The 144,179-nt window shown below is 37.3% G+C and overlaps 9 protein-coding genes, 3 long non-coding RNA genes and 5 pseudogenes across 27 annotated transcripts; 8 read left to right on the top strand and 9 right to left on the bottom strand.

Annotated features, from left to right (window-relative positions):
* Positions 1 to 6,957: 6,957 nt before the first annotated feature.
* LOC147502771 (uncharacterized) lies at positions 6,958 to 9,665 on the bottom strand (annotated as a pseudogene).
* A 3,280-nt stretch (positions 9,666 to 12,945) lies between these two features.
* LOC147502770 (cysteine-rich receptor-like protein kinase 43) lies at positions 12,946 to 25,107 on the top strand. 2 transcript variants are annotated; one of them, XM_086607596.1, is made up of 11 exons: positions 12,946 to 13,307; positions 13,398 to 13,528; positions 13,810 to 13,907; positions 14,793 to 15,130; positions 15,288 to 15,716; positions 15,800 to 15,960; positions 16,971 to 17,044; positions 17,176 to 17,317; positions 17,480 to 17,629; positions 18,002 to 18,092; positions 24,315 to 25,107. In XM_086607596.1, exons 1-10 carry the CDS (start codon positions 13,127 to 13,129, stop codon positions 18,077 to 18,079), a joined length of 1,782 nt encoding a protein of 593 aa, XP_086463722.1. In that variant the 5' UTR covers positions 12,946 to 13,126; the 3' UTR covers positions 18,080 to 18,092; positions 24,315 to 25,107. The 2 variants fall into 2 exon arrangements, with proteins under 2 accessions (XP_086463722.1, XP_086463723.1); XM_086607597.1 differs by lacking the exon at positions 24,315 to 25,107 and having other exon boundaries at positions 18,002 to 18,297.
* Positions 25,108 to 25,537: 430 nt separating this feature from the next.
* On the top strand, positions 25,538 to 30,454 carry ACR3 (ACT domain repeat 3). 11 transcript variants are annotated; one of them, XM_086607608.1, is made up of 8 exons: positions 25,538 to 25,812; positions 27,608 to 27,721; positions 27,867 to 27,912; positions 28,270 to 28,384; positions 28,470 to 28,537; positions 28,713 to 29,345; positions 29,527 to 29,631; positions 29,995 to 30,454. In XM_086607608.1, exons 2-8 carry the CDS (start codon positions 27,651 to 27,653, stop codon positions 30,313 to 30,315), a joined length of 1,359 nt encoding a protein of 452 aa, XP_086463734.1. In that variant the 5' UTR covers positions 25,538 to 25,812; positions 27,608 to 27,650; the 3' UTR covers positions 30,316 to 30,454. The 11 variants fall into 11 exon arrangements, with proteins under 11 accessions (XP_086463734.1, XP_086463731.1, XP_086463728.1 ...); XM_086607605.1 differs by having other exon boundaries at positions 25,538 to 25,840; positions 27,613 to 27,721; XM_086607602.1 differs by having other exon boundaries at positions 25,538 to 25,840.
* Positions 30,455 to 30,966: 512 nt separating this feature from the next.
* Positions 30,967 to 32,767, top strand: LOC147502768 (chitinase 2-like). Its single transcript, XM_086607613.1, has 2 exons — positions 30,967 to 31,256; positions 31,618 to 32,767. The coding sequence occupies exons 1-2, from the start codon at positions 31,199 to 31,201 to the stop codon at positions 32,439 to 32,441; spliced, it is 882 nt and encodes a 293-aa protein (XP_086463739.1). The 5' UTR covers positions 30,967 to 31,198; the 3' UTR covers positions 32,442 to 32,767.
* Positions 32,768 to 32,866: 99 nt separating this feature from the next.
* LOC147502767 (pentatricopeptide repeat-containing protein At3g29230 pseudogene) lies at positions 32,867 to 35,658 on the bottom strand (annotated as a pseudogene). The gene has a single exon (XR_015221789.1). The product of XR_015221789.1 is annotated as a pentatricopeptide repeat-containing protein At3g29230 pseudogene (transcript).
* A 21,535-nt stretch (positions 35,659 to 57,193) lies between these two features.
* On the top strand, positions 57,194 to 58,364 carry LOC147502766 (uncharacterized). Of its 2 annotated transcripts, none has more exons than XR_015221793.1 (3): positions 57,194 to 57,273; positions 57,750 to 57,831; positions 58,225 to 58,364. It is a non-coding gene; the product is annotated as an uncharacterized LOC147502766 (long non-coding RNA). The 2 variants fall into 2 exon arrangements; XR_015221792.1 differs by having other exon boundaries at positions 57,194 to 57,278.
* Positions 58,365 to 62,595: 4,231 nt separating this feature from the next.
* Positions 62,596 to 68,901, top strand: LOC147502765 (uncharacterized). Its single transcript, XM_086604609.1, has 3 exons — positions 62,596 to 62,980; positions 66,719 to 67,074; positions 68,188 to 68,901. Exons 1-3 carry the CDS (start codon positions 62,596 to 62,598, stop codon positions 68,899 to 68,901), a joined length of 1,455 nt encoding a protein of 484 aa, XP_086460735.1.
* An 11,574-nt stretch (positions 68,902 to 80,475) lies between these two features.
* On the bottom strand, positions 80,476 to 80,709 carry LOC147502764 (pentatricopeptide repeat-containing protein At5g48910-like). Its single transcript, XM_086604608.1, has one exon. It carries the CDS (start codon positions 80,707 to 80,709, stop codon positions 80,476 to 80,478), a length of 234 nt encoding a protein of 77 aa, XP_086460734.1.
* Positions 80,710 to 81,089: 380 nt separating this feature from the next.
* On the bottom strand, positions 81,090 to 81,758 carry LOC147502763 (uncharacterized; annotated as a pseudogene).
* Positions 81,759 to 87,488: 5,730 nt separating this feature from the next.
* Positions 87,489 to 89,318, top strand: LOC147502762 (uncharacterized). The gene is made up of 3 exons (XM_086604607.1): positions 87,489 to 87,953; positions 88,386 to 88,853; positions 88,941 to 89,318. Exons 1-3 carry the CDS (start codon positions 87,489 to 87,491, stop codon positions 89,316 to 89,318), a joined length of 1,311 nt encoding a protein of 436 aa, XP_086460733.1.
* Positions 89,319 to 90,617: 1,299 nt separating this feature from the next.
* On the bottom strand, positions 90,618 to 95,086 carry LOC147502760 (thylakoid lumenal protein (Mog1/PsbP/DUF1795-like photosystem II reaction center PsbP family protein)). Of its 2 annotated transcripts, XM_086607611.1 has the most exons (6): positions 94,574 to 95,086; positions 94,398 to 94,475; positions 91,702 to 91,805; positions 91,345 to 91,456; positions 90,910 to 91,137; positions 90,618 to 90,838 (listed from the first exon to the last, which is right to left on the bottom strand). In XM_086607611.1, the coding sequence occupies exons 1-6, from the start codon at positions 94,914 to 94,916 to the stop codon at positions 90,774 to 90,776; spliced, it is 930 nt and encodes a 309-aa protein (XP_086463737.1). In that variant the 5' UTR covers positions 94,917 to 95,086; the 3' UTR covers positions 90,618 to 90,773. The 2 variants fall into 2 exon arrangements, with proteins under 2 accessions (XP_086463737.1, XP_086463738.1); XM_086607612.1 differs by lacking the exon at positions 94,398 to 94,475 and having other exon boundaries at positions 94,574 to 95,082.
* LOC147502761 (uncharacterized) lies at positions 91,814 to 94,060 on the top strand. The gene is made up of 2 exons (XR_015221794.1): positions 91,814 to 92,350; positions 92,846 to 94,060. It is a non-coding gene; the product is annotated as an uncharacterized LOC147502761 (long non-coding RNA).
* Positions 95,087 to 96,031: 945 nt separating the features above from the next.
* On the bottom strand, positions 96,032 to 106,777 carry LOC147502759 (lysine--tRNA ligase-like). Its single transcript, XM_086607598.1, is given in 16 exon segments — positions 96,032 to 96,341; positions 96,472 to 96,522; positions 96,661 to 96,873; positions 96,971 to 97,114; positions 97,378 to 97,534; positions 97,665 to 97,767; positions 97,838 to 98,074; positions 98,077 to 98,119; positions 98,205 to 98,330; positions 98,586 to 98,648; positions 98,780 to 98,874; positions 98,992 to 99,101; positions 105,678 to 106,017; positions 106,139 to 106,201; positions 106,396 to 106,459; positions 106,533 to 106,777. Coding segments are annotated over 13 exon segments (1,479 nt in total). The 5' UTR covers positions 105,791 to 106,017; positions 106,139 to 106,201; positions 106,396 to 106,459; positions 106,533 to 106,777; the 3' UTR covers positions 96,032 to 96,317.
* Positions 106,778 to 107,278: 501 nt separating this feature from the next.
* Positions 107,279 to 112,584, bottom strand: ATKRS-1 (lysyl-tRNA synthetase 1). Its single transcript, XM_086607595.1, has 17 exons — positions 112,326 to 112,584; positions 112,163 to 112,238; positions 112,003 to 112,071; positions 111,745 to 111,922; positions 111,580 to 111,673; positions 111,158 to 111,243; positions 110,675 to 110,790; positions 110,519 to 110,581; positions 109,927 to 110,052; positions 109,568 to 109,850; positions 109,378 to 109,474; positions 108,870 to 109,026; positions 108,436 to 108,579; positions 108,272 to 108,340; positions 108,032 to 108,175; positions 107,893 to 107,944; positions 107,279 to 107,626 (listed from the first exon to the last, which is right to left on the bottom strand). The coding sequence occupies exons 1-17, from the start codon at positions 112,409 to 112,411 to the stop codon at positions 107,619 to 107,621; spliced, it is 1,848 nt and encodes a 615-aa protein (XP_086463721.1). The 5' UTR covers positions 112,412 to 112,584; the 3' UTR covers positions 107,279 to 107,618.
* Positions 112,585 to 126,196: 13,612 nt separating this feature from the next.
* LOC147502757 (uncharacterized) lies at positions 126,197 to 128,255 on the bottom strand (annotated as a pseudogene). The gene is made up of 3 exons (XR_015220920.1): positions 128,187 to 128,255; positions 126,767 to 127,668; positions 126,197 to 126,373 (listed from the first exon to the last, which is right to left on the bottom strand). The product of XR_015220920.1 is annotated as an uncharacterized LOC147502757 (transcript).
* Positions 128,256 to 128,311: 56 nt separating this feature from the next.
* LOC147502756 (uncharacterized) lies at positions 128,312 to 129,321 on the top strand. Its single transcript, XR_015221791.1, has 2 exons — positions 128,312 to 128,806; positions 128,965 to 129,321. It is a non-coding gene; the product is annotated as an uncharacterized LOC147502756 (long non-coding RNA).
* A 2,763-nt stretch (positions 129,322 to 132,084) lies between these two features.
* Positions 132,085 to 132,631, bottom strand: LOC147502755 (large ribosomal subunit protein P3z pseudogene; annotated as a pseudogene).
* Positions 132,632 to 144,179: the final 11,548 nt, after the last annotated feature.

The following is a 144,179-nucleotide window of genomic DNA, read 5'->3' as shown; positions in this document are numbered from 1 at the left end:
GTTATGTAAACAATCCTACTATGTAACCCAACCATCCGCAGATGTATTTGTCGTTGTGTAAACCAATCATAATCATTATATGTTCATAAATTTGTATATAAACTATTGAAGATTATGAATAAAGGGAGAAGTTATGTTAGTAAAATATTGGAGGAAGATTCCCTTTGAAGTGAATCAATTGTTCTAGGATTAGGATCCTAATATTTTTTTTTTAATATCGAACACATTTATTAATTTTGATATCTACAATGGTTACTGCAAAAGATGTACATGATAGGGTTGAAATTATCGAGCCTCGACTCGATTGTTTGACCAGTGATGTGAAAGAAGTGAAGGAGACCATGCGATCCATTCAATTAAGTCTGGAACGTTTGGTTATAGACCAATCAACACCAACTGGTTCTATTGTTGCAAATCAGATTCAGAGAGATGGAAATTTTCAAGGAGGGCCGCTGATACAAGGTCGTTCTCTGTGCATCGATTTCCCAACTTTTGAAGGAGATGATCTAGAAAGTTGGATTTTCCGTGTTGAGCAATACCAAGAATTGAATCATTTAACAAATGATCAAATGGTTCAACTTGCTGTTATCCATCTAACTGGAGATGATATTGCTTAGTATCGCTGGATGCATCGTTCAATTGGACTGATGTCTTGGCCCCAATTCACAAGAGCTCTTTGTTCTCGGTTTGGTTCCCGTGAGTTTGTAGACCCTGGTGGTGCTCTTTCAAAACTTAGACAAACTTGCACCGTATGTGAGTTTCAAACCCGTTTTGAGCGACTTGCCAACCTAGTTAACAACTTGCCTGAGTCATTCCTTATTAGTTGCTTTCTTTCGGGTTTGAGAGATGATATTCGGGTTGGAATTCACGTCCTTCATCCTACTACTTTAACTGAAGCATTCGAGTTGGCAATTCGCCAAGAAGAATCAGTTAAGGTAATACAAGATTCTGTGCAAAGACATTTCAATAAGTTCCCGATTAATAAATCTATCGTTGGATCTACTCCCAACATTACAACCACTCCTCCGTTTCGAAAACTCCCATATGCTGAACAAGAAGAACGTCGTAAGAAAGGCTTATGCTTTAATTGTGATGAATTGTTCAAACCTGGACATCGTTGCAAGCGGCCACAACTCTTGCTTCTTTCAGTTTGGTGAAAGGCGGGAAGAAAAAGAAGAAGAAACGAGGGGAATTGAAGGGTGGGTGATACATCCAACCGCTATCTCTCTTCATGCAATCATAGGCACAAATCAACCACATACCATGCGCCTTACTGGATTCTTAAAAAGGCGTAAGGTAACCATTTTGGTTGATTCAGGTTCAACTCACAACTTTATAAATCCTTCTTTAGTCCTAATATATGGTATCATAATGCTTGGTACGAGAATGGTAACCTTTTCATGTTACCATAGCCAACGATGGAGTTGTTTTAAGTCATGGGAAGTGTACAAACATATCTCTCAATCTCCAAGGCTATGAATTCAATTCTGAATATTATTTTGTACTTCCGTTCTTGGTTGTGACATTGTTTTAGGAGCAGTTTGGTTGCGTTCTCTTGGAGCTATAACTTGGGACTTTGATAAATTTATTATGTCTTTTGTTAGCAAGAAACAAATCATTATACTTTTAGTTGGAAATGGTTCTCCTATTGAACCTACCACTAATTGATTGGGGAGCTTCATCGCTTATTATTACAGGTTCACTCATGGAATTCTTTTCCAACTCATGAAAAATGTTCCACCAGGTTGATGACTTCCTACCCTACCACCAACCATCTTAAAGATTGTTCTTTGAGAATTCAAAGATCTCTTCAATGAACCGAAAAGGATAACTGAAGCCTCCTTAACGTCCAAGATGATCATCCAAGAATACCATTAATTCCGGGGAAGCTCACCAACCAATGTTCATCCTTACCAATATCCCTATTTTCAAAAGACTAAAATTGAGAAAATGGTTAAGGAGATGCTTTAATCTGAGGACTAATTCGGTCCTAGTGTTAGTCCTTACTCTTCTCGATTTTGTTGGTTAGCAAAAAGATGGTTCTGGCGTTCTTATGTGTATAGATTTTGTTGATTCAGGTTCTCTTAACAATATTCCTTCTTAAAGATCGATACCCTATTCCTGGTAATTGATGAACTTCTTGATGAGTTACATGGCTAACGGTTTTCTCAAAGTTGGACCTTCGTTACAAACATCATCAAATTAGTCTCCATGAACCCGGATATTTCTAAGGCGGCTTTTTTGTACTTCCGTGATGGGCATTATGAAATCCTTGTTATGCCATTTGGTGCATCAAATGCACCCAGCTATAACTGGGAATTTGGCCCTAAAATTGATTAAGTCTATTCTTAACTAAAGCCCTCACAGAGTTTAGGGCCGGGGGCTAACCCACCCTAATGCCTTGGAAATGGTTCTCCTAAACATAGGCCCGACCACTAACCAAGCCATAGTTATAATTTCACTATAAAATACACAATTAAAACTATCCAACTCCTTGTTACATATTTTCAATTAAAATAACAAATGTTTATCACTTACCGTATGGGTACTCTAATAACTTGTCTTATATCATAAAACTTATAAACCTAATTGTTTCTATCTCACAACTCACGCATACACCTCACAACTCCCGGTCCTAACCTAGTCGCCTAAGAACAATAATGATCATGAGCATACACTAGCCTTCCGTGAAAAATAGGTTGGCGTCGGTTTAAAACTCATTCCATACTCTTATTTGTCTTTGTGTTCTTCAATGTTAAATGTAATTTTGGTGAGATTTGAGTACAAGAAATAACGGTTTATGTCGAGAAAGCTCATTCCAAAATGTGTCTTGTGCATTTTAACCGTAATTTTGAAATATAAATATGAGTCTCTATGTACTTGTTGGTTTATTAAATTGTGGATATCCATTTTAAATTGTTGGACTTATCAAGAATTATTACTAGATTGGTTGTTATTCAAATTTCAAAGTGGTGGGACTTTGAGTTTGCAAATCTTTGAATTTTTTTTGTAATATAAATGAATTTTAAAACCGATCTACGGTTATATAGGCTCGGCCCTAAACTGTTAAAGAGGGCTTAGGGTAGGTTTAGGGCTTGAAATTTAGACTTATGACCGACCCGGATATTTCTTTAGGGCGGGCTTTCAACCCTAATAACCGAAAGACTTTAAATGTTTCCTTGTTATGCCATTTTGCCAAGTCCCTAGCACCAGCCACCTTCCAGAGTCTAATGAATGACATCTTTCGGCCTTATTTAAGGAGGTTTGTGCTTGTTTTCTTCGACGATATACTTGTTTACAGTCCATCTATTGACGAACATGCTAAACATCTTTCGTGGGTTTTGCAACGTCTCCACCAACATCAACTATATGTTAAAAAAATCCAAGTGCTGCTTTGCAACAACTTCTATTGATTATTTGGGGCATGTTATTTCTCATAATGGAGTGCAAGTTGATCCGGAAAAAATTCGTTCAATTCTTGCTTGGCCCAAACCTGTTTCTTTGAAGACTTTACGTGGATTCCTTGGTCTTACTGGATACTATCGAAAATTTGTGAAAGATTATGGAAAACTTGCATATGCATTAACTAACATGCTTAAGAAAGACTACTTTTTGTTGGACTCCAGACGTGGAAGTTGCTTTTGACAGACTCAAACATGCTATGACCAGTACTCCTGTCCTAGCTTTACCAGATTTTTCTAAAGAATTTATTCTTGAATGTGATGCATCAGGGATTGGTATTGGCGGGTCATCCAATAGCCTTCGTAAGCAAAGCCTTATCCCCAAATAATTTAAACCTCTCTATTTATGATAAGGAAATATTGGCAATTATCTTTGTTGTGAACAAATGGAGGCCATATCTTTTGGGCAGGCATTTTAAGATTCTAACCGATCATCACAGTCTCAAGTTCTTTTTGGAGCAACGTATCTCTTCTTGTGAACAACAAAAATGGGTGACCAAGTTACTGGGGTATGATTATGAAATTCTTTATCGAAAGGGAACGGAAAACATTGCAGCAGATACTCTCTCATGACAAGTGGAGAATTTAGAACTCCTTGCCATTTCCTCACCTATTTTCTCAGCTATTCTAGAAATCTCTAACCACTGCTACAAAGACCCTGATACACTTGCCATTATCAATCGTCTTAATCATTGTTCTACACTAGATCCACATTATTCTCTAGTGGATGGTGTTCTTCGTTATCGTGGACGCATTGTAGTTCCTCGTTCCTCACCATGGTGTGCGAACATTTTAGCCGAACTCCATTCATCAGCTATTGGTGGACATTTTGGTTTCTTACATACTTATAAAAGGGTAGTTCACAGTTTTTATTGGAAAGGTCTCAAGGGTAGCACAAAAAAATATGTGGCTGAATGTGATGTTTGCCAATGAAACAAGTCTGAATTGGTTTCTCCACCCGGGTTTCTACAACTTTTACCACTCCCTGATCAAGTATGGGATGATGTCTCCATGGACTTCATTGATGGGTTACCTACATCTCATAAAAAAATTTCAATCCTGGTGGTTGTTGATCGTTTCTCAAAATATGCTCACTTCAGTTCCATTTCTCACCCTTACTCTACTTCATTGGTGGTTGAAATCTATATACGAGATGTTGCTAAATTACACGGTATGCCAAAAACAATTGTGAGCGATCGTGACCCTGTTTTCACTAGTCAGTTTTGGGAAGCTTTCTTCAAGATGCAAGGTACACAACTTTGCAAAAGTTCTGCCTATCATCCCCAATCCGATGGGCAAATAGAAGTTGTAAACCGATCCTTGGAAGCTTATTTGGATTGTTTTGCTAGGTGAGAAACCTTCCACTTGGAGTAAATGGTTGCCATGGGCAGAATGGTGGTATAATACTTCCTACCATGCTTCGACAAAGATAACTCCTTTTGAGATTGTATATGGCCGCCCCCCACCACGCATTGACGCCTATTTACTTGGCACGACAGCCGTCTATTCAGTTGATTTGGCTCTTCGAGAATGTGACTCTACTTTAAAGCTACTTAAGGAAAACTTACAAGTTGCCCAAACTCGCATGAAATTCTTTGCAGATAAAAAAAGGACTGAAAGAAATTTTGATGTAGGTGATTGGGTTTTCTTGCGTCTACAACCCTATCGACAACTTTCACTGTCTGCAACTCTGCAAGTGCCTACCACAAACTATCTCCACGGTTCTATGGACCTTTTCAAATTATATCTCGTATTGGAACTATGGCTTATAAGTTAGATTTACCATCTGGTTCATGCATTCACCTTGTTTTTCATGTATCATGCCTCAAGAAGAAGTTAGGTTCTCTTACTACAACTTTTTCTCAGCTGCCATCCGTTTCTGATGATCCAACCTTCATTTGGAAGCCACTCAAAGTTCTGGATCGTGGTTTTTTCAAGCACAACAATAGAGCTATTACTAAACTGTTAATTCAGTGGGAAGGCTTCCAGCCCGAGGATGCTACTTGGGAGAGCTTCACTGAGTTCACTACTCGTTTTCCAGAATTCCAGACTTGAGGACAAGTCTGGACTCAAGGGGGAGCATGTATGTTAGGATACTAGGGTTCTGCCATCTGGAACTGCATCTAGATCGCCACATGTTTAATAGTGTTCTACCATCTGTAGTTAGTTATGTAAACAATCCTACTATGTACTGCCATCTGTTGTAAGTCGTTGTGTAAACTGCCATAGCAGTTACATGTGCGTTGTATATAAACTATTGAAGATTATGAATAAAAGGGAGAAGTTATGTTAGTAAAATATTGGAGGAAGATTCCCCTTGAAGTGAATCAATTGTTCTAGGATTAGGATCCTAATACCTTCTTTGTACATTGAGGTTGAGTTCTAGATCCGAAAACATATATGCGACTTCCAAGTTCCAACAGCTACCACTGCCGGATAAATTCTGGCAATTTGGAGCGGTGACTGGTGATTTGGCAATTTGGGGCCTATTGTTTTATTTTTTTGGGCTTTTGGCTGGGTGTTTTTAACATAATGGGGCCTTTAGTTTTGGTTTATTTTGGGGGCTTATGCAAGGCTTAGGTAGACCTAGGGCTGGCCCTGCCGGGATAGGGTTCCCTTCAAAATAAAAAAGGGCTTTTAGACTTTGATCCAGGGCTGAAAATATCGGTCGAAAAATCGATTTTTCACCCATATTTAACGTTTTTTCAGCCTTCCGACTTCGAAATATCGGCTCTCGAAAATTAAATTAATTTTAAATCGATATATATTGGTAAAACCAATATAAAGATATATATATCAACGATATATTTCGATATATATTGTTTGACTTAGTTGGATAGTTTGACTTTTGACTATTTTTGTTGACTGTTGACCGATATCGTTATATATCGGTGATATTTATGATATATCTCGATTTTTCAATTTTTTTGAATATTATCACCAAAATGGGCAAAAACGATATATCGATCCGATTTTTCGATTTTTCTAATATGTATCGGTTTTGGGAGGGTCCGAAATATCTTCAAATCTTGAAACTTTCGGCCTTGCTTTGGTCTTCCTTAGTAATAGGGTTATAGGGGTATTAGGCTTTGGTCCAGACTTTATCGTTTATTAGACACTTTGATCCTCTTAACTGGGAGTCAACTCTGTTGACTATTCTTCTAATACCCAGAGTGCCATTAACTTGCCACACACACGTGAGTATTTTTTTTTGGTAACTCACATACGCGAGTATTTGAAAGAACACATAAATTAGTTTCTAAGTTTTACGAGCTGATCATTTCTCCAAAACCAAGAGATAAGAAGTGTAACTTCAGGGACGGAATCCAGGATTCTAGGCCGGGGTGCAAGATTATATCGCCCCAAAAAAACAAACACAAACAAAAACAATACATAAATTTTTGTTTGTAGAGTGTCTAAACATTAAAGATCACCAAAATTGTGTATGTACTTCGTTTCAATCCACACAAACTTACAAAAGAGAGTAACTTATGTGTTATGCCTCTTCCCTCAAAGATATACTACTTAAGTTCGGCATCTGAAGTTGAACCCACCGCCCTTCCACCATATTATCAAAAGCATCCACAATAGAATCTGTATTGAAACTCCAAGCAATGTCTTTCTCAATACACACAATCATAGAATGTGCAAGAAAATTATTTTCCATCTTATTACACAGTCTAGTCTTGATAATCTTCATAGCTGAAAAAGCACGTTCCGAGGTAGCAGTTGAAACTGGCAAAGTTAATACAAGACAAACCAACCTGTCGATAAGAGGATAAATTAGCACGTTCCGAGGTAGCAGTTGAACCTGGGAAAGTTAATACAAGAGGAACCAACCTGTCGATAAGAGGATAAATAATTGATTTTTCCGTTTTTGCTAACATTTGGCACAACTCAGAAACGGTTGACAACTTTTGGAATTCAGGGTGTACAAGAACATCAAGCTTATAGTTTTGCAATTGAAATCCCAAATGTATCTTCTCTTGCACAGTAAAATCCATAGGATAAAATTTATTTGCAAGCTTGCAAATCTCATCAGCTTTGAATGATTTAAAACCATCCCTAGGATTTAGAGCTGAGCTGAGAATAAGTAACTCGATCACATCCTCTTGAAATCGGTGGTTTAATTCTTGCAACTATGAATCAATCGTACCTATAAAAATTTGAACCCAAAAGTGATGCTCATTACTAGTGCCTTTCTGAGAACGGGAGCGACCTCGACTTCTTGTATAAACACTACTCATATCAATAATATCTATGCCATGATCTCCACAGCTAGAATAACTTAACTTTCTCCAATAAAGGACCCATCCATCTTCCCTCAAATTCTGAATAAGTGTTTTTGTTGTAGACATTAAATGCATTGCATTCAATATATCTTGAGACTTGCGCTGCAAAGCTTGACAAAGATCATCCGTAATCTCCATGATTTTCCTCATAAGATACAAGACAAACACAAACTCAAAAGTCGTCATAGTATCATAAGCTCCATCTGCCTCTGCACAGACATTACTAGTTGCTCCATCCTCAATTATATATGTAAGGACTGTAAGTGTTACACTATATATATATACATATTCATCAAACTAGAAATGGATCCCAAGTGAGAACCCCTTCGAGTATCTCCAGCTCGTTTCAATGTTTTAATATGATGTTTCCTTGTACCAACTTTCGAGTCCAACTCATCATTCTCTATACCAAACTCCAACTCATCAATAATGGCAAGTTTTTCTGCAATTTTTGTAGCCTTAGCATCTCTCAATTGATCACTTCTTTTGCAAGAAGCTCCATCAATATTAACTATGAGAGTCAAGTTAGGAAAAAATTGTCAAACATCTTTAACATCTTTGGCAACTGTAATCAACCAATGCTAACTGGAGCCTGTGAGCAAAGCAATGGACATAGTATGCAAAAGGGCACTCCTTTGAAAACAAGGCTTGCAACCCGGCCCATTCTCCTCTCATGTTACTAGCACCATCGTACCTCTGACTACAAATATTATGCACATTAAGATCATGACGATAAAGAACCTTACATATTTCATCTTTCAATGTTGCTGACCTAGTATCCTTGACATGGACTATGTCAAAAAAACATTATTATATAAAACCATATTTGTCAACAAATTTTAAAACAATTGTCATCTTCTCTCTTTTTTATTCATCTCGAGCTTCATCTACAAGAAGACAAAAATTTTCATCACCAATCTCCTAGCTCACGAATATATTTCTGTTTTTGTGTGCAAGAATGCTAAGAACCTGTTTTTGAATAAGAGGAGAAACATATGTTGCATTCTTAGGAGCATTCCCTAACACGGTTGCATCCACATCCACATTGTAAGAAGCCAATAAATTTACCATTTCAATAACATTCCCTATGTTACTATAACATTTGCTTGCATCATGACCTCTAAGAGCACATCCTTAGAATGTAAAAAATTTAACTATCTGTGTCGTTGTCATCACCCGCAAACGGTTTCTTGCAACTTGCTTAGAAACTTGTTTCTGAATAACATTCTCGATATGTTGTAATTTTTTTGTTAAACTGTGGTAGCAACTAAGAGCAGCCCTGTGATGTGAATTAGGATCTTTTTTTCTATATGAGATAGGAAAGCACACTTCTTTCCTTCGTTGACTTTCCTCCAAATAGAAAACCCATCAACTGTGAAAGCAGTAGGTCTTTGTCGTCCGGATGACTTTGCAAATAAAAAACAGGGAAAGCAAAATGCACAATTCTTTTGTGGAGAGTATTCAAGTCAGTGAGGAAATAACTTGTACCAATCAGCTAGAAAACGTCGACCAAACTTGTTTGAAGGATAAGGTTTGGATTTTGGAGGCTTGGGCTAATAAGGACCCTATTTGATATAAGCACGCCTGATCTCGTCTTGTTTAGATGGCGGGTAACTCAATATTTGTTGTCTTAACCCGGATCTCGTACCAAAGTTGTATCAACATTTTCGACAGTAGCAACTTCTGGAAGATTATGGTATTCTTCCTTTAACTTAACTCCAAGAGAATTTGGAGTATGCTGTTCAATTTCAACTTCTTTTGCATCAATTCTTAGAAGTTTGGAAGGACGATGTTCAACTTCAACCTCATCGGACTCGACTCTTGATGTTTTGGAAGGGCAACGTTCATGACTAGTAGATGCTTCAACACTATGGGGGTGGAGGCATTGTAGGAGTACTTGGTGATTCCACATTCCGAGATTCACTTTTCTTATAGAATGAGAAAAGTGTTGCCACCATGATTAACCACTTCTTATTTCTAGACAAGGAAAAAAAAAAAACAAGATCAATTTATCAAATCAAAAACAAAAAAATTTTTTTTTTCCCTAATTTTATTTATCAAAACCAAATTTAAGTGATTAACACCACAATTTAACAATTCCATATAACAACATTTATGAAAACTTGGCACCAATTCACCAAATTAGAACCCCAAAAATAAACTAATTCAATGAAAAACCTAAAATTGCCAAAAACTTGACACAAAAAGTGGAGAAAAGATTACCTTAGCTTTTTTTTTTTTTTTTTTTTTTTTCTTTTTCTTGTTTTTGGTTAAGGAGTTCACCTCTTTCAATTTGAGAGTGAAAGAAAAATAGAGAGAATAGAGAGACTACATGTTTGTTATTGACTTATTGGGGAGATTAGACTTGGAACTGGTTGTTGGGCTTTTCTATTTGTTTTAGTATCTCTCTAGTGACTTTATAGTGAACCCTAAAGACACAATTGTCCTCTTCTAATCATTTTGGCTTCAAAATAAGGGCTACTTTTGTAAGGGCAAAATGAGAAGTGGAAAGAAGGCTTTGAATTTTATTTTATTTTTTATAATTATTTTTTTGTCGATTATAATCCCACTATAGTTATGAAAATTCTGGGGAGTGCGGTAGTGGAAGTTTGGACAAAATCTTAGGGGTTGCGAGTCCTTATAGTTTGACTTTTTTTTTTTGGAAATAACTTATGTGGTAGTAGAGCTTTTCAAAGCTCAGGGTGAGACCGCCCCCCTCGCACCCCCTAGTTCCATCTATTTGTAACACTAGTTTTAGTTTATGTTATTTGTGGTAGTAAACGTAGTATATATCATAGTACAAAATATCAGGATATAGGTATTTATCGATATTCAATTTCTGGATATGTATCATGGATATATCCTCTTCTTTGGGGATATTTGACATTGTTCTACATGCAAATATCGTGGATATATTCAAAATATCGACAAATATCGTAGATATTGTGGATATTTCTTGATATATCATGATACATTATTTATATTTATTTGAAATATAATGGTAAATATTAAATAAAATTGTTATATACATAAAATATCACCCCAAAAAATATCTTCAAATATCACAAATATCATCCACCGATATTTCCATCTATATTCTGTAATACTATTTATATATTTTTTGAAATTTGGATAGATATCCTTGTGGTATATAATATTTTGTACTATGGTATATATTGCTTTGAGAAGTTGACAAATGTTTTACTGACAATGTTGGATATACTACGTAGTTGGAGAGCTATGTTCTACCTTAGAGCCAAACGTTTGGGAAAGTTTTTTGCAAAACTTGAATTTGTGAAGGTATTGGAAGCATGTATGGTAGAATCAACTTTTTCTAGTAGTCGGGGTTTCCATCGTTTCAATCTTACTCTTAAAGTGAGCGATAAGGATGAGGGTAAATGTAAGATCTTCAAAACAAGCGTGGGGAGGTATTTTTTCATGAGGTCAACCCAGAATCGACACATCAATATTCAGCAAGTTTTTTCAAGGCAACGAGGAGTACTTAGTTTGGGCCCTAGCCATTCTTAGATTGCTAATTTTTTCTTTTCTTTTCCGATTTCTAGATCATACGTCATTGGAAAGTTGGAAAGTTGTATGCATTGTTGGATTTGTTGCGCCTTTTAAATTGGATGTTTAATTGGAAACCGGATTGTGTTTGTATTTGGAAATAAATTGGTGTTTTAATACTATTACTTTTAGAAAAAAGGGTCCGGAACATATAAGTATAGGGTAAAGAGGCGAAGGTTCACGCTTTTAAGAAGAAGCTAGACAAGGATATATAATTTTTTATTTGTTGAAGATGGAGAAAACAAGTAAGAGAGCCAAAAAATTGGGAAAATTTGTAGTGGAAGATCACAATAGGAAAGAGAAGACAAGACTTAAATTTGTGAGCATCGTGAATGTGATACAAGAAGCTGGAAGTATGAACTACAATCTTACTCTCCTTGTGAAAGATAAGGATGATGGACAGTGGAAGATATTCAAAACGCTAGCTACTGAGTTAGTACATACTCGTACACAATTGTGGTTTAACAAGCCGAAATTTGTAAGTGAAAAAATTCAATATGACTCTGAATACATTAAACAAGAAGACGACAACAGCAAGAACCGTCAAAGCAGCGGCAACAACAACTACAAAAGCTATAAACCGCACTGCACTTCAAACACCGATGATTTATGTATAATGTTGGTGTGTGAATGTCTGTCTCAGTGCTTAAGTTCTTGTATAATGTTGGTGTGTGAATGTCTGTGTGAGTGCTTAAGTTCTTGTTGTGATACTACGTTTTAAAACTGTGCTAAATTAGCCAATGGTTGTGCAGCGTGCACTCTCTGTAGTTTGTTACTGATATATGAAAGGTATGTACTCGTGTCATTTTTTGTTGACAAGAGCATGCATATGTTCATTTTATATATTCACTTTTACGAGACAGTTTATTGATTTATTTTGACAATTTTTTTGAAAAGAAAAAAAAGAAGAAGATATGCTCTCTAATTTGTAAGAACTTTTCGGGGTACTTTGTTTTTAATTTCCAAGTTTGCCAGTAATACGAACAGTAGGATTTCCAGCAGTAATTTTTTCTAACAAATATGTATATATACTGCTACGTTCACGAGTCTTGACTGGATCACAGGATTCAGCGTCTGGTGGTGCGGTAGTAGAAGTTCTTTAAAATTTTGAGGTCTACTTCATTTCTTGTCACGCACTAATGTAGTAATGGAGTTTTTCCCAATCTTTGTTCATCTATCATCTATGTCCATCAAGTACATGTACTTGTTGATGAAAAAGTGGGCGAGTAGGTACTGTCCTGCCCAATATAATTGTTTATAATCCACAGAAAACAGAAAAAATCAGTACAAATCCAAATATTTTAAGACTTTTAACTCCAAAAATGCATTTTCAATGCAAAACTCATTAAAACGAACCACATGAAGAAAAAGAATCTCATAGTGAACTCCGTTTTGTATTGAAATTGGGAGTCAAAATAAAAGTCTCGTCTGGCATGTCCCACAAAATGAGAGTTGGGCAAATTAACAATAGATGTAAAATGCACCCCACCCTCTTCCAACAATATTATATTTGCACCCTTTGTTCTTTTCCCTGTCTTTAACTGCAAGTCTCATATGTTCTGTTACATTTCCCGCCTTCCTATTTTTTTTTTTTCTCTATAAGAATATCTCAACATCTAAGCCCAAATATTCCCACGAATATTATCCAATAGATTCTTCCCTGATGAAAAACAATGACTATACTCAACCACTTCAACAACAATTGGATGATCTCAACAGTCACACCTCTTTTCAATCTCCCCATATTCTTTCCCTTTGTTTCTACTCATGTTCTGCTTCACTTCTTTGTGACATTTTTTCTAACAGATGGAGGGCTTTACTGATTATCACTCATCATCTGTTGTACTACTTGCTTATGATGCTACTAAAGATCATAATCGAGATGAACTTCATTTGGCTATTAAAGGAATTCAGATGAGAGGTGATATTCTTCTTGGGGGAGATACTCTTGTTGTTCTTGGTGTTTTGCATACTTTGTCACACCCAAGTAAGTAAAATAAATGTGTTAACTTGATTTTTTTCATGTTCCAATTCTAACAGAAGCATTTTTTTTTTTTTTTTTTTGTATAAATTTCAGTGGGGTACCAAGTAAAGGCATGCCATAACTCATTTTTTGGGATCAATGATTGGGCAATTGAAGAAGAAGTCTCGAAGAAAGTCGATATGTATGAACACATGCTTGTCCCAGTTGCTGAACAAGATAAAAAGGTATACATCCTTTTTTATATAATTTCATATAGTTGTTTGGTTTTTTACTAAGTTGTTGCCTTTGTCTCGGTCTTTAATGTTAAGAAAATTTAGGCCACAGTACTACATCAGAGTTTACCACCTTTTTTTCACAGAAAAATATATGTTTCCTGGCTTGTGCTTTGTATAAGCTTAAGACAAATGTCATCAGTGTCTTGCTTGACTCGTTTTTGTAGCATTCTCTTACCAGTGCAGATGTGATGTTTATTTGCATGTGTAATTATTATCTTTTCCGTGATTAGGTCAGCATCGAAGTCAAAGTTACTGCAGGAAATCCAATTAAGAAAGTTATATTACAAGAGGCCATAACTTGTAACGCAACTTGGGTTATTCTTGATAGGTACATTTTCTTTTTCTTTAGGTTCACTCCCATTGAAGCTTATTCATTTTGTTATGTTTTTTGCATCTACGTAACTATGAATGACTGGCACGTTAGATTGTCTCTTTTGGTGTGATTCTTCAAGCCATTATGCAACCTATGTCAGAGTTTTATTTTGATGTTTGTTTTCTGTTTATTCTTAACCCATGGAAATTTTTTGTATGTATAAACATTTCCGGTTTGTAGAATATATTGTTCAGGCAATTATGGCAGAGTAATCCTAGATGAGGACATTATAGACAATTCCCTGGGTAGGGTGCACACTAGTCCTTATGCACCCAGCCAATTTACAAGGGAATTGATACTTGATGTACTGATTTGATGGACTCAGTACCATCTGGATGCATGACAATTGATAACTGTTGCTTTCATCGCCAATTGGCTTTCAAAATTTAAGATGGTAAGAGAGCAGGCTATTCTGTTTGGCTTAACGATCCACGTTGCCCAGTATAATTAGTCCACGTGTTCGACTGAAGTTAAACGACACGTAAGGGAGCGTGTTGAGATATATAGTTCCACATGGGGCATTCAAAATCTAGCATCTTAGTAAGATCCTGGGGCCGCTCCACCATTACCAATAGGTTTTGAGTCGGATGCTCCAAATTAAGACCTTATCAACATGTATCGGGAATTTGAGACTGGTAATTTTTTTAGCAGTATCCAGAGCTAGAGTTTCTGTTGTCTCTTTCGGTGCTCCATCCAATGAGTCCAGATTAGTACTATTTTATGTGCAGTTATTTCTTTCCCCCCGACATAATGATATCTGGTTCATCTCATGTACATATTTTCTTATTTTGCTTATGTTTCCATTTCTGTGGCTTAACTATCAATTATTACATTTAACAGGCAACTAAGAAAAGATCTAGCGTTTTACGTTAAAGAGCTACCTTGCAAAGTTGCATTGATTCAGGATAGCTTGTCTGTGGAAGTGTTGAGGCTTTCTACCACAACAAACACAGATGTCTCAGAACAGAAGTTCCTTTACTCTCTTCGCAAGCCTGTTCAGCTTCCTTTGAGTGTCGAAGATATTGCAAAAAGTGACCAGTCTATTGTTTCTAGTGGAAGCTATGAAATCTCTGATGTATCTAAGGACAATCTGGCCTCTTCATCTTCAGAAAGTTCACAGCAGTATAGTTTCTCTTCATCTAGTGTTTCTGGGTATTCGTATAAACAAGTCAGGTCAGGTGGGTTGAAATATGCTGTTTACTTGTGTGTGTTTTTTTATGATAGAGATATAACAAGGTTATGCTGGATACTTTATGGTTTATACCTTAATCCATGCATGACTATGGCTGCGTCAGGAGTGTTCTCATTATCATTGGATTGTATATTGCGTTACAGAAAATCTATTCAGAGGGGAAAGTAGATATTCTCCTCAAATCCACGCAAACCAACTGAACTCTTCAGAGGCACCAGTTCTTTGTTCTGGTTGTGGGATGAGGACTGCATTGTATATAAAAGAGTCCATGAGATTCAAATTTGCAGAGATCCAAGCAGCAACATCCGAATTCTCAAAGGAGCAGTTATTAGGAGAAGGTGGATATGGCCATGTATATAAAGGACGTCTTAAAGATGGACAAGTTATTGCGGCAAAGGTACGCAAGGAAGCAAGTGCGCAAGGAGATACCGAGTTTCGCTCTGAAGTATATGTCTTAAGTTTTGCGCGTCATAAGAATATTGTGATGCTATTGGGGTATTGCAAGAATAAGAACAACAGTATTTTGGTATACGAATACATCTGTAACAAGTCTCTCTATTTCCATTTATTTGGTAAGTGGCTTTTTGTAAATTCAAATAGCCAATGTTCCTAATTCCTAGTTTTCTTTGACTTACCTTCTTTCTGGTATTTGTAGATAAATCTGCCACAGTTCTTGAGTGGCATAAACGCCGCGCCATTGCCATCGGAACAGCGAAAGGATTGCGTTTTCTACATGAAGAGTGTCGTGGATGTCCAATAATTCATAGGGATTTGAGGCCAAGCAACATACTACTCACGCATGACTTCGTGCCAATGGTAGCACATACTCCGACAAATAATTTATATATATATATATATATATATATATACCATATATATATATATATATATATTTGTCATTGGCTTTTAGTTACCACTAGATGCATGGTTTCAGTTTTGCAAAAAGTGCTCATGACAAATGTCTGTTAAACCTGGATTTGTCATGATGGCTTGTTATTTTTGGTTTACATTTAGGAGTTTTGGTTCATTATAGAAAAAAATCTTTTTCTTAAAAACACTTTTATGAAAAAGTATTTATTCTAAAAAAACAAAATTTTTTAGCTGGCCTATTTGTTTAAAAAAATATTTTGCTCTATGTTGTTTAACTAATCATTATGTGTCACCTGAGTGCTCATGGAACATTTTAATGTCTATAAACCTACATTGTTTAACTAATTAAGGAGAAATTATTTAGACCCTAATATCCAAGTTTTTGTAGATTTTTTTGGATAAAACAGAAACTAAACACATTTATTTTTACATTAATGTTTTTCATATAAACCATGAGTTTTGGCCATGATATACTAGAGAAGAGTAGAATATACTTAAATGTCTTTTTGTTGGATTTTGTTTCTTTCACCAACAATTTTGGACATTGTTTTATTAATAGCTTATGTGGACTATGACTGAGTTCATTTTTGTAAAGGACTAATCTATTATCACCAACACAATGAAATTCATTTCCAGAATTCGAGGGTACTGGTACTCTTCAGCATTCCATTCAGAAACATAAGTTTCTCTTAGGGATATTGTGCAAAGCCTGTTTCTTTGAAGTAGCATCTAGTTACTAACATAAGTAAGCTAAATGACTGAAACAGCACATAAGAAGTTTTATATTTTTTTAGATTTTACGTTATGCATGGAGTTTAAACAGGTCGAATAAAAGATACAATTTTCTCCTTTTGTCGTACATTGATAGCTTTAAATCCATCCAAATGCGTAATAAAGTTTTGCGTTAGACAATAGTTTTATTATGCTAATTTAATACGAAAAGCATGTAACCACAGATAGGAGACTTTGGCCTTGCCAAATGGAAGACAGGGGATGATGCAGTTCAAACAAGGGTGCTTGGTACATTAGGGTGAGACCTTTTCCATTATATTTATCTGAAAAAAGCTAAACCCTGTTAGTTTTTAGCACTTCTGAGAATTAATTTGTGCTTTTCCTCTTGGTGTCAACTTTAGGGTTTAAAATTCCCCAACTCTTGTACAGGTACCTAGCACCAGAATATGTAGAGAATGGCATTGTCTCTGTTCGAACAGATGTTTTTGCATACGGTGTTGTTCTGTTACAATTGATTACTGGGCGCAAAGTCATCCACGTAAAAGAGCAACAACAATCTCTTCTACAGTGGGTAAGCTGTTGTCTAAACTCTCTATCAGTAATTAGTTGTGAACTTCTGTTATTTTGGTCTAGAGATACGACTAAGCTAATTTTTATATGCTAGTCTGATCTAATTTTTCGTCTTGAGGTTGTTTATTCACATTAAGTCCAAGATTCTTGTTTAACCATATAGGCTGAACCGCTTATTGAGAAGCTTGCTTTACATGAACTCATTGATCCTCGTATTGGAGAAGCTGATGACACTTACGAGTTGTACAATATGGCTAGAACTGCATACATGTGTGTGAGGAGAAATCCTGAATTGCGTCCGTCAATGGGAGAGGTAATGAGACTTGATGCTTAGAGGGTGTTTCTTTTTGTTTCTTTCATTTTATTGTGGCATATACTGTTATCATATTAATGTCTTGGATCCGTATATAGATCCACTATATTGTGGAGGAAACAACAAGAACGAAAACATGAGTCGAGACAAGTATGCATATCAACAGTTTCAAATTGCTTTTAGTATTTAAATACATATATATATTAACTATATTGTGGAGGAAACATCAACAAGAACGAAAACATGAGTCGATACAAGTATGCATATTAACAGTTTTATATTAACAATCTTGATACCGCTAATGATTGTAACTAATGCAGATGACAGTTTTGTTTGTTTCACAATTCAGTAACTTCTTTCCTTTCACTTCAGGTCACACGTCTTCTTGAGGGGGACAGTGGCTATGTTCGTGATTTGGCAGAGCAGTTCATACCTCATTATTCACAATAGCAATATTCATGTGGTATGTATTGGTTTACATATAGAGGTTGGTTGTATTATAATCGATTTTTTGTGGTTCTATGAGCTTGCACATTTTAAATTGTGGAAGTTACCGTTCTATCCAATGATATGGTCGTCTTTCGTCAATATTGTTGATTTGATTGACGACATTCGAACTTGTTTAGCTAATTAACTTGTAATAAAAGAATCAGTTTTGTAGAGAAAAAGGGTTGTTTTCGTTTTTTCTTGTAAGGCGCGACTCGCGCCCTAGTTGGCACAGCGCGACACGCGCTCCCTTGGAGGATTTGTACTTTGCCAAATTTTGGGTCAAGTGAAAGAAAAGTTACTGGACTTTTGTGTACAAATTTTATTAGGCGCGCTCGCTCTCACCTACGCCTAGGCAAGGCGCGACTCACGCTTGGACCCCTTCACAGACACATTGATTTTTTCGGTCCAGTATAAAAACAAAAGTTAGGTTTTCTATTCAACTTAACCTAACCAATACTAGAACAGAGACAGACATTGAAGAGTGCATTCTAAGTGAGTATTTTGAGTATTCATTCTTTGTGAGTGAATTAAGAGCTCTTGTAATCTGTTATTTTGTGCATCTAGTAAAACTTGGATCTCGCCAGTGGACGTAGACACATTGTCGAACCACGTTATATCCGTGTCTTGTGGTTTGTTCTCTTTACATTAGTCTTTTTACTTTATATGCTTGTTAGTTGATAATGAGAAGTGTTGGGATAATACTTGGAGGGTGTTGAAATCTTGTCTTGAAAGAAGAATCAATCCTTGTGTAGAGTTGATTCTTTTCTGTAGTGGATAACATTGTTTCCGCTTTAGTTATTCACAACAATTGGTATCGGAACGGGGTTTAAGACCTTTCGATTTTGAGTCTGTGAACTCAAAATTTTCTGGATACAAGGTGTTTGATAAAATTCCCAAGTGAACGTTTTTTTTGTTATTGTGTGTTACTTAAAAAAATGGCTCCTAAGATGTCAAATGCTAGGTTTGAAGTAGAGAAATTTAATCGAAAGAATAACTTTGAGATTTGGCAAGTCCAAGTAAAGGACATCCTCATCCAACAAGGTTTGCACAAGGCTTTAAAGGGGATTAAATCAAAGGCGGTGAATATAAGTGATGATGATTGGGAAGAGTTCAATCTACATGCTTGTTTATCAATCCAGTTGTGTCTTGCTAATGAGGTCATGTATAATGTGATGGGAGAAAGTACCGCCGCCGGTATTTGGCTCAAACTAGAATCTATGTATATGACCAAGAGCATGACGAACAAGATGTACCTTAAAAAACATCTTTATCGGTACATGATGGTGGATGGTTCAATGATGCAAGAGCACGTTAGCGAGTTCCGTTAACGCCTTTGAATGTTGGCATGAAGATGGATGATGAGGATAAAGCGGCATGTTTAATATTCTTTTTGCTTGAGAGCTATGAGCATCTAATGACTACATTTATGAATAGAAAAGATGTTGATCTTGACGAAATTCAAAATGTGCTTCTTTCTTATGAGTTGATTAAGAAGACACGAGTTAGAATAGCATTGATGCAGGGCAAGGGATAGTGGCAAGATGAAGGTCGTATGAAAATGCCTCTACAATCAATAAGAGGTCTAGGTCCAAGTCAAATAAGCCGCTGAAACATGTGAAGTGCTACAATTGCGATGAAAAAGACATTACGCAAGTAATTGTCTTCACCCGAAGAAAGATAACAAGAAAAATAGCAAGAAGAAAGGTAAGGTTAATGTTGAGGCAAGTTTTGCTTCAGGCTCTAAAGTAGAAGATGTAAGTCTTTGTGTGTCCACATCGCAAGACTATATGGCGGATCGGTGGATCCTTGATTTCGGTGTTCTACCATATGTGCCCAAATAGAAAGTGGTTTGCTTCCTATAAAAGCATCGATGGCGGTTCCGTTTTGATGGGTAATGACCATGCGTGCAAGACGATTGGGATGGAAACTATACGGGTTAAGATGCATGATGGTGTTGTGAGAACTCTAAATGATGTGAGACATATTCCTGAGCTAAAGAAGAAAGCTAAAGAAGAACATTATTTCTCTTGGTACCTTTGATTCCAAATGCCACAAGTTTGTGGGAGAAGGTGGAGTCTTAAAGATTGTTAATGGCTCTTTAATTCTTATAAAGGGTCAAAGACATGGAACCTTATATACTTTGATGGGTAGTACGATGACTAACAATGTAGCAGTTGGTACATATAGTGATGATTCTGAGGCACTAAGATGTGGCATATAAGTTTAGGGCATATGAGTGAATGAGGTTTGTTTGAGTTGTGTAAGCAAGGGTTCTTAAAAGACTTGAAGAAGCCAAGTATGGGGTTCTGTGAACATTGTGTCTATGGGAAGCAGTGCAGAGTCAAGTTTAGTTTAAGCAAACACATGACAACAGGCATCCTTGATTATGTGCATACGGATGTTTGGGGACCCTCCAGAGTGGCTTCAAAAGGAGGTAACCGTTATTATGTCTTATTCATTGATGATCATACTCGCTATGTGTGGGTGTATATGATGAAAACGAAAGATGAAGTGTTTAAGATATTTAAAAAGTGGAAGGCAAGGGTTGAGAATCGCACAGATAGGAAGGTAAAGACTTTAAAGTCTGACAATGGTACTGAGTATACTTATGGGTCTTTCCAAGAGTTTTGTGCGTAACAGGGTATTGCTAGACACTGGACAGTCAGGGGCACACCTCAACAGAATGGGATGGTAGAGAGGATGAATAGAACCTTGCTTGAAAGAGCGAGATGTTTGTTGTCTAATGCTACTCTAGGCAAAGAGTATTGGGCAGATGTAGTGTCCATGGCGTATTATCTATATAATAGGTCACCAATTCCAACTATAGATTGCAAGATGTTTTATGAGGTGTGGTCAGGTAACCCAGCTGATTATAGTATTTTGCGAGTGTTTGGATCGACTGCTTACTACCATGTGAAGGAAAACAAGCTAGATCATAGAGCTAAGAAGGCAATATTCTTGGGCTTCACAAATGGGATAAAGGGATACAGATTGTGGTGTCTAGAAGACCACAAGTTCCTAGTCAGCAGAGATGTTACCTTTGATGAGACTTCCGTGTTATTTTTCAGTAAGCCAGAAAAAGTTGGGCAAAATGGTGAGTCTATAGAAGTTCAAGCTACTGAGCTTGAGTTGTCTGATGCAGCAGATGACTGGTTGATTTATGATGAGGTACCAAATCATGGAACCACACAACAACAGGAAAAAGAGCATGAGCATCCGCAACTTGTAGTGGCTGACCCTAGGCCAAAGAGACAAGTTAAGGAAGTGCACAAGTATGGGCACGATAAGCCAGTGAAACATTATGGTCAGATGGATTTAGTGGTATATGCACTGAATATTGAAGATGATGAGCCAGATAGCTTCAAGAAAGCTGTTAGAAATGCTCATTACAGAGATTGGTTGGTTGCTATGCAGGAAGAGATGAAATATCTTGATAAAAATCACACATGAGACCTTATTTTATTGCCAAAGGGCAAGAGGACTATCGGCAGTAAATGGGTGTTCAGAAAGAAAGAGGTCCTTCCTAAGTCTGACAGCACTGGGTACAAAGCAAGAGTGGTAGCAAAGAGTTTCTCACAGAAAGAAAGAGTCGATTACAATGAGGTATTTTCCCCTGTGGTCAAACATACTTCTATTCGTGTGTTATTGAGTTTGGTTGCTCACTTCGACTTGGAGTTAGAGCAACTTGATGTGAAAATTGTTTTCTTGCATGGAGACTTGGAGGAAGAGATCTATATGAGACAACCTGAAGGTTTTGTTGTTGCTAAGAAAGAAGATCATGTGTGCAAGTTGAATCGGTCATTGTATGGTTTAAAACAATCGCCAAAGCAATGGTACAAGCGCTTTGACACGTTCATGATGCAACATGAGTATACCCGAAGTAAGTATGATAGTTGTGTTTACTTTCGTGGGCTTCGTGGTAATGACTTCATCTATCTCTTGCTTTATGTGGATGACATGCTTATTGCTTCCAAAAATATGGTGGAGATAGACAAGTTGAAATCTCAACTTAGCTTTGAGTTTGAGATGGTTTGAGTTTGAGATGAATGACTTAGGTAGAGCCAAGAAGATATTGGGCATGGAGATTGACAGAGATAGGAAGAAGCGACGACTAGTTGTATCTCAGAAGAAATACTTTCAGAAAGTAATTTCTTGATTTGGTATGGAGAATGCAAAGTCAGTTTCTACTCCTTTGACTGGGCATTTTAGGCTTTCAGCTAAGTTCTCTCCTAGTTCGGTAGAGGAACAAAAGCATATGGCTCATGTTCCTTATGCTAGTGCAGTAGCCAGTTTGATGTATGTTATAGTGTGCACTGCGTGGACATTTCCGCAGAGGCGGTCATTGAGGTGTTAGTAAGCGGTATATGGCAATCCTAAAGTAAAGTAGGATTGGGAGGCAGTGAAATGGGTATTGAGGTACTTGAAGGATACTTTGGATGTGAGATTAGTTTATAGTGGAGGTACTTGTTATATCAGTGGTTATGTGGATTCAGATTATGTAGGTGATCTAGATAGACGTCGATCGACTACTGGTTATGTGTTTATGATGTATGGTGCACCGGTTAGTTGGAGGTCTATGCTTTTGTTCTCTATAGTAGTTGCTCTATCTACTACTGAAGGAGTATATAGGCGGTGTTGAAGTCTTGTCTTGAAAGGCAATTGAAAGAGACATTATGGCTTCGGCAGGTTTCTAGATGATATAGGTATTGAAGCGAAAGGTCGAGTGTTGCCTTGTATTGTGATAGTCAGAGTGCTATTCATTTGGCGAAAAATCAGGTTCATCATGCTCGGACCAAGCATATTGATGTCCGTTATCATTTTGTGCAGAATGTAGTTGATGATGGTGATGTAGCACTTGAGAAAGTGGGCACCCATGACAATCCTGCTGATATGCTGACGAAGGTTGTCACCGGAGTTAAGTTCTAACATTATTTGAATTTGCTCCAAATCCTACATGTTTGATTAAAGCCCTTTCTGGGCATGGCCCTTTGGGGCGGTGGGCGAGTTCGGGATATGATTTGAAGACTAGTACTTCTTGATGGATGTGTTTAAGTGAATGTATCTTGGTTTTATGTGTTAAAACCTCACCGGAGGAGAGAATGGAAAGAAAAAGCTTTGTTAAAAAAATTCGCTCAACTAGTTGGCTTACACTAAAAATTGTTACACACGCCCCTTGGAGGATTTGTACTTAGCCAAATTTTTGGGTCGAAATCGCAAAAAGAAAAGTTATTGGACTTTTTGTGTACAAATTTTTATTAGGTTTGTATCTCATTGCTCCTCACCTACGCCTAAGGCAAAGCCAGCGATTTTTTCCCTCGGACTCCTTCACAGACACATCGATTTTTTCAGTTTAGTATAAAAATAGAAGTTAGGTTTTATATTCAACTTAACCTAACCAATACTAGAATAGAAACAGACATTGAAGAGTGCATTCTAAGTGAGTGTTTTGAGTGTGCATTCTTTGTGAGTGAATTGAGAGCTCTTGTAATCTGTTACTTTGTGCATCTAGTAAAGCTTGATCTCGCCGGTGAATTGAGAGCTCTTGTAATCTGTTACTTTGTGCATCTAGTAAAGCTTGGATCTCGCCGGTGGACATAGGCACATTACCGAATCATATTATATCCGTGTCTTGTGGTTTGTTCTCTTTTATATTAGTCTCTTTACTTTATATGCTTGTTAGTTGATAATGAGAAGTGTTGGGATAGTACTTGGATGGTGTTGAAGGCTTGTCTTGAAAGAAGAATCAATCCTTGTGTAGAGTTGATTCTTTCCTGTAGTGGATAACATTGTTTCCACTTTAGTTATTCACAACAAGTTTCATACTTTAAGATTCGCAAAACTCTGGTTTTGTTCTCTTAGGGTAGAAGTAGAGATATATCTGTCTTATCCATTGTTCCTACATACTAGGTCATGAGGAAGTCAAACGCAATCTGCGCTATATATTGGATGTCTATGCTATGATACTAAAGTGAATGTAAATTATAAATGTTTAAACTATAAGTCTATAACTCTGTAAGAATGCGACAATTACTGTTCTGTAACATTAATAAGCTTCAGAATTATGAACGTGAGCAAAAGTAAAAACTACAAAGTTCTGTATCTTTTTTCAAGTTTGAATTGGGAACTCTAAGTGATCTTGTGTGGTGGATATATATTGATCCCATAAGCCTCCAGACTAAATGCATTGTTATTTCAGGTTGATATTTTCGTGTTTCAAGAATCCAAGTTTACTCTGTTTCTGACGAGACAGATAGATATTCTCCCTATGCCTCTTGGCCTGGTATATCTGACATTCTGACTTATTAAGCCGTACCACTGCAATCTTTCCCTTGCAGCGGTTTATAATTCTGCCCAACTGAGTGTAGCAAACTATAAACATCTCAAGTGCATTGCTTTATCAAATAGACTTGAGAAAGTTGGGTTGCATTTTCGCAATATCTTACCACTCTTCATTTGCAAATAATGAAGATAATAATCAACTAAATAAAGTATATGCTCCAACCAGAAACAGGAGAATATTATGCAAATGGGGATTAATATATGCAAGCGATGGGGCGAGCAGTCGAGCACCAACTCAATGGCCACAAGTAGTGGGAAATCGGACCCATGCTTGGATTAATTAGATATGGTTGTAGTTCGATTGTGCTAGGAATCTAATTGGATTTGTTTTTATGTTTCGCCATAAGTGTATTGTAATCAGTGTAGGATTGAGTCTTGTACAGCCATAGATGTTTTATTATTGTTACTTAAGAATTCAGATACTTCACACTTGATGCCCCATTACAGAACAGGTAAAGCAGAACATACAGCAGACATACAGTGGCTGCTTAGAAGCTGCTCAGCATACTCGGCTGCTCTTGAATAATCAGATTTGGGTTTCATATGAATCATATGAGTATGAGTAGTAATCAAATATAATCAATCTAAATATCTGATCTTTTTTAACACGACAAATGATATTAATCGGGCACCATATAGTGTTTTGTACTTTGTAGTGGTTGAGAAATAGATCGAGTGTATGTGATGTCTTATCCTTGATGTATCTGTTGGAAATGAAGAATACCACAATCCATATAGGTGCTAACGGATTACTTAAAATGTTAATGAAGTCAAAATGCTATTGGATTGCTTAAAATGTTAATGGATTACTTACTTCACTACGACTTATCCCAATATCTCCTTACTTAAGCACCTCATTCTGAGATTTATTATTCATGGCCGTGCAGTGGTTCAAACTTCAAAATATCCAAAACCTTTTTTTTTAACTGTATATGTTATGTTAGAAGGTCGACTAAATTAATTAGTTGCTTTAATCATTGAGCTTGTATTTGGAACGGTGTGATCTGATGAAATAGCGTCACCTTTTCCAGCATAAATACTAAACAGGACCTCATAATAAGGCGTATGATATGCAAAACCAACGTGGTCCACTTCCCTACTTTTGTTTCCATCCTCAAATATTTTGGTAGTGGCAACTGGCAAAATATATATATGACCAATTTTCGGAGGGCACGTGTGGTAAACACATGCAAGTGAGTGTCAACTTGCTGCTGTTCGAGCATGAATGCATGACTGGTATGATGTGGTAACCTGCTAATAGTTGTACGTCTTTCTTCATCTCAAAGCGACAAAGCTTTTGTCTTCTTTGTTTCTTTCTCTGCGCACTTTTCTGGCTTACAAGTCTAGAAGATAAGGTGAGGACTCAAACGGCAGCAAACGAAGGTTGGTTGGTTTTTTTTTTTTATCTTCCTTCTTCATGTGTACGTACGTTTATATTGCTTGCTGGAAAAAGTAAAATAAAACAGTTCCTACAATTTCTTTTCTCTAGAATTCTGGGTTTTTGAGTGATACAATTCTCAACAATAATTTCTCAGAAGTTGAACACGTTTAGTGCTGGTGTTTAGCTGAATATTGAAATATGAGCGTCTTAAAGTGAGTAAAACTGATTAGTTAAATAAAAATATAAATAAAAAGTAACCAGAATAATAATTTAATCAAGTACAGTAATCATAGGGATTAAAAGAAGCTATCAACTTAAATGTTTTGAAACTTTTAAAATTATATATATATATATACTTGGGATTTTTCAATTCTTAATGCAAATGTTAGTATTTTAATTTCTTTTATTCTTTTTACTGGAAAGTGTTCCACCACAGTAATAAATTAAAACACACATCACACCTTTTAAACCTACTATTGCAACTCACTATTTGGATAACCATGGTTTGCATTGTAATGTTCACCAACACGTATTTCTATATAAATCACTGATTATGACTTTTGACACATTTTAAATAGTAGGTTAAATAAACGGGGCGGTCTAGCATTACTGTTTTTTAACTAATAGTTGGCATATTGTCAAAGTATTAGTTGGTATCATCCACTAGCAAAGGACGGGGCATGTACTTCCGTAAAAGGAAGAATCCGATTTCTGACCAGAAGCAATCCAATTTTGTTAGTGATGTGTATTACCAGCACATGAAATTATGGAGAACAAGAACATAAAATCACATCAATAAGCTCACTTTAGAGTTTAGATTGATAATTGGTGCATGTGGTTGCCTCAAAGGAGTATCATTCTAATCTTCTAATCTAATTTCACCTCAAATATTCCTGTCATTATCAAGTTTGCACACAGTATCGAAAAATACTGAATTTTGGGAAAATTATCAGGTTATTGATTTCTGGGATGTCTGATTGTGAATTTGAATAATTGATGACTGTGGCGGAAGTGCACAAGCACAACCATACTTGTCAAAGGTACTTAAAGTGGGCCTGGTTGATTGGATATGTGAGGATAGTGATAGAGTCCACAGAAGGAACCTTCCCTGTCAAAAGGAGACTACTTTAAAACCACTTGGATTTGAAAATTTTAGAAAGAAAAATTTCCTGCTAGCTTTGGAGCTACTACAACACTTGCACACACACACAGAAGGATTCCCCTTTCAATGCTTATAGAGAGAACAAATGACCTACAGAGGAACCAAAAGATTTTTCAGGATCTTTAATGGGTCCATTTAAATGTGGTCGAAAAATGTCTACTGACTGAAAGGTAACTACAACTTGGCTGGAGTGGGCTCAACCTGAGCTGCTCACTCGACTTTGGGTGGGCTTGGATTAGATTACTAAGATATTTGCACTGGAATTTAATGTCTTTAAATGACTCAGTTGGATTATACAACTCAAGGTATTTTTTTTCATTTTTTCTGACAGTGCCAGTAATATTATGGACAGTGCTAGGAACCACGAAAAAGAAAATCAAAGTTTATGCTTTTTGAAATTAGATTTTTCTATATGATGAAGTGTATCTATGTGGAAGATTAAATTCTGAAGATTAGCCCACCTTGGTTTCATACTTTTATTAGGTTTGTGCTTGTTTATTTTTGTAGTCTTAACTTTCTCTTTGCTCTCTTTGTAGTCTTAACTTTTATTTTTGTAGTCTTAACTTTTATTTAGGTCTGTATATATCAACTTGATATTGTGACATAGGCCAGGTGTTTGTGTTGCTGGTGTCGCGAAGTTGGATACTTGGATGGACAGAGTATATTGGCCTTACTTCGACCCAGAGTACGAGAATTTGAGCCTCAGAATAAACCCGCCAAGGTAATCCCAACTTGGTAATAACAATAAAAGAGACTCTAAAGAGAAAATTATGATCGATTTATATGTTTGTGTGTATGACTACTAACATGAGTTAATCCAAGACATGTACTAGTGTTCAATTTCATGTTCTTTGTTCTAAATGCAGGGTCTCTATAGATAATACTACTTCTCATGATTGTACTCTGGTAAAGGTAATATTTCCGTTTTCCTCCAGAGTTAAGGTTATAACATTTACAAAACACAGTCTCAACTCATTAACCCCAGGTTCATCAAATTAACCGTATGTTTGTACTCTCTTCTTGAAGAGGATATCCGATCCTAACCTGGAAAAGGCAGGGTCCTTAAACTAGTTATCTTGAACCAACCAACCGTCCGTCCAATTCAGTCACCTAATCCAACTGAATCCAACTTGAGCTGCACTCACCAAGATTTCTCTAAGTATCATTTAACATACAAATTTAACTTAAAGGCTCAAGCAGGATGTGCATGCCCACTAGTTTATGGTAAATTGTAATGGATCACAGGGTGACATTTGTATTTTGATACAGGTGGATAGTGTAAACAAACCTGGGATACTGTTGGAAGTAGTTCAAGTGTTGACAGACCTTGACCTTGCCATCTTTAAGGCTTATATTTCCTCTGATGGCGGCTGGTTTATGGATGGTACCTATTCTTGCACAACTTTTCTCTTGTTTGTTTACACCACCCTTTAAACCACTCTAGTGATGTTAATTCTTCTTTTCAATAGTTTTTCACGTCACTGATCAACATGGAAACAAGGTTACTGACACTCAAACCATCGAATGTATTGAAAAGGTATCCTTTTCTCGCATTAGTAGTATCTACATCCACAGCCCAGTTCTTCAAGATCAGTTTCACCACATATATCATTGTCCAGAAATTCGATGATAATCTAATATAAATCGAATACTTTACCAATTTCTACAAATATTATATTTGATGAGTTCAATTTGACTGTTATCGGTTGTAGGCTCTAGGACCAAAAGGTAACACTTCAACCATTGGCGGGATGAAGACATGGCCAGGTAGTAGGAGAGTAGGGGTTCACTCAATCGGTGATCACACAGCCATTGAGCTCGTTGGGAGGGACCGGCCTGGGCTACTATCTGAAATTTCAGCCATCCTCACCAATCTCCACCTCAATGTCCTTGTTGCTGAGGTCTGGACTCACAACATGCGTGTTGCATGTGTGCTCTATGTAAACGATGACACCACGTGTCGTGCAGTGGAAGACCCTATTAAGCTGTCTTCTATGGAAGAGCAGCTTAAGAACATTTTAGGTGGACCTGAAGACGATGGTAAAGCGGCACGTACCAATTTCTCTGTCGGGTTGACTCATCATATGGAGCGTCGACTTCATCAGATGATGTTTGCTGATAGGGACTATGATGTAAAATCAGATGTGGTGGACTGTGATGGTGCTTTATTTCAACCTATTGTAACTGTTGACCGTTGTGAAGATAAGGGGTATTTTGTTGTCAATGTTCGATGCAGAGACCGTTCAAAATTGTTGTTTGATATTGTGTGTACCCTAACTGATATGCAGTATGTTGTGTTCCATGCGTCTGTCTCTGTCTCATCGGATGCTCAATATGCCTTACAGGTACAAATCCTGCCCATTATCAGTCTTGTTTAGTTTTCTTTCTTTTTTCCTCGCACTATTAAATGCTTTATATGAATCTAACAAGTTTGTTTTCTACATATACATCAGGTACAGAGAGCATATGTTTTTTATGAATCAAACAGAAGTTTGAGTTGCTGATATAATTCGTTGGAAATTGTAGGAGTATTATATACGCCATATGGATGGGTGCACTCTCGATACCAAAGGAGAAAAGGAAAGGGTTGTCAAGTGTCTCAAAGCTGCTATCAGACGAAGAGTATGTGAGGTTAGTTGGCCCACCATATTATAAGATATTCATATATATTGTTTTGTATTATTTCATTGGAGAAACGTTGGTAGTAGATAGGAGTAAACATACCAAATAATGTTCATAATATATTAAATTGCTAATCAGTGTTTAGTTGGCGACCAAGTGTGAATGTTATTACCTGTACAAAAAAAAAATCGAAGACCACTGGAAAATGTGGAGAAACATGAAACATGGAACTTTGTTCCGCCTTCGGAGATGCACATTTGTTGTGCCATGTGGTCATACCAAGCACCATAATAGCCTAACACAGAATGCAATAGTGTTCATAATTTACTGTTATATAATAGCACCTTAAGCCTGTTGATGGATGAAATGCAGGGCCTAAGTCTGGAATTATGTGCAAGGGATAAAGTAGGTTTGCTATCAGAAGTGACGAGAATTCTCAGAGAGTATGGATTATCTGTTACAAGAGCAGATGTGACAACAGTTGGACAGAAAGCAAAGAATATATTCTATGTGAGAGATGCATCTGGGAATCCAGTAGACACAATTACTATTGAACGGCTTAGCAAAGAAATTGGACACTCTATGATGCTTAATGTGAATAAAGTACCAAGTAACTCTGAAGCACCTGCATCTAAGAAATGGGCTAAAACAAGTTTCTTCTTTGGGAGTTTATTGGAGAAGTTTTTGGCTTGATACATGCATGTTTTGCTTGATCCCCAAAGAGATGTGAAAACCATTAAGATTCTGTAGTGTGAGACACGGAATATTATGTCTGTTGCACAATATAATGTCATCTTCATCATAATGCATGCCGTCTTCCTATTGTCACCAACTTTCTGCGTATCAACAGCAGAGGTCATTTTGTTTTATTTTCTTAGTTTTATTGTTTGAGTTTAATGTTTAAGTTCAAGATTCCCTCCCATTAAATTCGTATACTAGAGCCCGTGTGATTGAGCAAAAATCATTACTCTTAAAGAACATTTGGCTAAAATACCTTTAATGGCCAACCAAAAGTAGTACACAAATTTCTTTATAGCTAGTGCCATAAAGGTGTTTAGCCTTACACTTGTGGTGGAACCATGTATAGGTATATTGGAGTTATTGGAAAGATCTATACCTATTTATTTGTAATCATCGGCAAGTAGACTCAGTGGCTCACATAAAGAAACAACAACAATTATTCCGTAGTAAGGCAAGTAGCCTGTTTAAAAACAAGCGAATAATGGAATCACTTTTAACAGTTGAAAACAAATCGTTAAAAAACAATATGAATCTACTGTTTAGTTGGTTAGTTGATTCTAATTATCAGTTTTGTTTGTTATTCATAAAGAAACAAAATAATCTTCTAGTTTTCTTGTTAACAGCTGCAAAGAACAATTTAATATATCTAACCGAAGGTAGAATCAATTCCAAATCTTGAAATACATAAAATTTATTTTGTAAACATAGTTTTATCCGGGTCTGTTATTTGAGATTAGAAGCCGGCTAGCTAAGAAATGAGAAGGTATATAACAAGTTTAGTGTCCTGTATTAGAATCATTCAAGTTCCAAAACTGAAACAGGAAGAATTATCAATATGAAGCACTTCTTCCTCCTGCATGTAGTTGTACTGGCCCTTTTCGGATCACTTTGTGGTAAGTTTTGATCACTTTTTTTATACTCGGTTTCATTACAGACTCATCCTTTTTAGAAATATCGAGTTGGTCTAGACATATTCTTATATATTCACAGGATAGATGTGAAACCTTAAGATTGTTGGATAATCCAACTCTCAGTGATTCATTTCATTTTTGACGATAATTATTAGGAAAATCTTATAGTTCTACATGTATATTTAAATGAAAAATCCACATAAAAGTGACAAGTAAGTGGCCTATCATGCATACTCTTTTTTCTTAGAATGATTAAGAGAATGAATGAATAAATCAAGATGTGGTTCTTTTATTAGGAGTGTTTAACTATTATTCATGACATTTCTTGTTTCATTATGAGCAGAGGGGAAGGTTATGATGGAGTACATTGGAGCGACAGGGGTTCCAGTGACCTTTGACGCTGTCCCAATTGATGGTGACATTGACTTCAACTTCATTCTCAGCTTTGCCATTGACGCCGACTCAAGTGGCAAGGCGCAAAACGGTATATTCTCTCCCTACTGGATTACATCCCTCACACCAGGCTCAGTTGCAGCTATCAAGGAAGAGCATCCCAACGTAAAGGTTCTTGCTAGTCTTTCTGGATGGAGCCTCGGAGATAAAGTCCTTGCTTGGTATAATCCGAAAGACCCTCAGAAATGGATCTCTAACGCATTTTCATCTCTCCAAAGCATAGTTACCACATACCACCTTGATGGAATTGACATAGACTATGAAAAATTCCCTAAACATGGGAATAATACGTTCGCTTACTGCATTGGTGAACTCCTTACTCTTTTGAAGAACCAAAGCGTCATTACAGTCACTTCAATCGCACCATACCACCTTACAACTCAACCCTATATAGATCTATACAACGCTTACAGTGACGTAATCGACTACGTAAACTACCAATTCTATACAGATAAAGTGAGGACTGCGAAAGGATACTTGGAGGCATTTAAACTGAGGACAACGCAATTTGATTTAGAGAAGGTGTTGCCTAGCTATGAGATTAATGGCAGGGGCATTCAAGGGGATGCATTCTTTGATGCCTTGAACTTATTGGAAGTGTCTGGTTTTCATGTCAATGGAGTGATGATCTTCTCAGCTGATGCTGGTTCTACCAACGGATATTATTATGAAAAGAAATCGCAACAATTTTTGCTCAACTCAACTCGTTTATGATTGTATACCAAATTGGGAATACTATTCTTACTTGAAATATTGCAGCAATTGAGGAATGGATGTGGAGGTTTCTTTTATTTCTTTTTCTTTTGCTGGGTAGGAATGGATATGGAGGTATTTGTTAGTTCAGTAAGAAAAGCAAATAAAGTATTATATTGATTTCTTCAGGTAATAAATACAAAATGTAGTATGAGGGGATGCAGCACATATAAGTATATAACTAGCTGTTGAGTTAAGTGCTTGTACTCCGTTTGAGGTGTTTCATTTTGTTAACCTCACTTTTTTAATGAGAGATATGAAAGAAGAAAAAAATTACTTCAGAGATACGATGGATCCTTCCTTGCAGCTAAATTGTGAAGAGTAGAATAACCTCCAGATGCTATGTACTGTATCAAACTAGTAATACTTAGGGATGACAAGGGCGATTTGTGCCCAAAATTGAAGTTATATTTTATACAGGAAATATTTACGAAACAAAGAGTACTCAGTCACACATAATAAAGCAAAGACATTACATTTATGCGGGTGAGGTAACAGTTTTGTGCACCTAGTTGTTTTCTCTTAAAGTATAAGTACACACCATGTACAAAACTCGCTTCAAAAATGTTCTGTTGTTGTAGCTCAGGCGCTCAGCCTAATTGATACTTGCTGCATCAGCATTCAATCTTCATCCGTAAATGTACAGCTCACGGCACCATGCATCAAGACCGAGATTAACTTTGACCAAAGAATCTCCACGAGTGGCTTTTACACTGCAACCTCCAAGTCTCAGGTTCTATCCCTCTTAATTCCCAGACATGGAAATGCTACAAGGCCTGTGTTTCTTCTACACAGCAAGCAAATACCCACGCCAACGTAGTTGTTTCTTGACTGCCTCTTCGAATTCCCCACCTTTGGATTGATAGCTGATTGAGATAATTAACAGATATCTAAAGCTGCGTAACAGTTTACTTTCTATCCCTGGCTCCATTAGGTTCAGGTTCTATCCCAGCTTATCATCAACTGAGTGGTCCAAGACCTTCATTGCCACAATTAAGTTTCCAAACTACTTCCTTCACATGATCCAATCATGCAGCTCAAAGGATCCACATGCAGATGCATTTTTGAACGAGTAAAAGTTTTCAGACATCTCATGGCCCTCCAATGAAGTATACCATAAGAACCGACAGGTTGAGAATTGTTATAATCTAGATGTTCCAGTACAGAGTACCAACCATCGTAGTATAAGTTACTGTTACTGTTTAAAGTGTGCTAAACGACTCTCACATTTTCAACCACACACATCACCAACTGCTAAGTGGTCACTCAAAGAATCTAAAGTAATATATATCTCTTTCCTCTGTTCATGTGTTTTATCCATGACCAGAAACTCATGAACCGTATCCTCAATTTGGATCGCACTACAACCAGGCACTTTCTCCATACCCTCCTTTCTCATTGCATTTCTTACACTCGTAACAAAATCCCATTGTCCAACTGATGCATTTAAATTTGAAATCATTGATATATAGCCCGGATTCGAAGGCTCTAGACTAAGAATCTTCTGAGTTACAGCCTCTGCCAACTCTTGTTTTTCATATACCTTACAAAAACCAAGCAAAGTAGCCCAAATGATTGCATTAGGCTCCATCCCCATGCTCATTATGAATTTGAATGCTTCCTCCACCATTCCGGCCCGACTAAGAAGATCGACCATGCATCCATAATGTTCAATTTGAGGCTCAACACCAAACTGCATTACCATCTGCTTGAAAAAACTCTTTGACCTTCTTCAACTAGTCCACCATGGGAGCAAGCTGACAAAACGGCAGTGAAGATAACATAATCGGGTTCTATTCTTTCCCTACACATTGTATCAAACAGCGACAAAGCCTCTCTAAACTTCCCATTTAATGCTAGACCTGAAACCATTGTTGTCCATGTGATTATACATCTATCTGTTACACAATGAAACACTTCTATTGCAAATTCAATGTCCCCACATTTTGCAAACATGTCGATGAGAGCATTTCCCAACACATTTGACAAATTATAACCATTCTTCTTCATATAGGAATCAATCCACTTGCCTTGTTCAAGGGCGCCCAAGCGACCACAGGCAGAGAGCACACTTACAAGAGTAGCCTCATTTGGTGTACACTCTCCATTACTTAACATTTCATGGAACAGACTCAAAGCTTCATCAAACATATTGTTCTGAACATACCCTGCAATCATTGCATTCCATGTGACAACATTTTTTAGGGGCATCAAACCAAAAAGTTTATTAGCAGAATTGAGTTCCCCAACCTTAGCATACCCCGAAATCATGGCTGTCCAAGAAACCACAGATTTCTCAGGCATCCTATCAAAAACCAACTTCGCATTTCTTATATCACCCTTCCCAACGTACCCTGAAATCATAGTATTCCATGAAACCTCGTTCCTCACAGGCATGCATTCAAAAATAGATTGCGCTCTCTCCATATCCCCATCCCTACAAAGGCAGGATACCATAGAATTCCAAGACACAATACTCCTCTCCGGCATCGTATCAAACAACTCCATAGCCAAAACTTTCTCACCATTAGCCATATAAGCACCCATCATCGAATTCCACGAAACAACATCTCGTTCAATCATTTCATCAAACACCCTCCTCGAAAACTCAAAACTCTCACTACACTTACAATAAAAATCCAACAATGCATTCTGTACAAAAACAGAATACCCAAATCCCAATTTCATAACATGGGCATGTATCTCTTTCCCCATTATAATATCCTGTTGCAACTTACAAGTTTTCAATAAAATAGTAAATGTAAAAGTATTGACGCCAATCGATGACGCGTGCATTGAGTTATACGTAAAGAACGCGTCTTTACGACGCCCATTGTGTATAAAACAGTCAATCATGTTGTTGTAAACGAATACATTTGGGGAATGGGCATTTTTAAAGATTTGAATGGAAAAGTGAAGTGAGTTGAAAGTTGAAGAGAAGTTTATGAGTTTGGTTATAAGATGATTACTGTTTTGTAGACCATGTGTGAAAATTTGAGTATAAGTTTGTTTTAATTGTTGGATTGTTTTACATTTTTGTAGAATTTGAAGCAATTTTTGCTCCATTTTTTTTGTTCTTCAGAGCAGTAGTTAAAATAACAGAATTAACTAACTTTTCTGTATCGTTATTTTCACCCAAACAGAATTATTGGAGTTAACGAAATTTAGCATGTCTCAAAATCATGGGGAACATACTGAACCTTGTTTTATGTTTTGTAACTGATAATAAGTTTTCTTAACTCTCTCCATGCTCCGTCCTTCTCACATCACCTCTCACCACCCAACACCAAATCTCAACACCTAATAGGACTGACGCACGCACCAAATCTCAACACCTCTCAACACCTCTGAACCCAACACCTCTCAACACTTCTCATCACCCATCTCTCCCTATGCCCATACCCATACCCATACCCAAACAACTACGCCCAGATCCAACCCAGAGAGCCAGCTACTGTCTCTATATATCTACTATATACTATACTATCACATCTCTCTATATTAAAGCAGAGTCCACCTGAGGTGGCAATTTCTTATAATAGAGCTCTCCCACGTAGACTCATCTCTCCACTAAAACTCTGTAGATAGATAACATCACAATCTATTAAATATTATTAGAACAAATTCTATTAGCAATCGAATCCGTACGACAAATAGATAACAAATTCTATTAGCAATCGAATTGTGCTGCTCATCTTCTATATATTAACAATAATTTGTTCATCTGCCCAAGTTATCTCCTGATCTATCCGCAGCTTCGAGTCCACCCGAAAGTATTTGCCTTAATCTCAATTCTTTTGTTAAACTTGAAAATAAATAATGGAACACCTACCGTGTTTAATATATGCCACCGTGTTTAATAGATAAAAATAGTTGCTAACACCCACCGTGTAGATCAACATGGATAGCTTGGACTGGCAGTAACTTCACCATTAGTCGATAAGAGGTTCACCTTAACCTATATACACAACATTGGTCGATAAGTCATTAAGTCAGACACACATATATAATGAACAACCATGGTGTACAATTAAGAATCAAAGAACCAAAGTTTTAATAAGGGTCCTTTGTAGTCTTTCCAAGGAAAGCTGTTCCCAACATGATGGAATGCAACAAGACAACGAAACTAGCATAAACACGAAAAGCACGTAAAACTTATATCTACAGGCAGACAACAAAATCACTACACATAGAACGTAAAACATCTAACATTTTTTAAAGTGATTCAAATGTATATACCTGGAATCTCCAAGCTTCTGATTGTAATATGACTCCGGCAACGTCAACGAAATAGCAAGATTCAAATTCTGATTAGGAGCAACAACACGCGATCCTACATATTTTTCAAGTTCAATATTCTCTTTACAATTCAAGCCACATGACACGCTTGGGCAAGACATGATGATGAAAATAATACTCTTGGTATAATCGAAGTTAAGGTTATCTGATATGTGAATCTGTTCTTCATCAAGGTAGTACATTGTAACACCACCTATAACGAATCCCAATACTAGCAAACCAAACAACAAGAAACACACATAAGTTGACCAGAAAAATCCCCAACAAAACCTCACCACCAACTTCAAAAGAAAACTTTAGTCCATAAAACTTTAGTCTGAAACCATACCTCGCAATGCGTCAACATATGCAATTAGATTGGGCACATTCAACATTGTAAGAATCCAGTAGCACTAATCATAGCGTCCTTGATTTGTTTCATTAGATTTCTTTTGGTACTTTTGAGAGCCATTGAAGTGAATATGAACAGTAAATAAAATGGAGAGACTCGGGAAAAAGGCAAGAGTAAAAATAACCGGGTACTGCTGCTGCAAAATATTGTTTTTTGGGAGAAAGGGAAGTGAAGAGTTTGTTGAAGTCATCTGAGACTTGATCACTAAAGAATACTTGAAACTCAGGGGTTTGAGGGCCAAGGCCTTGCGGTTGAAATATGCATTATATGGCTTCTACTATGGTCTGTATTGCAAGGAATGTATTCGTCCTCATGAACATCCCAAGTTTGCAATATAAATAATTGTGCCCGATGGAGAGGAAGAAAAACATGAAGCTTCTCTCCAATCGCTTCTCTTATCATTCCCTTGGCACCATCCATTGCCCCCTCAGATTCCACTTGATACCCATGTAGGCCTTTACATATACGAGGGCGAACATCTTGCTCCAACCGATCGCACATTAGTATAGTCACATTAGTGCTTGAACGGGTATTCCACTTTGAAATGCTTGGGCTCTTCTAGCCTTCCTTCAAGGCTGCCTGCCTCATCGAGGTAGGCTTCAAGTCGGTGGAGGCTCGATGACCTTACGACATAGTTAATACCAAGCCCCGAAAGGGGTTTACTCTTTCTCCTCTTTCATCTCAATTCTTACTTTGAGCACGAAAATAAAGAATGGAACCGACTTTACCTGTGAAAAATAAAAAATGGAACAATATTAATCTCAATTTCATTTCTATCTTATTGAACTTTAACCGTTTATTTCCGGTTCTTCTACGTCCATCCTGTATAATAGACGTCATGGATTAGATCAAGGAAGCTAATAAGTGTTTTTATTGTAGTCTGACCAATTACCATACCCTTATTAATAGAAATAATAGTCCTAGAACTGAGTTAACTCCTAGAACTACGAGTCCTCGAACTAGAAATAAATAGATAGACCTATATCCTCAATTACACTTGAATAAAAATTCCATTCGAACCCCAACTCACATTGATTTTTGTTCAAACAATTAGAGAATCCAAATTTGATTGTCACGTCATAAGAAAAATTAAAGTAACTTCGTAGATAAAGTTCGGAGAAGAAAAAAAATCAACATGCACAAATTTTACAAACGAGACAAGGTAGGAAATGTAACAACCTGATTGGTTTGACACATAGCCCGAGCTTCATAACATTTGGAAAGATTGGCGATGAAACCTAAACTTTACGATTCATAACAAATCCACAAAGCTTCCTCCATCTCTCGAATGCTTCATCCGATGAGTTTTTAGTTGCTTATTCCTTATATATTAGATTGTGAGGCCTTCATAAGCTGATCTCCATTATTCATAGCACAATAACATTCATAGTAGCACGAGGAGTCACCCCATCCCGCAGAGAGCATGCCATATTAGTTTGTATATATTTATTTTATTGACTAATTTATTTTACAAGATCGAACTAAATGGATATCTCCAAAAACTGAAGGCAAAACAAAGCACGATCGAAAGAATGTTTAAGTTGAGAGCAAAGGGAAACCATACACACAGAAGAAGAATGCATAACACACCGAGACAAAACTCACCCGCCGGTCAAGCATTTGGTAATTCTTATCACATTCATTTATCTCAACAGCACAAGCACGTACAAGCACATGAACTAACATATCTTTATCTCAACAACACAAGCACATGGATACTTTTCTTCATATCCATTATTTTTTCCGTACAATAGCAACGTGCAATCATCCCCCGTGATTTCACATTCACAATACCAATACTTTCCTTATGTTCAATATTCAACAGCACAAGCACATGGATTCTTTTCTTCGTATCTATTATCTTTTCAGTACAATAGGAACGTGCAATCATCACCTATGATTTCACATTCACAATACCAGTAGTTTCCTTATGTTCAACATTCACCGGTAAAAAAACTCATATTTATATTATATTTATATATACGTTTATGAGAAGTTAATTACATCATTATGTGTCTTTGCAATTGGATATAACAATGTGCAGCCATCACATCCAATCTCACAATCATTATTCCAAAGAGACTCAATATGCAAATCTTACTTAATATCAATCAGGTACAATATTGAAAATATGATAATATATTTATGAAATAAAACTTTTAGGAATCTTACTTTTCTCATCTATATCGTCCGGATATTGGCTCTTGCAATATATAAAGGTCACAAGAGGTTTTATTTGTATACACAAATGCCACAACCTTGGCAAGCGATGATCATATGGAAATTGATTATGATACAATTGGTAATACCTTATTAATGCATTTCTTAGTGTATATCACAAAATCATTTGTTAACACCTTATTAATGCTACGGATGATGACAATTTAGCGGGCATTTAGATGTTTACGGATCAACGGAACAATCAAGACAAAAGTTGTCACCAATAGTAAGTTCTAATTGTATTATTGTTTTGCTAAATTAATTTATATTATTAACATGTGTGCATTTTCATTTTCAGGAAAATTCTCTCTTACGTGGGAATTTCGGAGGACCTTCAAGTGTCTACTCACCGTGGTGCTATACTTTGGTATGAGGAGAGGAACACAAAATATAGGAGACCCAAGAATCCAAAGTTCACCATCTGTTGCCAACAAGGGAAGGTAAAATTGCCATTACTAAAAGAACCTCCGAGTTTTCTAAAGCAGCTCATGGACTACAATGGGAGACCTAGATCAAGAAAATTCAGAGAAAACATACGGTCATACAATACGATGTTTGCTATGACGTCTATGGGTGGGAAAATAGACAAAGATATAAACAAAAAAGGTTGTGGACCCTATGTTTTCAAATTGACTGGGCAAAAGCATCATAAGATAGGTTCTTTACTGCCAATGTCAGGCCAAAAGCCAAGATTTGCTCAGTTATATATACATGACACAGAAAACGAAGTTCAAAACCAAGTGGATTTTTTGAAAAGAAAAGAAAAGGAAGATCCGAAAAACATAGATAAAGAAATTGTTGACGGATTGATAAAAATGTTCAATGTTGAGAATAATCTAATAAAATCTTTTAGAACAACAAGAGATAGATTCCGAGAGTCTGATTTGATCCACGTGCGCTTGAGAATCATCGGAACACGAAACAAGGATGCAAGGCAGTACAACATACCAGAGGCAGCAAAAGTTGCTAGATTAATTGTTGAAGACGGACATGAAAATAATAACGGTAGAGAAGTAATTGTCGAGAAAAGATCAGAAGGCTTAAAAAGGATGAATGAGTTACAACCAAGCTTTATGGCTATGCAGTATCCTATTCTTTTTCCATTTGGAGAAGACGGTTTCCATTTGCAGATTTAAAAAAATAATGTACGTGAAGGTAAGCTGACAAAACGCAATACATTAAGCATTAGAGAATTCTATGCTTACAGGCTTCAACATAGAAAAAATGAAGGACAGACATTGATGAGAGGTGGACTTCTTTTGAGCTAGTTAGTTGTTGATGCAGAAACAAGCGTGGTGGAACTCCGCCTACGTTGGATACGTGATAACCATAAAAAGATCAGATCAGAATTGTACCAAGGTCTCCAAGATGCAGTTGTTGTCGGAGACACAACACCAACTTCAATTGGAAAAAGATTAGTTCTACCTTCTAGAGTAGACTGTAAGATAAAAAAAATAAAATAAAATAAACGTGGATAACTAGAAAAAATTACCTTGAATTTACAATTCTTCAATGCTTCCTTTCCAAATTTTGAGTATATTTATCATACTCAAAGTCGTAGCATTGCTTGATGAAATTATCAATAATGATCAACCAAACCAGAAATAGCAGTACTGCCAGAGTGCCAATGGCGAGTGTTTTTGAATTGTTGAATAGTAAATAAATATCGCTATGTGGAACTCACGATATTTATTTAATATCGTGTACGTGTTTCTAATTAGTTGGAATTTGGATTACACGTACATGGAATTCGCATACTAATTATTATCATTGTTGAATATTAAAGAAATATCGCTATGTGGAACTCACGATATTTCTTGGCATATTACTTTAGCAAATATAATTAACAAATATATTGGTAAATGCCACATCCGGAATATTGCATTGGCACGATAGTAGATATTATGCCAACATGTATATAAACTTATTCACAATTTAACGTACTAATTATGTTTAATTTTTTGTGCAGCAAAATGGATGATCATAAAATATTTCCTATTTCAAGGAAAGCAATATTGAATCAGATACTAATGCATAACGAAATTTATACACCACCAGTTTACAAAACGGAAATTATAGGCGATAGATTTGGATCTAATGTGACTATAGACGTTCCTATTTTACAAGGAATATTTAAAGAATATTGTGACGACTATGATAATTTGTCAATATTGCAAATATGTTATGGAACTCTAGAAGAAACACAAAATATAGCTAAAAATCAAGCTGCACAGGCTGCTCTCACATCACTTCGTGAATTGTACAAATTCTACGTCAGATATTTCAACTTCAAAGAACTTAGCCATATACGACAACAACTTAAAGAAGCAAGGAGCGAAATCAATCATCTGCGTCAGATTCATGAAGAAGCTACAAACGAAATCATACAACTTCAAGAAGCTAATGAACAGTTTCATGAAATAAATCAAGAACTGCATGTTGATATTATGCACGTTGGACAAGAAAATAGAGAATTACGAACATCATTTGCTAATGTTGACATGACGAGTGATGAAGTTGCTAAGATAATCAACATTAGTGATGATGATGATCAGTAGAATAAATTTTAATGGAACTATTACTTATTTTAGGAGTAATAATTAGGTTATAGATTGTGCCAAGTTTTAAGCTTATCAAGCACGCAAATATATGTTTAAATTTATTACATGTTTGTGATTTATTACGCAATAATTTCTCAATTAGTTAAATTACATGATAATACACTTACTCCTATTACACAATGTTGGAAATGAAATTTCTTAATTAGTTAAATTACATGATAATACCCTTACTCATATTACACAATGCTGGAAATGAAAATTTCATAAAAGAACCCGGGCATATGCCCGGGTATAATACCTAGTCTATATACTAAAACAGAGACCTCTAGATTAGATTTTTCTCTCTCCTAGGTGGCACTCTAATATCAAAACTTTTGTGTTTGGTATGCCACGTGGCACTCTAATATCAAAGCTTTTGAGTCTACTACGCCATGTGGATCTCTAATTGAAACACTTCCTACATGTAATTAAGGAATACAAGTCCGAATCTGCAAAAATATAGGTCTAAAAAATCTACTTTATATTAAATTGAATATTATAATATATGAATATAATATATGAATTTAATCAAGTTCTCTGATCTGTTATTTGAGAATGGGCTCAACTGGCCGGGGTTAAGCTGCTTTCTTTACCAAGCGCAGAAGGACTTGGAGATCTACCAACAACTATATTCTCTTATGCAATGATCACAAAATGCGGTTGAAAGCAACAACACTCGCAGAAAACGACCGAATGCCACCTAGAGAAGAAACAGAGTCCCGACCTCCCTTAAGGAATTGAATTAGAAGAAATCGACTTGAACTGCCCTTCTCAAAGCCGCTTTGTCCTAAGGTTCAAGAGTCGAGTTGCAAGACTAAGGAACTACTAGGCCAACAGGGACAACTATGACGGAAAGCCAGCCCACCTAGGACTGCCAAGGAGTGAAAGAAACTCGAGCACAACCAAAGGAGAGAACCCTATGAAGAAAGAAGAGAACAGTATCTCCTATATGAAACAAGCAAACTGAACCCGGAAGGAAGAACAACCGTTTGAACAGTATCTCCAATTTCGGCATTCTTAGTACTGTGAGAATGATTATCTGACAAATTTAGCCTGAGATGTTTAACCCATCTGCAGCTTGGGTCCAGGCCTGGAAGGAGACACTGTTGAGGGCGAAATTTGAGTTCCCAGCTTGATCAGCATGGAGAACGTGTTCCACATCCAAACTATCGGTTTTTGACGTGCTTAACTCAATGCTGTCAATCGCTTTTTCTGCAGCTATAGAAGATGGTGATTCTCGGTTAATGTCAGGCAACTCTTCTGTCATTCTGCTTCCAACTTTTTCTCTCTGCTTTGTTGGGTGAACCGTTACTGGATGTTGTCTGACATCGGTATCCTGCAAATTTGAAGATGGTTATGAACGAATTTTGAAGCTTTTCCATTCACATAAAATGAGAACTCTATCAGCTACTAGAATCCAATTATGAAAGCTTACCCCTTTGATGTCGGTTAGGGAGACATGTTGGACGAGAGATGTTAGGTTAGTGTACCTGTATATTTATGATGATTTCAGAATAAACCTTTAACTCGTTCTCATTGCAAACCATGGTGATTCATTGCCAAGAATCACATTTGCAAACCATGGTTTTTGTTTGGACAGTTAGACATGGTATTCCAACTCCTCTTGTTGTTGTCCGTGGTGGTGTCTGCTAGGGAGAACTCCAAGCACATATTCTACTTCTCATCAGATATTCCAAATCTGTGTTCTTTGAGTTAAAAAGATTTCGAGGGATTGGGAACTCAGTTATAAGCTCTAATCTTGAACGGAGAGACGTGTAAGGCCAATAACACGAGTATCCGATGTCAATACTGATGCAGTTTTTGGGATTCTATCATCGCCATTTCGAAATGAGAGGAATCTCATAAGATTTAGAGCCAAGAGGACAACTCCGCAGTTGACTCCCAAGATCATCTCGAGATGAGGTTATATACTCGGATTAATCGTTAAAGGACCCTGATTAACTGCATCAGTACTACACAACATTGGAGTGTCTACTGCTTATATATAGTAGCAAACACGCTATTGACTATGCATGGAAGATCAGAAAATGGAGGTTCTATAGTAAATTCCGATGGTTTCATAACTGCAACAGCTTTTGGCTATGGAGGGATGGCCAGAGATCATAGTGGTAAAGCCATTTTTCTATGCAGTGGTAGAAGTGGAAACTAAAAAGTGGTCTATCCTGCATCAAGAAATGAAAGCCGTTGAAGTCTGCATAGCTGGTTTTTTGTTGCATAGGTGTATAAGGGTGCATATGTAGTCTAATTCTGGTATAGCAGTGCAGGGAGCAAATGGTAATATCCCCCTCCATGGCGTTACCTTAATATCGCTGATGCAAATGAAGGGACTAGAGGATAATTGGACTGGTGCCAACATATAAACATTGCTACAGCCTACAGGGAGACAAACAGAGTCAAACAGAGTATCTAGCTAGGAGATCTACAGCTAAAAGAATTGTCATACCCTGACAATCCTAATATCTATCGGTTGCAAATTAAGAGATTATAATTGAATACATTTTTTTCAAACAAATTTTACTAGGCATATATATATAGATTTATTACAATATATATTGCTTCAAAACCAGAGACAAATATTTATCAGAAGCATTCAAAAAAGATTCTAGGACATCTTAAGATCACCAAAATGATTCCCAAGATTTCCCACAGGATCTGGAACAGCTGACATGTTAAGATCCCTAAAATGATTCCCAAGATTTCTCACTACAACATCTGGAACATCCAGCTTCGACGTTCCACGCTGAGAGTTGTGTCGTGAAGCACTTTTCTTTTGTAAAACTTTCATCTGCTTCAACTTAGTTTTCATCTTTTGCCGGTGTTCACGCTCAATAAGTTTTGCCCTCGCTCTAATTACATCCTTCCTCGATTGACACATATCAAACTCCATACATAAAGCCTTACGCCTAGCGGTCATTTTTGCTTTGCCATTAATCTTATAATGTTTGTCATCCCTGAATTGAATACCATCTTCTCTACCGGCCAGTTTGAGTTGCTACCGGTCTTTTGAACATCCACCTATAAATCGCGCTTTCCTCATCTATACATCTCTCATAGAAAATTGACTGGAGCCACTTATAAACCAAATCTTTAGCAAGCTTTTTATTAGCAGTAGTCTCTTCATCAGATCTCAATAAACTCACAACAACCTTTCCAAGGCCAACTTTCTTCATATGCTCTGAACTATGTTCCACTAAATCGATTTCAAAATCAGTCAATATTTCCAATTATCTCGGTTCAATCGCACGTCGGGTAGGCTTCCATCAGGTAAAGGTTGAATCCAATTCTTTAAAACATTCAGCACTCCATGATCTATCATCTTCAGTTGAAGCTGTCTCTTCGAAAGAACTAGTGCAAGGGTAACTTTATAAATGTTATGCGAAGAATGAACTCTGAAGTAAACAAAATACACCGAGGGCCAATGTAAACAGTCAATTTTGCCGTCTGTTGGTTTTAGAACGTCTTTTAGCGTTAACTGTTGAAGATTGCTGCAATGGGAATGGTAACACTGTTCCTCCTCTAATGTCATCAGAATCATTCATCTTATCAAGTGTTCTTTGAGCTTCAACATAGACCGTAAGATCTCTAATCTACACCATTAACATGAGACTCTAAAATAAAACACAATTCTAACTAAATAAGTACATGAAGAAGTTTGGAGGTGGTTACAAATATACTATACCTGTTCTTCCAAATCCACTATTTGCTCATCCTTCAATCTCAGTGTCGATCTTTCCCTGAAAGAAGAAACATAAGTTGAATTTTGGCGCAGTTGAAAAACAACCATGGCCATACTCAAACTTCTATGATGGAGTCTCAACTGTCAAACATTGACACACTCAAATAGTGAAGGTAAAACCAAGTTCAATGCACAAGGTAGTTATGACCATTCATTGAGTGGCTACGATTATCAGTAAGAAATGACATTTTAGTACACTAGCAAGTAGCACCAGAACACATATTAGAAAGATGTGTCTGTGTGTCCGATTCGACTCTGAGAACTTTCCTATTTTTTAGGAATTATAAGAGTCCAACTTAGATTAGATACATACTAATAATAAAATTACTCCCGGACATAAATCCAAGCCAATTTAGAAATAGATTACAAATCAAATTAGAAAACCTTATCTAGAGAAAAAACACAATCGCCCACTATATAAAAGGGATTAAGGAGAAGTAGTATCTTATAACTTTTATGACCTCCGACTTATTTCATCTCCAATATCTAGCAGCCAAATTCTTATCTATTATTGATTGTCTGATAAAAGGTATGTTTTCTCTCTAATATTCTCTAACCTATTACGATACTGATTAAAAAAATCATAAAAAAAGTCAAGGAGATACAAGTATATAGATAGTAGATTGCATCCACAATCATCTTTTATATCATTGTTAGTTCGTTATGTATAATAAAATATCAGATCTTATTTAATGTTCCTGTTTTGAATACTTGGAATTCTCTACACATGCACCAAGTGCAATTGCGTGCACAGTTCTTTGGTTATTCTTCTCATACTTATTATCTATCAGATTGAACAACTACTTTCATATTATTAGGTCTGAAATTGCAAATATTAATTTTTATTAATATGTTATTGAAGTATGAACTCACAGTTATTATAAGAGAACACTGAAAATCTCAACTTCAGTACTTTACCAAGATAAACCATATATGTAGATATCGTGTACTATCAAACAGGAAATTAGCAGAAGGGTGCTTGTGAGTTCTCTAACCTTTCAGCTATAACAACAAGGGATCCCTCTCAAGACACCTACGGATTTGAGATCGTGGTCGATATTGGCAAGGATGAGAAACCTCCAAGTCCAGGAAGATCGTCGACATCTGCAGCTGGGTGACTACCTTTTGGGATGGTTATTTTGATTTGGATTGATGGTGTCTTCCATTGAGTTTCATATTATTTTCACGTATTGTATTAAATAGATAAAATGAAGTTGACTTACTTTAGTACAAATCTTGCAAAATATAATGGGCTTGAAGCCCAAGTTAAGATCACTAACTATATTTGGGACCTTAGGCCCGATAGTACAAATAGAAATTTCTAAACACAATCCGTGATCTAACTTACTTTCCAATTTTAGATAGTAGATGAAGTTAGAATCATACAAACACTGAACTTCTAATCACGTAGAAAAGCCTAATTAATTTACATAAATAAACCTATATATGTAGAAATTTATAATCATTCTGCCTTTCTCATTGCATAAACTAAAGTGTATTGATCAAGAGCATACGCATAGTAAACAAACGGTTAAGGTAAACAATTCTTCTTATCTTCTTCAATATTGTTTACCTATATAGCAAATAATTCAATTTAATCCAAATATCTATTCTTATGAGTTTCATATATTTAATTATGTTTTCCTATATACAAAATTATATTGCAGGGTAATGGAATACAAAAATTACAACTTATGTAAAAATAAGTTGCTAAAGGAAATTCTAGAAGCAGAACTTGATGTTCAACAAGATCCAGTGTACAACACAAAAGTAGAGAACGAACGATTCATCAGCAGTGTAACAGTACATGTACCAAAACACATATTCTTTAACAATGAAGACGTCATAGTTAAAGAATTCTTTGGAAGCCCTGCATATTCTATAGAAAAGGCACAAGATTCGGCTGCTTTTAATACTATCAAATTTATAAAAGATGAACGTGAAATAGAAATTGAAGACTTCAATTTCAAAGAACTCTTGAAGAAAAGAAAACAAGTTGAAGAAAAACAAATTCAGTTAGACACCATCAAAAACGTTATGCTAGATTGTATGATTGAAGAAAAAGAAAACAAAGACAAGATCTTTGAGCTCAAGGAAATAATTAAAGAGATGAAGAAAAATGAGAAAATTAGTTGCAAAGATATTAGCAACAAAGACAAGAAGAAGGATTTGAAAATAAAGAAAAGGAAAGCATCATAATGAATACTGCTTCTCATTTATGAAAGTTTGTCACTATTGAATCCGTCTTTAATTTGTGCTTTAAATTTCATATATGATTAACAACTATGTTTAGTGATAATCTTTTCAACTATATATGCTTTAATTTTATTTCTTGCTTGATTTCCAAGACCATTTTGTCATGTATGCCTGGAAAATGGGGTTGCATTGGGCCTTGCTGGGGGGTTCATTTATTTCGTTTATTTGAGTGCTGGGTACGTATTCCACCTTCAGAGGCAGGTGGCCAAGGTAAACACCGAGAACAGCCATCAAGTCTTTACAACTATTTTAATGATGACAAAATTACAAAAACAGCTAACTACTCATGAGTCATGATCATAAGTAGAATTGTAAATTAACATAAAGGGGACAAAACATATGTACGATCCACACTATATCTATCAAAACATGTCAATCTGTCAGAAGCACTAGGCAGCAAATGTGACTCTGAAGAGTACTAGCAGCCATCCCAGCCAATCCGTATATATAGTGGAACAGAGACACTCTTTATTATTTGTGTTATACATTACTTTGAAATTTGACCCGAGTATCTACAGCTAACATTCACATTTGTCAAACACGTTCGCATTGATGTGTAGTAAGTTTACTGAGTATTGGTCACAATCACAATATTGCTCGATCAAAACAAATGCTGCAATCAGGAGTTATTGGTTCAATCTCTTGCAATTCTACCAACATTATCATAATACTTACAATTCCCATTCGAAAGGGGAACTTCACGTATATTATTATTATAACCAACTTAATCCTCAACCACAAAACACATTTAAATTCGAAAATTAATAAGAAGGATTTTTGGTATAGGATTTTCTAACAACAATTTCTTAGACACCATCTATTTGGATCTGAATTTGAGTGTGCACAATTAAGTGATAAGGAACTCTGAATAACTCAATTCAAGAATAATTAATTTTAGTATGTTATAAATATTATGTAATAAATAAATAAATAATAAAATGATGATGAAATTTTAGGAGAATAATAATAATAATAATGAGCAAAAATAATTTTTAAATTATATTTCAAAAAGTATAATATTGGATCGAGGCCGGGCGTATGCCCGGGTTCAAAAACTAGCATATATTATAGCTCTCCCCCTCACAATTGAGGGAGAGTTTTGAGAGTGTCCACGTGGGCAAAACTAATTACGATAAAGTACACGTTAAAATAGGAAAATTAGCAATTCCAAATTCACGAAAACCCGAAACCCTTTATTCTCAAATCTCAATCACTCGGTCTCCAACTCTCTATAGCCTGTGAAAAAGACAATCTACGCTGCCAACATCACTTCTGCCTCTTTCTCTCCTCCCATTCCCTCAAGAAGAAAAAAAATGAATTTTTCAGAGTAAGATGTGTTTGGAGAAGAAGAAGAGAATCATCAGAAATTGAGTTATTATCAGGAGTACATCATCGGAACCTGGTCTCTTTGATTGGATATTGTGATGAAGAAGATGAACAGGTACTTTATCTGTTTTTCCTGCATTACCAAGCCTTTATGTGCTTCCTTGCCATTGTTGAATTATTAGATACGCACTTCATCTCCTTAGGTTCAGCAATAAACCCTACTAGGTTGTTGCATGGTTTATTTTATCTAGTAATGAAATTTGTTGGAGAAGAATTATATTTTTTGTGTTCTTATTGGGTATAAACAGATGTTGGTCTACAAATTTCTACCAAATGGCACCCTAAGTGATCACCTTTCTGGTAAGTTCGTTCATTATCTTCCTCTAATTCTAATTTTTTTGGTTCTGAAGCAATTTTTGTTTGATTTTTCTTCATAATACGCATCAATAACATATTGCTTTCACTTACCCATTTTATTTGTTTTGCAGGTTAGTGTTTCCCTCTTGACCAATACGAGTTTGAGCTGCATCTTCACAGACTACTAAGAGTTTAGATATGAGTTTTAACCCGTATGCTAAGACTGCTAGGAGGATGGCCCTTCTTGCCGAGGCGGAGCGTGTTAAGGCTAAGAAGGAGAAGCTTGACAAGAAAATGAAGGTTATACCCAAGGTATATCACATCTCAATTGTCATTTTAAATATTAAATTTCATGTGTACTAATTTTAAATTGTATATTACACTGTGTGAGTGCTTGGCATGTTTGTTTGGTTTTATAATCTTAGATTGTTGTGCCATTGTATTATAGGTTTTGATAGTACAAGTTAGAAAGTGAAGTGCATCTTCAAGTGTTTAGAGTTTGAAATGTAGTTCGAATTGGGTCTGCGTTGTAAAATCTGGCCTCAATGTTTTATGTTAGTCATTGTTTATTTTTTCAAAGCTAACACCAACATATATACGGATTCATTATTGTAAGTTCTTGCATCCTCTTACAAACTTGATGAGTTCTTCCTTGTTTTTACAATTTTTTTTTCTTAGCTCATTAGTATAAATAATTGGGGTTTATCCCATCCAGTGGATGGTTGATTTCTCTAATTAGGGGATATCTTTATATATAGAGAAGATGGTGGTGTAGAGATTTTATTTTATTTTTTTTAAAAAAAAAAAAAAATTGGTGCTCAAAGTTTTCTGTGATGGGTTAATTTTACATTACTCTTACGAGAGCGTATATGGCATCTACTATGTTGAACCTACAACAATATTACAGGGATGATTTGACGCTTGCTTCTTCTTTTTTCCATTTTATTTTTGATCAAATCACTATCTTAATATGAAGGCACCATTTTATGGAGATATTGAAATGTCTTACACCTAGGTACTCATGCTGATTCATAGCAATATATTGAGAGTTGGCAACGAACAGATGGTTTCTCAACTTCAGAGTTGAGGAAGTGCAGAATACGATACCAACTTATTGAAGTGGTCTGCGTATAGGGGAGAATAAAGCAAACAGTCGAGGTAGGTATGGTCTTTTTCTCATTTGTCTAAGAAACTTATTAAGGTGTGGTTTTGACTTCCTGTTGGATAGTTGGGGTGTTTTGAAGTTTTGTTGTTTTAGGGAATTCCATCGTAGATAGAAATTAAACTGTATATTGAAAAATGACATGAAACGAAAAATAAATGATGGACCTCGGTTCTCCAACATTTACCTTTATTAGTTGTAGATACCCAAAAATGTCTTGCATAACTCTTTGAAATGTTAAAAAATAAATTACATGTATATTCATTACTCATATTGAGAAGATATTAAGTTGAACATTGATCTAATAAGGATCAACTTTTTATGACAATTGGGATTTTTTTTTTGGATAAATCCCCTTTACGCGGTTTTTTGTTTCTCTTTTTGGGAAATGGACAACTTAAACAGTCGTCACACTGTGATCAACTTGCACTTGGTCTCTTACACTTCAACCAATTTTTTTGATAACTTGGTAAGTCTAATTTTGGACCGGTTAAAAACTCAGATTGACTATATAGACCTATGGCTTCTATTGATATCTTCGTGTTTTCACTGGTTAAACTAAATTTATAACTTCCTGTGGATTCATCTTGTGACGCGCATGTGAATTTTTATACTGTTTCGGTCTAATCATCCAAATTGACATCCTTAATTTCATGTAGTGTGATTAGCATTCTATAATGTATTGCAGTGTCACGGTGTTACCCCCATGATGATTGTGTTGAAACATACAAAAAGAAGAATTACAATCGATTGTATAGATTCAGATAGACTTTTGGGGATAACTTCGATTAGATTTGCAAAACCAGTTCTTGAGGGTTTTAGAATACATGAATAATATTTTAATACGAGATGCGAGACATTTCTTTGCCAATTAATAATTGAAAGAATCATGATTGTGTTGAGTTTACAACATTTTTTTTGTAGATTAGTACATGTCGTGAGATTATTTGATGATTGAATACACCAAAAAATTAGAATTTACATCAGACATTTACGTTATTCCAAATGTTGTTGTATCTGTATTCAGTTTTAATTAAATAGATTAAATCATCAAGTTAATTAGAATTGCTTAATTTAGGTGTGGTAGATAATATAGAATTCACATTAAGTTAAGAAGTCTTACATGATTATGACCCTCCTAACTAAAATCCTCATTACTCCTCCAAAATATGTGCATATTTGTTGTCCATAATCCAAATGGGAATTAATGGTTGAGCAAAAGTCATATATGCAGATATGCTCTTAGTGGGAAATCTTAACATAGCAAGTGGTTTATTCTGCATTTGTTGGTGTGTGATAAGAGCCCAAAACTGTAGTTTTAACCCTGTAACAGTCATACTTTTAGACCAATTATGTGAGTAATAATTAAAAGTTAATACTGATTACGTGTTTTTATGCATTTCAGGTTTCAAAGTCCATTATGTACAGAAATGTGCCACTTTAGCGAGATAAAGAAGAAAAGGACGGTTACTAAGGAGTTCCGTGATTAAAGGCCAAGATTCAAGAAGACAAAGCCTTTCTAAAGCCTGGTCAAAAGCTGAAAAGTTGACGCTGGCGTAAAATGCTTGTATGAAAAGTCGTGAGAACTTTCGAAGGCCGTATCTTTGGACTCAGACCTCGGAATTGGGCCTACCTTATGTCAAAACGACCGGCTTGGAAAGAGCTTTCCAATAGTCTAAGCCTTGACCCAATAAAAGGAGCAGAAGTGGACGAAAAGTCTGTTGAATCCAACTGCAGCTGAAGAGGCCTTTCTGGACTGAAATAATTGGGTTTTGGGCCTGATTCTCTGGCCCAAAACATGGCTCCAAGCCCATGCACGATTTTTGGATCTGAAAGTATAAAAACAAGAGCTTGACTCTTTGTTAATAGTAGCTAGTTAGACCTAAAACTATAGATAATTCTAGATCTAGTTTTCATTTAATAAAATTAAGTTTAGTTTAATTTCAATTATTATTTTAGATTAATCTTTAGAATCATTGTTCTTCATTAGTTTGATAAATAAAATAGCTAGTTTATCAATTTCGATTCTTGTCATTTACAATTGTTTAAATCTAAATTCCCCTATTACGTAGATAGTTAGACCTAGATTAGTTAGCCTTAATTAATTAGTTTTTCATATCTTGTTTTAGATCTAGTTCATGTTTAATTAATTACTTTAGAACAAGTTAGATTATTAATTTAGTATTTGAATCATTGTTTTATTATTCATTAGATTAATAAAATAGTGTTCTTGATAATCTAGTTTTATTTCCATTAATTGTTTAGTTTCAATTCTTAGATTCAATTACTTATCATTATTAGTTTCAATTAATTCTTGCATGATTAGTTTCCAATTGAGTTTAAATAAGCAAAGTTCAAATCTTTATATCATGTCTTGTTTGAATTCCATTGAGAATGATAGAGTGATGATTCTCGGCGTTGAGAAGCCTTGATGAAAGCTTGATTCCGATTATCGTAGAGTCGTCGTAATTTCCTTTCCACTCTAGAAACGATTAGTTCACCATGAGAATGGGTGTAATCGTTCACATGCTAGTTATGAATTGGTAGAAATGCCATGTGTAATTAGGGATTAGGAGTAACCAGATTGTTCTGCGAAGTAGTTCAATTCGGATTACGACAATTCGTCGTTAGTAGGATTAAGTCGAGTTAAGGTGGAATCAATCCCCCTCTAACTCCTTATCATAGAATCGACGTAGCATTCCCATAGTTGTTCTAATAGTCGACTAGTTGCATCTTGTGGGTAGTTGCATCGTAGTCTAGTTGCCATTTCGTAAATCTCTCATTAGACTTTAAGACCGATTATTTATACATAGAGAACATAGCATGCAGAAGGACTAGGAGTGGAACGAATCACTCTACTCCACTATATCTCATAGGATTGAGAGTAGAAATCTTTGATAAATTAGGCACATAAGATAGTTTTAGTTTACTTACGTTTTGAGTTTTATCGTTCATTTCGTAGGTAAACTATCTTTTTATGTTTTATCAGTGTGCAATAGGAGCATAATTCTGTGTTGTGCAGGTACTTCAAAATTGAAGCCGTACCGTGTCGGACACTCCGCATTTTAACTGAAAATGTCGTGTCTCCGAAGTGTCCTTGCCGTGTCTCAGTCGTACCCGTGCAACATAGGAGTATATGCTCAGTGGATTTTGGTTATAGGAGTTTAAAGGTATTGGGCTCTTTCTTATTGTCAAAAGTTTATTGCAAATTCTAAGGTATTGCATATCAGAGAGCTCGAGGAACTGGTAGAGACTACCCTAGCGTTATACAAAGTTATATAGGCCTTTCTGAATAGAAATGTTTAAGTGCTTTACAAGTTGTAATTCACTGCAAACTGATAGCCACAACCCCATAGCCTTATCGACACGCACTCACGCACACGCACACGCACAGATGCCTAGAATAAACACATAAATTTTAAAAAGATGAATAAATTATAGGATTAAGTGGAGTATCTACACCCTTGCCCTTGACTATATAGACCTGTGGCATCTATTGATATCTTCGTGTTTTCACTGGTTAAACTAAATTTATAACTTCCTGTGGATTCATCCTGCGACGTGCATGTGAGTTTTTATACTATTTCGGTCTAAATTGACATCCTTAATTTCATGTAATGTGATTAGCATCCTATAATGTATTGCAATGTCATGGTGTTACCCACATGATGATTATGTTGAAACATACAACAAGAAGAATTACAATCGATTGTATAGATTCAGATAGATCATATTGGGCAGACTCAGCCATTACAAATTATATAGTCAAAGAGTTGTAATGAAACATAGGATAAAATGTCTTATACATACATATTTGTTTTTTATTTGAAATATGTTTGATGCCAATAGCAGGACGTCGATAAAATTTAGATTTTCATGGAAAAACTTAAATTTGTTCTTGAGAGATGGTTGAATCCTCTACATAAGGCAAAGGGAAGGAAATCTTAATATAGCAAGTGGTTTATTCTGCATTTGTTTGTGTGCAATAGGAGCATAATTATGTGTTGTGCAGGTACTTCAAAATTGAAGCCGTACCGTGTCAGACACTCCGCATTTTAACTGAAAATGTTGTGTCTCCGGAGTGTCTCTGTCGTGTCTCAGTCGTACCCGTGCAACATAGGAGTATATGCTCAGTGGATTTTGGTTATAGGAGTTTTAAGGTATTGGGCTCTTTCTTATTGTCAAAAGTTTATTGCAAATTCTAAGGTATTGCTTATTAGAGAGCTCGAGGAACTGGTAGAGACTACCCTAGCGTTATACAAAGTTATATAGGCCTTTCTGAACAGAAATGTTTAAGTGCTTTACAAGTTGTAATTCACTGCAAACTGACAGCCACAGCCCCACAGCCTTATCAACACACACTCACGCATGCACACACACGCACACACACACACACAGATGCCTAGAATAAACACATAAATTTTAAAAAGATGAATAAATTATAGGATTAAGTGGAGTATCTACACCCTTGCCCTCATGCCGCCCACATCTATCCAACCAGATAGGTGGATGAAAATCAGTAAGGCTAGGTAAAAGGGACACTGCGCAAGCAATCTCCCAATAATTAAGGTTTCAAATCAACCCGCAAATCTAAGATACCTCATAGAGGGAAGACACATAAAAGTGTTGGAATTCGGGATGCCAAGAATGAGGTATGATAATTAAAACATAACATTTTACAGTTAGAACTGGTTACATTATTAAACTTCATTCCCATATTGTTAAGAAAATAAAAAACCATAAATTAATTACAGGTGAAAATTATGTAGGAGAGCTTCAATTGCATTTGTGGGAAGTAAGAAAATTTGACATCCCTGACTATGACGGTCCCCTCATCAATTGAGGGAGAGTTTTGAGAGTAAATTATGTGAAATCAGGAGCCAAAAAATTAATCTACTTTTTTTGTGCCGGCCTTTCTCCATTAACGAGAAGAGGTAAACCCCAACAAAAACCCCAAACTCTCTCACAAAGTAAAAAAAAAAAAAAAAAAAAAAAATTGTCGAACTCAATAGACCTTTGCCAATCAATTCCCCACCCGACTAATTCACCAGCCTAATTCAGGCTAATTGTCAACTGTCAACTGGGTTTATGTAAAAGAGAATGTAAAGGTGTTGTGAAAGAACAAAGTACACTTTAAAGTTTTCTTCCCTCCAATCTGAATACACCAACTTTCGTTGACTGGTGAAAGACATAGAAGCGGCTGGTCTGCATTTAAAATAAATCAAAGAGGAACACTGATTTGCCATGTGGCCCAATTTTCACTTATAGATGTCCATAGTGTATAGTCTATATTCGTTTGCGTCACTATGTTGGAAAATTCTTCCAATCATATCGCTCATGGGTGGTCTAATTTGAACTGTTAAAAAATTATAGGATCTGAATGTAAAAAGTAAAACAAATCAAGGAAGGAGTCAGGAATCTGAGATGAGGGGGTAGGAGTACAAAGTATAAACATTCAAAATAGGCTTAGGAGTTATATATATGCCTAGGAGGGGAGTGCAAGCTGCATACGCTTAGGAATTGGTTCCTGACTTCTTTGCATTTATGAGTTTTAGTGAGATTCTCAGATTAGGTACAACAGCACTTGGCTGAGTTGATCTTAAGTTTTCGACCCAACCCTAATTTGTCCAACAAAATATGATGCCAATTCAAATAATATCTTATTAAGATTAAGAAACCATAAACTACAGTAAACTATTAGCATAACATTAGACACAACATATGGAATTATTTCTTGAACATTTAGATTCAACTTGGAAAAATAACAAACATTTAACATATTTTTCTTTTCGGTTTCTTTTGTTCTTTGGGCTTAATATGTTGTTTCTTATTGATTTGATTTACAGGTTGTGATATGACAGAAGATGGCAACTTCTTTTGTTTTATTACTATGGAGATCTATTCTATAAGGTTTCCTTGGGAGGCCTCAAGTTCACCCTTGGCCGCCACACTTCGATTGGAGTAAGTATAAAAATTTGCCTTTTATTACCTTAATGCCCATGCCCATGCCCGTTTTCCTTGCCAAACAATACTGCAGGGTATCAGACATTCCGAAACAAGAAGAGTTGATTCTTATTTGACTGACATCAAAACCCAACTGAAATGCGAGATTTCTGACTAACCACTCCAGGGTAGGTCATATTAATAAACTTCTGCATGTCTATACTCATGCATGAGGAGGTTTCTGAACGTATTGCTAATAATCTCATTAAATATTTTTTTTTTCTTTTAAAACAAATTCTTGAAGCGCTCCCTAGAGTTTTATCAAATTATTATAATATAACCGTTGTAGTTGTCATATATATTATAGAAAATCTTGGTTGACTGTTTTGTATGTTTTTGCCAGATTTTTGCAACCATGATAAGTGAACCTATACCAGGGATGAAGACAATTTTCAATTTCATTATTCCTGACTGCAATTTCGGTAAAGTGGGTAATTTGGATTATGTGTTACATTTTTAGTTCAACTTTATCGTTGGAACCTTAAGTTTTCTACTTGATTTTGGCATTATTTTATGCATATGCATGCTTATTGTTGGAGTATTTCAAATTGTCTAACAGTAATGGTGCCCCATGTCTTCCAGCACTCATTGCAGTGCACATGTTGGTGTTCCTTAATCTCGCGTCTCTGACTTTAATAATGTTACTTTATTTAAGAAATGCTTTGGGGGCAAATATAGGGTTTAAACTTTTAATAGTGCGCTAATTTGAGTTAAAACCCTTGAGTTCCAAACTTTTGGTTTTGATTGATTTGTATAACTTTAGGGATGTTTAAGAACGTGTTTACTATTTACTTTTGGCCATTACTCTCCATGTACCATTACTTGGCCGCATAACTGTTGTTCTTGATTGTTAGAAACTATGAAACTTTATTTGGGATGTCTACTGTTTTTGTTACAGGTCGAACTACAGTATCAGAATATGTTCGTCGGAATCAGTTCAAGTTTGAGGTTGACTACAATGCCGGTTGTTGACTTCTCATGTATGTTAGGAAGAGATGATCTGTCTATTGGAACTAATGTTTCCTTCAACCCTCCAACAAGGAAATTAACCGAGGGCAAGTATGTGTTGCGCTTTACCATGCCCGGTTACATTTTCTCCTGTAGTTTGTGAGTACTTTTCCCACTTTATAAGGTTCTAATGTTAAAATTACTCAATGTTTAATGGGGAGTGTCACTAAACTTTAGTTTGTTGCAAAAGCTTTCTTTTAGTACATTTTTACTACAAGGAGAAATAGAAAACAATGTTTGCATATGTTGTACCTGTCCTAACCTTGAGCGCACGATCATTATAATGTTGAACTTTTTTTTATTGGACCTTGACTTGGGCATCATAGTTGGAGATTTGAGTTAATATCATTTTTTTCTTCTTGTAGATATCATGGCTGGGACCAGTTGAGGCTTCCTTTGCTTCACCATAGCTGATTCGTGGTGTCAGGTTCCAAGTATTCTGTGCTTCTGGTACATTCTTTTGCATTAACCTCTGTTGTTTATGCATATGTCACCAATCCTCGCCTTTGTTTTAACCCCCAGATTCAACTTGGAAAAATAACAAACATTTAACATATTTTTCTTTTCGGTTCCTTTTGTTCTTTGGGCTCAATATGTTGTTTCTTATTGATTTGATTTACCGGTTGTGATATGACAGAAGATGACAACTTCATGTTGCCATCTTACATTCTTACCAACGTTTAGAGTTCGTTGGTGATGCTGCTTTGGGGATTGCTTTTGCAAATTTCGTATATATCACATACCCTGATCTTGATCCGGGCCAACTCTGGCTTCTTCATGCTTCCAATATTAATACTGAAAAGCTTGCTCGCGTTGCAGTCCGACATGGCCTTTTTCATTTTGTTAGGCACAATGCCCCTTCTCTTGATGCAAAGGTACACAAACTTAGAATATTATGTTGGTTTTAAACTTTAAATATTTGGTTTGATCATGCTCTGATACTCGGGTTTGTATATTGTTTTGGTAGGTTAATGAATTTTCTTTAGCAATTAAAAAAGAAGAACAAGCTTGCGAGATCTCAGCGCATGGAGGAAAGGTAAAAGCGCCAAAAGTCCTAACGGATATCGTCGAACCCGTTGCTGTGACTGTATACGTGGACACCAAAATTGATTTGAAGTTTCTGTGGGAGAACTATGTGATTGTGTTTTCATAATTTCATACATCTTTCGAATGTTAAATTACTATGTGATTGCTGCGCGCGGCTTTGTTGTTGTTTCATATAGGAGAGTTATTACCGATTTATTATTGATATGATCAAATGAGTTGCTGCAATCAGTATCATCAGAGAAGTCAGTATTTCAGATATTAACTGAGAAAAAAACACTCCGTGCTAGCCAATCAGATTTACTGATAATAGGAATTATCATGGTTTACTCCAACATCTCAATCTCCTACTTACCTATATGATGGATAACAAAGTGCTTATCCTAAACTGTTTTACGACCAACAACTATAAAGTGTAACAAATATACATTATGGAACGTGCACTCTGTCTTCAGTAAACTACACAATAGCTATGAGAGTGTTTCACAGATGTCTAACATATGGGTGAAACGTTTTGTTCGCTTGAATCATTCACAAAATCACAAGTTATATGTACCTAATGCAGGTGATAGATCACAAAGAATCCTTTTTCAGAATCGTGAGAAACTAACAATAACACAATGAATGTATAATGTCCTAGCACAACAGAAACACCGAAGGAACATACAAAAAATGCAAGCAGCAATTCAGAAAATATACGTGTAATACAATCGTCTATAGTTGCCATTAGAGTATCCCGTGAACAAGTTCGATAAAAAATGCATAATTTTACTTTGTTGTGATCCATAAAAATGCACAACTTATTCCGTGCTATAGTGCTATAATAGATTAGTTAATTGATATGTATTAGTTATTGGATATGGATATGGATTAGTTAATAGATATGGATACGAATTAGTTAATGGATCAACAACAGAATTCTTATGCTATACAACTGCTGTCATATTAAAATATATATAAAGACATCAATATTCATGAAGCATTCAACAAAAACCTATTGAAAGCATACGCCAATATACAGAAAGAAATCCTAAGAAAACACATCAATATTCACGAAGCACACACCATCATTAAAAGGTTTACGAATTCCTTCCACTTCCTTCTACTGAAAGTTCGTTTTTTTTTCCCGAACTGAAGGTTTTTCCTGGTACACCATCTTTGAAAGGACTCCAAATTCTTTCCACTGAAGGTTAGTATTTTTTTACTGTTAGTACATATTCCAGGAATTTCTTACAGAAGATTGATTACTGCATGGCAGAAATAACATAATTCTTCACCAAAAAAAAAAATAACATAATTATCATTGTCAATCTGTAAAAGTAGTAGACCATTACAAGAAGCAAGAATCGTCCCTTTGAGATTTCTTAGTTTCTCTTTCAAAATCTTCCCATCTTTTATGTTGATGAAATATTTGTGAACCTGTTGCTGGTATTGTAAGCGTTCTTGGATGATTACACAGTCATACCTTATCCAGAACTAAGGCTTTGTTGGAGTATGAAATAAGGATCGGATATCATGTTAAACCATTGCTTGCATACGTGCGCCTCAACTCACTTAGTGAATTAGCTGGAACTACTAGAAGAACTGTGGTGATAATGTCATCGTTAAGATGTTGGCTATGATTTTGCTGTTTTGCTGATTCTATTGCTTCACCACTCTGACCACCACCATCACTAATACGCCCCAATCCACCAATTCCAGATTTATCCACACTGACACCTCCAATTAAAACACCTCCTATGGCCGGACCAAAAGCTCTAAAAATAGACATTCCAGTCATAGAAATGCCATTTGCAGCTCCTCTTTGGTGGTGGTCCTGTCCTTATAGTGAGAGATGTGCGTCCAGAAACCAGTAGTTATGATGATGTACAACTTATTTTCAGAAAATGGAGAGGAATGTGTATAAGATATGTGGGAAATATTACCACAACATTGTTCTGCATAACTAATAGTCCAGTGGTAATGGATACCTAGTAGAAAACACATGATAAAAGTAAGAAATGTTTTTATCCTAAAATACAAGTAAAATTTTTATGATGGTGAGGAGTAAGGACGAAAAAAAATTATGAAATCCATACTACGTACTTGGAAGACATTATTCAGAAAAGTTTCATAATTTAGTAAAAGTGAAAGATTGAACCCAGAAAGCTTAGCTATGAAAGGGTAACTTGCTAGCACCGGTATAGTCAAAACCTTCATGCAATAAGAACGTGAAACAAGCAACTTAAGTCAGTTATCCATGTTAAAAATAAAGACAAACTCCAAAACAAGAAAGAAAAAGATCTTGATAACATACTGCTGCAATGCGAGCAGCCATGATAGGACCAAGAATTCTTTCAACTCTTGGATATAGAAGAGTTTGAGAGATTAGAAGTCCAACACCTAATAATAGATAAATAAGTAAGTAACACTACCACGTGCACAAGAAATATCATATCACTAAATTCAAATATTTGTTTGATTCTCTGCTTTAACTTACTCCTTTTCTTTCCAGGCTTCCAGCAGTATTATGTTCTACATGATTTCGGTTGACGAGAATTTATCCAGCAGAAAGCGATGGACACCAACAACAATCCAACTTGAAAAAATGCATCAAGTATTTGATCAATTCAATGGAAGTCCAAATAAAGAGATAATTAACCATTTGAAAGCTGAACTAAATCAACACGGTAATGTTTCAGAAAAAAACATAGTTACTTGGTTTCGCAACATGCGTGCTAAGTTGAAAAGAAAACCACTCATTAACGCAGAGAAAGATTCGGATGAAATTCAAGTAGAGATTGAAATTTCTCCAAAGAAGACCAAGCCTAATAATATGGAAGAAACTTCTGGTGACATTGTTCCTTCACAAGAAAGTATGTCTTAACTTATAACTATTCTGACAAGTACTTTATATATTCATCATAATAATATTACTCTTAAATTGCAGGTCAGCATCAAGTATCAGTTAGAAAAACAACAACTACAAAGTCTACCCCAGTCAAAAGAAAATAGAGGATGAAAACACAGAAGAGAAGTTATAAATCTAATCGTCTTAGTAGAATGAAACATTTTGGTAAATATTTTCTTCTTATGTATTCAATTTATTGTTCTTATAGCATCAAATATATACTTTATTAAATGACATATTATTATTTTTTAAACAGTATCTATGCCCGGAACAAGTGAAGAAGAAGCTAAAATAAATAGAGCTAAACAAAAAGAGATGCTGAATTTGAAGAGCATTGGAAACGATAATTACATTGACGATGAAAGTGATGATGATTAACTATCACAAATGAGTGGATCAGATTCCGACATTGAAGTGGACAATGAAACTGAAGTTTCCATTTCACGTGGAATAGATGTCTCACATAAAAGTAATTTTCTTACAGCAATGTTTTATATTCTTATTATAATTAAATTCTTTAATTTTAATTAACTTTTTGCCTTGCAGGAAGTTGTTTTGAGCCTTTGGATTTTGGATGTCTAACATCCATATGTTCTCACTATGGAGCTATTGTCTGGTTAATATGGCTTTTAGATTAATAGGTTAATATGCAGTAGTTGGAAAAAGAAAAAATATTAGCATGAGAGAATACTATGCTTTTAGATTACAACTCAGACGCAATGAAGGCCAGACTATAGTTCGTGGGAAAAAATTGAGATAGCAACTTTGTGTAGATGCTTCTACAACTGTTGAACAAAATAGAATGGATTGGGTTCGAAATAATCAACAAACGATTCGGGCAGAATTGTATCAAGGATTAGTAGATGCAGTTGTTGCTGGTGACATGATGCCTGGTACTGTAGGCAAACGGTTAGTTCTTCCTTCATCTTTCACAGGTAGTTCGCGGTACATGGTACAAAACTATCAAGATGCCATTGCAATATGCAGGCACACAGGTTCCCCAGATCTCTTCATTACTTTTACATGCAACCCTAAATGGACAGAAATTCAGAGATGTATTGACATGATAGCTCCTGGTTATAAACCAGAAGACTTTCCCGATATTGTTGCAAGAGTTTTTGAGATAAAATTGCACGAACTGATGACTGATTTACAAAAGCGCAAGAAATTTGGGAAGGCTTGGGCAGGTAGCCTATATACTATACTGTTTTAAATAATTTAAAAAGTCATAATATTTTATGAAAATATTAATAAATACGGGTTTTGTTAATGTTTTGCAACATTATACACAATTGAATTCCAAAAGAGAGGTTTACCACACGCTCACATTTTACTTTTTCTGGACAACGCTTCGAAGCCTACTATTCCTTCACTAATCAACAAGCTCATATCAGCAGAATTACCTGACCCAATTGGTGACAAAATTGCCTATGATTTAATGCTAGAATTCATGACACATGGGCCATGTGGAATAGAAAACTTAGATTCCCCTTGCATGAATGAGAAAAAGTGTACTAAGTTCTATCCAAGACCGTTTAGTGAAGAAACAACTATTGACGAAAATGACTTCACAGTTTATAGGAGGCGGAATAACAATCGAAAGGGAATGAAGAAGAATATAGAAGTTGATAACAGATGGGTTGTTCCACACAATGTTGATTTGATAGTTAAGTACCAAGCTCATATTAATGTGGAACACTGCAACAAGGGAAGATCAATCAAATACCTTTTCAAATACATTAACAAGGGAAGGGACAGGGTGTAACGCCCGTATTTAAAATACGTATTTATTTTATTAATTAATTAATTAATTAAATTATTTATTTAAAAATCGGCTGGATTGGATTTGGGATACGCGGGCCTGATTTTTGGGCCCGAGTCTGTTTTGGGCTTGGGTTTCAAACCCAAGTATATATTCGTATTGTTCTGGAGAATAGGGTTCTAAGAAAAATAAAATAATAAAAATGGAGGCTCGAGCGTTGGAGCGCGACGACTCGGACTCGGAGAAATTCGTAGGAGCTGTGAATACAGGTGAGTAGATTAGTTTTTCTATTTCACATATAATTGTACTGTTCAAAGTTTTCGTTCATTATTCGGTTATTGTTATTCGTCCTGTAGTTGTTAAAATTGGTTTAAACTGTCTTTCGAAATTATTCTGTTGAAACTTTGAAATTGACATTTAACTGTCGAAGTTGGATTGGGCGCGTCGTCGCGAGCCCAAGATAAGGGAATGGTCTTGCCGTACTGCCCTTATTGTTTGTTTGAATTTTTTTTCTGTTGCAGTGGGTTTGAATTGGTGGTCGGACTGTTGGGATAGGTTGTAGGTGATGGCGTGCTGGAGAATGGATGCTGGCGAAGCTCGGAGAGGTGCGTTAATAGCAGCGCGAAATCTAGATCTAGTTTTGAGGAAGTATATGAATTGAATGATTTTGGGTTTTTTGGTTTTGTTAAAGTTGTAGGGGTTGTTAGGGGGATTAAAACCGCTTGTATAAATTGGGTAGTCGTGTGGAGGCTTGTTGTGGCCGGATTTTGGTGGCTGGTGGAGCTGCTGGAGGAAGGAGATGATGACTTGGGCTTGGGCCTGGGTCGGTTTCTTTTGGGTTTGGTTGGTTTGGTTGGGCCGAAATGTTTTAGTTTTGTTTGGGCCCGATTTAATTAAGTTTTGGGACCAGTTTTAGTGTTAGTTTATGGGCCAGTTTCATTTGTTGTTGGGCCCGATTCTATTTTGTTTTGATTGGGTCGGTTTCAGTTCAATTCGTTGGGCCGAACCCATTTGTGTTTTGGACCAGTTTAATTAGTTTTCTTTGGGCCGGTTTCTAATTTTATGTGGGCTTGTCCTTATGTCCCCAAATTGGGTCAAGTAGAATAAATGAGTTGGTTTTAGACTTCCGGGTTCTAAGGTTTGGGCTTGGCCAGTTGGGTCCGAACCATTACCTTGGTCATGAGCCCATGAGCCATGCACCTTGACCTTAGCCGTGAACCATGGCTATGACCCTGAACCAGTCGAACATGGAAACGACAGTTTGACTTTGACAATGACAGTTTGACTTTGACCATTGACTTTGACCTTTGACCGTTGACTGTGGAATGTTGATTTTTCCAGTTTTTCGCATATTTGATTTTATGGACTATTGTAATAATAAAATATTGTCGAACATTGTATAATCTTGTTTGTCATTATCTAATTAAGTTTTGACGTGAGTAGTGTATAAAGCATATATATATTGGGCTTTGATGGTGGACTGTGGACTGTTTAATTGTGCTACATTTTATGTTATAAATTGTATGGACAAATCAAATGCTAAAATGTTGTGGAGGCTTGTATAAATTTGGTGGTTATTATCTAATTAAGATTTGACGTTGATATTGTGACATTATATAATATGTTGGGATATATATATTATATGCAATAGTCTTGGAGGAATAAATGTATAAACGCTCCATTATTTTATATGTGAGATGCTACTATAAGATAGTATAGTATGTGTGGATATTTTCCCACGGGATTATGGCTTAGTGCAATAATATATTGGCACGTGAAAGAATGATAATGGTTATGAGATATATTGAGATATTTCTAAATATTGTGGCTTAGTGCAATAAGATATTTAACCTGCATGTGATATAGTTGAATGATTATGAGTCATAAATGTATGACACCTGAATAAATTACGTAACGAAAATCCTAGAACTTGACTACCACAACTCATGTGATTTGCCTGTGTGGGCGTATGTGATATGATTGGCCCTTGTGTAGGGTGTATATATATGAGATGTTGATTGACCCATGTGTTGGGCAATCGTAGCCGAATAGTGGCTTGATTATTCCGTTAAAAATATTGGAACGAGACGCCAGCGATATTTTATGCGAATAGTGGCGATTACTTACATAATGGCTTCCGTGTGAGGGTTACCTGGTGTGCGGCATCCCGCTCAGGGTAGTTACGCACGGAGTGGTTCATTATGTAAGGGGAGGCATGTGGATGTACATGTTCGGCTTTGGGTAGCGATTGTGGTAGCGAGGGAAACTAGGTAAGACATAGATACGATGTGAATTTTAGGGACACACAAAGAAAACCTTAAATAATATAATTATGGTAATATGTTGGTTATTTGTTTAGTTAGAACCTAAGGCGCCTCGATGGAGGAACTACATGCCTTATTTATGATGCGTATAGTTTGTGGTGTGGTTAGTGGGAAGTTAAGGCGCCTCAGTGGAGGAACTACCTGCCTAGATTATTGTACTTAAGGATGATGTATTAGTCGTGGAAAGTTAAGGCGCCTCGGTGGAGGAACTAACTGCCTTATAGATTGTGTATATATATGTATAAGTATATGTTTTATTTTAGAGCTACTCACACCAGCATTTTTATAATGCTGACCCGATTTGCATGTTTGCTTATCGGGTGTGTTCATTAAATGAACATAGTTGATAAGTATTGACAGGTGTAGTGTTGAAGAAGATTGGTTCTTTGCTTTAGCTCGCATTTCAAGATAGGTTGATATATAGATTTTCAGTTGAGATAAGGTTATTTGCATTTTCATTTATAAATTTTTGTAATGGAGATGACTTTTGTTTAAGTTGAAATTTTTATTGGTTTTTAATTATCCGCATTATTTAAACTATTTATTATGGGTTTTTGGGAGTTGAGAGTGCGTCACACCTCGGAGATCGAAGAGTCGGGAACAAATAATGTTTTTCCGAATTCTGTCAAAATTCGGGGTGTGACACAGGGCTACTGCAATTATTGTTGAAAACATGGTTACAGACAAAGATAGTACTCATCAAATAGTAAAGGACGTTGATGAAGTTGCAAACTTCTTAGGCTCACCGATTCTTATCTCCTACGGGCGGTTTGGAGACTATTGAAATTTGATATTCATCTGAAAGACCAGCGTTGAAAGGTTACCATTCCATATTGAAGGTGAACATTTGGTTTATTATAGTGAGAGAGATGATGCAAGAGATGTAGTAAAGAGGAAATCTTCATCAAAAACCAAGTTCACAGAGTGGTTTAAAGCAAATGTTGAGTATCCAGAATTAGCTAGGGGTCTTACGTATGTCGATTTTCCTACTAAATTCGTATGGGATAAAAAGGAAAGGAAGTGGAAGCCAAGAAAAAATGGGAAGAAAATTGGACATGTCTACTACACATATCCTACTTCAGGAGAGAGATTTTATCTGCGGCTGTTGCTGAATATCGTCAAAGGTCCTTTGTCTTATGAAGATATTAAAACTGTTAATGGAAAAGTATATCCAACTTTCAGAGCAGCATGTCAGGTATATTTTATTACATATTCCATATTAACTTTTTTTTTTATATTGTTTTCTCGCCTAAAATATGTTCCATATACTTTTAGAAGTTCAAACTGATTCATATGTACTATTTAAAAAACATTGTTATATATTATTATGAAATTATACATTTACCAGCACAAAGCTCCATCACTAAGTGTACATAATTCTCATCGTCATAATTCGGGTGGCCAGACAACCTTGCCATTATTTCTATCTCAAGCTTGATACTACGAAGATCTTTTGCAATGACCAATCTCTCCTTGGCTATAGACTTACATGCCAAAACCTCTCTAGTCTATGTTCATGTTTTAAAAACCAGCACACAACTCGCACACAACATTTTGTTACTACTCATTATGATTTATTTTAATATTGTATTTTCTCTTACGATATTGAAAAGAAAAAAGAAAAGAAAACAACTGAAGTACCTTGAAAGTGGTATCCGACAAATTCAAGTAGGAAGCCTGCCAAAGTGCAAACATTAGTAAATATTTACTGTCAAGGAATTCACCCATATTAAAAAGAAATTATATCAGAGTGCAAACCTCTAAAGATGCCAAGTACTCGGTCTCATTGTGGTGAATAGTGTTTGCTATGGAAACCGCACAATCTTTGGGTGACAGAAAGTAAATGTTAATGTCAGCCCTATGCAGTTCAAGATTTCAACACTTTAGAGTTTAGACATAGTAACAGGAGGGGGAGGGGGAGGGGAACGAAGCGTCTAATTTATAAGAAAATGATTGGTTGTACATGATTTTCTGTTCATCAAATATCAAAACCAAAGAGGAAAATATGCACATGGTAAGACAGGTACAAACAAAGGAGGAAGAAAAGCATTATGGAAACACATGGGGGAAGGATAGGAAAAGGTCAAACCCAATTGTTCTAGATATAAGTTTTTCTTCACTGGTCATGTAAAGTTAAACACTTTGTAGTGCTGGATTGTTCAAAATGTTATTAAACTGAAAGCTATTATAAATACAGAAATAGTAGTACGTATTAATCATAAAACCTCAGCTCATTTATGATAGTTTACTATTAAAATGCAATTCATATTGTTACATTATTATTCTAATTTTTCATTTTTATATCAAGGCACATGGATTACTTGAGGACGACAGCGAATGGGATGACGCTATGGAGAAAGCAAGTCATTGGCAAGTTCCAAAATCTTTAAGACAATTGTTCGTCACATTGATTTTGTTTTGTGGGGTGACATATCCTGAAAAACTTTGGGAGAAACATCAAAAGCACCTTGGAGAAGATATTTTGTTTCGATATAGAAAGAAGAACAATAATGAGAATCTCCAACTCACTGAAGAACAGATTAGAAATGAGACTCTCTATGAGATTGAACAAATTATGGCTGAAAAAGGATTATCTCTCACAAACATTCCTGATTTCCCAAAATTTAATATGTCTTCAAGAATCTCCACAGATAACAGATTGATTGCTGAAGAATTAGACTACAACTGCAATGAGTTGCGAAAGGAATATGAGATTCTTAACAACGGAATGAACGCTAATCAACATGAGGTATTCAACTCGGTTAATGATGCAGTTCAATCTCAATCAGGAGGTGTTTTTTTCGTGTACGGATGCGGAGGAACTGGCAAAACATATCTTTACAAAACAATTATATCTAAACTTCGGTCTGAAGGAAAGATTGTTCTTGCAGTTGCGTCATCTGGGATAGTTGTGCTCCTACTTCCAGGTGGAAGAACTACTCACTCTAGGTTTAAAATTGTTATTCCGACTAATGAAAACACCAATTGTGACATCTCTCAAGGGACATTATTACACAACTGATAAGTGCTCAAAAGTAATGATTTATAACCCCAATTATGTGTATGTTAGTCTCCATTTTATATTTAAATATTCTAATATGATGCAATTTAAGTTTTTGCAGGTCAAAGAACATAAATATGAAATATGGAGGGAAAAGAAGTCAAACAAGTCAAAAAGGAGTCACCGAATTACAAACTAAAGGCTGGGGCAAAATGTCATATTTGTCTCCATAAGTGCCAAGCCTAATGGGACTCTAAAAGAGGATAATAATTGAGTTAGAAGAGTCTTCAATCTGATCTCAAAGACTTAATTTCAACTTCATAGGAAGATGAGATCAACATGGAAAAGAAGTCGGAGTTTCACAAGAATTAGGAAACTGAAAGCTGTCAGAAGCTGCAACTTGGGAAATAGCCTGCAGGGCAAAGTGGGCCACGTCCAACTTTGGTCCAACCGAATTTAACTTTTCCAGGATTTCTTCTAGAAAGATTACAGAGAGTTTGACACCAAATAAACATAGGATTCAGATCTCTATCCAAACGAGCATGTAAGCCAATATATAAGGCACAAAAACCTGAGTTTATATGATCTAGGAAATTTAGTGTTTGCATCTTAGATCTAGAATTAAGAGAAAAGAAAGTTCAGACCTTTTCACCATTAATAGCTATAAAGATTATTCCTTTTCATATTGTGTTCATAGCATAGTATGAGGGGTTAATCTCCCTTCTCTTAGGAGGGGAGATAAAGCCTTTTTCGTATGTTTTAGTTTAGTTCTTCTTCTATCATGTTTTAGTTTAAATCCCTCATTGAGTTTCTTCTTATTCGTCCATTGATCTAACGCTCCTATGGAGGTTAGGAGATCTTAGGGTAATTCATGATTGTGTAGAGCCAAATACCACAAACCCTAGATTCTTTTCTTCTAGTTTTTAGTGTTCTAGTGTGATGATTGGATTCTTTATGGCACCTCAATTAGTTGTATGGTTAATGCCACATGTGGATTTTCCATGACACCTAGAGTTGTATATTGAATGTCACTTAAAGCACAATTTGGTTAGATAGAAGATATCATTGGAGATTGAAGAAGTATTTAATGGAAAGATAGAAAGCACGTTGAAAGCCACATATTATCATCATGGTTATGAACATAAGGTTTGTAGGTATGGTGAGTTTCTATTGGTGATTTATATTAAGCATGATAGGTAGATCTATTAGACTAATTCTATGATTTTGGTGGATTCATCTCTCCCAAGATATTCTCTCTCTTGATTCATATTTATATATTTAATTTAGTTTAGTTTATGCATAGTTTAAATCTCAAATCAAATCAATTATATATTCATCATTACTTAGCCACATCTTTTACTTGCATCCATTAGAGTAACTTAGATTAGAAATTTCTATCATCATCACTTAATTATTTAGAGTAGGATTGATACCTTGCTAGCCACTATACTAATCAATATTTAATAGGTTAAGTAAGATTTGCAAAAGATACGTAACACAAACAACGACATATAAATAATTACGTGTTGCGAGCTTTTTCAATGGCGTCGCTGCCTGCTCTAAATTGATTAGGTGATAGAATATTTAATTTAGATTACTTTAATTTAGGAATTCATATAGTATAAATTACATATTTAGCATAATTAGATTAATTTAGCATAATTCAATTAGATTTGCATAGTAGAAAGTATTTTCATAAAGTTTTGTATTTGTTTAACAGAAAAGAACAGTACAGAAAACATATTTATAAATTTCAAAAAATTCTGAAATTTTACAGAATTGATCTGTACAGTATCGATAATTTATAGGAATTTTTTCGAAATTTAAGTACTTGTCTTACCTGGGTAACTAACATCGTCTTTGCAGTACCCCATTTTCAGTTTTCAGGACGCAAGCATCTATAAAAACAGTTGAGCAGAGCTAATTGCACGTTATCAAAAATTCTAAATTTTTTACAGCAGGAACCTCGATTTGTCAGGAGCTTCCAGTAAAAATTTGAATATTTTTTGACCAATTTTGACCACTTAACTAGTTGGTTGTTTTTATTGTGTTTCTGCAGCTTTTCAGGACCAAGGTCTCTAGAAGAACAGTCGAGAAGAAGGATCCGTAAAACTTCAAATAATCCAAACTTTTTACAGGATTATCCCTGACACGTCAGGAGACTCCAGTAAAAATTTCGTGATTTTTACCCCTCTTTTACTTATTTATTTAATCGATTGTTTACAGTGTGTGCAGAAAACCTCTTCACTGGACTCTGCAGGATTGAACAGTACAGAAGAGGGACTTACCAAGCTCCGATTGCTCTGAAATTTTACAGGCTACTTTCTGGACGTATCAGGTAGCTGCTATAAAAATTTCAAAATTTTTGGACTTGTTTTGCTTGCTAAAACAGTAAGTGTTTCTCTTCCACCGTGAATCTCCTGTTAGCGGTTTCATAATTAGCATTAATAGTTAGCATCATATAGTTTGATAATATAATTTAGTTAATTAAGTGCATATTAGATTATTTTATATAGCTTTATTATCTAGTGCATGAAAACTTGGTTTCGTGATTCACCTCATAAACGTTTAATCAGAAGAGCTAATTCTTGTAACAATCTTCTAATTCTGATTTTGGAGGAGACCACACCATCGAACTCAGGATCTGATTTTGAATCTGAAACACACACACCACTAGTAGACTTAGAAGATATACCAAAGAGAGTACTGTTAGCTGCCATGGCTGATCAAAGAACTCTTAGCACCTTGTTTCAACCTATCGCGGTTCAACCACCGAACTGCATAGTGATGCCCGACAATAACAATAACTATGAGATTAATCCCACCATTCTTAATATGTTGCCAAGATATTATGGCAAAACAAATGAAGAACCGTATAATCATCTAAGTTCTTGAGCATATTAAGTACTTTTAAAGCACCTCATCTTTCCCTTGAAGAGACTAGATTAAGGTTGTTCCCATTGACTTTTGAGGATGCCGCACTACGTTGGTATAGATCCCTACCCTCTAATTCTATAACTACTTGGGAGCAACTATCACAAAAGTTTATGAAACAATATTACCCTTTATGTAAAACTGAAGCCATGCAATTGGCTATTTCAACCTTCAAAAGAAAACCTAATGAAGAGTTTCATACAACATGGGATAGATTTAATGATTTACTTGTCCGTTGTCCACATCATGGTTTTGACATACTTAACATCGTACATTACTTTATAAAAGGTCTTTCACCTATGAACCGTCAGTTAATTGAATCAATGAATGGAGGAAGATTTACTAGTCTTACTCCTGATGAAGCATACACTTTTTTGCAAAACTTTTCTGAGAGTTCTAAGGATTGGGCCATAGTAGTGATGGCACGGGTAGATGGGGGGATGAGTTTTAATAAACCAGGTATGTATGAGGTTAGAAACGATAGTGATCAAGAATTAAACGCTACACTAGTTAGTTTAACCACAGGAATCGAAAACTTAAACAAGAAATTTGATTCATTCACTTTAAACCCTCCAAGGAATAATCAACCCCAACAAGCAATGAGTGTCAATCAATTTTGTGAAAATTGCTTTACTACAAATCATGACACCTCAGTTTGCTCTATGTATGTTGCTCAAGGTATTGATGATGTTTGTGCTTTTAATACATTCAAAAGACATGGTTATCAAAATAATTTTAATAACAACAACAATTATAACCCAGATCTTAGAAATAACTCAAACAATTCATGGAGACAAAAATATGTCTCCTCAGCAAAACCAATATGGTTTTCAAGGTAATCAAGGGAACAATAGGCAACAATACATGAATAATAGAGGCGCAGTAGCACCTTCTCCACAGTATTACCCACAACAACAACAACAACAACAACAACAAACAAACAAACAAACAAACATGAATAGAGAATTAGCTATTGATCCTATGGCTAATTACCAAACCCAACCCAACACCGCAGATGAAAGCATGAAAGCTTTAGCCACCAAAACCGAGAATGAATTCAAAAGAATTGACCAAAAAATTGATATTATGACTCAACAAATAACTCAACAGATAAGCCAACAATTTAATCAAATACTAGCTAGTCTAGCAGACAGACCCAAGGGAACTCTACCAAGTCAACCTGAACAAAACCTTAAAGGTAGAAATGTTTATCAAGTTGAAACCACCCCTTCATCCGCACCCACAGAGGCAGTTAACTCAATATCTACCCTTAGGTCAGGAAAGAATGTAGATAACAAAGTTGACATACCTGATTCTGATGAAGTTGTTATAACAAAAGATAAGGAAAAAGCAGTTGAAACTAAAGAGCAGGTAACCGAAAAAATTCCACCCACACCATTCCCCTCTAGGTTAAAAGATAACAAAAGGGAAGCACAATATAATGAGATCATGAATATTTTTAAAAATCTACATATCAATATTCCTTTTCTAAGTGCAATTAAACAAATACCTTCATATGCAAAATTTATAAAAGACCTAGTAAAGAAGAAAACAAATATTCCTAAGGACGCTTTTATTGCACAAAGTTGTTCATCCTTTCTCTGAGAACAAAGCCAGTAGTAAAACATAAGGACCCGATAGTCCCTACATTCGTGTAGAATAGGAGAGGACTACACTGATCAAGCATTATTAGATTTAGGTGCTAGTGTGAATTTGTTACCTTACTCAGTCTATAAACAACTAGGGTTAAAGGACTTGAAACCAACAAATGTTAGACTACAGTTAGCAGATAGGTCTATTAAGATTCCACGAGGGATAATAGAGGATGTGATTATCAAGGTCTCTGATTTTTATTACCCCGTTGATTTTATAGTTCTTGACAATTTACCTACAAATGGAAACCAAATTCCTATCATTTTGGGTAGACCATTCTTAGCAACAGCAGAAGCTCTAATAAATTGTAGGAATGGGAGCATGACAATAACATTTGGGAATCTAAAAGTGGAAGTAAACATTTTTAAGCTTATGAAACATTCTGATGATACCGAAAGGATAGATGATATGTGTATGACTGAGGAATTAGTGTCCGAAACATTTGAACAAACCTATCCAGAAGATCCACTCTTAATGTGCCTATCACAATTAGGCATGAATTATAACAAGGATAGTGTTATACACCATATTAATACATTGTTAGACACTGGTCAAACTCATACAAAAATAGAAGACATTCGAGCATCTTTATGTCAAGCTACTTTTAATCGTAGATTTATCAAAGATTTAATTAAGATGACTCACCCTCTACTAAAATGTATAGGCCACGCATGGAAAAGAAGGAAGATAAAAAGAGCAAAAATTGGATTACAAACAAGTTTTAAGTCTAGGGAATCTGACTATAAAAGACCCACAAATTTATAAAATTAATTACCTAAGCTAGTTAGAGGGGTAACCTTAAGTCCCCCTCTCGTATTAAATTTGGCAACATTAAACGTAAAACATGGGAGGCAACCCAAGTAGTTAAATTGATAGTTTAATCAATAGCTCATGACAATGAAATTGAACTGAGAAAATAAATGCGTACCTGAACCTATGCTGAAGATATAAAGTAAAAAAACTCACCGAATTCTTGAGTTTTTTTATATTTCCATTCCAACTGTGAGTAGCTTTCTCCAAATCCAATTCAAACAATGATAGAGGACTAGGGAAGTTCCAATATAACCAGGAAAACTAACCTAGTTCATGCAAAGCAAAAGAGGGAGAGTGCAATAGATTTTAGAATTTGAGTTAAGATAGGAGTTGAAATCTGCCCAGCTTAGGAAGCTATAGCTTCACGATTATGACTAGTAGAGACGTGGAGTACTTCTGAAAGTTTTCCTATAAAGCTATATTTTGTAGCATCTCCTGCATTCACTACATCAACACTTTCTACATCTCTATATTCTCTATCCCATCGCCATAAAAGGTTCGGGAAGGAGCTTGAAGTATCAAGAGTATGAAGAATTAATCTATTTTTAGTTGTTATGGTATAGTATTAGAAAGAGGGTACGTAGAAGTTAATTTTATTTTCAACTGTCATGGGATTAGTTGTTTTTAATTTCTTAAAATGTCAATAGTTTATGGAGTGAGTGATTAGTTTTTATGAATAAGAATTAAATTGATATGAGCTTAAGAGTGTATGCGTGATGCATATATATGTTAAGTTGTGCTTTAGTAAGGTGGAATTCTTCTCTATTACAGACTAGTTCTCTATTCCTGACTAGTAAGTTAGAATCCTACTTTGTTTTGGATCCCAATCCTAATCAAAGTATAAATATAATCAATTTGGGCCTAAAAACTAAACCAAAGCCCACCCGACTAGTGTATTATTGGAGAAACCAGAGAAAGGCCCGATATATCATTCTACCATTTTGCTCATCTTCTACCTCCAGCCGCACTAAATAGTAAAACACTCCACCTTCAACCTTAATCCGGTAGTAAAAACTTGATCACTCCAAAACCACCACTCAAATACCTCATCATCATTTAACTCCATCCATTAACAGGCGCTGCAACTTCCAGTTACACCTACCCAAGATGTGGAGCACTTGCTAATCGGCAAGATTGACCGCCGGTCAATTCCCAATTGCTTCTAATTCTATTTTTTGGAATTCTACAATTCCAAACAGTATTTTGGATATCCTGCTTTCCTGATTAACCGCTCAAATTTTTGCTAGTTTCACCGCTCAACTTCGATTATGGGTTGTCGAAATTCTCGATTTGAATTCAGGTTTCTATATGTTTAATGTTGTATGGAGAGAGACAGTAGGAAATAAAGGGCGATCGTGTGATGAAGAATTGGTATTTGGTTAGGCCGAGCTAAATAGGAGAGAGACAGTAGGAAATAAAGGGCGATCATGTGATGAAAAATTGGTATATGGTTAGGCTGAGCGAAACAGGAGAGAAATAGTCCTAAATTATGAACTTAATAAATTTTCGATTACCCTAACTCTTGATTGATCAGGCGTTTAAGTATTCAGTCCTAAATTTCACCCTTGTGGTTCTGTTGTACAAACAGTTGCACATGGCAGTTAAACGAAAAAGCCATGCAGAACTCCGATAAGGAGAGTTGTTTGATAACAATGACATGAATGGATTTTTTTTTAACAAGAATGTGAAAATCGGGGTTGGGAATCTCTCTTTTATTCGAAGGGTGATAAGTGTCCTGAAGATATATTGTTTGATATTTCTATGATTGTCGAATCGATTGTGAGAAAGCGAGTGGCCTGGGAAAATGGAGTTGTATGGGGATAATGAAACCGAATTTATTATCATAACTGATTTTCTGGTAGAAAAATTTGGACTCAGCTCACAGTTCCGCATTTTCTTAAAAACTATTTTTGATCACTCATGTATTTAATTGTCTATTATGGTTTTATCACTTTTATTTGTAGGCAGAGACAAATCTTGTATTCCGTGCAACAATGAAACTATTGATTTAAATTATTATTATTATTATTATTCATTGTTTAATTTTTATTTTTTATTTTTCAGTCGTGTCATTTGTACATGTGACTCTTACATTCCGCTCTAGCACATTTTCTCTGTCTTTTTAGAGACGTATCACCTCTGATTGAGCACATGACAAATATTTAGTCGTTGTAGTAATTATTGATCCTTATAAATCATCACTCTTATTTGTTTTGTTAAGGATATAAATTCTACAGATTTTAGGCGATGTAATTTTGCACGATTTAAGGTAATATCCCTCCTTCTTTGATTATTTCAATTATGGTAAGCTTTTCGGTTATTTTATTTAGTCATTGAGGACAATGCCTAATTTAGTTAGGGGGGTGAGAATTAAAATTTTGCAATATTTTAATTACAATATTTGGAAAGTTTATATGTGAATTATGGTGATTCTAGGTGAAAAGTATATTTTTATCGTTTAAACCCATTTAATGAAATAGGAAATTATAAGTCATGACCGGGGATTAGTAAGACTTTTAGACTAAGTTTCTATTACTAGAAATAGATCTCACTGATAAAAGTCTTAGTCTAAAGTAAGTTCATATAATACACCACTAGAGGAATTTCAAATGAAATAGCAACTTAAACTTCTACCAAACTAGAGGATTAGTACAGAGACTTGACTTGTGAGACTAGCCTTTCAATTTTAATTCCTTGGAGAGTCTTTACGTAAATCTGAGTCCAAGTTGACTCAACCATTTTTCTGTGCTTAAATTCGTTGGTGTAGTCTCATTTATTCTTGAATTGGTCAATCACGGGTGGCATCAACTGGGGAGATAGCCATTAGGTCTTGTAGTCTATTCAAAGCGGAATATCATACTAATAAGTCAAGTAGTGAACCAAACAGCATTTATCCCACCTAGTAGGATTATCATATTAACCACTTTTGAGCTTTATATATTAAACCTTTTATTCTTAAATCAATCATCTTAAACCCAACTCCAGATAAGGAGTATATCCCATATTATTAGCCTTATCCATATTTCTAAGGATTTCTAAAGAACTAAAGAGAAAGCTAGAACGAAGAAGATTTTTGAAGGAAGTTTTACCAAAGTCAAATGAAGAAAATCATTCTTTTTGCTCAAAGAAAAAAATAATAATAAAATAAAGAAAAAAAGAAAATATAAATAATTGAGCAAAGTAGTGATAGAGTTCAAGTGTTGCAGTCTACAAGTGAAGAAAATTTCCAAGAAGGTCAAAAGCACAAAGTCTTTAGTATGTTCTCAGAAATTTTTGAATCCTTTTTACCCTTTTCTTGTTAACCTGTCCTAAGCACTGTTTTAATACCCAGACTTATCACTAAAGTATGATATGAAGTTTAGAATAAGTGAGAGGATGCTAAAGTGAAGGACTCGACACTTCAAATGTGATTGACATTCTTTCCATGAGACTTTATTTATATATTTACAAATTTCCATCTTTCTGACTAAATATGTGGGATGTTCTACTTTTTACTCAATTCCCTGCATATGGACGTAAAATAGAAAACTTATCTGAGAGAGATTTCCTTGTGAGTGTATGAAATGGTGAGATTTGAAGTCAAAATACTAATCCAAAGGTGAGGTAGAAATTCCGTTGCTTGGAAAAGAGAAAGGAATCAAAATGGTTAAAAATGAATAAGCTCTAGTTAGGATGATTAGTTAGTCTTTTCTATCTTTATGAATAGAACCTTAGCTTAATGTTTTATGATCATGGGTGTGATAAGTAATAACCTTTTGATTTAGACATTTTAACTGAAAAGGTTGTTTTCTCTAGATTTCACCATAGTTCATATGTAAAATTGATTTTGTGAGTATATCAACTGAAAACCCTCACGAGGCTATAACTCGTCCTTTAAGGGTAACTTAAAGGTTTAAGGCCTTGTTGCATATGGTAAATGCAACCGCGATGCCTGCGAAAGTGAGTTAGTTTATTATTTAATTAGTATTGTTAGCTTTGAACACTTCTCTAGTATAACACATATTTGCTAAGAGACTAGCAAAATGCTAGTTGGGGGTTGTGATAAGTGCTCAAAAGTAATGATTTATAACCCCAATTATGTGTATATTAGTCTCCATTTTATATTTAAATATTCTAATATGATGCAATTTGAGTTTTTGCAGGTTAAAGAACCTTAAATGTGAAATATGGAGGAAAAGAAGTCAAACAAGTCAAAAAGGAGTCACTGAATTACAAACTAAAGGCCTGGGGCAAAAATGTCATATTTGTCTCCATAAGTGCCAAGCCTAATGGGACTCTAAAAGAGGATAATAATTGAGTTAGAAGAGTCTTCAATCTGATCTCAAAGCTTTAATTTTGACTTCATAGAAAGATGAGATCAACATGGAAAAGAAGTCGGAGTTTCACAAGAATTAGGAAACTGAAAGCTGTCAGAAGCTGCAGCTTGGGAAATAGCCTGCAGGGCAAAGTGGGCCACGTCGAACTTTGGTCCAACCGAATTTAACTTTTCCAGGATTGCTTCTAGAAAGATTACAGAGAGTTTGACACCAAATAAACATAGGATTCAGATCTCTATCCAAACGAGCATGTAAGCCAATATATAAGGCACAAAAACCTGAGTTTATATGATCTAGGAAATTTAGTGTTTGCATCTTAGATCTAGAATTAAGAGAGAAGAAAGTTCAGACCTTTTCACCATTAATAGCTATAAAGATTATTCCTTTTCATATTGTGTTCATAGCATAGTATGAGGGGCTAATCTCCCTTCTCTTGGGAGGGGAGATGAAGCCTTTTTCCGTATGTTTTAGTTTAGTTCTTCTTCTATCATGTTTTAGTTTAAATCCCTCATTGAGTTTCTTCTTATTCGTCCATTGATCTAACGCTCCTATGGAGGTTAGGAGATCTTAGGGTAATTCATGATTGTGTAGAGCCAAATACCACAAACCCTAGATTCTTTTCTTCTAGTTTTTAGTGTTCTAGTGTGATGATTGGATTCTTTATGGCACCTCAATTAGTTGTATGGTTAATGCCACATGTGGATTTTCCATGGCACCTAGAGTTGTATATTGAATGCCACTTAAAGCACAATTTGGTTAGATAGAAGATATCATTGGAGATTGAAGAAGTATTTAATGGAAAGATAGAAAGCACATTGAAAGCCACATATTATCATCATGGTTATGAGCATAAGGTTTGTAGGTATGGTGAGTTTCTATTGGTGATTTATATTAAGCATGATAGGTAGATCTATTAGACTAATTCTATGATTTTGGTGGATTCATTTCTTCCAAGATATTCTCTCTCTTGATTCATATTCATATATTTAATTTAGTTTAGTTTATGCATAGTTTAAATCTCAAATCAAATCAATTATATATTCATCATTACTTAGCCACATCTTTTACTTGCATCCATTAGAGTAACTTAGATTAGAAATTTCTATCATCATCACTTAATTATTTAGAGTAGGATTGATACCTTATTAGCCACTATACTAATCAATATTTAATAGGCTAAGTAAGTTTTGCAAAAGATACGTAACACAAACAACGACATATAAATAATTACGTGTTGCGAACTTTTTCAACAACCTTATCAGATGGGATGATCTAAAATAGTGTGGGACGAAGCACCAATGACTCATAGACATGGATTTGAGGCAGTACACCGTACACTGGAGGACCTTTTTAAATCACAAGACAAAGAATTTGGTGGTAAAACATTCCTAATGGGAGGAGATTTCAGACAGATATTACCAATCATTCCAAGAGGCATAAGAACTAATGTTGTTGATGTTTCTATCAACAAGTCAAAATTATGGAAAAACTGCAAAGTCTTTCACTTAACTAAAAACATGCGACTGAAGAATGGAAATATAGAATCAGCTTCAACAAAGTCTATTAATGAGATAGTGTATATTAATGGAAATAAGTGGATGCCCTGAACATTCAACAATGTAAATAATGGACAGTGTCTTCCAAATATTAATGAGATAGTGAGTTCCTCCTTCAGTATTCTAATGCCAAATACCAGATGATCTTTTAAAAAAAAACACCATTGGGAGTGCGAAAGAATTAGGCAGTCAGCAACATTCTTAGATGTCTAGATTTTTTAGTATTATCGGGGCAGTTTTGCAACTCCATTATATAAACTCTCCTAAATCACGACAAATTACCACAAGAGCACAATCCATTATGAAAATGGTGAAACCTCATGTTATCCCTCAACAATCTCTCTCCTTATAATCAGAGACGCACCACACATCACAGTGTGGAAATCCTCACACACTCTGAGGTTCTTTACAATCCTAATGGGGATTCCAGCAGTCGTAGTAAATAGTCCAAATGATGCCTGTAAAAGATCCTCCAGTGCTTCCTTGATCTCTTTTGACTTTGGGTGCGTAATGTCACCAGCAAATAACTCATGTATAATCCCATCCTTTGCTTCCATCAAGCTGCAGCCGGGGTTCTTTCTGACGCCTTTTCTCTAATCAGGATTTCAATGGATCCGACAAGCACCAAGGAGTGCTCCACACATGCCTCAATAAGCATCGTCGCTGCAAGGTTTAAGGCTTCTTCCAAGTGTCCTTCACGACCAAGAAGATCTACCATTACTACGTCAAAAAAAACACCAAGAAAATTAATATCTAGATGACATATTACACCATTCACTATGACCAAGAAAATCGGTTTTGGAACCTGGAGCTTATAAACAACCTAAAAGCTTGAAACTAACTAAAAAGTGATGAAAAATTCCATGTTGACACAAATGAAAAGAACAACCACATCCTTGCTAAACCCACCCACCCATAACCTTTTTCTTTGAAAGTGTCAATACCTTCAGGGTGCACGGTCCATAAATCTGCCCGATAGGCATTCATATGCCATGTGTCCACATCCACCACAGTTGTGGCATATCATCAAGCCCCCCGTGCAATCCCTGCTCATGTGCCCAACCTGATGGTAGCTCCGGCAAACAATGTCTCTGTAACCACTATCGCGAACTCCACCACCTCTTTCTCCTACATATTCAAATTTTGGGCACTGCCTAGCCACATGACTCATTCGACAAATATCCACGACCGTGGTCGGTCTTCCCGAATTGTTGCATGCCTTATCATTTGTGCAGTCAACAGCTATATGGCCTTGCTTATAGCAGTTGTTGCAAACCCTAAGGTCACCAGGTGGTAGAGAAGGCGCCGTGCAATCTTTGGCAATGTGACCAGCCTTATTGCAAGTATGGCAAATCCCCTCATTTTGGCAGTCCCTGCCCATATGGCTAGGCTCACGACAATTCCAGCACTATTAAACGTATAACAATGCCAAGGAAAGATAACATATCCATATTAAATGTGCATACAAATTCAGGAAGAAGAAATTCAGAGTCTGAAAGAAGATATTGATTATCTAAAGGCAATTATAAAGAGGGAATGGTAGAGTTATGATTCTCTCTACGTAATTATCTGTTCGATCTTGGAGATGAGATGACTTATCAGACATTTTTACATATATGGAATCATATTTTTAATAATAAATGTAATCATTTTTTAGCCAAGGTTTTGTGTACAAATGGAGTTTTATAGCTCTCCCCTCCTCAATTGAGGAAGCATAGCTAAAGTGTCCATGTGTCCAGACTAATTACGATAAATCCGGAGTAAAACTTGCCGATAGAAAAACTGCTCCAACTCAAACTCAAACTGGAAACCCAACAAAACCCACGACTCTCATACGAACTGATCTCTCTACCAATCTCTCTTCTCTACCACCCAACCTAAATCGCCATATATTAATTAATGTCAATCGTATATCAAAGTGAGAATAGTTATTTGATGCTCCTTTTACCGGGTTGTTCTCAAAAACCCCTTTTGTCTCCCATCAATGCAAGAAGATTTGTATAATTGCAGACTTTTGATTAAAGAGAATCTTCTTCGATGTTATAATTCCAATCTCAAGTCGCAGTATCCAGTCATACTTGGAATTTTATAATTTGTTCCTGATGCAGTATCCACTCCTAATTTTGGGATAAAAAGAGATTATTGTGTAGACACAAGATTGAAATTTTACAATTTGTTCCTGATGCAGCATCCACTCCTACTTCCCAAGAGAATATGATAAATTGTCTTGGTCATTCTACTCATATATTCTTCAGGTATAATTCTACTCATACCAAGTTTTTTTTTTCAATAAGCGCCTATGCTATTAGCTAGCGGTGACACTTAATTCAATTGATTGATGCTCGACTAAATGCATCACTTTGTTACAACAGATTCGGCACCATGGTTGTCAATGAAAAACTTTTGAAGTAGTCGACCCGCACGAAGGAAGACTGATATATCATGTGAAAATAGAAACACGTAAGCTGATGAGGTATTTCCGACTTAACCAAGATATGTGTCATATACGGTTCATTTTTCTTTTTCCTGGATAGAAAAAATAAATAAATAAAACAATAAATAAACAAATGAAAGGGAGACAAGTCATTGCAAGATAAGTTTTGCTATTGACCAGCATGATTGTGTTCTTCTTCGTCTCATTGAGATCCATCTCTGTTTCTGCAGGCTGATGTGCGCGGTTATCAGGTTAGGAAAAAGTGCAAGGTAATTATATGGGCTGTTGGTGTTCTAGATAAGGTTGTATTGTGATGGCGCCGTAGAGTAGTGGGTTTACGAGGATACCGTCCAAAGTCAGAATGCATTGAAGAAAACAAAGATGAAGACATCACCAGGATTTCCTGAAAACAAAAAGTAGACACTAAGCTCTATCTCGCATTAACTCTTCTGCTGTGTTACATTCGGTGCAATTTAAATTATATCCTTTACAAATATATATACATGCATATATGCGTGAATATCATATATGCACATATATAGTTGGATGCTTGGAATACAGTTTGTACCTGTAAATCCCTTCATTACTTCTTTTCTCGACCTACTTCTTCATTTTCTAACGAAAATCTTTCACTTTACTGTTATAAGTAGAAAAAAAGAACAACCTAATACTGCATCAGAGGGCCTGCCACCTAAGAATTAGAACAAAATGTATATATCTATAAAACTCTAAACTGATTGAGCTGTTAATCAAGAAGATGATTGATTTTGCTTTGAACTTCCTTGCCAATTACAAGATAGGAGTACTCTATGTTGATTCTCTTTTTCTTTTATCTGATATTTGCTTTCCAAATTATGTTCTCTTTTGCTAATCAACTCCAGTGCAAGCAAGATGCTAACAGTTCATGGCATGATTTTAGCTTCAAATACATGGATATCTCCAAGTTTGGGTGGTGAGCGACCAGATGCACGAGAAGCTGAAGGACATAGCGCTGCACTTATTGGGATAATCTACAATTTCTTTTTTTTTTTAACAGATAAAGTGCTCTAATCATGTATATTACAAAAATAAAATCAAAGATTAACTAATGGGTTTTATCAATGTCTGCCGCTTCCTTTTTAATTTGAATGAGTGATTAAAATAATTTTCATATCTCATAACTATGCATAGTTGCTAATATTTTTTAGAATAATTTAATATAACGTCACCCGTTCGTAGAACGGGTTCAAAAACTAGTTTTATTTCAATGTCTGGGGACTTGTTTTAAAGATGCGCTAAGTAGATTTGGTTAAGTTTCAAACAAGTGTTTGATTTTTTCATTGGTTTTGAGTTTAAACTAATAGGACTAACGCTAATCATGATTAGCCTAGTAAAGCACGAGCATAGCAGAGCGGCGGAAGAAGAGTTTTCTTGATGCAAGTTTGTGTTGGAACTCTAAGATACTGGTGTTTTCTCTTTGTAGACTGGTTTTTTCTGTGTTTTTTGCATGATGAGATACTACCACGCGAAGCTGGGATTGGAAGCTGATGAGATAATGGAAGGTCTATATAAACAATCCTTCACTGTTTCTTCATCATCTCAACACCACCTTTGCCCTATCTATCAAAATAACCATGGCCAGTTCCAAAGATCAAAACACCTTTACCCAAGATCACTCAAACAACATGGAAAACCTTTCTTCTAATTTTGCCCAAAAAGTTCGTTTGCCTTATAAATCAGCTCCTATTGTTTACTCAGACCGTATGAAATCAAAACTGTTGGATCATAATAAACTAAGCATTTTTATTCGTGTCTTGGATGGAAAAATAGTAGCTGGAAATCTGCGTGCTGGTCTGGAAAAACTTTGGGCGCCTTTCAAGATAGTTAAGATGGAGTTTTATAGAAATGAAATCTTTCGTGTCCGCTAGAGAACCAACACCAACTGGAACTGATCCTCAAAAGGCAACCTTGGATTGTGTCACAGCATATCTTGCAGATTGAACCTTGGATAGATGCGAAGGAAAACAAGGAACTTGATTTCAATAAGTTCCTCATATGGGTTCAATTACTAAACTTTCCTGAGATTTTTCAGGACAAGGAAATAGTTGAGAACAACTTACTTGAATCTGGTTGTTTCGGACCAACCCAACTAATGCACTTAGAACTATATCCAAAGCATAAAGAAATGGCTGAACTAACAAGAGTCAAGGTGTTGCTTGATGTTAAAGACCCTATTCCACCTAGTTTTAAGCTTCCGGAATCGATTAATGGAGTGGAATGGATCCAATTTGCTTATGTGTATCTACCAATATTCTGCTTTCAGTGTGGTTTCATTGGACATATTCAAGCCTCATGCAATTACAACAATGCTGATTTCTGTGCTGAACCTCAATTCACCTCAACTGGTTTGAAGTTTGAACTCTACAATGCCAAGAATCACATTTTTTTCTAAACTAATTGCTGAGCGCCCTCTCCAAGAATCTCAAGTAATATCGCCAACTGAACCACCTCGAGGACATTACCCTTTTCTCATCAAGAACTCTTTTAATGAAGGAGGGCTGTATACTTCAATGAAAGGACCAAATGACGATGGTTACAATCCAGGACCATCAGGTAAAGGTAAAGGACCAATGATAATGGAATTAAACACCACTGATTCTAATATGGGCACAGGTCAGCATTTTAATGAAGACTGGATGATCAATGACAACCCTGTCAACTCTGAAGCCATTTTTCCTGATCAACTTGGTTTTAACCATCAACTCCCTGTCATTCAGTTTAATACACTTCCACAACAGCCTTTCTATGCAGGAGCATCACAGATAGAAACGTCTAATCCTAATGTGGTTCCTTTGGTTGATCTTACTACGCAGTTTGATGGCGGGGAAGCGGAACAGATGAACCAGTTCAAAAGGCAAGAAATTAGTCAAGCAAAAGCTGCTGATACTGATGGAAACTATAATCAAGTCTAGACTGAAGGGGTGGACAGCTATAACAGGGAAAGAGAGCAGCGGCGAAAAACTCCACTTAATGTAATTATGGAGGATTGTGAAAACTCCATGTCTTCAAATAGTAATACCTTGTGCCTATCTGGCAGGCGTAATAGAAGCCAGACGGTGAAGGCAGCTGCTCGCAAGCAGCTCCACCCCAAGCCATGAATTGCATCAGCTGGAACTATCGAGGATGTGGCCGTTCCTCGACTTTGGAGGAGCTTAAAAAGAAGATTTCTATTATTAGGCCTTTGTTTATTTTTGTAATGGAAACTAAATGTAGTAACCTATATAAAGCTACTAGTATGATACGTAGATTGGGTGACTATAGTTCCTTTGTAGTGCCAAGTATGGGTTTGTTAGGTGGTATGTGGTTGTTGTGGGAAAGTTTTGTGAAGGTTGAAGTGTTGGGATCTGATAGCTGGTTTATCCATTGTAATGTCGACTAATCTGTGAATGGGAAGGATGAGAGTTTTGTTTTGTCTTGTGTTTATGGAAATCCAAAACTGGCAATTCGTAAGATGCAATGGGCTGTTTTACCTCTGTTGAAGCCGCAAAATGATGAAAAATGGATAATGATGGGGGATTTTAATGATGTAACAACCTAGACTGAAAAGAGGGGTGGTCGACCTTTCAACTATGTACAAGTCATACCTTTTCTGGATATGATTGCATCTTGTGAATTGATCGACTTGGGTTTCATTGGGAACATTTTCACATGGACAAATAAACAAGTTGGACGACGAAGAATATGGGAACGACTCGATAGAACTCTGGTTAATGCTGCTTGGATTCTTCATTTTGTGAACACAAATGTTTATCATCAAATGTCTATGACTTCTGATCATAAGTTCTTGGTCATCAAAGTTTGCAATGAACCAAATCACCTTCCAAGACCTTTCCGTTTGGAGCCATGTGGTTACAAGATAGGAGCTATACTGAACAAGTTCAGTTGGCCTTCGAAGTTGACGCTGCGGGCTCTCCCTCTTTCACCTTGTGTAATAAGCTAAAGCAATGTTAGAAGAACCTCAAATGGTGGAATAAGAACATTTTCGGGCTTTTGGACACCAAAATGCAAGATGCGCAGCACAGACTTGAGCAAATTCAATATGAAATTCTTACTCAAACCGACCCTGGGGATGATTTGTTTGCGGCTGAGCACACTCAAATTCAAAGATATAATGATCTTCTTGTCCAACAGGCTACTCACTAGGGTCAGAAATCTTGCTCTGACTGGTACAAGTTCAGTGACCTGAATACCAAGTTTTTTCATGCTCTAGTCAAATGTCGTCATCAAAGATCTTTCATTCACCGGATTAGAAACCCTATAGGTGCTATACTCACAAAAAGGCGACCGATTGGAGATAGATTGACGGATTTTTTTGCAAATTTAATGACAACTTCTGAACCTTCTCTTGATTCGGAAATTCTAAATGTAGAGACACCAGCTTTGTCCACTGAGGATCTTCTTTGTCTCGCGAAGCCAATTGATAATAAGGAGATTTTGTTCGCCTTAAAACAAATGCACCCTTTCAAAGCTCCAGGGCCAAACGGTTTCCAAGCAATTTTCTTCCATCATTTCTGGCATCTTGTCGGACCACAGGTGTGTGATGCGGTAAACAGATTTTTTACCCAAGGATCTTTTTCACTACAACTTAATCACTCTTTCCTTGCATTAATCCCAAAAATTTCACATCCTACATCCCCTGAAGATTATCGCCCAATCAGCCTAACTAATGTTGTGTATAAAATAATCTCAAAAATTATTGTGAATAGGTTACGACCTATTCTGAGGAAAATAATCAGCCCTTATCAAACCGCTTTTCTTCCACAGAGAAGTATCCATGACAATGCTCTTTTAGCAAATGAGTTTTATCATAAAATTAGAGGTCGTGGAAATAGGAAATCCAAATTCTTTGCTTTAAAGATTGACATGCAAAAAGCTTTTGATAAACTTGAATGGTCTTTCCTTAGATTTGTTCTTACCAAATTTGGATTTCCTATTGATTGGATTAACCGCATTATGTTTTGTGTGGAGAAAGTTTCGTATTCTATTCTTTTAAATGGAGTTGCTCATGGTTTCTTCAAACCAACAAGGGGTCTCAGGCAAGGAGACCCTTTATCTCCGTATCTCTTCATTCTATGCACTGAGATTCTATCTCTGAATTTTCTGAAGTTACAAAAACAAGGTTTAATTCATGGATGCCGTCTTGCAAGACATTGTGCTGCTGTTTCCCACCTTATGTATGCTGATGATCTCTTTGTATTTGGGAAATGTGGTATGCCGGAGCAATATCACTTGAACAACTTGTTAACAGAATACTGCAGAGTATCTGGTCAAACAATTAACAGAGACAAGTCTCAGATTCTTCATCATCCAAAGCTCCACAGGAGGCTGGTTTATTTTCTCCGCAAATCCTTCAAAATGCCATCCACCAACTGTATGCCGACCTATTTGGGAATACCAAATCTTACTGGTAGAGGCCGCATTCATAAATTTGCTCCGTTACTCTAGCGTTTTCAAAATAAGCTTGCTGGCTGGAAGTCGAAGATTCTATCTAAAGCAGGCCGTCTAACCTTGGTAAATTCCGTTTTATCTTCAATACCGACTCACACTATGTCTTGCACTTTACTACCGGCAAAAATTGTTGACACTATGGACGTAATAAGAAGATCTTTTCTCTAGGGGCACTCTCCTTCTGACCGCAAGATGCATTATTTTTCTTGGAGTCTAGCATGTACTGCCAAGGGTAATGGAGGACTTGGCATCAAAGACCTATAGCTTCAAAATTATGCACTGTTTGCCAAAAAAGCTTGGGATTTGCTGCAGCAAAATTCCATGTGGGCGATACAGATGAAGGGCAAGTACTTCCATTCAAAAAGCTTTCTAAATACAAAAATTCAAAGTAATGACTCTATCATGTGGAAGCAACTTTGTGCGGTGCGAAAGGTGATTAGAGATGGTGGTGTTTGGAACATTGCTACTGGTTCATCAATTAATGCATGGGAGGATGCTTGGATTTTAAATGACAATGAACGTTTGTCGATGCCTTCAAAACCACAAGCATGTGATTTAGAGTTAGTAGCTGATTTTATAAACCATTCTAATAACACATGGAATTTGGAATTGCTTCGTCAATTTTGGCCGACTGATTTTGTTCATAAGATCGCTTCCATTCCGTTGTTTCACACGACTGATTGTGATAAACTCGAATGGAAGTGGACCAGCCCGGGATGTTTTTCTGTGAAGTCAGCATATAATGGATGTCTACATTTGGTTAATTCCGGGAGTAGTTTGGTGTGTGAACAAAGGTTTTTTTTCAAATTTGTATGGAGACTCAAGTTACCTTTTTGAATCAGATTTTTCTTGTGGCAATGTTTGCAGGGTGTCATCCCCACAGTGGATCATTTGGCATCCCTTCATTTTCAAGTTTATGCGCGGTGTACTCTATGTGAGACTACTTCAGAGACTCCATTTCATGTTTTCTTCGAATGCAGCTTTGCAAGGGCTGTATGGTGTGATACAAATTGCATGTCAATAATCGACGACGTCCTTTACTCTTCTGTTCAGGATTTTAAACAAAGAATTTTCCAGATGTTCAATACAGTAAGGAAGCAGCCTGAAGGGGATACTCAAGTTTGCCTGCTGGGATTGGGTTTGTGGTTCATTTGGCTTGCAAGAAATGATTCACGTTTCAACCGCAACAGTCCAGATCCTATTGTTTACATCAGAAAGATTTATGGACAGCTAGCAAGTTCTTAAAGACATCCCAGATGAAAAAGAACAAAAGGAGCTCATCACTATATATATTAAGTGGCATCCACCTATTGAAGGATGGGCAAAACTCAACACAGATGGAGCGGCCCTTGCGAATCTGGGATTCGGAGGTGCTGGGTGTGTTTTACGAATGGCTAATGGGCAGTTTATCATGGGTGCTACGATCCCAATACTCCACACCTCCAACAATTTGGCTAAGTTTTTTACTATGTTATATGGTATCCAATTGGCTATAAGACTTCGCATCCACAAGATTGAATTAGAAACTGATTCACAATTGTTGTACAAATACATGACTGCTACAACGGTTGATACAAATTGGATGTTGGCGAAAATAAACAGGGAAATATTCTCCTTGTTACAAAAATTTGAGGAGTTCAGAATTCATTGGTGCTACAAGGAGGGGAATTCAAGCGCTGACTGTTTCGCTTCTCATGTTGCTAGTTTGGCATCGTCAGATACATGGAGGGAACACCCAGATGCAGAAAACATTTCATGGTCTTTAGATGACTTAAGTTTTTTACCTCCTTTCTCTTCAGTTTGGTTGCATCGTTCACCTATTTTTGCTGCTTCAGTCCTAGCTTTTGATGCTTGGGGCTTTTGTAAATATAGACTTATTAATAAATAATGAATTTAGCTTTTCGACCAAAAAAAAATCTGATAATAAAATTATAATTGTTGGATTGGTTTACATTTTTGTAGAATTTTAAACAATTTTTGCTCCATTTTTTGTTTTATTTTTTTGTTTTCGTTCTTCGGGGCATTAGTTAAAATCAAGGCCTAAAATATCGCTGATATATCCGATATATCACCAATATATATCGTTTTTTTTGGTACACCGACATTGATATATTCAATATATATCTACCAAATATTGAATCCTTTATTCCAGATATATATCGAAATTTCCGATATAACAATATATATCGACCGATGTATACGATATAAATTGTTGATTTTGACTGATATTATTGACTTTGACCAAATATTGTTGACTTTAACCGATATATTAACAATATTTTCGATATAATTGATAGCATTTCCGATATAATCAACGATATTTCCGATATATCGATATACAAAATAAAATTTTGACTAGTCAACAAAAAAAAATATCTCCAATATTTCTAACATATCCGATATGTATCGGTTTTTAAATACACCGAAATATTCACCGAATTCAATATTTTGAGCCTTGATTAAAATAACAGAAATAACTAACTTTCTGTATCGTTATTCTCATCCCGCTCAAAACTACATGTTATTTTCACCCAAACAAAATTATTGGAGTTAGCGAAATTTATTATGTCTCAAAATCATGGGGCACATCTGCACCTTGTTTTATGTTTTGTAACTGATAATAAAATTATAATTCAGTAGTTCTCACTTTCTCAATCTATACAAAGTCATGCATTAATTGCCTCCTAACTCTGCAGTGAATTACACAACACGGAAGGTTTCAGAGATACGTTTTAACTCCTTAGAATGTCTCTTCCATTGAAGACCTGCAAGGACGTACAACCTTTAAATAATGAGAACAATGTAGTCTATTTGTGTACATAATTTATAGGCTTACCATTTGCGGTTACATTAAACAAGTAAAGTCGGTTCCCAGCTGCAGTTGCTGTGATCAGATAATGGGGTGGCTCCAACTCGTAATGGTAATACATCCTTCCATCGTATTCCATTACTTCTGTACTTAGAACCCTCCCGTCTACATTCTCTCCAATCACTTCTGGTCCAAATGCACTGATCACTTTATCAGGAGTTCCAATATTTTGAATTTTAACATCTTCTCCAAGATCTGTATAACATAATACAATCCCAAGAGAACTGTTAAAACATTGAGTGTGTAGATAACCGATGCCTACATCAGGTAGATACAAAGCTAGATTTGCATTATGGCTAAAGTTGAATTAGCTTGTCAGATTGTTGTAGATATAAATAAATGCACAAAGGAAAATTAAAACACCCTCAGCTGCAGTGAAGTATTTGAAATATGAAAACTTACTGTCTGCGAATCTTAGAACAGGAGCAACAACGACAGACAAGCGGCCTTCTTGAGAGCTCGCAAATCTTAAATCAATTTCTGTGCCACCAAGATCTGCAATTGATACTGGAACCTAGATTACAAAACAGCTAACAAATTCAGAAACGAGAAAGGATAATGCTACTAGGGGAATAAGACACAATGAAGTTCTCTAAAGACCAGGAGGTGATTATGGTTGAATGAATCATTTTCTCATGTGCACCAGGTATGAGGTATGAAGAATACAATATTGAACATTGGTAATATGTAAAGAAAAATATGTGAGCAGTATAGGGACAAAACTGAAGGGGACTGGAAATTGATTGAGTGAATTATTACCTCCTCCCAACCTTGGGGAACTGAAAAGGAATATGGAATAATTGGACTCCATCCAACACCATGCCCTCCAGATTTTTCGTCAGGTCTGCGATATGTCCTCCAACCTGTTTGAACTTTGAGTAAGTATCCTTTCTAAAACAATAATGAACACCACAGACACACACAGAGCCAGAGTCTAATTCTGTTCACCACCAACTTGATATGTTCTTGAGAGAAAACTATGTTTACAAATAAACCACGTCAAACTCCTAGTAACCCCACCAATCGTCCCAAGCGTTCATCATTTTACTATCTCCATCAGTTTTAATCAGTGAAAGGTGATTATGTAGGCAATCGCAACCTGAGGGTATTTCAGTCTTTTCTCCTTTTATTACTTCTTTTTGCTCGAAATACTGATTAGGAGGGAAACTTGCCATTTCTGGCAAACTTTGACTGATGGTCTAGGGTGGGTGACTACCGTTGACTCTGCATCAGTAGAAACATGGAAGATGGTAGGATCTCAGATCCACCTGAGAATTTAAGTTCTATTACATCTACAACAGATCGAGTGGAAGTTCAGCCCTTAAGCCCTAACTCTACAGGCGAGAGGTTGTAGAGCTCTCTGTTTACTTCAAGCAAAAACTCCATACTTCAACCAAATCTCCAAAAGGTATGCCTTAACTTTACTAATAGTATAGCAAGTATTTTGGAGGAGGGTTTAGAGCTTTGGAAGGATTATGTAATGGGTTTTTTCATTGGAAAACGTTTATCACATTCTTTTGTTAAACAAGCAGTAACAAAACAATGGAAACTAAAAGGTGGATTCAACATGATTGCAAAAAAAGACCTTTTTTACCTTAAGTTCTTCAATGATGAAGATAGACAATATGTTATCGATCATGATCCATTATTTTTAGCAGGTAGAATTTTTGTAGTAAGATCTTGGTCACCAGCTGTTGAAAAATATCGAAACAAAATCAATGCTCTACCTTTATGGGTTAAGATTGATTTACCTAAATACCTTTGGACCAAAAATAGGATTGATTTTGTATCTAGCCTCCTAGGTGAACCCACACGGCTAAAAGAACGAGAATCAATTATGCAAGGATATGTGTGGTGGTAGACATCAATTTTGGCTTTCCTTTTTTTATTCCTGTTAATCTAGGTAAAAGGAACAAGGAAGATATTGGTTTGGCCTATGACTGGATACCAAAGTAGTGTGGAGCTTGTAAAATATTTGGGCACTCGGAAGAAAACTGTTCATTAAACAAGGACAAACCTGTGACAGAAAAAGCTCATACCACTCAAGTTCCAAAACCAGCTAGAATTCAAAAGGTGCAGCAACGTATTCTCCATCAGAAATGGACTCCAAAGAAGAATACCCATCAAGGTGCTAATATTGTAGCTAGTATTAACCCTCGACCATCTCATGTTGTAGTGAGAAATGCAAGCTCTACTCAAACCATTGAAACTCCTTCCACGGAGCCACCAACAGTTAAGTTGGAGCTAGAATCTGATATACAATCTATCAATGTGGTTGGTAATGTTGTTGAAACCGAGGATATTGCTTTTGACGCCCTTGGACAAGTTGAAGTTGAATTTCCTTCTCCTTCTCTTGCTATTTAAGTTGTTGTTGGTGCATTTGTTAATGTTGATATTGGTGCTAATAGTGTCCTCCATATTGAAGACCAAGATGGTACTATTCAACCATCTCTTGATGAGGAACCCAGCAACTTGATAACTTCCACTATTGATCCTCCTTGCTCAAGATTAGAGGCTACCAAGGAAGAGGAGCAAAGGGAATTCACTCCGGTATTGAGCAAAAAGAATACAAAGGCTAAGAGAGCTAATGGGTGGAAACACTCATGTTTCTCCACCAAATACTAGAGTCAAGTCTTGTAGCAGCAACAACGCAACAACAATTTATTCTGCAGCTCCAATCGAGGAAATGACTACGGTAACTAAAGAACCATCTCCGAATGCGATTAGGAGGCACTTACCTGGTGAAATTAGTCCTAATTTAGCTATGATGAAAGAAGCATCCAAGGGAAAATACAAAGGTAAAAAACTTGATTGATATATTAAAGAGATTTTGGATGACACTCTTGGTTTAACATATGTTTGTTGTGAATGTGGGACTTTTTCTATGATTTTGAGAATGCACTGAAACATCTAAGGAAAGATCATCCGGTCTTAAAGGACAAACTTTTGTTTGGTGGTAGATAGATGTTTGTGTTGTTATTCTTATGTGCACCCTAGTGGGTTATGTTCATGAGTGTTTCATAATTGTATGGCTTATAGCCTTAATCTTTGGGATGTGTAGTTCTCTAAAGAAAGAGATGTACCCCTTTAAAGATCATACTCTTTGGGGATCTTGTAAGCTTTATGCCTTTGGTTCTATATACAGGTGGGGTTCTGCCTTAACCCCATAAGCTTTTCCAAAAAAAAAATAGAAGGCTAGGGGCTTATTTTCTGATCGGCACATTGTGCTGTGGACAATGCCCGGCTAAAAGAATAAAATAGACAGAACAAAACAAGAGACCGTGGGTGCTAAACTGCTAATGCACTGATATTATAATGGTGAATGTCACCACGGTCCTGAGTTGAATGGTTGATGCTGGATCGCCCAGCAAACTATTCGGTCTGTTACATAATTTCCACTATCATTACCAATTTATTTTCCACATCTATCGGATTCCAAACATACATAATCTTACATGATTTCTTTTCGATCCCAATAATTGCCTTATCCGAAGTTGCTCTAGCTGGCATGGAACTTATGTTCTTTCGCTTGTCTAAAATTCATCACATGATAAAAGAAATTTTAAGAAAGAAAGTCTACAATGAAAAGCTCTTTCTTAACCGAAAAAACTATTGGAATTCGAGAACCCACCTTGTTTGTCTGGCTCAGATAATCCAGGTATCCTTCCAGCTAAAAGTCCTTGCTTAAGTACTGCCAACCCCTCGCTTGGAAACCCCAAAGTTGCAGTTGTAACCAAAGAAAACACAGAAACAATAGCAGCTCGTCTCTTCAAAACCACACATAACTTCTCAACATTATCTTCTTCAACAACTTTACATTCCTGTGTAGTTTTTGCTCTTGAACAACCCTTCTCTGGTAAAGCTTTCAGACAAGTACACTTAGACTTACTTATCTCCTTTGATTGTTGAAAGTGAGAAGACTTGTGATCATATCTCATGGAAAACCCATAGTTCGTAAAAAGTGTTGCACCCATTGTGCACTAAGTTTTCTATGTATGTGTGTATGCTTGTATAAACTGTAAATTGAGAAGTTTAATGTTTTATTTGAGTGAACTTAAAAACTGAAGCTCAGCCAGGAAAGAGTTTACTAGAATGTTCGAAAAGAAAAGCAGAGAATGGTTTATAAATCCTGGCCAAGTATTTTAATTTTATTATGGTATTATCTTACTTATCTCCTCTCTTTTTTTTCCTTTTTTTTCTTTAAATGTGCACTGTGCATCCACGTATCTACCATTCTCAAAAAAAAAATGAGGGATAAATTTCTGATTCGGCCACGAGTAATTTTGTTCTTAATCCAGCCATTTTCAGCAATCCAGTGAAAAAAATTGCTGACATTACCTCCACAAAATGCACTGAGTTACAATTTGTGGCCGAATTGGTAACATGTTGACATTATCACGGTCGAATCAGAAATTTACCCAAAAATCTGTGGGTTGTGCCGCTGTGGCTGTAATGCCGATATATTGAAAACATCATCGAAATTACACTTCAGTTGTTTTAACTTGTAAACTAGCATGCTACAAGCACAAGCACCCAAATATCACGGCACCGATTATTTACCAAACCTTGGAGAGTTGATATTAGCAAAGATTATAAGGACTCATTCCCGGCAATGTAAGTCTTCTTCGGGCTAAGGTTCTTCAATGTAACCGGTGTGGGGCTGTCTTAACTCTCTAAATATTTCAAAAAAAAAATACAAGAACTCAACATATATGGATCTTTTTTCTTTAATTTAACTGGTTTCTTTCTGTTTAATGCTGCTTTAAATTTGATCATTGAATTCTTTGTTTTAGTGGAAGCATCAAACCAGATGAATGACACAGTTTGATTGCAACCAGAAGATCGATGTGAAGTTTTTATACTGCACAATTTAAAAACCTTGATAGGTTTCAGCGTTTTATCGAATTGGAATGCCTTCAAGGTGCACCAAATCCAAATAATATAGTGTTTGGGCTCTTGTGACCCACTACCTCTTGAGAGTGGGTGCATCAACAATCTGAAAAATCTAACACTGATAGACTGGACTCAGCAATTTAACATAGCCCAGGTTACATAATAGGGGATTGTGACCGATGTAAACACACGAAAATCAAGATCACAACATCTGCACCAGCAATATTATTACAATCCAAATTTTTATAATCATGTCAAAGAGAGGTTTCTACAAGTGGGGAAAAAAAAAGCTTCTTGTCCATCTTTAATATCTACAAAAAAGAAACTCAAAAAAAAAGAAACTAATCATAAGTTCATATTAACAAGTACAACTAATGCATCTTTAAAGAATACCATGACAAAAATTGAGGACCACCATGATTTGGTAACCATTCCATCTTTAACCAAACAACTTAGCAGTAAAGCACACACTCTGCCGACTATCATCCATGAAAGATGCTAAGTAGCTGCAAAAAGCATAACAATTAGTTCGACCTTTTGTTGGCTTAAAACTCCAAAACAGAAAGGGAAAAACACTTAGATAATTGTATACAAGTCTAAACTTAATGGGAGAGGAAAACAACTTGTGTTAATCACCTGAGGACGAAGACGGTCTTGAGGCTTCATTGCTGGAATGAGAATAACATCCTGCACCATAAAACACAAGCAATAACTTCTCAGTCATACAATGGCGTGCATGAAGTCATCTATCACCTAGATACGTTAAACACTTAACCGCAACAGATAATAATATAAATACGGCAGATGTAAGAAGATCCAACAAACCTTGATATTCAGTGAGTTTGTCAAAAGCATGGTAAGCCGATCAATTCCCAAACCCCAACCAGCAGTTGGTGGCAAACCATACTCTAAAGCCGTGCAAAATGCTTCATCCAAAGCCATAGCTTCGTCATCTCCTAACTGACGGTCCTTCAGTTGTTCAGCAAATCTCTCACGTTGTACAACAGGGTCGTTCAATTCGGTATATGCATTGCAAACCTGGTCAGTTTAAGATAATTGAGCCATGGGATGAATTGGAACATCAAGCAATAGAACCAAAAAAAATGTAAGTCACAAATATGTGTTGTCACCACACCTCATGCTTGTTGATGAACAATTCAAAATGCCCAGTCAACATTGGCTTCCCCTTGTGCCACTTCGCCAAAGGACTCATTATCAATGGATGGTTGATGATAAAGGTCGGATTTACACACGTCTTTTCCAAGAAATGCCCCACAAGCTGTAATTAAACAACTATATATAGGCAAAAATACTTTTCATTCTTATATTGCTATTCAACAAAAAAGCTAAAGAAACAAAGATCTAACTCGTGTATATGGAAAATATGAGAAATAACAGAAGTAATAGCAAATGCAAGCACATTCCAGGTACTCAACAAAAACTAGACAGCGCATAAAAGTATTTTCTGACAAAGGGCACGCTCTGGGGATTTTCTCCTCTACAAAAGAATATGCATTTTAGCAGAGATGAGTGTATGTTTACCTTGTCCAATAGCCGAGAAGTTGTCTGAGGAGGGGGGCATTTGACACCAAACCTCTCGCATGCATCTAATAAATATTTATTAGCTTCTTCACTTGAAAGATCCTTGGGTATATTCAGGTTTGCCATCTTTTCCAGCTCCTCTATCATTTCAATCCTTCTATAACGTCAAAAAATCAAATCATTCAATCAACAGTTAGGTATCTTCTTGAATTTTTTTATACTGGTCATTGAATCATAAGTTTAGAATATATTATTTATAAAAGATTATCTCAAACAAAGACACGCACCTGAAAGGAGGAGTGAAGTCAATTTCAATCGGATCTTTCTCGTATCCATTTGCATGGTACTTGATCTTATATCCCTTTCCCTTTGTTAGCTCCATGACCATTCCTGCAGTGGAATAGCATCACGAATTAACATCCCCAAGTAGAACTTTACAACTGCAAGACGTTCCTCTTACCACTTAACATCTTCTCCATCAGCTCCATCAAATCATAGTAATCTTTATATGCCATGTAAAATTCGCAGGTAGTAAACTCGGGATTATGAGTCATATCAATTCCTTCGTTGCGGAATTGTTTCCCGATCTCATAGACTCGGTCATATCCACCAACAATCAGCTGCTTGAGATATAACTCAGGGGCAATGCGCATGAACAATTTCATGTTCAAATCATTGTGATAGGTGACGAATGGGGAGCAACTGCTCCACCAGGAATCATGTTCATCATGGGTGTCTCAACCTAAATAAGAGGAACATTAATTAATCACAACAAACCAATATAATGACATCAGTCAGTTCAGGAAGTTTTATGGAGTGAGGCATACCTCCATGAAATCGCGATCATCGAGGAAATATCTAATATACTTTATAATCTTACTTCGAATCGGGAATATTTGTCGAGACTCCACATTCACCATCACATCCAAGTAGCGTTGACGGTATCGAGTTTCCTAGTATAATATAACATAATTAAACTCAAGTGAACCACTTGGGTACATTGTTCCTACGGATCAAATATATACAAAGCAGTAGTCACGTATAGAGAAACCAACATATTGATGTCGGAAAACAGATGCAATCATTACATGAAGCATAAACTAGAAGTAACATGATTAACTGAACCTACTCTTTGGGCATAACTTTATAAGCTCCAAGTTCATATCAAATTAATGGGAGATTTACGCTGAATCAGATAGGTGAGATACCTGGTCCTTCAGAATATATGTCTCAGGATTTCTAGGACTTCCAGGAACCCAATCGTCAAGTTTCTGCAAGCATTTTCAAAGAAATGAATTCAAATAAATTCATCCATCATTTACTTACTCTCTCTCTCTTCTTCATCAGGCGCTACTTATATGTCGTGAAGGATAATTTCTTATAGTCAAATGTGAATGTGTACCTTAGTAGCATTATCTTTTGGCAACATATGGAGACAATGAGATAGGACCATAAACGATATTGGGAAAATGCTAAGCTCCCCTGCGTCACTACTTCCTGCGGTAAAAAAAAGGCCAAACACTTCAATTAAAAGGCTATCTTGAGCAACTTGCTTCTTATTTCCTCCATGTTCCACCCCAATAACTTTCACTTGTCAAAGGCAAAGGAACCAACCTGGAACTCCAATAATACCAACTAAGTCACCACGTTTCACAGCAGAGCGGAATCTGGAAAACTCAGCTTCATCCATGAATATTTTCTTTTCATCACACGTGCCTGATTTCCTGCGCAAAGAAAAATACATAGCATGAAGACACTTCAATTAAACTATAAAAGAGAGGGAGTGATGCATGTATGACTATTCACAAAAATGATATGATGAACCACAAATCATATGTGTATTTCGCAGAACCAGTAAAATGTTCTCTAAGATATCTTCTCAAATAAAAACAATAAGGAGAGAAAAATCGTAGAAACCATGAGCATGACAAAGGCAAAAGACTTGGGATTTTCATTTAAAACACTGACATCCATCAGTAACATCCTATCGATAGTCATTTCCACTTATAATGGAAAACAGATAGATACGCATATTTGATTAAACCATGCACTAAGCTCAAGTCGGAGTCACCTGGTAAGTTATTTAAGCAAATGAGACTCGAGCCAACCCTAAATGACCACTAACAAAGACTCAATAAATACATTTTGTGGAATCTTCTAGATCTGTTTTATCACTTCTATAAGCCATGAGAGGCCATCTGACAAGTAACTAGAGATCGGTTGAAATTTCCCTCCACACATGATGCATCCTATTGTCCATAGATTTCCCTCTTACTAAAGGTTCTTGGTGGGGCTGTTCCCTTTAGAAAGTATCCACATACAGAAACATCGCTTTCAAGGTACCTTATTTATTTTTTCTTCAAGTGCCAATTAGCAATGTCAATATTCAAATCTGCCACCCTTTGTTATAGTAATTCATTTATTGATATTTGATTAAAATATATATATACCAGATGGTGAGCACACTGAAACTGCAATGGATGGTGCCTCTCCTGATCATTGTTTTTCAACATATGCTCAAGCAACAACAAGCAATGCTTTATTTGTTGGAAGCAGTAATAGTTTGTGTTGGAATCTCGTGTATTTCTAAATACTAGTGTGTGTGCAAGTGGAGGAGATGAACAAATAGTGTTCTCTCCACTTTAGTGCATAATAGATAGTCCCATATTGGTTATCCACCACATCAGGTCGGGTTCAGGCTTGGGTTTGGGTTTATTGTTGTGGATAGTGGTTTGACCAATTGCCTAAACTTGTTTTGCTTTTTTATTGAGCAGCAAGTTTTGGTGTTCTATTAGGAGTTGGTCTCTCTTCTTTATCTGTTTAGGAGACCGACCTAAACTCTATAAATAGGACTGTGAGTCCACAGAGGGGATAGACTTTAACATATCAGAAACCCATCTCAGGTAAACATAAACTATAACATATTATATTATTCTTCTTCTTCTCCTGTGAGAGGAGATATTATATTATTGTTCTAGATGGTAGTCCGTTTTCTAATGCAAAGTCGGTTTGTTGTTAACTATTGAATCCTGTGAGGAAGACACCATCACTGCCTTTCTCCACCATTGGAAGGGGAGAAATCTTTCCTTAAGGACAGCCTAGTCCGCGCTTTGGTTATTACCTGTTAATTCTGTCCTTGTCTATTGTTCTTTCTGTTCTACTCTAGTTGCTGTGTTGATACAACTATTCCAACAATCTTAAGAAAAGAATTTTTTTCGTAGTAGAACAAAAGAGAGTGTTTTAATACGGCAATCAAAAGATAAGTCTTTTACTTTGAGTTATTGTTTGTATTATTGGGTTATGATTTTAGAAATTTTCTAATAATTTCGTTTTTGTTAGGGAAACCAATTAAAGATTGAATATTTATTGATCTTTTGTGGTTTATCAAACCCTATATGGTTGTAGACCTTTCTCCTATGTTTGTGTGAGTCAAATATGAGATTTCTATCAAGAAAAACGTCAAAGTTAGTCTTTTTGACAGCTGCGTCACTCGTTACGGAAACTGCTGTAACTTTCAGCTCAGAGCTCGGTTTTGCAATCCGCTTCTTGTGTTGGATAGCTGATTCAAAGAGCTTTCTAGTGGTATAAGGCTTGATACCCAATTCGTCCTGAGCTGGTTCATAATTACAGTTCTTTTGAACTATTTTTCTAGAATGAGAAAAATATGGTAATCCGGTTTTTCAATCGGTTAGGTATCGTATTCTTTCACTCTTTGCAATTCTTTTGGTTTGATTATATGGTTATATTCTTGCCTTGAGTTGCATGCTAGTTTTTCTTAGGAGGAAAATCCCTAAGTTTAAACTTATTTAATAACCTAGTTAACATATTATTCGTGTTTATCTCTAAGATATTAATTGGTTTGACTAGAAGTAGTTTGATATTAATCTTCTTTGTACATATGTAGATGTATGTAGATGGTCTAAGAGAGACCTTAAGATAGTTAATACCAACCACACTCAAATCTTGGATAGTAATTATAATGTATTTAATGCATAATTGCTTACCTCTATTAAGTGTAAGTGTTGTTAGACGATGGTTATAATTATACTATAGTGAAAATACATGTTAGATGAAGTAACTTGTAGCTTATATCCAATATAGCATATGTTAAAGTTGTATAGCATGCTAGTTTTGGATATTAATCATCGTGGAAATTGCTTTGAACTTAATGATAGTTTATTGGTAAATTTTTCTAGTTGAAGACATTAATGGGTTGAGCCATTAGATGTTGTGGTAGTACTTGAGGTCTTGTTAATAGGGTATTCTATCTTGCTTGAGCTCATGTAAGGAGAGGAGGTGGAGTCCTTAGTTGTTTTGCATATTCAGTGGCTAGATTTGCTTAATATCGTATATTTTTTGTTGTGAGGGGTACAGTTAAAGTTTACTTTTCCTGAACCTATTATATGATATTAACCATGTTTGGCATGAATGCATTATTTAACATTGACATGAAGCTTAATCATATCATATATTATTAAGTAATGAGCATCGTTGTCTACAAGAGGAAACAATATGGGAAATAATCAATATCCTCCTAAACCTAATTTAGTCAAGGAGATGTAAGGTTATGGATTGTCTTCTTAGACAATATCCTCCAGTGACTATTTTAGACAAGAAGATGTAACGCTTGTGGATTGTCTTATTAGGCATTATCCTCCTATGACTATGAATAAATAGCCAAGGTGATGTACAAGTGTGTGGATTGTCTCTCTATGTAAGTTGGAATGTTGAATGATGAAAAGAAAAATGATAATGATATTATCTTGGGTATAACCTTTTTCATCTAATTCTTCTATTCTTTAAAATTCATTTGAATCACTTGTGGATTTCCTTTCATATAGATAGCATGAACATAATATGACTATGTTTAATATGATCCATAATCATAGACTTGAGTAAAGTATATTTTTGTCATAAGAGTGCATATTATTGTTGTTGTTTCTTTTAGTGTTTGTAGCGGTATAATATGTTTTGCATGTAAGTTTGATTAGGTTTAGTAACCATTGAACTGTGGGGGGGTGGTGACCCATATGCATGACACTGTTTTACCATAGTTCATCTCACAAGATAATTGGAAAGACACTGACTACAAAGTATGAAAAGGTCTTGGGCCTATCCAAAAATATTTCAAAATGTGGGGTGTCTTGCCAAAGCTATTGTGAATGAATCTAAAAGATTTTTTTTTTTTTTTTTTTTTTTTGAGACCTAGAACTATCTAGTAGATGTTCAATGGTGAAACTCATAATAGTGATGTTTGCTTTAGTTGTCATGCGTGATAACAATCTTGTAGATACAACACTATTATTGAATGTCTTATATACTAATTTTATTTTTGAGGATGTGCTTTATGTAAAATTGGCATAGAGTGATTGGATGTTCATAATGAACTACGTAAGAGGATCCCATAATTTATGAACAAGAATTTGGAAGACTATCAGTGAGTATATCTACCATTCACGGTGATGATGTTTATATGTTTATTGAGGAAGATTCATTAACCTATAAGGAAGTTGTATGTCTATGAGAAGTGTCTTTTTTTGAAGGATACAACTCCTCTAAACTAGACTCTTGATTTATTGGGGGATCTATAAGTTGAATTGGATCTTCAAGAGAAAACTAAAACGTGATAGTTGTATTGCAAAATACAAAGCTAATAATAATAGACAAGGGGTTTCAATTAGAGACAAGATTTATACTACTTTGAAACCTTGCTCATGTAACTAGAATTTATTCTACAGAATTCTAAAGACTCTAGTTGAGTAGCTGTGCGGAACTACAATACCAAGTAGTACCAGGTGATGAGCTTAAGGTATACAATTTAGTTAAATATTTGAATGAGTTGCTTCAAGCGCCTATAAATTGCATGAGCAATTCAACAACATATTGGTGTCGTATGGATGTCAAAGTACCATTGTTGATAAAGATGTGTCCTTTCTTTAGAGTAAAACAAGACATATGTGTTAATCTCTCTTTGTTTAGATGATTTAATATCATAAGTGCTAGCATTGAGAATGTGTATAAGACAGAGAAATTCCTATTTGAAACACATAATAGACCGTCATTGGAAATGATAGTTCATTATGTTGTTAAACTCATTTCTGTAACTGCTATATTCAGTTATCAAGATGTTGACGTTTGAATATGGTTTGAAGCCCACAGCGTACCTTAAACCAGACCGACCGAATAGTCTAAGAAATTTCGGGCACTACAAAATTGAATGACTAGTGAATATAGGAATTATAACTCATGTTGGTCTTATTATATTATTTTAGCACGTAGTAGAAATATTTTTCATTGAAAAGTATGTGTATTCTGATAGTAAGCATGCGTTAGTTAACACCTTTTGTGGTAAATATCCATCTTATGAAAAATAATCTATTTGTGTTTTCTCATACTAAATATGTCAATATCATTGGTAGCATATTGTATTTGATGGATTATAAATGTGAGACATGACATTGCCTACATTAATGGCATACTGAATTGATAACCTATTGTTCTTATAAGAAACATTGGATGTATATTGTCAGTTTATCCAAATGCTATAGCGGAGCCATTGATTATGGACTTATATTTAGTAGATTTCCATCATTGTTGGAAGGGTAATGTGTTATAAACTGGATCCAGTATTGTTTATGTGTTTACCCTTGGTTGAAATTAAGTGTCTTGGATATTATCCAAGCTAATCGCCTTATAAAAGGCATGTGATGATGTTGAGTGGGTTATCAACCTCTTGGCAAATCTTTCCATTGGCTTTAAACAGCCTCCTGATGTGTCTATGCTTTGCAACTGTCTCATTGCAATAGCTAAGACAAAAAGAAATATGTGCAATGGGAAATGTATATACATAAGTTTGAGATATAACTTAATCAAGCAGCTGCTAGAGATTATGTTAGGTCGGACTTAGTTTGGCCACATGTCTAACCGTACCACTTATTTGGAGGCAAGTGGTTATACGTCGAGGGGGATGGGACTTATACCAATATATAGGGCGACACTAACGGAAACCCTACCTGTGTGATTGGAGATCCCATGAAGTAGGTTCAAAGAGAAAAACAAGTCACTTCGTCGTCCTGCAGTACTATCGTCTTATTTATTTATGAGATATCCCACCCTATGGTGAGATGGTACTATAGTATACTTTGTATAACTAGAATTGCAATGAGTAAGGATGAGTTATTTTACTCTTATTGGAATCCATAGTCCATTTTATAATGAGATAGTGTATTTTAATTATAATGTACACTTGATGGATATCCACCTACGTGAATGTAGAACTAGGTCGGTTCTTATGAGTATACGGGCAAGTACTCTAGAGCATTCATGGAACACAGGCAGCGCAAGGGCCAAAAAGCGCAACACCGCAGAACAGGCATATAATAAAAGAGCAATGTGGGTGCATGTGATTTATTTTGCTACAAGGGAATATTGGTTCAAAGATTTTTTAATCCACCACTTTCAAGTATTATAAGACATGTTATCCTATAACTGGTTCAAGCCCGTAAAACACCAGTATCTTATGCATTGTTTTTTCGATTCTCTTTGGCATTTAGTTAACACTTTTCTTTTGTAATATCCTATTCCAAAATAGTGGGGAACTATTAGTATTTTGAAATAGTGGAGGATTGTTGGAATCTCGTGTATTTCTAAATATTAGTGTGTGTGTGCAAAGTGGAAGAGATGAACAAATAGTGTTCTCTCCACTTTAGTGCATAATAAATAGTCCCACATTGGTTATCCACCACATCGGGTCGAGTTCAGGCTTGGGCTTGGGCTTACTGTTGTGGGTAGTGGTTTGACCAATTGCCTAAACTTATTTTGTTTTTTTTATTGAGCAGCAAGTTTTGGTGTTCTATTAGGAGTTGGTCTCTCTTCTTTATCTGTTTAGGAGACCGACCTAAACTCTATAAATAGGACTGTGAGTCCATAGAGGGGATAGACTTTAACGGTCGAAAACCCATCTCGAGGAAACATAAACTATAACCTATTCTATTCTTCTTCTTTTCTTCCAGAAATGAGCTTGAAAGAGTTATATTGTTGTTCTAGAGAGTAGTGCGTTTCTAATGCAAAGTCAGACTGCTGTTAACCATTGAATCCTGTGAGGAAGATGTCACTGCTGCCTTTCTGCACCATTGGAAGGGGCAAAATCTTTCCTTAAGGACAGCCTAATCCGTGCCTTGGTTATTACCTGTTAATTATGTCCTTGTCTATTGTTCCTTCTCTTCTATTCTAGTTGCTGTGTTGATACAACTATTCCAACAGTTTGTACAGTAGATTATGCATAACTTATAATGCCTAACCTCATCGCAATGACTTGGACTTTCTCACCACCACCATACAGATCACGAAAAAAGAGTGCCGAGGAAGACTTTCGCTCGTTCATGATTCTCCGTAGAATGAACCAAGTAAACATCAAGAAAGAATAAAAATAATGAACAAAAAATCAGCCAAGTTAAATGTTGTATACCGTGTAAAGAGACAATAACATCTGGAAGCTGCTTCACACCTTCTATTTTACCGTTATGCTATCGAACAAATTTGGGGATAGATAGATTTTGAAACATCAAACTTGTGAGGATAAGGGTTTCCCCCAGCTGCCTTCTCCTCTGCAAGAAACTTCAACCTATTTTGAACGTATTGCTGCAGTGCAAGAAGCATAATCACAAAAATTTCAATATAGATTGAAATCAAATATCAGACGATCATAAAAACTTTATTCAGGGATATAAATTGATTAAGCCACAAGGTAGCAAAACTATACAGTGGGGCCTTCACGGTCTGCTACACGGGGATTCTGAACAATTGAGGCTTCTTTGTCAGTAGCCTGCACAGGATACAACATCTCGAACTTAATTAAAAGAACAGCAACTATAGGATATAGATTGTAATCCTATATACAACTCAAACCAATATCTCGACAGAGAACATAGTTAAAATTTATATATAAGTCTACAAGCAAAAGGGTTTCCATCAAGTTCCAAGTTCAAGGTGCAATGTAAAACCACAGACTCCAATTACCTTTGGTCTTCTTCCTTTTCTCTCTGCATCATCTTGGCTACCTTCCTAACAGCACTATATCAACCTAAAAATAAAAATAAACAGTCACAAATATGCTACAGAGAGTAAACATAAAAGGGGTATCAATAAATTCTTACTTTTTGCTTCGAGCTACTTGAGTCATGGAATTCATTGTTTGTTCTTCATCTTCGACATGTTGCGTACTGACGTTTTCACTACTACTACTACTTTGTTCTGGCATTGTAGGCTGTGGAAGCTATGGTTTTTCGGCTCTCAAGGATTCAAGGAAGCGTACAAAATCTCTACTAAACCTTCTACTAATACGAAAGGAACGCATTTCGAAAGAACTAAATATATACTCTTTTGTTTGACTGTTATGTCCCTGCAACTTATTTTTCTTAAATAAACAAACTGCGAGTAATTTCGTAATAAGCCGCGTAGGCTGTTAATTTTTTGTAGCCGTGTAGTGGATTTTGTTGTTATTTATTCTTAACGTTTCTTGAGCACCAAGTTTCTTGAGCATCAAGAAAAAGGAAAGTACCCAGTTAACACTAATTTGACTGAGTTTCTTTTATTTAACACTAATTTATTGTATTAAGTTTGTAGAAGAAGATCACTCATTTTGTCAACCGTTTCATTTAATCGGATTCTATAGTTTCAGTTATTTTGCTCAATTGTGGAAGTGCCAAGAAGAATTGTTAAATAGTTTAAAGATCAATGGGAAGTTTTAATTGAGTTCCTTAAAAACGCTTCATACCTTTTAACGGGTTTCAACGAACGGATTTTAAGGACTGCACTGACTAGACACCTGAAAACAGGTGCCCAAAGAGCGAAAAAATATTCTATCGTAAACGATATTAGATAAGATACTTGTCTGCACGGATAAAGAAAAGCCAGAAAACTAGCACATACATAGTTAGAATTTAAAATTTTCACAATCCCAAACTAAGAGGTTTCTACAAGCGCAAAACAAACAAAGAACGGTCAGAATTTGTTCCATTTCTATAATTAGGGTCGACAAAATGGAATGGCCCAACTAATCGAAAAACATTTGACATTTTAAAACCAACAACCCCCTTGCCAAAAACGGAACAGGCCACCCTGATTTCTGAATACTTCCATCTCATACAGACAAAAACTGAGCAGGCCACCCTGATTACTGAAGACTTCCATCTCCTACAAACTCGCTTAGTGAAAACTCGACTTCTGACTTCTACAACCCATCAAGCAGCTGCATAAAGCAGAAAATTCAATTAGGGGAGTTTGCAAAAAAAGAAAAAACTTCTGCCAGGCTGAATTTTGAGTCAAGAGTCATTTTTTAAATTGTCTAAAATTGATCTTAAGTCTCAGCTTAAATGTTCTAACTTCAAATTTCTACTTCTAAGTCACCCAAAATTCTCCCTCATATTCTAAAAGATGCGTAACTTCAGCGACTTACTTTTAATCTTGAATTAACCAAATTTCTAATCAAGATAATGAACGGAACAACTCATTTACCTTTCGGCAATGGCTCGTCTTGCGGCTTCATTGCTGGAAAGAGGAGAACCTCCTGCACCACAAAAATGCAAGCAACGACGGAAATGTTAAAACCTAAAAGATATTAATACAATATAGCCGACATAAGATGCATCCCGACCTTGATATTCTGCGAATCTGTTAAAAGCATACAAACACGATCAATTCCCAGACCCCAACCACCAGTTGGTGGCAACCCATACTCTAAAGATGTGCAAAATGTTTCATCTAAAGCCATAGCTTCGTCGTCACCTGACTGACGGTCCTGAAACATTATAACCATATTATTATTGGAGTGAGAAGGAAAAAAAAGAGCAGTACCAAGACTTTTTTTTTTTTTAGGGGTGGGCATGAAATATACCTTGAGTTGTTCAGCAAATCTCTCACGTTGTACCACAGGGTCATTCAATTCCGTATAAGCATTGCAAACCTGATAAGTTTCAGAGAAGCCAGACGATAAATTAGAACACGAAGAGAATATAACAAAATGTTCCAGTGATCCATAAATACATGCCATCACCATACTTCATGCTTGTTGATGAACAATTCAAAACGCTCAGTCAGTCCTGGTTTTGATCTGTGCCATTTTGCCAAAGGACTCATTATCTCTGGATGGTTGATTATAAAAGTTGGATTTACACAAGTCTCCTCCAAGAAATGCCCTACAAGCTGTCATTGGACAATATGAGGAAAAAAACAATCTTCATAAGTCCAATTTACTTAGTAGAAGTAAAACAACCCCAAAAACAAATGTATGTTAAATTGTTAGGAAAATAAAGTCCAAAAATAACCTAATACAAGTGCAATGACGTGTGTGTAAGGAAAACATGAGAAAGAACAATACTGCAATATGCAGTAGCAAATGCAGGCATGATATGTACAGCAAGCACGAAACAGAAAGCATATAGAATTTTATTCATAGAGCATCTGATGAAGGAAAAGAAGGGCGATGAATTTACTTTGTCCAGCAAACGTGTAGTTGTCTGAGGAGCTGGGCATTTGACATCAAACTTCATGCATGCATCCAATAAATATTTATTGGTTTCTTCACTTGAAAGGTCCTTCGGGATGTTGAGATTGGCCATTTTTTCCAGCCCCTCAATCATATCAATCCTCCTGTAACATCCACAAACACAGTCAAGCAATATTATCTCTTCAGGAAATCCATTAATATTTATTTATCGAAAGAAGCGGAAAAGAAGGGTGAATCTCTTGGTTATATTTTCATTTTTTCTATTTCAAGAAAATAGATTCTGAGCCGTATTTTCCACAATCAAATAAGACATTAATTCCAAATAACAATCAAGTAATATTCAGTCAAAATGGTATTACAAATATCAACAACAACACACTGGTTAATCCTGGGACCTTGTAACTCTTTCGACAACACATGCACTGTTTCTGCTATTATGCCTATTCACGATCATTAAAAATTCAAGATGAAAGTAATAAAGCACAAAGACACACCTGAAAGGAGGAGTAAAGTCGATCTCTATTGGATCTTTGTCTAATCCATTTGCATGGTATTGGATTTTATAGCCACCTGTGAGCCTCTTGACCATACCTGCAGTTAAAAAAGATTGAAAATCCAAAATAAATATCCAAACGTTGAAGCAGTCCTAGTCTGCTAGATGTATGTGACCGTCAAATATCTTACCACTCAACATTTCCTCAGTCATTTGCATTACATCATTGTAATCGGCATAGGCCATGTAAAATTCGCAGGTGGTAAACTCGGGATTATGAGTCAAATCAATCCCTTCATTTCGGAATTGTTTTCCAATCTCATACACTCGTTCCAATCCACCAACAACCAGCTCCTTCAGATATAACTCGGGAGCAATGCGCATGAACAATCTCATGTTTAAATCATTGTGGTGGGTCACAAAAGGACGAGCAGCTGCTCCACCAGCAATCATGTTCATCATAGGTGTTTCAACCTAAATATGAGGAACAAATTGATTACGATAAAACAAAAAAATTAAATCAGATCAGCAAATTGGAGAGTAGGCTAACCTCCAAGAAATCACGCTCGTCGAGGAAACTTCTAATATAAGATATGATCCTTGCTCGAGTCTTAAATATTTGTCGAACCTCCATATTCAACATTAAATCCAAGTACCTTTGACGGTAACGAGTTTCCTAGTAACGCAGAAAACAACCAAACTCAAGTCCATCACTTCTATAAATTCATATCTGAAAGGAGTCCATAATCAAGTCAATCTGGGATAAGGGTTAGAAACCTACAACATTATCGTCTCCAGTGCATTAAACTATGGTCATCATCATTTTGTTCTATCCAAACTAAAGTAAGATTTCCATATTCAATGCAGTATCTCAATGGTCAGCTAATATATAAGGTAATTAACATATTAAAAAAATTATAATTATTTCAAATTGAAAAATATATATATACTATAATAATAATAATAGACAGTTAGCTTACTACTTCTAGAGATGACACCTATCATTAAAAAGTGCATTAGAAAATACAACAACTCAATAATCATAAGTTGAAGTACAATTTTATAAATCATTTATCAGGCATAAGCTCCAACTCCCTATCAAAGTAATTGGAGATTCACAAGAAAATGGATAGGTGAACTACCTGGTCCTTCAATATATATGTATCGGGATTTCGAGTACTTCCAGGACCCCAAGGGTCAATTTTCTGCAAACATGTAAAGATACAAGCATTTAGACACCTGTAAGCACAATACATATATGTTGTAAGGGAAAATTGGTCATTATCTAATGCATGTACCTTGGTAGCATTCTCTGCAGAAGAAGCTGCTTTCTGTCTTGGCAACATATGGAGACAATGTGATAGGACAATAAACGATTTTGGGAAAATGCTCAGCTCGCCTCTCTTACTTTTCCCTGCGGAAAATAAACAGACAACAATTCTACTAAATGCTCTTGTACATTTTAGATGCAAGTAGAAAGCAAAAAGTTACAACTAAAACTAATAGCTCACAGTGTGCTCTACGGACGGTAAAATAAGAGAAGGGAATGCAAGTACTATCTCGCTTTTTACTTTTTCTTTGATATAGGAAAATATGCAAAGACACCAAGTCTGATGGTTTTTGTTAATTCAGAGAAATACCAACAGAGAGCAAGGATATTGTGACAAAGTGGTTGTCTTATGGGGTGGGTGTTATTTCTATGAAAATATTCTCGACAGCTTGCTTTATAGATCTTCTTCGTTGCCTTCCTATTAATTTCCACGTAAATCAAAGCAACAAACCTGGGAATCCAGTAATACCAACAATGTCACCACGTTTCACAGCAGAGTGAAACCTTGAAAATTCAGATTCATCCATGTCTGAGTTCCTACAGAAAAGTTAATACATATAGTCAAGACACTTTGATTTAACTCCAAAGAGAGGGAGAAAGAAAGTTGTATACGACTCTTCACTAGAAAATCATCTTACAATTTCAACGTATAAACAAATATATATATATATATATATATATATATATATATATATATATATATATATATATATATATATATATATATATAGTATGTATGATGTTGCACAATACCAAATTTTCCATGAAATAATTTTTGGGAAAGGTATCCCGATTATATGAAACCTTATGGATTTTCATTGTTGAAGGAGTAACTCTTACTCTGCAGATTGTGCTTGAATTTTAATTACTAACCTGGCATCAGCCATGACTTGGACTTTAGCACCAAAACCATGTAGGTCATAAAAAAAGAGCTTTGAGGAAGACGTTCGCTTGCTCATGATTCTCCCTTCAATGAAACAATTAATCGGTGAGTAAAAAAAAATGATATCTGAAACAGCAATCTTAAACATAGTATACCAGACAAGGAGACTTTGACTTCGTCAAGATGCTTGCCATCTTCTAAACCCTCATACTCAGCAACATATTTGAAGATAGACAAGGAGATAGAGTTTGAAACATCAAACTTGTGCGGGTAAGGGTTCCTCCCAGCTTCCTTATGGGCTGCAAGATATTTCAACCTATTTTCAAAGTATTGCTGCAACCAGCATAATCAGCAAACCGTCAATATACAATTATATTCAGCCATTCAGGTATACAGAATTTGATTTAACATACAGTGGGATCCATATCTTCGTCATCTGCAACTTGGGGCTTCTGAACATTTGAGCTTTCTTTTGCAGCAGCCTGCAAATGAGACAACAGCTGAACTTAGAACTTTATAAAACCTTTCTAATTCCTGTCAATGTCAAATGCTTCATTATGAGTACAAAACTACCTTTTTCTTCTTTTCTTCTTCCTTTAATCTTCTTTCTTCTTCCTTTTGTTTCATTTTTGCTTCCTTCTTCAAAGCACTACAAACCCAATCCATAATAATAATAATAAAACAAAAAACATGAAAGGGGCAATAAACAATTTGTACAGTAAATAAAAATGCTTACTTTTTACTTGGGCCAGTTTCAGTTGAAGGAGATGGGTTGACTGGGAGTTGAGAAACTGCTTCATCGTCATTGTTGTTACCAGCCATAGTGTGTTTTAATGGGAATTGAGAGAAAGGGTGTGAAGAAGAAGAAGAAGAGAAGAGGAGTGGGGTGTTTTTCGGCTTTGTTGTTGTGAAAAGTGGAAGTTGTGTTGATCGACGGATGAGGATTGTTTTAGAGGGAAATCTACGGTAGAGATTAATGCTTCTACTTTTTATTATTATTAGAGCCCTCATCTCTTTTTCTCTCTTTCGATTCCTCCCTCCACAGTCCACATTAACATATCGAATTGCTCGAGATGTGTTTTGAAATGTACGGTAATTGTTTTGAAAACCGAACCGGTAATCGAACCAATTTTTTGTTAAAATGGTTCAACCAGGTTCAATTATGGTTCGACTCGGTCGGACCGATTGATATTTATTTAGCAAATTTTTTAATAATTATAATAATAAAATGAATAAATACATGTTTTAATTTAATATTAATTGGTATTATATATCAAAATAAATTTCTTATACAAGAAATACATAATAGTATGTTGGTTTGGAGTTTGGATTATCTTGTTTAGGTGTTAGGTTCAACTCCCCACATTATCAATTTTTTTTATATAAAAGTGATCTAGTTTAGAACTGAACCGGTTCAACCACGGTTTAAACTTAGACCGAGAGTCTAACCATAAACTCAAGTTTTAACTGAACCGAACCGAAAATTTACCGGTTCCGGTCGGACCCCGGTTCAACCACCGGTCCGGTCCGGTTTTCTAAACACTTACGGTATGCCCCAAGGATCCACTGGATAGATAGTATATTTCACTTGTGTAACTTCATCCATGGGCAGGATGGTTTATACATCCATATTCATTCATTGTTGTACTCTGCTACTTCCTCCTAATAATCATTGATAGTTTTGTTCTATGATTAATAAATAAAAACGAATGGAACATTGGTAACATTGTGATGAGCCAATTGTAAACAGATTCCATACTTGGACATGTACTGCAAGTAATCTAACTGAATAATCCAAAAACTGAATCTGGAAACGGTTTCAACTGAATCCAGAACTATTGTTGTACAATTTCTGAATCGCTAACACAGAATATTATGATTGAGTACATATCAAGAATGTAACGTGAGTCAACACAGCAGAACACAAAAAACAGGGAAATCAGACAAAACTTGCGTAGCGTAAGATAGCTAGGAACTGGAAGTGGGAAAATTAGCCACACGGAGCAAAGGCAATAAGTGTCATAATTGTAGATATTCATGCCTAGACGTGACCATTTTGCTGAGAGTTAGGTGGTGTAGTGGTGGTTGTAGGGGAGCGATATCTTATTATGCTCGCGTGCAACGTAAGCGAACTCAGGACACCGACCCTCGAGACCGAACTGTGAGCAGCCCCTCCAAGAGCGACCTACGAGAAAGGAGGACGAAGATATTTCAGTACGAGCACATGGCGTTTAATGATAACCATCAGGGACCTACGAGAAAGGAGGACGAAGATATTTCAGTACGAGCACATGGCAGAACGCCTCGGGTAATGATAACCATTAGGGGTAATCATTACCCATCCCCGGAAAATAAGGATAACCTCATCAACACCCAATGAGTGCATGACTTATAATATAACCATTTCGACACTCATTCCACGATCTCGACCTTTACATCGCAGTAGCATAAACACACGTGTTTTCTAGATTGATCCTTCCCTAAGCCTATAAATACCACCACTGATTGAACTACGTCGGGCCCGATTCCTCTCTCCCAAGAAAGAAAGAAAAAGGAGAAAACTAAGAAGGATCGATAATCGGTTAATTTCGGCCGAACTTCGGTCCCAACAAGGAATCCAAACACCCCTTTACATTGGCGTGTGGTTTCGATTCCTTGAGAGCCACTTTAAATCGGTGCATCCATCTCTAACTCTCAAGCCCACGAAGCATGGTTAGCCTAGAAGATCAAGTCCAAAGACCTTGCCCACCACCGAATAACGAATGAGAGCATTTCCTTGCTCGGGGAGGAAAATGCTACTTTACGTGCTTTCGGATGGATAGTTAGCGGCAACAACAAGTCGGCAACGGAACGAGAAACGAAGATCAATGACGTTAATCAACAGATTAATGAAGTTATCCCAAAGGATTGGCGAGCCGCCGCAGAAGGATTCGACACAGTTGTGCACAAGATGCTTAAGGCGTATCGCGCGCATCTCCGTTCACCGCAGAGGTCCTCAATAAAGCCTCTCCACAAGACTTTATCCGGCCCGCTTTCCCATGTATGCGGCGGCGACGCGTGCCTCGATTCGACATGTGGCTCGCTATATTCGAGTTTGGCACTTTACATACTTTCACGAGTTTGATCATCTCCATCGCAGATTATTTCCGGCCCGACCTCAAGGATGGCGCCTCGATGGTTCTTTTCAATCGAATCGATTCTATAAAACCTTCAACGAATTTATCGATTTGTTCGCCAGCCAGTACGTCCACAACAGGCGGAAGAAGGCAGATCTTGATTCTTTGTTCCAGTTATCATTCAAGGAGGACGAAACTATTCGTGAATTCCTAGGACGGTTCAAGGCCGAACTGTTGTGCATGGAAAGTGGCTTGAAAGAATCTTTCGCCACACTGGCCTTTTCCAATGCTTGCCGAGTGCGAAACACCGACCTCGCTAGGTCGTTGATGAAGGAACGCCAGACACATCGTCCGAAGCTCTACGCCGGGACAAAGTACATCAAGTTGCGGAAACTTTAAAACTCCACGGTTTAGCGAGAGAACCGGAGGTCGCAGCTAGCTCGGATCGTATTACCACGGGCAAAGAAGCGCTTAGGTCGCTTTTGCACCAAAGGCGAGCACCCGCCGAAAAACATAGAAGTTCGCCCATCCCGACGCTCCCCCAGCCTACATTACGGGTAAAATTAAGCGAGCCCCATTCTTCCGAAATGAGGCGGTGTAGATCGGCGACAAGCCATTTTGGCGATTTCACAATGCCAAATGCCATGAAATCGATGCTTCTTTGGGGCTTAAACACTATCTCCGGGATCTAGTGGAAGCCGGCCACATCAAAAACAATACACTCGCGATTCCCGACGGCGATCCGCGACAATAAACGATGGCTCGCCGAGTCCGTGAAGTCGATCTCCATCTCGCCGCCACTCCCAAGAGTTTCAAGGTCGCCCACGCAGCAGAGGGGGCGCCCACGAGATCGTTTTCGGCGCCGCGAAAGACTCATCCGATCGTGACAATGATCGAACTATTCACGTGATTACTTTTCCGGATGATTCCGTAACCTCATCCAGAGAGAAAAGACGTCGTGTCGGCGCTCTTCAGGAAGTCTATCATTTCACCTCGGGCGACTCCGCGCGCGTGGTTCAGTCGCAGCGGCAGCGATATCACTTTTACGGAGGCCGATTTAAGCAAAGTCCGCCTTCCTCATAATGATGTATTGGTTGTCCATGTAAAATTAGCGACCGATACGATCAAAGCGCTTGATCGATCCCTCCGCCCTCTGTGACATCTTATTTTATCACACCATGCAAGAGATGAATCTTCCCAAGTCTGTCCTCGTAGACCCGACGCCCCTTTATGGGTTCAATGGTTCCGTACGATCCCATGGGTGATATTATACTTCCAAATGTCGGTGGGCTCTGAGAGGATAAGATCACCGCAATACACGGTTCTGCGTTCTAGATGCGACAACTTCGCCATACAATGCCATACTTTCGGACGATGATGGATCCATCGGATGCGCGGTACCATCCACTTTGCATCAAGTTCTCCATTTCCCGGACCTCGAGGAATGATGGAACTTAGAAGCAATCAACTTGAAGCGCACCATTGTAACCGTGTCAAATCAACAAATGAGACCACCCGGAAACGCCTCCGCCACACAGAACCCTCCAGCCTACACAATGGCACGGACTTAGTCGCAGAAGTCCAACCCCGAACCGCCAATCTTTGCCGGGGCTCTTACAAGCGTAGTTCTCTCCAATGCCGATACCGCGACTCGCCCCCGAAGTCCTCAATGCCCCAAATAAGACCTTCTAGCATTGATCCAACGACGGTAATTAGCTTCGTCGATTAAAGTTTCGAGAGATCGTCCCAGCCATGTCGTCAGCCGCCAACAATCAGCGAAGAACCCGCGATCAATAATGCTTGCGCCGCCAGTCCCACTCCCCAGGTCGTGGATACCCCCGGCAATTTGCCGAACAATTCGCTCCACCCTCGGCCGGTCGGTCCGTCCACCAGTGTTCAGACTTCCTCCGATAGCGAGTCGCCAAGCAGTGCTTCGCCATCAGTTGTAAAACCTCCAGCGGCAGAAAAAGAAAAAGTGAATCTTGGCACCGAAGACGACCCCAAGTTTGTATATGTAGGGGCTAACCTCGACCCCACCATCAAAACCCATCTTGTAAATTTCTTATCTATGAATAAAGATGTTTTTGCTTGGTCGTATATCGACGTGCCTGGGATAGATCCCGTAGTCGCATGCCATAAATTAAATGTTAATCCCCATGCTAGACCAGTCCGCCAACGACCCCGCCGACTATCCCTGCGTTTTCAAAAAGTCATCAACGACGAGGTCGACAAACTCAAGCAAGTCGATTTTATCCGAAAAGTAGACTATCCGGAGTGGATCGCTAACATCGTGGCCGTACCCAAAAAGAAACGGTTAAGCCTATCGCCGATTTTACTTAATGTAAATCGGGCCACCTCCAAAAGACATTTTTTCCCTATCTCGCGATCGACCGACTTGTCGACCATACTGTGGTCATAAGCTTTTCTCCTTCATGGACCGCTGCATGGGTACAACCAAATCCCACTCGCCAAGAGAAGACCTCTTTCATAACAGAGCAAGGGATCTATTGCTACAACGTTCTCCCATTCGGCTTGAAAAACGCCGGAGCAACGTATCAACGCCTGGTCACTGACATGTTCCAAGACATGTTAGGCGACACCATGGAGGTCTACATCGATGATATGGTCATCAAGAGTAAGAAAGCGGTGATCACCTCGCCCACCTTGAGCAAGCGCGTTCTCGATTCGCCCGCACGGGCATGAAACTCAATCCAGAAATGCCTTTTTGAGCGCCCTCCGGCAAGTTTTTAGGTATCAAGTGTCAAAGGGGATCGGCGAATCCGCACCAGGATTCGAAGCGTTCTTAGACATGCCCGATCCGCCGCGAAGAAACAAATACAGAAATTGTCGGGCATGGTCGCCGTGACTCAACCGATTCATATCAAGGGCATCCGATAAGTGTAGACCGTTCTTGCAACTCCTTAAAAAGGCGGCGTTCTCATGGAGCGATCGTTTATCGTGCCATCAAGCATTCGCCACTCTCAAAGAGTACCTCACCACGCCCGCCTTAGCTAAACCTCGTAGATGGAGAGACTCGGGGCTCTATCCGGCAAGATCCGATTTAATCAGCGGCTCGGTTCTCTTCAAAGAGGAAAACAATGCAGAAAAACCGATCTACTTCACAAGCAAGACGCCATGACAAATGAAAAGAATTACTCCTTCCTGGAAAAAGCAAGACTTGCTTTGTTATATTCGCACGGAAATTCAGCCTTACTTTCAATCGATCAAATCAAAGTTCTTACCGACCTCCCATTGAAAAAATTCTCCACAAAGAAAACAAAACTACTCGAATGGCGGTTTGGGGCAAGAACTTCGGCGAACACCACCGGAATTCGCACCACGAATTTCCCGGCGGACAGTCGTTGCCAATTTTTAGCGGATTTCCCCGTTGATGACCCTAATTGGGAACAAGAGACCGACCTCCCGATTTGAAGGAGCACATCAAATCCATCCGGTCTCTCTTTGTAGATGGTTCTAGCAATCCCGGGCGCAGCGGCATCGGGTTGTCTTAGTTTCACCCGATGGAACGGTGATGGAAAAGTCCGTTTCAGATCGACTTTGCCACTTCGAACAATGAGGCGGAGTACGAGGCGCCGATTAGGGGACTTCAGTATATATACGCAGCTTCGGCGAAGAGATCCAAGTCTTTAGTGACTCATGAACCGGTCGTTAACCAGTTGCAAAAGAGTACACTACCCATGAAGGTAACCTTTCCAAGTATCTTCGTGTCGTTCATCGCTTATTGCCTTCTTTTAAGCGGTACACATACATCATTTCTTGCGTGAGGAGAACCGCCACGCGCAGACAGGTTTAGCTTACTTGGCTACCCGGACCCGAGAGTCGCTCCCCGACAAATTCTCATAGAAGTCGCCGATCGACCAGTATACCAAGTCGACCACACCTTGATGATGATAAGCTTACCTATTTCCTCTCTCCGCCACTCTCGGTTGAGTCAAGCATGGATGCAACCCATCATTGATTATATCCAAGACGCGCCGCCCCCGAGGAGCGCATCAAGCTAAGCGGATCCCCTACCAAGCCCGACGTTATTGTTTGGTTCATAACAAATTGTTCAAAATCCACTGGAGGCCCGCGACTTACTACGCATTACCCCGCATCGTGGTCGGTTGATTTTTGCGAAATCCACGGCGAGGAATGTGGAAATCACGCCGGTGGTCGCCGTTAGCCCATAAGGCCATCTTTCAAGGATATTTTGGCCCCGGATACGATCGATGCCAAAGCATATGTCCTCAAATGTCTCAAATGCCAAACGCGTTTGGCCACAATATCATCCAACCTGCCGCTCATAACCGATCAAGATAGCGAGCCCGCGGGCCATTCCACATGTGGGGCATGGACATTATGGGCCCATTCATCCCACGTAAGAGTCGCGGCTTTTCGCTTTGTCCTAGCTGCAACCGACTACTTCACCAAGTGGGTCGAGGCTATTCCTTTAGCACACGTCAAAGAGTCACATGTCGAAACTTCATTTGGACCCACATCATCACCGATTTGGCTTGCCACACATTAGTCATGGATAATGGGCCCCAGCTCAAAGGCGTAACGGGTCAAAGAGTTTCTAGCCAAGTGGAAGATCATTCACGCATTTTCTACTCCACAGTACGCTCAGAGTAATGGTCAGGCAGAAGCCAGTAACAAAGCAATCTTGGAAAACTTGAGGAAAAAGATTGAAAAGAATAAAGAGCCAATGGCCAAATCAATTGGAGAATATTCTGGGGGCTCACCGCACTACGCCTAGATCCAAGACCGGGCGAATCACCATTCTCCTTATGCTATGGCACAGAAGCCGTAATTCCCACCGAGCTAACAATTACTACGACTCGATCAGAACTTGTCGAGTCAGGACATAACGACTCCGTGTTAGCACGAGAAGTCGACCTGTTGGAAGAAAAGCGGGACTTAGCTGCCATCAGAGTCGCATCTTATCAGCAAACTCTGAAGAACTCCTACAACAAGCGAGTTCATCCTAGGTCTTTTCAACCTAGAGACCTAGTGCTCAAAAAGACGCAAGACGATTCCAAGTTATCACCCACATGGGAAGGCCCCTACATCGTGGAACGCGTGTCTAAGAAATGGAGCATACCGCTAAGAACCCAAGAGGGGAAGATATTGCCTCGCCTTGGAATACTTATCTACCGAAAAAATTTTACCGAAGAATATTCACGCCAGATATCTTTATGTTCACATTAATGAAAACTACGTTTCTTGGGTTAGCTAGTAAAGTATAATCTACTTACTTGTAGTGACAAGTCAACCAGTTTTACATAAAGATAGATAAACAACACGCTTTACTTTCTCATCCACCATTCTCACCGGCCCGAGCCGGTCGTCGCTGCGAAACGCTTCTCTCGTTACGAAAGCATACAGGATCTCTCTGGAGCTTACGAGTGCTCTTACCTTTCCCAAGTCTTGTTACGCCGAGGACCTATAGTTCTAGGATCGACCACACGAGAACACTCTCCACGCGGCATACTGACTCTGCGAGCTTACGGTGCTCTACACCTTTCCAAGTCTTGTTACGCGCCGGGACCTATATTTCTAGGATCGACCACACGAGAACGCTCTCCACGAGCATACAGCTCTCTGGAGCTTACAGGCTCTACAGCCTTTCCAAGTCTTGTTACGTCGAGGACCTATATTTCTAGGATCGACCACACGAGAACGCTTTCTCAGCATCTGACTCTGGAGCTTACAAGCTCTACCTTTTACAGTCCGTTATGCCGATGACTTATATGTCTACGATTGACTACACCGAGCGCCCCCATGAGCGGATCGCTCCCCCGGAGCCCGCATGATCCATTGACCCTCCAATCCCCGTCTTACCGCCGGCGACCTATATTTCTAGGGTGACCACAAGACAGACGATATTACTAGAATCCTAAGCGGGAGCTAATCACACACCAGTCCGGCAATATACATACGGAACATCTCCAATCAGATTATATAACCATGCATCATAATAGCTACATCCACCGACTGGGGATTACCCAGAAATCCGGATCGATAATCATTACAAAATTAACCAAGTGTGGAACCGCCACTTTCGTGGAAACCAGTTCCTTGAATAAAATGGCGAATCGCTCGGGCAAGCCCGAAAACACAAATTCTATTGTTGACTCTCGTGATAAGAGAGAAAAAATGTGAACGAAACTTACAACTCAAGACTAACAGAGTCAAATGAAGATCACCTTTATCGATTCTCGGTGATGACATGCTTATCTTCCGGTCGCGCTTAGTCGAAGCGGTATGCCGAAGTTGACCTCAAAGATCACACGCATCTCATTCCCTCCTTCATCATCGCCAAAGAACCGCTTTTCCTCAACGTGTCATACTTTTTCGTCCAAATAGCGGCATAGGCGTCTACAGGCTTCGATTATCGCCTTTTTTCGCTTTACCACCTTCCGACATTTCTTCGCCCAATAAGCGAATACCACCGCAGCCGGTTCCTTTTCTAACTCATTACACGTCACCACTAACGCGGCATTCTCCGCAGTGGCGTTCTGATACTTGGTCGTCATCAAATCCAGCTTTCTCTTGTCTGCCCCCCACGCAGCTCGCATACATCCTAGCTCGACGTGAGGGTTGCCATTCATCTCCGCGTTTTGTACAACATCTTTCAGCTTGTCATATCCTGCAAAAAACTGCATGAAGCAAGTTAACGAATCAGTTCGCCTTAGTAAATGACATAACAACTCAGTATGTCTGGAGTTTACCAAACAAGCGGCCATATCCATCGTCCCCAGTAGCGTGTCCATGTCCTCATCCTTCACCTCTGCCTTGTCACCATCCAGTACGATCCCCTTCAGACACCGGGTCGCTATGGGTGCCGAGTGGAAGCTTCTGACCGAGCGCATTTCACCATACGCTTCTTCCCAGTCCTCCCCACGTAGTAGAACTCGCTCCCCACATCACCACAAGGGGGGACGAAGCTCTCTCACCGACCGGGCGCCTTTGCCCCAGTCGCTACACACTCCGCAGCGTGGCGACCGGTTAATGTCGCCTACCCGCGGGCGACCTAAAGACAATGCCGCCCGATGGGGCGCCCAAAACCTCCTAGAACGCTTTTATGACTCTTCGTCTCTACAAAGATCAGCTTTCCCTCTTCCCCAAGATCACCATGCACGTCGCGGTTGAAACTCCATCTCTTCCATTATCGGTGAGAGAGTTTCCCATCATCTTTGTTCCTTCCCCTCGCATACGGACGACATCTCGCCATGATAACAACCTAGAGCACAAACGTACTGTCACACGAGCTATAGTTTTTTACCCCAACCTTTTATCAACAAGAGAATCCTCACAGAAGAGAATAAACGTACCTGGGTAAACGGCAATGGAGGAGAGGCACAGCAAATGAGCAGAGCAAGTAGGCAGACTGAAGCTTCGGGAAGAAGGCAAGCAAATACTTGTCTTGGTCTGTGATAAGCCGTTTTTATTCAAAAGGAAACGTCTTTTCCTAAAAGCCTCTTAATTACCTTTGAGGCGCCAAACGCCATCCGCTTTTGCCATCATTACGTTCCTTGAACTGCTTCGATCCCTCCACGCGTCGCACGCCAGAACACCGCTGTTAGCGGCACTAAACACGGCGTTTTCGACTTGCATCACGGTAAGCCAGCCGATCTGATCTCTACATTCACGAGCACCACCCACCTCGAGCTCGGATAAGTTAACAACACAACGCCATGCAAACATCTCAGCCGGGGCGCGAGAAGTTGTCATTACAACATACCTACCATTCTTCGCCACATGCACCGTCACCACACACAATTATAGTTGAGCAAGCAGTAATAAAGAAATAAGCAACAGTCATGGCATACGCACAAGCACCGATCTATATTAGAAAGATAGCAAAATAATACGTTAACCGGGTTGCTGAGATTACTCAGGAAATCCAACCCGGTTAAATAACCTTCCTTACCACCGAAAATTTCCGGCCTCGGAGCACCAGGTCGTTCTTTGTACTTAAGCATATAGGTAACAAGACGAACTGCCCAGGTTACCCCAGGAAACCAGCTCTATTGTATCACATCTTATAAGGCGACAAAGACTAAAAAGCAAAATTACAAATCGCCACCTCACGGGCTCCATAATTAGTTCTCCCGGCCGCGATTCATCAATCTCAAACATCCGTATTCGGTCATCACTATCCGCGGATACTCCATCCAAATTTAAACTCATCAATGCATCGTGCCGCGGTAGCATCGGTTCGCGATATCACGATCAGCGGGCAAAACCCTCAAGTAACAGAGCACTATTAATTCCTCCCGCACCCGTTCTACCCCGAGGTAAGGCGTGCGGCGTGTATGATCTGTCTTCAAAGCGTTGTAGTCGGCCTCGGTTCCACGAAATCTGCATCCGAACATCATAGGCTTTGGTAGCGTCCCGAGCAACCTTCTTGCGAGTAAGGCATAATCGTTCAACCTACCAATCTCCACGATGGCTGCCAGGCGTTCTCTTCACTCCACTCAGAAGTTTTGCCTCAGCTCTTGGCTTTCGTGTCTTTCAACATCTTGGCGGACTCGATCTTGATGAGTTTTCTTGAACCTTCCAGTTCCTCGCGTTCCATCTTCGAGGCCTCCTCGACGGGCGTTCTTCACCATCGACACCTTCACCACCGTCTCTCTATCCGCCTCGCTGAACCGCAATCTCCTTCAATTTTTGAAACCCACTTACCACCGCAAAATACATAATGTATGGTTAATAGCCACAACACAATAAGCGTCTATACGAGACAGTTACATATCAAACAAAGATAGACACGCATACCAAACATTGGGCAATTTCCATTCGCGTCGATTATCGGCCCGACCCTTTATCATCCAAATCCCTGCGATTGCCATCCGTGAGCTATCTCGTTCTAGTAGGCAACCCGATATCTTACTCGATCCGAAGCTACTGATCACTTCGCTTCACGGGATTCGTTGCACCCATTCTCATCCGGGAACACGAAACGCCCCTCTAAGTCGTCACTCACCATAACGGCTTTTTCCACTTGCCTTTACGTGGAGCTTTTCGCCGCCGGATCGGATTCACGCCGTCCGTCGGGCGCGCTAGACCCGACCCGAAAGTGGCCAAGTCCATGACCTGCCAGTCGTATCTCCACTCCGGCGAAACCATAGCCCCATTGGGCCACCATCGAACCGCCCGGGCGCTTAGAGTTCTCTCAGAGCGTGCGCCGCTACTTTGTAGTTCGGCAAATCTTTTGCTCCGGCGTCGTCGCGCTCTTCTCCGACCTGCTCCTCGCCGAGGATTGAAAGCCACCGTTTCCAACTCCACGGGGTATCGATCGAACCTCCTTCGGTGGGCTTCGATCCTCCCGCCCGAGGTACCACCTCTAGCGGTCGTCGCCTCGCACCACCATCGCCCGTTGCCTCTCTTCTCTCGTTACTAAGTCACTCGTTCACCCTCCATCGCTCTTCCCTTATTTGACCTCGAGCTCGGTTTTTGCGCCTTCCTTTTTCCCGGATCGCAGGGCCCACCTTTTCCACAAAAAGTCTTAACTTCAGACCGCTTGCTTTTCTTCACGAGTCAACCACGCGAACCTCTCTATTTCCCCACGATCAGTTCGCTTCTTCACAGAAAACTCTGCGGACAAAGTAAAACAAGGACCTGTTAGAGTAACTATCAAACGTTCTGACAAGAAACAACAGATAAATGTCCTACCCACCGGATATGTTACAAATCCTAGTTTGCAGTATACACCCGTTCACACAGTAGTTGCCAACTAGCAACAACGGCCTCTTTAGTCCAGCCTCATTACTTACTCCATCGATCACAGCAGAACGCAGCGTCGTCATGGTCCGCAAGCTAAAGTTCATGTTCCCCGATCGCCGCACCACATAGTGTTCCACTATGTCGATACCACTTATGTCATATTCCCCACTCGCGTTCAGCGTCGAACACCTTAAATAATCGCCAGGTGCCTACGAACCGACGGGGGAGACTTCCAACAAAGCGCCAGAAGTCGCGATACCGGTTTGAGCGTTATGTGCATATATGTGCATACTCGGTACCGCCCTCACAGTTATTATTCCACCATTAAGTGGGTTGTACCCTCACTACTGAACATTTTCACTCAATCGTGGTTCGTATATTTCCAGGTCAGGGACATTAATCCCATATGCTGCCCTCAGTTCGGGGAACGAGTTAGCAGCACGACGGTTTACACTTCTAAGGGGCACATCGCTTGATGACGACATATCCCCTCGACTGACGACGTCGGCCCGTCACCTCGACCTAGATCGGGCATTACCTCACCTATCCTATCCACTTCTTCCAAATCAACCTCTACACCAACACTCACTGCTTCTTCATCCTCGTACTCTCCACAACTCAAGGATATCTCTCGGACCTCCTCCGATCGAGTGTCATCAGAGTCAGACATTATGGCAAGTTTTTCTTTTTTCTACCAATTACTCACGAGCTGAAACCCTATACCCTTATGATGACCTACCTATTTAGCAAAACGCGACCGCGGGGAGGAAAGCAAATTGAAAATGGAAAGATAATAGCGGCGAAGCACTCACACGAGGAACCCTAGCTTGCGTTTTGTGGAAGAAGAAAACACGCAATGCCTTTTCAATGTCCCAAATTCGATTTTGTATAAACCGCTGTTCGGTTACCAAAAAGCTATTACGACCAGCCTAGGCTATAGCCCGCTGCGTGTTCCAAGTCTTGTCTTTTCAACAGCGAGCCGAATAATCGCGGCGACACGTTTCTCTCCCAACTACTACGATTACATCCGCGTGCATGCTACGACATAACTTCCCTTTCCCCAAAAGCATCGGCATGCGAATTAAAAGTCATGTCGTTCTAGTCGAGTCGTCCACCACAGCTCGCTCACGTTCCACACATTCTTTCTCTCAGCATAATGTTTCCTATGGCATAAACACTCTACTGAGAGGGGGCTGTGTAGGGGAGCGATATCTTATTATGCTCGCATGCAACGTAGTTTAACTTCGGGACCACCGACCCTCGAGACCGAACTGTGAGCAGCCCCTCCAAGAGCGACCTACGAGAAAGGAGGACGAAGATATTTCAGTACGAGCACATGGCAGAACGCCTCGGGTAATGATAACCATCAGGGACCTACGAGAAAGGAGGACGAAGATATTTCAGTACGAGCACATGGCAGAACGCTTCGGGTAATGATAACCATTAGGGGTAATCATTACCCATCCCCGGAAAATAAGGATAACCTCATCAACACCCAATGAGTGCATGACTTATAATATAACCAGCTCGACACTCATTCACGATCTCGACCTTACACGTGTAGCATAAACACACGTGTCTTCTAGATTGATCCTTCCCTAAGCCTATAAATACCACCTGATTGAACTACGTCGGGACTGATTCCTCTCTCCCAAGAAAGAAAGAAAAAGGAGAAAAACTAAGAAGAGGATCGTGGCGGGTTAAACCGACGTTTAACTTCGGTCCCAACAAGGAATCCAAACACCCCTTTACAGTGGTGTTCACTTGGCCAAGTCTGCCGAGACCCATTTCAAGTTTGTTAGCATCATCAGCAGCGATGGAGTTGAAGGTTAACTGCCTTGCCGGGTCCACTAGGTTTATTATGATTTCTAGATGGCGTAATGGCGTATAGAATCAACTGCAATGCCCCTAGAAGATATCCAAATCCATTTGGAATCTGTAACATCATACCATTGCACCCAATCAATCAATATTCTCAACCATAATTATGAGATTAGTTTGCTTAAACCCTTCCTGATTAATCAGAAAGAATCAAATTATTAGACAGTACGGCAATCCTACCTCATGTAGAAATAGACTACCTTAGTCGTCTCATACCAAGCAAAAATAGGCCAAATCTGATTTCATAATCAAATCATATCCAGTTTCCCAGCCCTTAATACTCATGCACCAATATACACTAAAATGGACACTCACACAAACACACACACACACGGTCACAATTTTGATAAGCACATTCTGTAACTTGTAAATAATAATTCACTAACATGAGCCATCCATGATCCAACTCTATTTTCAGACTACATAAAAATGTGTTAAAATCAATTACCTGTTGGGATTGGGTTAATGCATAATTGCTCTTTGCAGGTGAACAAGTCACTGACTTACTGATCGATCGGTTATTCTGGGATGAAGTTGTCACCCCCCCCCCCCCAAGAGTAAGGATGAAACACTTCTATTGCAAATTCAATGTCCCCACATTTTGCAAACATGTCAATGAGAGCATTTCCCAACACATTTGACAAATTAGAACCATTCTTCTTCATATAGGAATCAATCCACTTGCCTTGTTCAAGGGCGCCCAAGCGACCACAGGCAGAGAGCACACTAACAAGAGTAGCCTCATTTGGTGTACACTCCATTACGTAACATTTCATGAAACAGACTCAAAGCTTCATCAAACATATTGTTCTGAACATACCCTGCAATCATTGCATTCCATGTGACAACATTTTTTACGGGCATCAAACCAAAAAGTTTATTAGCAGAACTGAGTTCCCCAACCTTAGCATACCCCGAAATCATGGCTGTCCAAGAAACCATAGATTTCTCAGGCATCCTATCAAAAACCAACTTCGCATTTCTTATATCACCCTTCCCCACATACCCTGAAATCATAGTATTCCATGAAACCTCGTTCCTCACAGGCATACATTCAAAAATAGATTGCGCTCTCTCCATATCCCCATCACTACAAAGCCAAGATACCATAGAATTCCAAGACACAATACTCCTCTCCGGCATCTTATCAAACAATTCCATAGCCAAATATTTCTCACCATAAACCATATAACCCCCCATCATCGTATTCCACGAAACAACATCTCTTTCAAGCATTTCATCAAACACCCCACTCAAAAACTCAAAACTCTCACTACACTTAGTAGGGGTGTGCACGGGTCGGTTCAGGTCGGGTTTGGGGATAAATCCACTACCGAACCGAACTAATTTCTAACTGAATTGATATCCAAACCGAACCGACTGAGTTACAGTTTAACTGATATTAACCAACCTGAACCGACCGATTTTCATATATTTTTAAATTAAATCAATTAAATATATATATTTTAGTATATATTATATATGGCGGGTCGGTTCGGATCAGATTTAAGACTAAACTAACAACCGAACCAACCCTATCGGTTATCACATATACTAACCCGAACCAAACCAACTAAAAAACACAACCAATCCAAAACCAACCGATTCAGTTCGGTCAATTTTGTGAGTTTGGCCGGTTTTATACACACCCCTAACACTTACAATAAAAATCCAACAAAGCATTCTGCACAAAAACCAGGGCCGGCTCAACCCCCTAGCAAAATAGGCAGCTGCTTAGGGCCCCGCAGCCTAAGGAGCCCCAATATAATTCAGCCCAATGCTTTCTTTTCAGTCTACAATCATTTTTCTGTCCCTTATTTAAGGGTTAGATAACGTATATTGGAATCTATGAAATAACGTTAGATAACCATTTGTTTCTTTCGCTTTCTCCAACATTTCTCTTGCGTTCTCTGACCAAAAAAATTCCTCGCATCCATTGGCATTTGAACTTTGCCTAGGGCCCCTGATTGTCTTGAGCCGCCCCTGACAAAAACAGAATACCCAAATCCCAATTTCATAATAACATGGGTATGCATCTCTTTCCCATCTCTAATATCTCACGGCATTTTATAAGTTTTCAATAAATTAGTAAATGTAAAAGTAGTGACGCCAATCAATGACGCGTGCATTGAGTTATATCTAAAGAACGTGTCTTTACGACACCCATTGTGTATAAAACAATCAATCATGTTGTTGTAAATGAATACATTTGGGGAGTGGGCATTTTTAAAGATATGAATGGAAGAGTGAAGTGAGTTGAAAGTTGAAGAGAGGTTTATGAGTTTGGTTATAAGATGATTACTGTTTAGTAGACCATGTGTGAAATTTTGAGTATGGGTTTGTTTTAATTGTTGGATTGTTTTACATTTTAATCGTTGTAAATGTTGGTTTGTGTCATCCAATCAGTGAATATTTGCCATCTTGTTAACATCGTGCTTGTTTGCTAGCGACCACTGAAGTGCATCCTACTTAACAAATGGAGAATAAGGTGCGGTGTGGATGGTGTTCTCTTTATTAATTAACAGTTGCCTGTATTTTTAGTTGATAAGGAATTAAGTTTGCTAAATATTTCCCTTCAGACTGTCTTTTGTTCCATTTGGTGTACTTATTCTTACAAAACACTAATTATTTGTATGCATTTTTTAGGTGTGGACATATGTGTTGTTGTATGACGTGCTCATCACACTTGACCAACTGTCCACTTTGTCGGCGACGAATTGATCAGGTGGTATGGACTTTACGCCAGTAAACAGACATTTTCTTCATGATACTGAGCAGAATCCCCCCCAGAAGGTTGTGGCATGGAAGACTGATGATTAGGGTTATGTGGTGGTGATGGAAAATTTTGTAATGAAAGAATGTCTTATGGTAGATGCACATCTTGAACTGCAGGCATTACCAATTTACAGTTTTACATAGTGGTCATGTTGAATTGACAATAACCTACTATGTACATACTTTCTTCTTGAATTTTACAATATATCCGAGATGATTTAGTTGCAAGTTGTGACCCACTGTTGGCTGTTTACTTCCTGTTTCTAATTCTTCATTATGTACTAGAGTAATTGAGAAAGTACGTTGTTGACCTTATTGTGTGTTGTTGTTTTCTCTCAAGTTTTGATTCTACATGCATGTTACATATGTCTGTTGTTTGTACAAGTTTTTTTGTCACTAATTCAACACTTAGCTAGTGACCAGTGTTAAGTAGATATCATGTTATACATTTTTATCCAGTTATTTCAATCGTCCTGGCTGTTTACCTCTCGAGTTGCTTTTAACGTAGAATCTCAGTTCTACTCTAATAAGTCTCTTAACGCTTAAACAATCAATTAGAACTGATATATTGAAATGATTCAGGACCTTGTCAGTCTTCTTGGACACATTGAAATATTACCCATCATAGTTCTCATTTTTTAATATGTATGCTAGAAATCAGAACGTTCCAAGGATCTTTTGTTGTACTGTTAGTGAAAGCCTTCAACACCACCGTTCTTTTTGCTTAAAAACAGATTTTTTTTAAAGGGGTTATTTAGACTTTAGTACCACTTTTTACACCGATATTAGGAAATAGTACCAGATTTTAAAAAAAATTAGGAAATAGTACCACTTATGTCAGTTGACCGTTAGTTGACCGAGTTGACCAAAGTCAAACTATTTTAATCTGTTCAGATTTTCATAATGTCCACAATACCCTCAGGGTTTTTTAGACTTTGGTACTACTTTTTAGACCGATATTAGGAAATAGTACCACTTCTGTAAGTTGACCAAGTTGACCAAAGTCGCATTGTTCACAAAACATGCATTCCCGAGTTAAATAATTTCACCTTCGGTATTTCGTCTTTTATACTTTCGATATTTACCATGCCAACACTGCCAAATGTTCATTCCGAATCTACTGTTGCCATCTTCACAAAAAGATTTAGGCCAGAACATCGAGAGACAAGGTAATTGACATGCCGTATTATCATTTTGGGCCGGACCTAAACCTTGATACAACTGGAACACGGGCTTTCTAAACTATTTATTTATTTTTCCCAAAAAATTTGAATTTTTAAATCAAGAAGAAACCTTTTAGTTACAAAAGGAGACGAGATGTTTAGATTTGGAGCAAAACTTGGGATGTTGAGAATAGGATCAAAGTTTATGAAGCAGAGAAAATTGAATATAAATAGTGAAACCAAGAAATGACGTCCTTGCGTAGTTAACTACCCAACTGGCAACGTAGCGCAGGAGGAGATGACCGTGTGCTTTGTTGTGTTTATGAAAGGTAATTACCACTTGTACGAGTTAAATCCGACCTTTGATACTGGTAGTAGTAAAAGTTAAAATTAAATATGTCCCTTGTTTATTATGGGAGCTTCCTTCTTTATAGATTTAGATGTGCTTCAGTAGACTCTAAAGTTTATATTATTGGAGGTCTTGACTGTGATTCTCAGCTGCCTGAATATCATCATATTCCGACATCGACTGTCCAGGTCATTGACACTCCCTCTTTTGGCAAGACTGCTAGTATGAGTGTGGGCACTGCAATGTACGGTGGCAAGTCTTCAGCTTTAATGGCTGTTTTGGATGGGAAAATTTATGTATTCGGTTCTACAGGGGAGCCGTAGGCAGAGGTTTTGATCCGGCTACGAATAGGTGGGAAGGTTTACCTTATCCTTCTGAAAAGGTTATTAACCTTTTAAAGAGTAGGGTTGGTATGCCCATAGTTTATGAAAAACAGAAGAAGATTCTTGTGTTCTACAATGGTGTTTGTGAGTGTTTTTTGATATATCTACTCATTTATGGAAATATGTTCTAACCTTGCCTATAAGAAAGGACTACTATATGAACCGGGGTGGAAGTGTTATTGTAGATGACCGTCTATACATGTTGTGTTTGCCTAAAAAGGAATTGTATGCCTATGATCTAGTCCAGGGAGGGCAAGACTTCATTCTGGTGCATGGTTTAGAAAAGGCCGTTGAGTCAATAAATCTTCACGATCGTCGAGCAGGATACACATGTATGTTTCATTTGGGAAACGGAGTGATATGCATGGTCTGGCTTGTAGGGACTTTCTCTTCATATGATGTGAATTGTGTTGAATATTATCATATTCACTGTTTGAAGTTTCATGTCAATGACAGAGATGGTTGCTTGCATGCTGTTGTTGACCACTGCGATTACTATTTCCTCAAAGGTTTTGTCGATGTCTCTGATTGCTTTGCAATGTAAGTGTTATTGTCTTTGTCTTTCAATTTTAATTTTTCAAGTTTTTCCTGCCGAGTCATAGTTGGTGGTCTTGAGGGAGCTGGAAACACCTTCAGAGGATTTGCATGCTTCAATGATGCAGGAGAACTTCCATAGTCCATTAGTACCGCTTGATGCTGATCTCTCTCATAATGAACATTTGGCAGTGTTAGCATGGTAAATATCAAAAGTATAAAGGACGAAATACCGGAGGTGAAATTATTTAACTCGGGCATGCATGTTTTGTGAACAGTGCGACTTCGGTCAACTGATAGAAGTGGTACTATTTCCTATTTTTTTTTTTAAATTTGGTACTATTTCCTAATATCGGTCTAAAAAGTGGTACCAAAGTCTAAAAAACCCTGAGAGTATTGTGGACATTATGAAAATCAGAACAGATTGAAACAGTTTGACTTCACCAACTTCGGTTAACCGGACGGTCAACCCCATTTAAGTGGTACTATTTCCTAATTTTTTTGAAATCTGGTACTATTTCCTAATATTGGTGTAAAAGTGGTACCAAAGTCTAAATAACCCTTTTTAAAGCTAGAATGGAACTTCTAATTCAAGGTTTGCAAAGCTATTCTAGAAGTAGCAAAAGTATATACATTAGCAGTCAAAAACAAAACACTTAAAGCACAATAATAATCCATCACGAAAACTCTGCTAAACATTGCTATTCACTAGAAGCTATATATAAGAAGAACTAATCAAAGAGTGAGACACCCATGTCATTATCACTTTCTTCCTTCTCTTCCTTCTTCTCCTCAGCTGTAGGTGCTTTAGCAGCTGCTGCCCCACCACCAGAACTTGCGGCTACAACAGCTCCACCACCTCTAATGAAACCACCACCACCACCACCACCACCAACAATAACCCGAAAGACGCTGAGGAAGGAGTGACAAGAGAAAAGGAAGAAGAAACACCACCAGATGAGTCAGTAGAAAGAGCAGTTTGAACTAGTTTCCTCTGCAACTCAAAAGTTGATGAAGCTGATGCTTCTAAATCTCCTGAATACTGCTTTCCACTCCATTCTTTCCAAGAACTCTTGCAGATAAAAGTGAACACTCCCATTATTTCTTCTTCTTCTAAAAACAGAATTGTTATTATGACATGATGGTGAAATTCTCAAACCTCTTTTGTCTCAAATCTCAAGAGTTTACAAACAAATTTAGTGCAATAATATAACTATACACTTAAATTATTGAACATGCCGAGTTCATCAATAAAATAAGTGTTTCTTATCTAACATGCTTTTGCTGGCCAACAGAGCAGGGTTAGGGCATTGCCAAGACATCAGGTCTAGTAGCAATGACCAAGAACTGGGACAATGTCTTTCTTTACAATTGAGTACTTCTTCACTTCTATAGCTGGTAGACTGATGATTCAGTCCCATTAACTCAATACAAGGTGATGTTCACCTTTTGCGTATCTAAGAGATTTGAATCTCTTATTGAACAAAGTGTGAATTCAAAGATAAGTCCTTACTCACGATCTTCGTGTGCGTATAGTTTTTGAGTAGGAAATCGAACCAACCTAAATTCTATGACCACTTACAACTTGGGTTTTACTCTTTTAGGAAACTAGTGAGTAAGTTTAGCTATGATTGTATTAATACTACTACTTGGTTTCTTTTAATGCACAAAAAATGAAAACTTTAAGTTACGTAAACATGTAACTAAGACAAGGTAAAAATTGACTAAGCCAAAAGTGGAGAGTTAATTTTCCTCATGTGAAGATAACCTCTATTGTGTGATTTTAAGTTCTTGAATCTTAATCTTCCTAGAACTCATAGACAAGTCCTAATAAAGATTAACTTGATCCCTAACACTATGACTTATCTCTAAGATCATACATGCTAGCATGTAGAACCAAAGCAATGACTTATCTCTAAGCTCATCACTTTGATTCCTAACTAGACTTTACACCAACTACCATTTTGGGATAAAATGTAGGTCTAGTTGTTCTTCCTAAACAAACTTACTAAAATCAAATAACAAAGGTTATCCCTCACATGAGCATCATTAACCCCCCACAAAGGGAATCCTAACTAGACTCTACACCAACTACCATTTTGGGATAAAATGTAGGTCTAGTTGTTCTTCCTAAACAAACTTACTAAAATCAAATAACAAAGGTTATCCCTCACATGAGCATCATTAACCCCCCACAAAGGGAAGGTTTAGCTCATGATCCTTGGGATAAAAGAAGAAAAGTGCATAATATAAATATCAAATGAGAGAGAGAGAGAGAGAGAGAGAGAACAAAAAGAAGAAGAAACTATATATATGAACTCACTTGCATTTAGATTTATTTTGAACTAGAAGAACACAAAATTTATTCCATTAAAACTATTACAAGCTTTCTCTAAAAACTAAAAACTCTAATAAAAACTAAGACTAAGGAACTAAAATAATGCATGGTAAAGGAAAAGAAGTCAAGGGAGTAAATGGAGTGTCCCCCTTTATTTTGTTTTCTTATTCATTTGAGAGAAATCTCATTTCCTCCCACGTAAAACACCAAACCACATTTACTTTCTTCTTGACCACACAATCTACAACAAAGTGACACCTATCTTTTTTTCACTATTAACACCTAATCTCATCTAACTTTATTAACTACATACAAGATGTTACTTTTGCACCAATTATTTGCACCTTTGTCTTGACTTGTATGATGACTCATCAAATCTTGCGGGCTCGCATAGTGGGTCCACGTGTAGTCCAGTGGCGGTCCGGTCTTTTGGCAATTTTATAACTTCTCACCTATGCGTAGAGTTCATCGCCCTGATTGTCTGAGCAACTCACTTGTCGCATTCGGAGTCCTGGTTCAAGAGGTAGAAGCTTTGAAAGTTTGATGCTTCGTGGCGGTTTGTTGGGCTTCACATGGCTGATTTGGAAGAATTCATATATACATCATTCCCCGTGCTTTAACGCAGGTTTAACCAATATTTTCATGTTTACTGCGAATACCTGTAAAAGTACGAAAATATACTCATTTCATGATTATTAAACACATAATTAACCAAATTTATATGTCTCAATGAGGTTTCATATTACAGTTTTGGGTGCTTATCACACTACATCTAATAGTACTTTGCTTGTCCTCAAGCAAAGAAGAGACATTAAAACAGATAAGTGGCAAAAAATGTGTAATCCTAACTAATTCTCGTTTCGCAGAGTGCGGTTGCATTGACCATATGCAACAAGGCCTTAAACCACTAGAAATTCCCTAGTGGACAAGTTATAGCCTCGTGAGAGTTTTCCAGAAAAGATACTCACAAACTTCATTTATACTACAATGACTCAGTAACAAAAACTCGTTTCCTAAATTAATCTCAGATATCCATACATCTCCTTAGTAGGGAACGAGGATTGATTTCTTTGAATCTTAAGTTAATATGCATTCAATAATTAAAACATCTACATATGATCATGCATGCAGTGAACTTTTCATTGAAATGTACTAGCAGGGTCTTTTCTGGATCCTTTGGAGAGCGTACCTAAATAGGTTCTCACAGGTATGTGTCAAAACACAAATTTGCTCATAATTTTTCCACTTAGGTTTTGTTAACTCCAGTGTGCAGTGGGCACACATTTCCTCACATACTCAATGACAGTCAGATGAGCTGAGGTCGATCAATCACATCTACTACTTATTATCACACCATCCTACTCCTAATTAAGCTAGAGGTCTTTATTAGGTATTATGGGGCTTAGGTGGTAGTGTAGAAGAAAATGAAAATGGATAATCAAAAATGATAAGTATGAGAGAATAGGGTCTTCAAGATATTTACACTCAAGAAATCCTTGTTTTCTTTTCTTGCTTCTACCTGAGTTTTCCTACTTTGCTCTTAAGCCTTGTACTTATTTCACACTCCATTTTTTTATTTTTTATTTTTTTGAAACAAGAAGCTTAAAAAACATAATTCTATTTTCCTTGGCTAAAGCAAGTAACTAACTTTTATTTAGGTCAAGTCTTTCTCTTTACCTTTCTACATTTCATCTTATTTCTCATACTCATCACTTAGATAGGTTCTTCTATTTAGGGTTAATAGATGGGTAAGGAATTTTTGGTGAAAGTGAAAGGTTTAATGAAAGGTTCAGGGAGTGACTAGCGGTAAAATTTGTAACAGGTAAAAATTTTTAGCTATGTCGATCCAAAGAAGGCCTAAATTCTCGCCTAGGGTTCGGGTGGTGATCAAGTAAGTAGACACATGATTTTTTCTATTCGGAAAAACTACTCCTCTATGTCATTACTCACATATCACACATATCGAGACTTTTTGGTTAGATTCTCATAGGATTGATCGTTTAAGTAACTAACCGTTGGTTCCAGAAACTTACTGCTATGTACAATCAATGATACTCAGTGCATGAATGTTCATGAAAAGATGTATTACATACGTATTATCTTAAATTTCTTAAAAACAAATCCTAATTTGGATACTAATGTGAGATTTCTAGACAATTTTCATCATTGACAAGGAAACAAGACTTTGTCACTAAGTACAATTATTAATAAAAACTATATACAGGCTACAATTTGCCTAATTTTTGCTACAGGTTTAAAACACCCCCAAACAAAATGATGCTTAGTCCTCGAAGTATCAATAGATAAAGAAAAAAATTACCTGAGAACCGTGAGCAAAATTAGGGCTAGATTGCTGAAACAAAAGGTTGGAGAACATAATATATTATACAGGAAAAAAACAATGAAAAACAATAGCACACGAAACATAACTATTTAGCTAGATATATATACAATGGCATGCTCAAATTTACCATCCAGCAGGATGTGTTGGTCTGGCGTCCTCAAGAATGAAATGCATTTCCTTAGCATCACTCCAAAAGATAATAGTCTGCCAAATTTCTGCCCATTCTTTGTCTCCGGATTTGTTCAAATGTGTCCTCATTTTTTCATCCTTCGGGTAACAACGGACATGCCTCAGGTACCGAGCGAGACGTTTCCATTGCCTAAACCTTAATGAACGAATGATTTTGTTTGTTGGGCATATAGAATCCACCTTAACCCAGTCATTAAAAGTAGCTGAAAACTGTGGGAAATGTGTCTTCATGATTCGGCAAGCGGTTACAGGTAAAAGTATATACTGATCCTGAAAAGTGCGAGCTCATTTCAGATTGGAGATAACACAACCTGAGATATTAAATAATGTATGACCTTGAGCTAGTGCATTGAATACTATGCAGGCAGCCTCATTGGCAGTGGAAAAGTGCCAATCTCCCATGATGTTCAGGAGTATAAACAACATCGCAGTCCCCATGTTCATGGTCATGCTTGCTAAGGGATGGTGATGTCGCACCATGGCACATGCCCATCTCCTTCTCGTGTAATCCCAAGGCCATCACCGTAAGTTTTGCGAAAAACATGCCAATGAAAGGAACGGTAAGAATTGTGATGGATGTAATGCCATGATGCGGCCGGTTCGTGATGTGGAAGATCCAAAGTTAGGGCAAGTTGTTGTTCTGAAAAAATATGTCGTGTGTCACCAACTCGGATTGTGAAACCATCTAAGTAGAAGCCATGAGCATGGTTGAATGCTGGTGTGTCCTCCATATTAGCATAAAAGTATGTCGCCAAACTCGAGAATAAATTTGTTCAGGTTGAAGAACTAGGGAAGACCATCCAATGTTAGTGATGTAGTCAGGGAAGAGATTGCTATAAGTATTGGAATCTATCATAGACTGAAAGGATTGCTCAGGAATGAGTTTTGGAGGTGTCATGTTTGATGAAGATGTAATGTTTGATGAAGATGTCATGATGGATGAAGTAAATAAATGGGTAAGGATAAAGGCAAACTGGATGGATAAATGAGTATGAAAGAAAATAGACCCTCCTGTAATGACATTGAAAATCACATGTTAAAATTATTTTAGTCACAACGAAATGATGACAATTCTAGTAAGCATTTCTTATAAAAGAAAATACAAAGGTAATAACAAAATTCATAATATGACCAAAAATGCAATGATATATTCGATTATTTATTTATTGACTTAGGATTATTATTTTATTTTTATTCAATCATAAATCATGGATTATTATGTGATTTCGGAGACGCATATTGTGCACCAGACTATTTAGTTCTTCAATTTGTTGGCTGAGCTGCATCTGAATGTCCCCTTAGCTGGCAAAGAGTGTAGTTTGATTCTCCATTAGGAGAGCGTGATTTTGTAAGGACTGAGAATGATTTTCCAAGATTTTCTCCTGTTCAACATCATGCACCCGCATGCCTTGATGAAGAAATTGAATGCCTTCCATGGGATTAAAAATGTTTAGCATGACATTTTCATCAAAGAAATGTTCAGAGTTTGAGCTTGGGGTCGCTCGCTCATCCGTCGAGTATCGAGTCCAAAACTAATGGAGTAGTCTGTGTGGAGTACACTAATATTTGCTCTTTGAAGGGGTGTCTCTGGAGAAATTACTGGATAACCCCAACGCATCATAATTTGTGTGACTAAAGTAGGTAGAGGTGCTGACCTTCTTGTTCTCCTGGTGATCGCACTCCAGAGGTGTTGGATTAGACAAAAATCATCCCTTTGAGTCTGCAAAATCCAAAGTAGGTGAAGTTGAAGCTTTGTGACTTCTGATTGGTGTGATGTACCTACCACATTGTGTCCCAACCAATGGAGCACAACTCGTTGATTCTGTTTCAAAGAGCGTTGAAGAACAACGTGATGCATATTTCCGACTTCGCCATGAGATACGGTAGCTCGTAGTAGAGTTTTGACGGAATCAAATGATGACTCTGGAAAAAGGAACTCCTAGGTATTCATTGGGATTTGAAGTATGTCGGAGATAATTTCCCTAGTCAATTCAAATCGTCGTCCATAGGCATTGAAGTAGAATTTTCCATTTTCAGGTCCGCTAAATTGGTAGAACATCAAAACCAATTCTCGGGAATAACCAGCAGTTGAATGATATAGAAGAGGCATCCATCCTCGACGTACAATTTCGGTGTCAAAATAAGGAGAAAACCGGCCATCTTCAAAAAAATTCAGGTACTCTTTCTCAGGCATTATTTTTCTTGGTTGATCCATTTGGAAGTATTACGGAGGAAAAGATAGTGAAGAATGCTTGAAATGAGAATGGCTGAAAAGAAGAGATTTATAGCCAATCCATGAGTCTGTACCAATCAGGATTCCAAGTGTAGTTAAATCCAGAATTAATATATGAAAACACAAGTGACTCATGTGTTGTTGTGACACCTACCTTTATGAATAGTAACAATGGGTATCCATAATAAGTCTTTTCATGTCAGATTTCCAAAAACAATTAATGAGATGTTAAAATGATAGAAAGTGTGGGGGAAGGTTTCACAGGGCAGTTAGACCTACACATAATTTCAGAATTAATGATCATACCTCGGTAATAGAATATGGATAGAATAATTGAGTTGCTTGTGTGACAAGTGTTATGCGTACTGTGTAGCGTGCGCGATCTTCTCTAAACATCATAATTTGAGATTGAATTATTTTGGTGTGTTATTGATTTTGCTTATTTGTTATTATTTTGATAACTATTTTATGTTTATGATAAGGTAAAATACAACTAATATACACAATTATTAAATAGGGTACTTCTCCATTTAATACGTAACCCGTACAAATGGTGGAGAATTATTTAACACACCATAGTAATATACAAAGTGACAAAGGGAAAGAAAGATGTCGGTTACATAGATCTAGATATTCTGGAGCATGTTATGCATGAGCGACAGTTGAACAATGATAAACACGGTTATCATGAATACTGTGACAGCCCATTCGCGTTGCTCCTGTTCCAATCGCTCGATCGGATTCATTGTTTTAAATGAAAAGATAATATGTGAAGATAAAGCTGTGGAGAGTGAGAGAATGGGATGAGTGAAAGTGGATGAGGAGAATTGGATTTTATAATAGAAAATCTGACCGTTGGGTATCTGACTGTTTGGATCAGTCCATTAGGTTTTGACCGTTGGGCTTAGAGAGTAGGTGATAAGAGCCCAAAACTGTAGTTTTAACCCTGTAATAGACATACTTTTAGACCAATTATGTGAGTAATAATTAAGAGTTAACACTGATTACGTGTTTTTATGCATTTCAGGCTTCAAAGTCCATTAGGTGCGGAAATGTGCCACTTTAGCGAGATAAAGGAGCAAAAGTCAGTTACTAAGGAGTTCTGTGATTAAAGGCCAAGATTAAAGAAGACAAAGCCTTTCTAAAGCCCGATCAAAAGCTGAAAAGTCGACGCGGGCAGAAACAGCACACAAAGTCAGCAGAACTTCCGAAGGCCATATCTTTGGACTCAGACCTCGGAATGGGGCCTACCTTATGTCAAAACGACCGGCTCAGAAAGAGCTTTCCAATGGTCTAAGCCGTGATCCAATCAGAAGAGCAGAAGTGGACGAAAAGTCTGTTGAAGCCAACTGCAGCTGAAGAGGCCTTTCTGGACTGAAAGAATTGGGTTTTGGGCCTAATTATCTGGCCCAAAGCATGGCTCCAAGCCCATGCACGATTTTTGGATCTGAAAGTATAAAAACAAAAGCTTAGCTCTTTGTTAATGGTAGATAGTTAATGGTAGATAGTTAATAGTAGATAGGTTAGAGTAAAAAGTAGCCATTAAAATAGCTTCTAGATCTAGTTTTTATTTAATTGTTTTTAATTAAGTTTAATTTCAATCTAATTCTTGTTTTAGATTAAACTATTAGAATCATTACTCTTAATTAGTTTGATTAATAAAATAGCTAGTTGTTAAATTTCGATTCTTGTCATTTACATTTGTGTTAGATCTGATTCATTTATTAATTGTTATTCAATTCTTAGTTATTAATTAGATTTTAATTATTGTTTAATTTAGATTAGTAAATTTCAATTCTTTATATCATGTTTAGTTTAGTTTAAATTTAATCGAAATGATTACAGAATGATTCTCGCTAAAACCTCCATTAGAAGGGGTTGAGAAGCCTTGATGAAAGCTTGATTCCGACTATCGTAGAATCGTCGTAATTTCTTTTCCACTCTAGAAACGATTAGTTCACCATGAGAATGAGTTTAATCGCTCACATGCTAGTTATGAATTGGTAGGAATGCCATGTGTAATTAGGGATTAGGAAGAACCAAATTTTCCGCGGCGCTTCAATTCGGATTCTGACGATTCGTCGTTAATAGGATTAAGTCGAGTTAAGGTGGAATCAATCCCCCTCTAACTCCTTATCATAGAATCAATGTAGCATTCCCTTAGTTGTCCTAATAGTTGACTAGTGCATCTTGTGGGTAGTTGCATCGTAGTCTAGTTGCCTTTTCGTAAATCTCTCATTAGACCTTAAGTAGAGTAATTACACGTGATAACAAGCATGCGGAAGGACTAGGAGGGAACGAATCACTCTTACTCCACTATATCTCATAGGATTGAGAGTAGAATCTTTGATAAATATAGGCACATAAGATAGTTTTAGTTTACTTACGCTTTTTTGTTTCATCGCTCATTTTAAGTAGGTAAACTATCAATCATATGTTTTATCAAATGGCGCCGCCATCTTAGTTGCACTTTCGCATTGTTTTCGTAGTGTAAGTACTTTTTTCTTAAAAGTCCCATTTCACCCACCCACCCGTTTTGATTCATACTTGGGGCTTTCCGCTTTCATCGTTGAAAAATTTCAGCGAAATTACAATTAGAAACCACTCAAGGCGGAAGAGCGCGCCTCTATACCGAACATCGAGCGACCCCCTATGTGGAGCGCGACCACCCAAAAAAAAACATCAGTAATTTGAAAATTACCCGAGCACGACATCAAGCTTCTATGCGAAGCACCAGCTTTGTTAATTTTTCCGAATTTCGACAGCTTTGATTCAACTTTGATTTTTCATATTTTTCGTTCTAACTTGTTATACACACCTCAACACGCGTAAACAAGACGCTATTCATAAGCGAAGCAAGGACGCAATCGGTATTCCTTTCTTCCACATCTCGCGATCTCCTGTTAGAGGTTTATACTAGTATATCGTAATTGTTTGGAGTGTTGATGTGTTTAGCTAAGTTTGGTTTTAGCCTTGTATGAGATTAAGGTCCGCCAAACAAAAACACGTAACGTAATTACACAACAACGCCAACAAACAAGTCTATCTAGTATACCACCCACTACACCTCTAGCTACTATTTCACACATATCACGACACAATGCCCGACGAAGAAGAGACTCCTCTCTCGACTTCTACAAAGCCTTGAGCGATAGCCCCAAATCTTGCATCGTTCTAGCGGACCGAAAGGGGATTTCGAATCCCCCAAATATTTTAATTTGTTACCCGCTTTTCATGGATTAGACCATGAAAACCTTATCGGCACATACGCGTAGGATTGAACAAGTCCTAACAACATTCCACCATCCTACGGTTGGTGCGAACAAATTAAACTCGGGTATTCCCTTTCACCTTAGCCGATAAAGGCGGCGCTTTTGGTTAACCGCCCAAACGCCTAATTCTCAGTGGACTCATGGGCTAAACTTGTTCAAATTTTATGGAACATTTTACCCACCCCTAAAGACGGACGAGATGTTTTCCAAGATTTATTTCTTTCGACAAAATCCTCATGAATCATTTTCAGAGACTTGGAATCGTTTCACCGATCTCCCTATAGAGTGTCCACATCATAATTTAGCGAAATACACGTTAGTTTGTGCCTTTTCAAAGGACTTCTACACCACCATAAAGAAGTCCTATACATAATGAATGGGGGTAGTTTCTTAAGTAAAGGAGCCTCAGAGGCATATAAATTTTGGAAGATCGACTAAGCGTAATAATAATTGGGGGTAGTGACGATTACTCCCCGCTCGCTAGTTCTTCTTCAACAGCTAAGGCTACCAAGATGTTTGAGGTTAAATCAGATCCCGAGCTTAAAACTCTAATCAATCCCTCACAAAAAAGGTAGAGGCCATTTATGTACAACAAAAGCCAATCCCCGCCATGAATGTAAATTCAAATCCATGTAGTTTCTATTGAGCCCCGAAAGCATCCCGACTCACAATCGTCCTATTGCCTATGAACAGGCTTGTTCCATTAATAGTGAACCTAACGCCCCTTGAGACAAAATCCCAACTTCGTTGGAGAAATAACCAAAACGCCACACCTCAAGGGTACAATAATCAATATGTTAGGCCTACACGACGCCTTTTAACCAAGCCCCACTACGACAAGGATTGGGTCGGGTAATTTTAATAATTATAACAACCAAGCGCCTTAACCTCGACAAGGTCAAGCACAAAGTCAAGGTAGTTATAATAATTATAATGCTAATAGAGGTATCGTTCCGTAAATAATAACTATCAAAATCCACCCATAAATAATTCACGGTGAAATAGTTCCAGTCACACCACCCGCGACTACTACACCCACACAACTGGATCGGCTTGACACCTTCATACAAGTGAGCCAAAAACTTTTCCAAACCATGGCTCAATCTAACCAACAGCTCTACAATCCGCTAATAATTTAACCCAACAAATTGGCTCAAAATAAAGCCCAACCCAAAGGTGTGTTTCCAAGTCACGAAATACCTAATCCTAAAACAACAAATACAACCTTTGAGGTAACCGATAATACTAGTAAGGAACATGAAAATGTAGGTGAGCTAAAGGCCATCACCACTCTCCGCTTCGCAGAGTGGTTGATAACAAAGTAACTATGCCTATAGTTACCCCACCAAGAGTCCCTACACCGCTATATTACTAGATACCAAATAGAAACCAAGAGCCTACCAATCGTAGAGGTACCCGCCATAACACAACCTAAGAAACAAGAAGCCACGGTTAAACATCCGGGTAATACCATTGCTAAATATAAATGCAAAACCGCCGCTTCCACAAAAAAATTAGCCGTGTTAACTAGGGATACAAATTATGAGGAGATTAGGGATGTTTTCAAGAATCTAACTATAAACCTTCCCTTCCTCGAAGCTATAAAAAGCTACCACACCATGCTAAGTTTCTTAAGGAATTGTGTACTACTAGGCGCGTAGACCAATATACCAAAAGACGCTTTTTAACGTAACAATTCCCAACTTTATCCGAACATAATGGAATTGTTAAGTACAAGGACCCCGGTCGCCCCATCGATAATGCACCTTAGAGATTCCTATATGACGACCGCTGCTATTAGACACGGGGGCTAGTGTTAACTTACTCCCCGCTTTTATTTGTATAGACAAATAGGTCTAGACGAGATGCAACCCACTAAAATGACGCTGCAATTAGTAGCGATCGGTCTATTAAGTATCCTAAGGGTGTCGCCGAAAATGTTCTCGTAAAAATTCAGGATTTTTACTATCCGGTTGATTTTGTCATCCTCGACCGCGTAAGTCGTTAAACCACTCGTCCCCATCATCTTAGGGCGCCCTTTTCTCGCAACCGCCAATGCGCCATTAATTGCCGTGATGGTTCAATGTCCATGTCTTTTGGCCATCTTGTTTGTTGAAGTCAATGTTTTTAAAACAAAGACACGCTATCCGATTCGTCTATGGATGGAGAGGTTAGCATGATCGAGAGCTTTGCTCGAGATTATTTCAACAACACATTCCCGGATAATCATATGCCAAAATTTCTTTCCTTTGGAAGTTCAGACTCCAACATTTCCATCCCT

This window comes from Coptis chinensis, chromosome 4 (genome assembly GCF_015680905.1).
Source record: "Coptis chinensis isolate HL-2020 chromosome 4, ASM1568090v1, whole genome shotgun sequence".
In the NCBI taxonomy this organism is placed as follows: domain Eukaryota; kingdom Viridiplantae; phylum Streptophyta; class Magnoliopsida; order Ranunculales; family Ranunculaceae; genus Coptis; species Coptis chinensis.
The sequence above is the reverse complement of the archived record's forward strand: the minus strand, read 5'-3'. Positions and strand labels throughout refer to the sequence as shown.

Coding starts and splice junctions, on each gene's coding strand:
- LOC147502770 (XM_086607596.1), top strand. CDS start 13,127: ATGGAGGGCTTTACTGATTATCACTCATCATCTGTTGTACTACTTGCT. Junction 13,529..13,809: donor TTGCTGAACAAGATAAAAAG/GTATACATCCTT, acceptor TTCCGTGATTAG/GTCAGCATCGAAGTCAAAGT. Junction 15,131..15,287: donor GTATAAACAAGTCAGGTCAG/GTGGGTTGAAAT, acceptor ATTGCGTTACAG/AAAATCTATTCAGAGGGGAA.
- ACR3 (XM_086607600.1), top strand. CDS start 27,268: ATGTCTTTAAATGACTCAGTTGGATTATACAACTCAAG. Junction 28,385..28,469: donor TGGCGGCTGGTTTATGGATG/GTACCTATTCTT, acceptor TCTTTTCAATAG/TTTTTCACGTCACTGATCAA. Junction 29,346..29,526: donor ATGCTCAATATGCCTTACAG/GTACAAATCCTG, acceptor TGGAAATTGTAG/GAGTATTATATACGCCATAT.
- LOC147502768 (XM_086607613.1), top strand. CDS start 31,199: ATGAAGCACTTCTTCCTCCTGCATGTAGTTGTACTGGCCCTTTTCGGA. Junction 31,257..31,617: donor CCTTTTCGGATCACTTTGTG/GTAAGTTTTGAT, acceptor CATTATGAGCAG/AGGGGAAGGTTATGATGGAG.
- LOC147502765 (XM_086604609.1), top strand. CDS start 62,596: ATGGATTGGGTTCGAAATAATCAACAAACGATTCGGGCAGAATTGTAT. Junction 62,981..66,718: donor ATTTGGGAAGGCTTGGGCAG/GTAGCCTATATA, acceptor TCCATATTGAAG/GTGAACATTTGGTTTATTAT. Junction 67,075..68,187: donor CTTTCAGAGCAGCATGTCAG/GTATATTTTATT, acceptor TTTTATATCAAG/GCACATGGATTACTTGAGGA.
- LOC147502764 (XM_086604608.1), bottom strand. CDS start 80,709: ATGGAAGCAAAGGATGGGATTATACATGAGTTATTTGCTGGTGACATT.
- LOC147502762 (XM_086604607.1), top strand. CDS start 87,489: ATGCAAAAAGCTTTTGATAAACTTGAATGGTCTTTCCTTAGATTTGTT. Junction 87,954..88,385: donor CAAAGCTCCACAGGAGGCTG/GTTTATTTTCTC, acceptor GATTTGCTGCAG/CAAAATTCCATGTGGGCGAT. Junction 88,854..88,940: donor TTAATTCCGGGAGTAGTTTG/GTGTGTGAACAA, acceptor CAATGTTTGCAG/GGTGTCATCCCCACAGTGGA.
- LOC147502760 (XM_086607611.1), bottom strand. CDS start 94,916: ATGGGTGCAACACTTTTTACGAACTATGGGTTTTCCATGAGATATGAT. Junction 91,457..91,701: donor TTCCCCAAGGTTGGGAGGAG/GTAATAATTCAC, acceptor TTTGTAATCTAG/GTTCCAGTATCAATTGCAGA. Junction 90,839..90,909: donor GTTTAATGTAACCGCAAATG/GTAAGCCTATAA, acceptor ACGTCCTTGCAG/GTCTTCAATGGAAGAGACAT.
- ATKRS-1 (XM_086607595.1), bottom strand. CDS start 112,411: ATGGCTGGTAACAACAATGACGATGAAGCAGTTTCTCAACTCCCAGTC. Junction 108,580..108,869: donor CTACACGTTTGCTGGACAAA/GTAAATTCATCG, acceptor GTCCAATGACAG/CTTGTAGGGCATTTCTTGGA. Junction 107,945..108,031: donor CAGATTCGCAGAATATCAAG/GTCGGGATGCAT, acceptor TTTGTGGTGCAG/GAGGTTCTCCTCTTTCCAGC.